Source organism: Protopterus annectens, chromosome 2.part1 (assembly GCF_019279795.1).
Source record: "Protopterus annectens isolate FY-2018-M chromosome 2.part1, PAN1.0, whole genome shotgun sequence".
Classification (NCBI taxonomy): domain Eukaryota; kingdom Metazoa; phylum Chordata; order Ceratodontiformes; family Protopteridae; genus Protopterus; species Protopterus annectens.
Genome location: NC_056729.1, coordinates 1,077,755,938 through 1,077,900,116, shown reverse-complemented (window position 1 = coordinate 1,077,900,116; position 144,179 = coordinate 1,077,755,938).

Here is a 144,179-nt window from a genome sequence, read left to right as displayed (position 1 = left end):
CGCATGCCTACGCAGAATATCAGAGCTGTGGCCAAAAAGCAACAAAGAAAGCAAGATCTCCATTGCTTTTTACTGTTTTGCTATGTTAAATGGCTTTAACATAGTGAGACAGCTTTAAAATAAGCAACGGAGATGTCCGTTGCTTATTTTAAAGCTGTCTCGCTATGTTAAACGCATTTAACATAAGCGATAGTAAAAGCAATGGAGATCTTGCTTTCTCCATTGCTTTTAAACCTGTCTCGCTATGTTAAATGGGTTTAACATAGCGACAGACAACTTAAAATAAGCAACGGAGATCTCCGTTGCTTATTTCAAAGCTGTCTCGCTATGTTAAACCCATTTAACATAGCGAGACAGGTTTTAAAAAAAAGGCAACGGAGAAAGCAAGATCTCCATTGCTTTTTACACACTGTGTCGCTATGTTAAAGGAGTTTAACATAGCGAGACAGCTTTAAAAAAAGCATCGGATATCTCTGTTACTTTTTTTAAACCTGTGTCGCTATGTTAAACTCTTTTAACATAGCGAGACAGTGTTTTAAAAGAGACTTATACTAATGAAAAAAGTCCAGGCGACTGGACCTTTTTCCATTAGTATAAGTCGATTTACAACGTGCACACTGGCCAATCAGTGTGCACGTTTTGGAATATTAATGGGGGGGTCATGGTATAATTTGGATTATTTTCTGCTTAAACTCTGAGCTTTGGCCAGCTAAGACCTACATGCAATCAACTGGACATATAAGTGAATTTAAGTAAATCTTTATCTGCATTTTTTTCAAATAATACAGCATTTAAATTGATTTATTTGTGTTGCATTGAATACTATCTAGCTGGAAGTTGTGGCTCTGTTTTTCAGTTAATGCTTATTAGAATTTAGTGCTTGTTAGAATTTGTGCATAGCCAGTGATAAGTGGGTGTAGTTCACTTCACTGATATTTGCTTTCTGTCTTATATAAGTGGTACATTTTGGATTATTTTCTGTTTAAACTCTGAGCTTTGGCCAGTTAAGACCTACATATCAAATGGACGTATAAGTGAATTTAAGTAAATATTTATCTGCACTTTTTTCAAATAATACAGCATTTAAATTGATTTATTTGTGTTGCATTGAATACTATCTAGCTGGAAGTTGCGGCTCTGTTTTTTCAGTTAGTTCCCCACCCACCCTGCTTTTGTTTTGGTGTTAATCTTGGTGGCTTTGAAACTGCCCGCCCCTCTTGTAAATTTGCATTTGGATACTCCTCCTGGGCCCATCTCATTTGCTCACTCAAAAAAAATTGCTTTATTCATCTGCTTTTACTGTATTTGTGTTTCTTCCTACTTTATTACTTTATTTTGCTTTTGCATCATCTTAAAACTACTCAATTGTATTTATTACTGCTTGGTGTGACTATCATTCTAAGCCTTTTAGTTTAAGCACTTGGTCTTCAGACCAGTTGTTTTACATTAAGAAGGTTTGTGGTCTGCACCTTTGTGGCAGGACAGGTAGCTTACATCCTTCTTAGTTGGGAACTGCTGAGTGAAGGCTCAGTGTCTGTTATTCTAAAAGTGTATTAGTTCTGGTTTAAACACTTGGGCTTCAGACCTGTTATTTTACATTACGAAGGTATGTGGTCTGCACTCTTGTGGGAGGAGAGGCTGGACTCTGCCCTTCTGAGCTGGGAATTTCTGGTTAAAGGCTTATAGTGCCTGTATAATTGAACTGTTTCTTACTGAAATTGGTGTGCCTTGTTTGTTGTAGCATAGACTAGATCCAGATCTGCTGAATCGAGCTTTGTTTATATAACTTGAACACAAATCCAGGCCTTCTTTTTTGGAGAAGGTTCCCCTGCACCCCGCTGGCAGGAGTGTGCAGTTAGAACTTGTCTGATTGAAGACTACAAGAACAGGGCTCAGTTTTGAGATTTTTTTACTGGTTAATTGGATAATTTGTTCAAAAGCCTTTTCTGATTGCTTGCAGTCATCTAAAGCTGTTTTAAGTGTATTGTTTACTGTTTGTAGTCATTTAAAGCTGTTTTAAGTGTATTTTTTACTGTTTTTGTCTTATCTTTTCAAAATGTTTTTTCCTTGTTTCCCACCTTTCTAAGCTAGTATAGTCCAGTTTTCAGGCTAGTACTGAATTCAGGGCTGTGTTACAATTTTCTGAGTTGCCCATACCTTACTTGGATAGAAGGAGGCTTCTCTGTTCACCTGTGAGAGAGGGAGCTTTGAGCAGCCATCTGTCCCTGGAGGAGTGGTTCCAGCCCAGAAGTTAGTAGTTTATAGGCCATTTTGGGCTAATTTCTACCTCTTTCATTTCCCTGAAGTAAAAACTGCATTTTCAGGGTTATGCACATCCGGGCAATAACTTAGCTTGGGCTAAATTTATCCCGTCTCCACCAAGTCTCCTCTTCAGTTTTTCCCTTGAAAGTAGTCTAACTCTCAACCTAAGCACTTAAAAAGCATCCTAAAGTCCAGCACTTGCTCAGACCTAATAGCAAGCACTAATATACCCCGACACTTGATTGCCCAGCATTATTCACCCCTCACCAACCAAGCGACTAAGCAGCTCACCCTACTATTCAGGCATGACCAAAGGGTAATTTCAGGTATACTTTCCAGTCCAGCTGGTTAACCTGGGTATCCTGAGGCAATGTTACAACTGCCTCATGTACACAAACAACACTGCCACAAAACATTAACATATGCGAGAGATGCAATTATATAGCTAAATTGGAGGCTAAGCTCTCTCCACCCAAGACTGGAACAGGCAGTCATGAAGAGAAGGTTAACACTTGCACCACACTTCCAGCCTCACATAGGCCTACTAAACCAGCACTGGCAAAATAAACCACATAAATACACAAAATCAGACTCGGAGGCTCTAAATAAAAACCTCCAAAAGCATCAGAGACCTCCAAAGCAGACACCCAAAAAACCTGCACCTCCCGTCACAAACTAGACAACACATAAAACACAAAATCAGTGTGCCACACAATCACAGCCCTTAAGGCGAAATAACATACCTAACACAGTAGTAATAGGCAACTCTATAGTCAGGCACACTGAAGTCCCACTCACTAGGCTGGACAAGGAGAAGGTTACTGTTAGCTGCCTGTCAGGAGCCAGAATCCGCCACATAACACAAGCACTCAGGTCACTCCAGAACAAGTACAAATATGACTCTGTCATTGTTCTTGTTGGTGTGAATGACCTGAGACATACCTCCCTGGACTACATGAAAAGAGACATGGAAGAGCTCTCTGATCATGTAGCCCAGGCGAGTATGACCCTGACCCTGAGTAGCATCCTGCCCTCACCAAGAATGATACCGCAGTATAAAGAACAAATGATCAATTTCAACAATTGGCTAAGCTTCTGGTGTTATTCAAAGGGGATCCAGTGTCTGTCAGCCTGGGATGACATGCTCGACAAGCCTCGTTGCTTCGCAAGAGATGGCTTGCACCTGTCACCCCTAGGCTTTTGAATACTGGCCAAGGCTCTTGCTACCCCCATAATGCCTTTTTTAGGCAAGGCTCAAAAGTCAAACCCACCTCTGTAAACAGCATAAATAAAAAAATGAGGGTTATGCTATTCAACGCCAGGAGTTTAAATCTCAAAATGCACGTGCTGAAAGCACTCCTCAGTATGGAGAACATCAACATCTGTGCAGTAACTGAAACCTGGTTCAAGGCTCCACAGATCACCCCAGCACTACCGGGCTACAACTCATACCACATATTACAGCCACAAAACATGGACCGAAACACAAAAGGAGGTCATGTATCCATATTCATCAAGGATACCTACACTGCCAGGTTAGTGGCACAGCATGATACCTCCGAGATCATCCATGTGCAACTAATATCAGGCAAATCTGCAATGCAAATTGTGGCCTGTTACAGATCACCATCCATGACCCAGGACCACCACTCCGCCTATCTGGAGACACTGGAAAACATGAATGTCCTACCAAACACCCTGATATTGGGCGATTTCAATTACCCTACCGTTAACTGGGAAAACTGCTCAAGTACAAACTCCCAGGTCCAGCGCTTCCTGGAATTTATCAACTCAAATGCCCTGGATCAGCTGGTAAACTCCCCTACCAGAGGTGAAAACATATTGGACCTGGTCATCACCAACATGGGCGACAAGTGTTCCACACCGGAGGTCAACCCATCACCGATTAGATCAGACCATAAACTAATCGCTCTGGATGTCCACACCACACCACCACCTCCAACCAATGAAACCACAGTGAAAAACTTTTCTATAGCAAACTTCACCTTACTTAAGACAGAGGTGGCAAGTTTCACAGCCCCTACATTAAATGATAACAGTGTCCAAAATGCATGAACCTTTACAAATGCACTCTATGAGCACCTACAAGGATGCATGGATCATGCCATCCTTAGCAAAACCAAGACTCACTCCCCTAAGAGAAGGAAACCAGTCTGGTTGACCCCTGCCATAAACAGGCTATACAATAGAAGGAGGAAACTAGTTCAGAAAAAAAACAAATCCCAAGAAGGAAAGACATCCCTGATCAATATCAGTAAAAAACTAAGGTCCCTCATAAAATCCTCCAAAGCTAACTTCAAAAGAAAAATAGCCAAGTTTATGAAAGATAACTACAAAGCCTTCTTTAGCTATGTCAAGAATCTAAGTGGCAACTCGCAGATATGCTCTGAGCTAGTGCAAAATAGCACAAAATATACTGAACCCACTGATATTGCCAACATCCTGGCAGATAGATTCAGTGCAAACTTTACCCCCCCAACCTCCAAAAGGGCCCACAACAATACCGGAAAAGTGTAGTGTCCCAGAAATCACAGACGCACAGGTGAAAACAGCCCTTTCAAAAGCCAAAAGCACAGCATCAACGGGGCCAGATGGTGTCCCAGGCTGTGTCTTGCACGAACTACAGAACAAACTAACCCCCCACCTAAACACACTGTTCAACCTCAGCCTGTCCACAGGCTATGTGCTCATAGAATGGTGCACAAAAATGGTTATTCTGCTCCACAAAGGAGGGGCTACAGCTGACCCTGGTAACTATCGCCCCATAAGCCTGACTAACCTGGTCTGCAAGGCTATGGAGTGCATCATCATGAAACTCATTAACAAAGACATTGGGAACCTCCAAACACTTGACCTGACCCAGTTCGGCTTGGTTAAGGGCAGATCATGCCTACTAAACCTGGCTGACTTCTTCGAGACAGTCACCAAGGCCATAGATGAGGGGAAGGTAGTTCACACAGCCTACTTTGACCTCACCAAGGCTTTTGACACCATTCTCCACTCAGGAATTATAGAAAACCTCACCAGCCTGAACATAAACCCCTACGTCACGAGATGGGTTGCCAACTGGCTTACAGACAGAACTCACACGGTAAGAATAGCGAGCTCCAGGTCCAACTCTAAACCAGTCACATGTGGTGTCCCACAAGGCTCGGTCCTGGGACCCCTACTGTTCGGCATATATTTCTCCGATGTACAGGCAAACACAGGAGGACTATGGCTAACCAAGTTCACTGATGACTGCAAACTGGAAGCCATAATTGACTCTCTGGCTGACACGGACATTCTCCAAAAGGGCCTTACTGAGCCGGACACCTGTTGTCAAAGTCATGGTCTCAAGCTAAGTGCCAAAAAATGCATTGTTGTCCCGTTTGGGAACCACAAAATACCCATGAATTACCACATAGGTGGCAGCCCCCTTAATACAGAAGAGGTAATAAGAGATCTGGGGACCCAGGTAGATAGTAATCTCTCCTTTGACAATCATATTGCCAACGTAGTTAGGAAATCCTTCTATGTAGGCCATCTAATAAATAAAGGGTTCACATCTAGAAATAAAGAAGTTATAGTGACCCTCTACTCGTCACTCATCAGACCCATCATAGAGTACAATGCCCCATTTGGGATGTACCTCACAAGACACGTACAACAGCTGGAAACACCATAAAAGTACCTCACCAAGTGGATTACTGGCCTCAAACATATGTCCTATGCAGCCCGACTGGAAAAACAACAGCTGTACTCAGTGGCATATTGCTTACTCAGAGGTGATCTCTGCCTGACTTACAAAGCCATGTCCAACTCAGAATTGATGGACATGCTCCACCTAAAGAAATCCAAGTCACTGCGAGCCACTCACTCTAGTGAGCTAAACCTTGCCACAACAATAAATAGAACATGCTGGAGGGATAGATTTCTGTCACAGAGACTCCCCATGCTTTGGAACAAAATTCCTAACTACATTAGGCAGAGGCCCTCAATAACACTCTTCAAGAGAAACCTTGACAAGTGGATGGATAACAAGAAATACACCCCTGGGATCACTTCATTGGCTCTTCTTGACAGAGGCTCAGTTAATTAATCAATGGGGTGGTGAAAGCTGACACACTCTGGCTAGGCTTATAAATGCCCTCAGGCAGATAGCCTAGTACCTATCTATGAACCTATATGTTGCTGAGGGTCTGTGACAAGAAACCAAAGCACATGGTTAAAATTCATAAAGAGAAAAGGACTTCACATAGAAGTAACAAATAGCCAAACACTCAACGGGGGAAGCAAGTGCTGTTATATGGCAATACTACTCAATGCAACACTCTAACAATGTTCAGTTGTTAATACACACACATCCTGTCTAGACCACCATAGGCAGCTACTTATTGAGTGCAGTGCCAATGCCTGACTGTTAGAGAAAGTGAAAAGAATATATGCACTTCTGCAAAGCCAGAATAATAAATGCTTATTGTAAACAAAGGACAACAGTGTATTCTTTGGATAAAGTGACTGTAAACCAAGGACAACAGTGTCAGCCACTTTATCCACAGAATACACCTGCATCCAATTAAAGCAAACTTTATTGACCGAATGTCCCTCAGATATCAGAATATCATAAAATAAAAATATTCATTTATTTTACCACCACACACATATGTGACCATGAGTTATTAACCCCAGTGACCCCTTCAGCAGTCTGTCCATTTTATTCAAAAACACTTAAATGAGACATTTACCCTTAACTACTCCTTCAGCAGTCTGTTCATGAATAAACAAACTCTGAAATGAAACATTTCACCACATGATCCTTTCAGCAGACTATCCATGTATGCACAAGCACTTAAAGGAAGCATTTCCTCCTACGACCTTTCAGAAGTCTGTCCATGTATGCAAAATCACTTCACTGAAACATTTCCTTCAGCGACCCCTTCAGCAGTTTGTCCATATATACACAAGCACTTCACTGACATCAAATTGAAATATCTCCCGAATAACCCCTTCATGCACAAACACTTAAATGAAACATTTCCTCCAATGACTCCTTTAACAGTCTGTCCACACATGCACAAGATCTTCACTGAAACATTTCCCTCAACGACCCTTTCAGCAGTCTGCCCATGTATACACAAGCACTTCACTGAAACAATCCCTCCAACAATGACCCCTTCAGCAGTTTGCCCAAATATGCACAAGCATTTCACTGACATCAAAATGAAACATTTTCCCCAATGACCCCTTCATCAGTCTGTTCATGTATGCACAAGCATTTCACTGATAAAATGAAACAGTTCCCTTAAGCAGTCTGCCCATGTATGTATATGGACTTCACTGACATAAAAGTGAAATATTCCATAACCCCTTTATGCACACTAACATGTACATATACTCATACAAACACACTTTAAGTACTTTCCTTCTTCCCACATCCTGGCACTGTCACATAAAATGCCTGAAAACATACTTAAATAAATAAATAGATTCCTGCACTCATGCTTCTTATTCCACATTAACTACTTCTTTCTTCTTGGCTCAGGCTGCCAGGCTCCTTGCTGCCTCATGAGAGAAGCTTCTGTCACTGCCAAATTTTGCTGATCAAACCCAACTGATGATGGGGAAGTCTAATGCCAGAATGTTTTCAATATAGCCCTACAGCCCATTAATAGAAAGAAGCTGTTTTTTATGTTTTGCATGCAAGGAATTTCGAGGACCTGGAAAACAACAGAAACTCAACTATTATTTTTGATTTAAAAATAATAGTTGACTGCCTGAGTTAGCACAACTTATTGGTATCACTAAAAATTAAGGTTTTGGAGAGAGACAGTCCATTCAGTCTCCACTTATGTGAACTCATTAGATATGCAGTGTAAAATTACAATAGTAAAGTAACAGAAACACAGTTGATTTCAGAAATAAAACCTGGTCAAAAGGTTGTCATTAAAAGCCAGGTAAAAAAAATACATTATTTCTGGGAACTCTTGAAGTAGTTTTATGTAGTAGAACACTCCCCAAGATGCTAACACAGAAAACTTCAAAGGGTCAACAAATTGCTATGCAAAGTACAATCTGTTGGACATTTTAAACTAAACTTTATAAACTGTGAATATCACCAAGCTTGTGAAGCATAGTGTCATAGGTGGACAATAAGAAACAATCAGCTCCTTCATTAAGTGGGACCCAGGGCAGATTAGTATAAGAAAACCAACATCATGATTTAGCATATTATTTAAGTCAGACTTGAATTCAGTACAACCACCACCATTTATGAATAATAGGAAGTCAATGATGTGCACCTGAAAGTAAGTAAGTAAACTGAAGGGTTCTGCTCCAGCACATGGTCTGATAGATTAAATTTACTATTGAGAAGTCGAAGGTGAAGGACACATAAGAATAGAGAGATTCTTCAGGTGAAAATAAGATGAGCTAACAACAGCTGAGTAGTCCTTAAGGTAATCCATATACCACGAAAAATGCCTAAATTGCAAACATTCCACATGAATTCCATCAGAATTTCATGTTGGTCATGAAAAACAGATTAACTCATTGTCCTTGCACAGACATCGGAGCATTGGAAGACTCAAAAAGTGTAATCTCAGCAAAAAAAAAAAATATATATATATATATATATATATATATATATATATATATATATTGATTTATTTATGTATTTATTTTGCATTTGTTGACCAGGAGAGTCTGACTGGATACATGTCCATTTTCAGCGGAAATTGAATAGAATGCAAATAATATTGGTAAACATGAAATATAAAAGGTGAAAATAAGATGAGCTAACAACAGCTGAGTGGCCCTTAAGGTCATCCATATACCAAGAAAAATACCTAAATTACAAACATTCCACATGAATTCCATAAGAATTTCATCTTGGTTATGAAAAACAGATTAACTCTTTGCCCTTGCACAGACTGGAGCATTGGAAGGCTCAAAAAGTGTAATCTCAGCAAAAAAAAAAAAATATATATATATATATATATATATATTTTTTTTTTTTTCAGTGGAAATTAAATAACAGAATGCAAATAATATTGGTAAACATGAAATATAAAAGGTTGCATAGTTATGAATTTTAAAAATAATAAAAAAATTACCACAAGATTACAATAATTCAGCTGACAGAATATGTTTTTTTACAGCAGCTCATTGGTGTTTATTGCAGTTGTAAAAGCATCACTGTTTGCAAAAGGCTGAATGTAGTTCTTTTACATGACTCTTTACAAATCTTTTCAGGAATGCATCTATTAGAGGAATATAATCAAAGTGCTACCTTAGTAATGCCCTGCTCTTATTAGACTTCTGATTGCCTCCATAAAACTTAATTGATATTGTATTCAAATATTATGTTATCATGTAGAAATAAACCTCTCTCCCTTAGATAAAACTAGTTCTGAAAAATCTGCTGAAACCATAGGTTCATAGATTAGTACTAGGCTAACTGCCCTTGCAAGTCAATTTAAGCCTAGCCAATTATCCATTGTGAGACTCAAACGCTGCATGTTATGTTTGTAAGGCAGCCACCTTAACCATTAGGTCACCCTCCCACCCAGTATACAAATATTCATAACAAAACTTTGTAGTGTTATCTCTCCTTTATCATCTTGAATTATTTGATAATGCTAAGACCTCCTGCTTCCGCTCTGAAATCATATATTTATTCCATATCTATCAACCAGCTAAGTGAGGTGATCCGAGGATCATTTTCAGCCACAACCCCATATATAATGACAGACACAATAAATGGCAATGAGAGATAGAAATACATGAAAGATGACAATGCAGTAGGTAATTACAACTATTGCACTAAGAATAAAGCACACATCATCACTTGCCATGAAATTAAACATTATGAAGAAAAAAGTAAAAGGAGTGCAAGTAGCCAAAGATGTGATATAGGTTCATAGGTTAGTACTAGGCTGACTGCCCTTGTGAGCCATTTTAAGCCGAGCCAATTATCCCCTGTGAGATTCAAACCTTGGACCTTGTGTTTGTAAGACAAACACCTTAACCATTAGGCCATCCTCCCACCCTGCATATACGTACATAAAAGAAAAAAATGCCGAAGCCGTGAGTCAAAAAAAGGAAGTAGGGAAAGGAAGAGTATTAGAAGTATTAGAAGAAGTAAGTTTAATTTTTAAACATGTTTATGTTTTATTTTTATTTATTTTTGACATTTGTTGACTGGGTTAGTCTGACTGAGCTTAAGCCATTTTTCAGTGGAGACCCAGGGAAAAAAGCTCCAGTAAATGAAAGTTAAAAAGTTACAAATTTTACACAATGTGAAGTAGACACTGTGAATCCATTAATAACAAATAAAAAAGAAAATAACAGTTCAAGCAGGTTACTATTAAAACAAAAGAAAACAACAGTACGTACAGGATACTATGTGACAATACTTTGAGGTAGAAGTTTATATAATATCCCTCTGTCTAAAGTTTGGAATGGGTATGAGCATCTCAGAGGAGAGAAAGAACAGGAACAGAATCATTAAGATGAGTATATTATAAGTTGTGTTAGTTCATATTTGTGTGAGCGTATTTTGTAAGACGTAGGGAGAAAAAGAATTAGGCGTGGTTCAGAGTCACTGCTATATTCAACATGTTAGTAACATGCTGTATGCTACATATTTTCAAATGGAAAATATTGTACCAATTTAGCTAGAAATTTTGCCAGTAAGCAAAAGAATTGCCATAGAGTTTGGAGCAAAGAAAATATTGGCTGACCTTACTAATCTGATTCTCTGAAGCAGTGACATTTTGGATCCTTTGTCAAAAGTACCTGTACCTTTTTCTTCAAATCTACAATATTATTTTTTTGTCCTTAGTCTGGCATTCTATTCCTGGACTTTATTAACACAAATACCAGATAGTGCATGGTCCAACCAGAGGTTCAAAAATACTGGACCTAGTTCCCACCAACATGGGAGAGTGCTGCACCCCCTCCCCCATTGTCATATCCTCATTAGTGAGATCAGAAAAAAAATGTTTCCCTTGAAATAAAAATCATCTTGGAATCTAAACCTGTAACAGGAATTATTCTAAATAAATTACATCCTGCTGGGTGACAGTTTGTCAAAATTCAGTCCCCCCTGCACCCCGAGATTACAGCAGTCTATGCAGAATTGTTCACAGAAACCCTGTATAAATATGCAAAGGAACATATAGAGGCTGCTTTATCTGACAGAAGCAAGCCCATAAACACAAAAACAAACCACATCTGTTGAATTCTAACCTTAACAGGACATATATCAAAAGGAAAACGTCATAGCCAAAATCAAAAAGAGCAACTCTCATAAAAACGAGCTCACTGATTAGACTAAACAAAAAACTAAGAGAACTAATCAAGTGTGAAAAGGCCATTTACTAGTTCAGAATAGCATCTCAAGCTAAGAACAACCACAAGAAACTTTAAAGGTAACACACAGCAGTGTGCTGAAATGGTAGTAAATGGCATCACGTTCACTGAGCAGACTAACATAGCAAATCTGCTGCCTGACAAATTCAGCTCTAATTTCACCCAACACTCTCCACTGCTACCCCCTGTGAAATCCCTTCTAGCATATCCCTCCAACTATCAGCAGAAAGCAGGTCCTGGCATTGCTTGCCAGTCCCAAAGACACAGTTTCAGTTGACCACATCGATATTCTGGGTACCTTTCAAAATAGTTTAAAGCATGACCTATCAGGACCACATGAGGTGCTATTCAACTACAGCCTCAAAAGAGGTTAGTTTGTTATTCATTTAACATTTGTGTACTAGGAAAGTCCAACTGGGACAGAGCCCATTTTTAGCAGAGGCATGGGGAGAAATGCTCCAGATGCATCTTTGGAATTTCGGGTTAAACGAGAGCATCCAAAGGAAATACATGCAAATGCAGGGAGGACATGCAGACTCCACCCTAGTCAAGAATCAAACCAGATAATCTATTGCTGTGAGGGAATAACACTAAACACTGTGCCACCCTTATGTACCAAGTGAATGGAAGACTCATTCCTCTTCAGAAGTGTGGTCCATCAACCAACCTCAGAAACTACAAAGCCATTGATCTGACAAGTCTTAATACACAATGACAGGAACAAATTATCATAGATATGAACAAGGATATTAGCAACCTACAGACACTGGACCTATCCCATTTTGGCTTTGCCAAGAGAAGGTCTTGCATACTTCCTCTTGTAGTCTACTTAGAGAGGCAATGAATAACGGGAAAATGGTGAACACCACCTACCTTGCCCTGGCTAAGGATGTCACTACAAAATAGCCCACTCAGGTATTGTTGACAAACTCACCAGACTAAGCAAAAATCCCTACATAACTCACTGGATTGCCAGCTGGGTTATGGTGAGGACCCAAGAAGTCAGCAACAGTGAGACTATGCCCACCAAAAGATCAATCACCAGTGGGGTACCTCAGGGTTCCATGCTGGCCCGCTCCTGTTTGCATCTACTTCTCAGAAGTCAAAGCTGATGTCAAGGGCCTCTCGCTCACCATGCTCACAGATGATTGTAAATTGGGAGCTATCACAGATTCTTCCCATGACACTAACATCTTGTAAAAGGGTCTAACAGAAAAATGACTGGTGCCAAAGTCACAGATTAAAACTCAATGCCAAGAAGTGCATTATAGTGTCCTTTGGAAAAACATGCAAACAAGCTAATTACTCCATCAACAAAACATTCCTAAGAGTTGACCAGGTAGTTAGGGATCCAGGAACATACATAGCCAATAATCTGTCTTCAAACAATACGTAGCATAGATAGTAAGAAAATCATTCTATGTCGCCCAACTTATAAGTAAGCGTATGGCATCCAAGTTCAAGGAAGTTATAGTATCACTTTACTCAGGCCTTATCATACACAGCATTGAGTACAATACCTCCTTTGGCTTTACCTGACCAGGCATTTGCAACAGTTGGATCACGCACAGAGGTTCCTCACCAGGAGGATCCAGGGTATTAACACACTGTCCTACATAGATTGCCTGAAGGCTCTACCTCCATACTCTGTCTCCTACAGGGTATTGAGGGCTGATTTATACCTAGCAAATAAGGCATTTTCATAGCCACCTCTGCTGGATCTTTTGCACATCTGCAAAATGGACAGCACCAGAGACACCAAATCTGAGGATTTAACTTTTGTCTGTGAGACTTGTACATTTGTGCTAGCATTAAGTACTGTGTTCTGCAGCTTATGTAATTAAATTAGTAGGGGTTCTAATCTCACTGCAGTTAATTTGAGTGTGTGTGTGTGTGTGTGTGTGTGTGTGTGTGTGTGTGTGTGTGTGTGTGTGTGTGTGTGTGTGTCTTCATTCAACTAGTAGTGAGGAAATCATTCAATGCTATGAAACTTATAAATAAACATATGGCATCTAGGTCCGAGGAAGTCATTTTTCCACTGTATTCAGCATTCTTTAGACCTGTCATTGAGTACAATTCCCTCTTTGGTATGTACCTAACCAGGCATATCCAACAATTGGGAATGCCCACAGAGTTTTCTCACTAAAAGAATACAGGGTGTAAGTAACATGTCCTCTGTAGATTGCCTCAAAGCCTTATTCCTGTATTTTGTCTCATACAGGATATTGAAGGGAGACATATGCCTGACATACTAGGCATTGTCAGATGCCACTTTGATGGACCGCCTGCATATCCACAAAACAAACAGCACCAGAATTACCCATTCTAAAGACTTAAACCTTGCCTGTGATAATAATACAACCTGCTTGAGAGACAGGTATGTATCACAGAGACTACCCTTTCTCTGGAACAGGCTCCCCAACTGTGTGAAGCAGAGTTCCTCCCTAACCCAATTCAAGTGTAACTTGGACAATTTGATGGGGATCAGGAAGTTCAACCCTGATTTAGCACCTTTGTCTCCAATGGAGAAAGGGAGCCAGTAAATGCTTCACCTCCCAAGCTCCTGCTTATATTTGCCAAGAAAACAAGAATGTGTAAAACATTTGGGATGCATGACTAGGCTTAAAAAAGGCCCTTGTGGTTGTCAGCCGAATAAACATCTATGAGTCTATGAACATAAATAGACCATGTTGGTGATACATATATGTATCTCAGAGGATCCCCATACTGTGGAATACTTTCCACCATCCATGTGAAGCAGAGTTCATTCCTGACACAATTTAAATGTAACCTTGACCACTGGATGGGAAATTGGACATTCACCCCCAGTAAAATATTCTCTAACTAGCAACCCCCCCAACACAAAACCCTTAGCCACCTGCTAACATACCCCTCCTAATAGACACCCAAGATTAATGAGGACAAAATTGGGCTGAGTCTGTCTACTGAACCTAGGAAGCTTCTTTGAAGATTACAGGGGCTGTGGTCAGTTATAATTCTGTGCACACTGCTTATCTCAACCTAGCTAAGGCTTCATGTTGTGAGAGTTTCTAGTTCCATCCGTGAAGGTAAAACTGTGACCTTTGGAGTGCTACAGTGATCACATCTGGGCCCTCTCTTCTTTGGCATTTATTTTGCAGACATCTAAGCCAATATCCCTGAAGTGTGGTTGACCAAGTTTGCCAATGACTACAAACTGAGTACTATAATATGTTCATCCACTAATGACAAGCTCCAGCAAGGGCTGTAATATGCATGTAAATGATGTATCAACAATGGTCTCAAACCAAATGAAAAAACGTATAGCATAATAGCATTTGAAGGAAAGTTGTTCCCACCTCATATGTCAGAAATGGTGCTCCTCTATACACATATATGTCATAAGAGACCTAGGTATGTTCATGGATAACTCTCTTTCATTCAGTCATCATGCTTCCACCATAGTTAGGAAATCCTTCTATTTGGTCTACTTAATTTACAAGTGAATATCTTCAAGATCCAAAGAAGTCATCCTATCACTGTACTTGTCCTTAAGTCCTTATCAGACCCATCAGTGAATACAATGCAGCCTTTAGTATGTACAAATCCAAGTGTATCACTCAACTGGAAAGGCCCTAGAAATTTCTAACCAAGAAAATTAAAAATCTTAAATCTTTCAACTTCTCCAACAGATGGCATGAGTCTCTGTGTACTCAGTAGCCTACAGGTTGCTGAGATTTGACTTGTGTCTCACTTTTCAAGACATAAAATACTCACTCTTGTTAGACTTCCTATTACTTTTAGTTAATTAATTAATTTATTTATTTATTGCATTTGTTTACTGGGATTGTCCACTGGGCCTAGGTGAGTCCATTTTCAGTGTAGGCAAGGGGAAAAAAGCTCCAGCATAATATGACAGTACATACAAAAAAATAACATGGATTTTAGAGTACAATGCAGTTACAATGGAGTAAAACATTGAAACTGACACTAATACAACGTTTATACTGTGATACCACATTAGGAATAATGTAAACCTAGTGGTTCAATGTTATATACATATTTAAAATCAGTGGGTCTTCAAACACCCTTTATAAGGATCTAAATCTTTACTAAGAAATAAACAAGAACCACTGGAGGGATAGGTTCATAACTCAATGTACTCCTAGCCTATGGAATAAGTTACCAGTATTAGTCAGACAAAATACTTTTAACTACATATACGTCTAGTCTTGATTGGATGGGTAGACCTACATTTACACCAGGGTTATCATTTATGGCCCTGTTCAATTTGGGAGGTGAGCACTATTAAGTGCTTGAAAAGGTTCGCATGAACTTTTAAGATTATTTGCCTAAAGGTGTATATGACTAGGTATCCTATGGTCCTCATGGTAGCTTGGTTAGTATGTTCTTGTGTACAGTGACTCCATTTATTTAAGGTTATATGTGGGAATACATATCCCTCCAGAGACATGGCCCAGACTGTGAATACTCAGTGTTGCCTGCAATAACTCAAATGTGTGCACAGCAGCAAGGAAACTGGGCTTCTGATACCACTTTCAGTAAATAATTTGACTTTTGTATATGTATGCATTTCACATACATCATTTGCTAAACTATTTTTAACCCTGAAAAAAACAGTTATGTCACCTTGCTCACTTGCAGTGGTACAATTATTGTTTTGTGGGGGAACATTTGCTCATTAAACGTATGTGCCTGAAAGTCATGAAAGACTCAGGAGACAGATATATAACTGTCAAGCACAAAACCAGCATGTTATATAGCCAAAGGGAGACTTGTGGTTTAAGAATTTTGTAGGGCCGCATGAGAACACGGCTAATTGTTGTGTCTTTCGGCTTTTCCCAGTTAGGGGTCACCACAGCGGAACTCCGGTCCGCTAATGATTGGCAGTTGATTTTTACATGCCGAGTTGCTGGCCCTGATGCACAACCTTCAACGAAGGTATGCCCATTCATGCATGTCTCCACACAGAAGATGCTTTAGCTGAGAATCGAACAGGACAACGTCTTACTGTGAGGCGACAATGCTACCACAGCACCGTCACCGCAGTACATGAGAACAAGGCTAGTAATTATATTATTTTCCGTACCTATACAACAGTGCCTAAAACATGGAAAGCAGAAACACACTGTGGACTCTGCCAAGAAATCCAACTCTAAGCCAAAGTTCTCTGATACAGAAAATGGGCTATTACTCCAGGTCCTTGCTGATCATTGGCCTGAATGCAGCTAACAAGGCCTACCAAAACTGTGCCTGGGAAGATGTGATGGCAGATATCAATGTAGCTGGTGGCCGCAACTGCAATTATGAGATGGTGTGCCAGAGGGTCACTGATATCTCATGAGCTGCCAACCAAAGTGCTTGATCCTTGGCACAGGAGCATAGGTCAGTGGGCAGAGCACCACTGAGTGAGCCACCTCTCATAGAGACAGAAGGGTTCCTGGCCTGTCTCAGAGGCAGAGGCAATGACATGTGCTAGATGTTGAGGCAGAGCTGGACTGGCCACCATGACAATCTACTAGAGATTCTCCAGGTGTGTCCACTTATTCCTCTGTAACAATACATGAATGCGCTATATACTCCTTAGACTGTGTCCAAATTATTACAGCTGCATGATTTATGGTATACAGGTACATCAAGAATTCACCCTCCACAGCCATCTGCATGAGGTATGCACTTACATTATGTTTTGTAACAGAATAACTGAAGGTTTGGAGGCTCTTGAGTTAGTGGGATGTAGTCAATCTTATTGATTTTCTAATTAGGGACCTCCATCTACTCTATGAAACCAGAGGGCATTCTGTTGTCGCATTTCTTTTTTTGTTGGGGGTTCAGATTCTTGCCCATTATTGTTTAGAAATGGAGGAGGACATAGATAAGAAGTTTGCATAATACGGCTCATTCTAATTGACAGCCTTGGTAAAGTTAATTGACTCCTATGTAAATAGTTCAGGTTCATATTTGTTTACTATTTTAGCATTACTTATGGCATATTGGTTATTAATCTATTCTGAATTGTCAGTTGTTTTTATTGCAAAACAATAAACCATAACCATAAAACAACAAAAAAAAAATGCAAAACTAAGTGCTGTAATAGAGCACTAAAATTCTCTGTGATCATCATTATGTAAATGTTCTGTGATCAGCATTATGTAGCTCTTTTGAGCTCCAGGAGTTAGTTTATAAAACATTACCTTAAAAAGAGGTTGACCCCTTTAAGAGACAGAGCAATTTGGAGTTGTAGCAGCAGCAGGGTTTTTCCAGAGAGTTTTTTGAAGGTGGTTGGAGTGTAATTTTCAATGAAAAACTAGTTGAGCTCTATATCCATGAATAAAGTAGGGAGTTACTCTGAAAATTGTGAGCTTTTTGAATGCTTGATGAAAAGTAAAAAAAAAATAAGATTTGTCTTAAAAAGAGGACTGTTACTGCTGACGACTTTAGAAGGAGTTGCTCTACCGTAGAAGTTTTAGTGTGCACTTCATGCACAGATGTCTGTATAGCATAATTATGTCTGTCCAGGTGACTGGAAATTACTTTTGGGAATATTATCTGACTATAAGGTACTGTGTTGAAACTTAGTAGCTTGCTTTAAATCACTGTACAAGTATTGTCTTAAGTGCTGAAGACCAGTAAAAGACTACACTGTGTTTTCCAGCTCATATCCTGGAAACTATGGGCTTGCAGGATTTACATAAGGTAAGAGTTAGTGTTGTTTTATTTTTCTGCCTGTTAGGCTGAAAGAAAACTGTGAGTTCCTCTAAACTGATATGATGCTGTGAATCACTCTGAGTTGTTTGTTTGTTTAACTAAAAGGAATCAAGATGAATTTCTGTCTGAAAAGTTAAAGTGAAGCTGTTAGTTTCCCAGTTTGCTATGCTGAAATAAATAATATTAAGTGTTTTGCTGAAAAAAAATATTTAAATTATTTCATGTCCGGCAGGTTCATTGGTTTTACATTATCAGAGCTATCCCAGGTAACCCAACCGGCAACTGAACCCCACCACCTGTTGGCCTTTATGACAGACACACACTGGCCAGGAGCTGTACATACAGCCCTCCCACTGTTAGCATAGGTGTTTGGTGTAGGTCAGATCCTCAATCTACTTATGCCCAGTAACTACGTATGCCCATTTTGGCGGCATAAGTTAACATGATCAGATCACCTAGAGACAATTTTTACACCATCAAGTGGCTAGGTCTGACATGGGCCTCAGTCTGCACTCTGCATTATCCTTTCTTGAGGATACTGCAACTCTTCACTCATAGGCACCTCCTAGAGTCTGTGCTGTTACCCACAACTCCATTATTGGGTGAGTCTGAGGTGGAAGCACTCTGCTTGTTTTTGGGAGGAGCCCCACAAAGACACAGTAAACATGCACATTTCATACAGGTAACTGGTTGGAGGTTAGAAATGAACTTTGTACCTTGTGCATGGGAGGCAAATACTTTAACCATTATGCCATATAGTCTCATGATAGCTGTTCATACTGGGTGATGGACTATATTAGTAAAGATGTCAGAGAGGAGAGGTTAACAAAGCTGCTGTATGCAGATGATGTGGCATTACTAGCAGGCTGAGCAAGAACTACAGCAAGGATAGAGGAATGGAGTGCAAAACTGAAGGCACATAGGTTAAAGCTGAGCATAGATAAGACGAAGAAGAAGCTGAGGAATGAGATAGAAGGGAACGTAGTGGAACAGCTTAACAGCTTCAAATATGTGGAGGGGTGGTTGAGGAGAAGGGAAGTCTGATTAAGGAGGTCAAAGCTTGAGTCAGAGGGGCTGCAGCCAGCTGGCACAGAGTGGCAGGATAAGGTATGACAGAAGAATGTCAACAATGCTAAAGAAGCTGAAAAGTAAGGTGTAGAAAGCAGCAGTGCAACCAGTAATACTATATGGCACAGAACCCTGAGCAATAAAGGCAGAGCAGCTGAGGAAGCTAGAGCTGATGGAAATTAAGTGCCTGAGATAGGTAGTAGAATGCACACTGTGGGACAAATGAAGAAATGAGGACATCAGAGCAGTAACCAAAGTAGGTCAAATTGCAGACAAGGTCAAAGAGGATTGCGGTGGTTTGGGCACATGTGCAGAAAAGCATAAGGTAATCTGGTGAAGATGATTTGTTGCAAACAGGTAGAAGGCAAGAGGAAATGAAGACATTGAGCAAACAGGTGGCTGGATTCTGTGAAAGAAGACCTGTGACAGTCAGGAATGAGTGTTGAAGAAGGTAGGAGAGCAGCATTGAATAGAGAGAGATGTTGCTAGTTGACACAACATCCTGACTACATGTAGAAAATGAGGTGGGGGGTTGATGATTATAAAGATTTAAATAATTTATTGTTATCATGGTTATATTTGTAAATGTCAGTTGCATCTATACTTCTTTTGCTGAGTCATACACAGGATAGTTTGTGTTTTGGTGTATTCATAAGTAATTCTTTATCTGCCATCAGCACTGCTGAACTGCCCCAGCCTGAAGTCAGAGGATCTTCAGCCTCTGATAATGATAGCAGGAATGCGCCACAGTCATGGAGTACAGGGTATGTGTGTTGGACACAGGAAATGTAACCACTGTATACCCTGAAAAGATCATGGACACAGCTTTTATGCCTACAGATAACCAGGATACCCATATCTCACAGGATGGACAGGCTAATGGGGAAAGAATCAGTCAGGGAAGTGTATTAGCCCCTTGTAGACATATGTTAGAATCTGGGCAAAGAGAGTCAAACTGGGAGGGCTAAATTATTGTGCTGTCTGGAGACATGGTTACCACCCTCCCTCTGAGGTCGATGGGTCAGTGGCTGCAACATGTGTATGTGTAGGGCCATTCTGGAGGGAAATGCTAGTACCATGGTAGAGTTAGTAAGACTGATGCAGAAATGATCTATGGGTGTGTGTGTCCCACATGTATGATTGTTTGAACAGGCTCAGTCATGTACTGGAACATGCCAAGTTCTTTCAGGCTTGCCTGTGAGAGCTGAGGGGCCACCTATAAAGCTGATCCACCATTATATTCACAGGTGGTAGCCACTGTGGCCATAGATGACCAAGATCCTGCTCATGCAGCACTAGCAGTTCTATGGCTACATCTGTTGTGATGGTGTCTACACCCAACAGAGGATGACCCCATGGTTATGAAAGTTGTAAGTGTCACATCTCACAGCAGGTGTCAGTCACAGTCATGCAGCATACCAGCATCTAGTCAGCATCATGGTATATCCAGTGCAACTGCTGAAAGAGTTAGCTCTCATGGTTGGGGAGTGCACAAGATGTGAAATCTCTGCTATGCATGCCATGTGACCTGCCTAGTGCATCGAGCTGCAATGTTGCAACTATTGCTGATGCTGTGTCACAGCAGACCTACAGTCATGCCAATACAGCTCCCAGGATCTCACGTATATGCATACAAACACACACACATACACACACACACACACACACACACACACACACACACACACACACACACACACACACACACACACAAAAACACACTTCTACTATCACTAGTCCTTCACACAGAGTTTTACTTTAAGTGCACCCCCCCCCATACTCACTGATAGGATACATAACAACATGTTTTACTTTAATAATCCTCAACACTAACACATTTCCCGGTGAAAAACATTTATTTCTGTGGTCCCTTTCCAAACCTGAACAAATGATGATGACAGTCCTCTGCTCTTTATACATTGTTACTTGGTTTGCCTATGTTTTATGTATAGCATGGACAGACTATGCATGGGTACCCACAGCGAGTTTATATTATGTTACTGAAAACTGCATTCACTGAACTGCATCTACATTGGAAATGCAGTTCAATGAATTTGCTCTTGTGGGAGACTTCACCCCCCACACCCCGCTAATTATATATATCATCTCCGAGATCGGGCTACAGTGAGGAAAGGGCAAATTTTACAATATTCACTATACTGCAATCTCACCATTAACAGTTCACTGAACTGCATTTCCATTGTAGATGCAGTTCACTGAACTGAATTTTTGGTAACATAATATAGCCCTACCCACAGCCTTGTGTTGGTTTTGCATAAATCACTTTTACTGTAGTATATCTGCTTTACTCTAGCCTACTATGTTCTGAAGCTATGTCCAAGCCACTGCCTCTTTGCTACTGTTATGGTATCCTGTGCCTACCTCTGTCTAGTATGATCATCCCCTGCAATTGGCTCCTCCACTGAGTCTTTGTCTGACTTGGCCTCAGCTACCTGGTGTGCTGAGAACTACTGCCTGTAATTGTTTCTAATTATGGTATTTGTAACAATGCCACACTTTGCCCACATGCTAGGGTCATACTGTGGGGCAACACTGGATGAATTCAGCCAGCAGAAGTGAGTCTTCAGTGCACTGAACATTTGCTAAATAATGCTCCTTGTTTGTGACTGCATACAACTCTACCACAAGTCTGTTTGATTTGGTGACTTTTTTAGGGGTGTGATAAACCAGTGTTCAAGGGCATATCCAGCATCACCAACAAGATGACCTTGAGGGGAGCCACTCCTCATAAATTGTTGGCACGGGTCACAGGTACACCATATATGGGAGTCATGATAAATGCCTCAGTAGCAAATACACACACGGTAGATGATACCCTGTGCATTAAAGACCACCTGACAGTTGATGGAGTGATACCATTTGTGGTTCACTTACCTCCTTCCCAATTCACTAGACTGGGCCTTTATTTCAGAGTTTGTGTACAGTCTATGGCCCCTTCATACCTCAAGAAAACCAAATTCCAGCATGTTGTTTGCTCTCTTCTCTTAGGTATCTAGAAACCACATATGCTCCCCAACTTGCTGAAACAATGAATTGAGAAACTGATGGAGCATTCTCAAGACAGATGGCTGATATTCCACCACCATGTTCCCAGCAGGTAACTGAAAAGGCTGTGTAGCCAATATATGTAAAGCCACACATGCCTTAGTATCCACTTGGATAGGTACTCCATTACTCCCATTGAGCTGCATCCAAGGCTGATAACATGCTCACAGTTTCTTGGATGGTCCATGTCTACACATTGCTGGCCGGTTATCTTGGCATTGTGGAGTCCATGAAGTGTTAAGAAAGGTCAGGCACTGCAGTGGAATAACAGCCTTGTATAAGTTCACATTTACTGTTGTGGCAGCAACACCTAGCATTCTTTAACAATGACCTTAATATGAACATTCACCTGAATTGAGACCTGCTGCAGTTAGCCCTTTTATGTGGTAATAATGTTTACAAATTACTCCAACATCTTGTTTTGCCTCATTAGCATACACCACAAGGCTCATTTTAATAATGTTGCTCATTACCATGTCATTATATGGGATTTACATGTACCACACCTGACCATGCTACTTGGCTTGCCCGGCTCATGGAGCTTGTGCTTCCAAATTGCATATACCATGTGTGTGGCCACACATCATCCAAATTCAATTGGTGTGATGCAGGAATGTTTTCTGAATCCCAGTGATTATTATAACTGCCAGCACTGTGTAGAAACATGAAAACAAATGATAGCCAGAGAGGATGGTTGCACTGCCTATAACTGGGAATGAACAGCAATTATCACAAGTTCTTTTAAGTACATCAGCTTAAATGATAACTGAATTAGGCAGCTGGCCTGTGCACTGTCTCCCAAATGATGATTAATAGAGAAGGAGTCAACCAGTTCCCAAAGTCATATTTTAGAGTGAGAAAGGGTGCCAATTAAGATGGCCAAGCAAATATATCAATTTCAATGGAGATGGTATGAGTTAGCCATTTCACTCCTGAAGGTATTTAAAAAAATATGCTTTTGCTGTCATTAAATGGAGCATATGACAAGGAATTGAAGTAATATGGTTGTTTATACCCAACTGTGTGAAATTGTGCATGGATATTTACTCATATCTGTAATGCACTATAGCTTGAAAAAAGCAGTTATTTAGATATATTAGTTGAGGGGCTGTTGAATTAGGTGCTGTGTAGGATGCAAGAGAATAAGAAAATAAGCACCGAGAAGCACATTTCAGTACATCGTTACCTGATTTTCCTTGCATTACTGAATATGGCTGATGAGATATGGAAATATCCAATGAAAACTGCAGGCTTTGCACCACTTCTGTGGTTACCTCCATCCATGTGTTTCAATAAATTTATTTTCAAACTCAATACATTGTGTATGCTTAACATATTTGTTTCAGGAGCATTCCTTTCTACTATAACATAAAAATAAACCAATAATTCCTTTAATTCATTTTCTCATCTGCTTCTTCCAGTTAAGGTTGTCAAGGTAGCAAGCTGAGCAGTGTATCCTACATCCCTTAGTCCCAGCAACAATACCCAAGTCATCCTGTAGGATCCCTGGATATTTCCAGCAATCTGATATAGAGGATCCCTACATTCCAAGCCTGCCACAGCACCTTTATGCAGTGGGTAATGCCTGCTATTATCCCATAATGCCCACTGAGCATCCTCATAGAGAGAAAAATGATTTGGCAGCCATCTTCATTAGCACCAAGAACCACTTCAAATCTCAGTACAAAAAAACAGTAGCAGCACTCTGAGATCCTTCTGTATTGTTGAGTTACTAACTCTGTCTCAGAAATTGAATCCGCACTTGCGCCTGTTTCCCACCTTTCCTATAAGTAGCCTAGTCTGGTTACAGAGTTGCTGTATCCAGGATTGTTATTAAGCTTCTGAGCCCCCCCCCCAAGCCTTTCTGTGTTGGAGGGAAGTCTTCTAGCTTATCAGTGGGAGTGGTAAGCACTAGGTAGCCTATCCTCTATGGGAAGAGTGAGTTTTGGCCCAGAAATTGTAGTTTATTTGGCCGTTTGGGCAGTTTTCCATCTCTTTCAACTTGCTAGCTTAAAAGCCTGCGTTTGTACTTGTTCCCCGCCTTTCCTATAACTAGTCTATCCAGGTACAGATCTGCTGTATCCAGGACTCTTTGTAAGCTTCTGAGCCCCCTAAGCCTTTCTGTGTTGGAGGGAAGTCTTCTAGCTTATCAGTGGGAGTGGTAAGCATTGGTAGCCTATCTACAACAAGAGGAGTGATTCCTGGCCCAGAAAATGTAGCTATTGGCCATTTGGACAGTTTTTTTCTATCTCTTTCAGCGTTCTGGTTTAAAAGATGCATTTGCGCTTGTTTCCCACCTTTCCTGTAACTAGCCTAGTCGAGATACAGAGTTGCTGTATCCAGGACTGTTGGTAAGCTTCTGAGCCTCGCAAGCCTTTCTGTGTTGGAGGAAAGCATTCTAGCTTATCAGTGGGAGTGGTAAGCACTAGGTAGCCTGTCTACCATGAGAGGAGAGGTTCTTGGCCCAGAAATTGTAGTTTATTGACCATTTGGACAGTTTGTCCATCTCTTTCAACTTTCTGGTTTAAAAGACCACATCTGCGCTTGTTTCCCATCTTTCCTGTAACTAACCTACTGGTAGCACTAGAAAGCCTTAAACTGATACAAGCCTTCTAGCTTAGAAGAGAGACTTTGGAGTGATTAAGTATCAGTTTTCTGTACTTTCTTGCTGTACTTAACTGTTTTCTGCCTAAACGCAGATTTTCCAGCATTTATTGTGATTTAAAAGCTTGTTTTTTTCACATATTGTACTTATTTGACTGCCTGCACTTTTAAAAAGTTGTTTTTTGTTTAAATGATTTGTCTAACTGTTGTAGGCTACACACTAAAGTGTGATAGCCTTTTCTGATTGTTTGTAGTTGTTTAAAGCTGTTTTAAGTATATTTTTTACTGTTTTTGCCTTATCTTTTCAAAAAAAAAAAAAATTCCTTGTTTCCGCCTTTCTAAGCTAGTATAGTCCAGTTTTCAGGCTAATGCTGAGTTCAGGGCTGTGATACTAGTTTCTGAGTTGCCCATAACTTACTTGGATAGAAGGAAGTTTCCCTGTTCACCTGTGAGAGAAGGGAGGTCTGAGCAACCTATCTGTCCCTGGAGGAGTGGTTCCAGCCCAGAGGTTAGTAGTTTATTGGCCATTTTGGGCTAATTTCTCTCTCTTTCATTTCCCTACTATAAAAACCATGTTGCACGGTTTTGCGCACTGGGCAGTGCCGGTTAGCTACGGTTAAATTATTCCCAGCTCCACTAAGTCTCCTCTTCAGTTTTTCCCTTGAAACTAGTCTAACTCTCAACCTAAGCAATCAAAAAGCATCCTACAGCCCAGCACTTGCTCAGACCTAATAGCAAGCACTAATATACCCTGACACTGATTGCCCAGCAGGGCAAGGCTCTTTATTCACCCCTCACCACCCAAGTGACTAAGCAGCTCACCCTACTATTCAGGCATGACCAAAGGGCAATTTCAGGAGTACTCTCCAGTCCAGCCAGTGAATCTGGGTATCCTGAGGCAATGTTACAACTGCCTCATGTACACATACAACCCTCTCCTCCCACGACAAAACACTAACATATGCGAGAGATGCAATTATAGAGCCAAACTGGAAGCTAAGCTGTCTCCACCCAAGACTGAAACAGACAGCAGTCAAGAGGAGAAGATTAACACTTGCACCACACCTCCACCCGCACACAGACCTACTAAAACAGCACTGGCAAAAATACACATAAATATACAAAATCATACTCGGAGGCTCTAAATAAAAAGTTGCAAAAGCATCAGAGACCTCCAAGGCAGACACCCAGATAACCTGCACCTCCGTCACAAACCAGACAACACATAAAACACAAAATCAGTGTGCCGCACAATCACAGCCCTTAAGCCAAAATAACATAACTAACACACTTGTAATAGGTGACTCTATAGTCAGGCACACTGACATCCCACTCACTAGGCTGGACAAGCAGAAGGTTACTTTTTGATGCCTGTTGGGAGCCAGAATCCACTACATAACACAAGCACTCAGGTCACTCCAGAACAAGTACAAATATGACTCTGTCATTGTTCATGTTGGTGTGAATGACCTGAGATGTACCTCCCTGGACTACATGAAAAGAGACATGGAAGAGCTCTCTGATCATGTAGCCCAGGCTTGTATGACCCTGAGTAGCATCCTGCCCTCAGCAAGCATGATACCTCAGTATAAAGAAAAAATTATCAATTTCAACAATTGGCTAAGCTTCTGGAGTCATTCAAAGGGGATCCAGTGTTTGTCAGCCTGAGACGACGTGCTCGACAAGCCATGTTGCTTTGCTAGAGATGGCTTACATCTGTCACCCCTAGGTTTTCAAATACTGGCCAAGGCTCTTGCTGCCCCCATAGTGCCTTTTTTAGGCAAGGCTCAAAAGTCAAACCCACCTCCGTAAACAGCACAGTTAACAAAAAACAGAGTTATGCTACTCAACGCCAGGAGTTTAAGTCTCAAAATGCACACGCTCGAAGCATTCCTCGTTATTGAGAACATTGACATCTGTGCAGTAACTGAAACCTGGTTCAAGGCTCCAGAGTGCACCCCAGTACTACTGGGCTACAACTCATACCACATGTATCGGCCACAGAACACGGACCAAAACACAAAAAGAGGGGGTGTATCCATATTCATCAAGGATACCTACACCCCCAGGTTAGTGGCACAGCATGATACCTCTGAAATCATCCATATGTAAATAACATCGGGCAAATCTGCAATGCAAATTGTGGCCTGCTAGAGATCACCATCCATGACCCAGGACCGCCACTCTGCCTTTCTGGAGGCACTGGAAAACATGAAGGTCCTACCGAACACCCTGATATTGGGCGATTTCAATTATCCTACCATTCACTGGGAAAACTACTTGAGTACAAACTCCCAGGCCCAGCGCTTCCTGGAATTCATCAACTCAAACTTGCTGGATCAGCTGGTAAACTCCCTACAAGAGGTGAAAACTTATTGGACCTGGTCTTTACCAAATTGGGCGACAGGTATTTCCCACCAGAGGTCAACCTGTCACTGGTTAGATCAGACCATAAACTAATCACTCTGGATGTCCACATCCCACCACCACCCCCGACCAAGGAAACCACAGTAAAAAACTTTTCTAATGCAAACTTCACCTTACTTAAGGCAGAGGTGGTAAGTTTCACAGCCCCATGCTAGAGGATAACACTGCCCAAGATGCAGAAACCTTTACAAATGCACTCTATGAGCACCTACAAGGATGCATGGATCATGCCATCCCTAGCAAAACCAAGGCTCACTCCTCTAAGAGAAGGCAACCAGTTTGGTGGACCCCTGCCATAAACAGACTGTTCAATAGGAGGAAACTAGTTCAGAAAAAAGTAAATCCCAAGAAGGAAAGACATCCCTGATCAGTATCAGTAAGAAACTAAGGTCCCACTTGAAATCATCCAAGGCTAACTTCAAAAGAAAAATAGCCAAGGATTCAAAATATAACCACAAAGCCTTCTTTAGCTATGTTAAGAATCTAAGTGGCAACTTGCAGATATGCACTGAACTAGTGCAAAATAGCACAAAATATACTGACACACGTGAAAGAAAACAAAAGCTGGATAAACGCCTGGTATACACCTCAAGCGAAAAAAAAAAAAAATGAAAAGACCAATGGTTAGACCACAGCTGAAGATAAAAATGGAATAATCCACGTCAGGAAATAAATCACTTCCAGCTTCACAGTAGTGCACTTTATAAAACCAAGAGTTGTAACTGAGATGTAGTAGTCAAGGTAGGAAACGGTTCACTTGCAGTTTCACACCACTTTATTAAACAAGAGTAAGCGCTTTCGCGATCTAAGTCAGCTGATCGCTTCTTCAGACTCATAAAAACAGTTAAAACATTGGTATTTAAAATATGGTTCAACCAATGAAAACACATATAGAACTATGACATAGACTAATTAAAATTGCATCCATCAGTACATTAATTTGCCTTATATTCTGCATAAGATTAAATAAAATATACATATAACAGACACATTTTATGTAATAATCCATATTACTTAATGTTTTAGTGGTCTGGATTTTAAAAAAGGTTTCAAGGAAACAGCATTGTTCAATCCAGGAGACCTATCTGCCTGAAGTAGTAAAATCCATCTTTGTTCGGCTTCCTCTACCTTATTCCTTATATCACCTCCCCTCTTACTTTTATTTATTATTTCTAAAACCATGAAATTAAAAATATGTTTCCTATCTTCTTCTTCCACATGTTTTGCTAAAGCACTTGTGTCTTTTTATTTCTTATATCTCTAAGGTGTTCAAGGATACGTTCCTTTAGACACCTATTGGTTTTGCCTATATAAAAGGCATGACAGACAGTGCAGAAGCTGAAATAAACCAAATTTTGTGTTCTGCAGTCAGCATAAAAATCTATATCAATTATAAATCCTAGTGTAGGATGTTTATATGTAGATTTATTATATAAATAGTCACATGCTGTACAATTTCTGCAAGGAAAAGTCCCCTGCCTATCAGATAGGATCATTCTTTCATTGTTTCTGGATTTATAACAGAGTTGCCTTTTTAAGGACCTCTTATTTCTAAAAGAAAAGCTGGGTCTATCTTCTAACAATTCTCTCAAGTCAGGATCCGACAAAAGTGCAGTGTCCCACAAATCACAGATGTACATGTGAAAACAGCCCTTTCAAAAGCCAAAAACACAGCATCAATGGGACCAGATGGTGTCCCAGGCTGCGTCTTGCAGGAACTACAGAACGAAATAACCCCCCACCTAAACACGCCGTTCAACCTCAGCCTCTCCACAGGCTACGTGCCCATAGAATGGCACACAGCAACGGGTATTCCTCGCCACAAAGGAGGGGCCACAACTGACCCTGGTAACTATCGCCCCATAAGCCTGACTAGCCTGGTCTACAAGGCTATGGAGTGCGTCATCGTGGAACTTATTAACAAAGACATTGGGAACCTCCAAACACTTGAACCAACCCAGTTCGGCTTTGTTAAGGGCAGATCATGCCTACTAAACCTGGTTGACTTCTTCGAGATAGTCACCAAGGCCATAGACGAGGGAAAGGTGGTTCACACATCCTAGCTTGACCTCGCCAAGGCTTTCGACACCATTCCCCACTCGGGTATTACAGAAAAACTCACCAGCTTGAACAAAAACCCCTACATCACGAGGTGGGTTGCCAACTGACTTACAGACAGAACTCACAGAGTAAAAATAGCCGGTGCCAGGTCTGACTCTAAACCAGACAAAAGTGGTGTCCTGCAAGGCTCGGTCCTGGGACCCCTACTGTTCGGCATATACTTCTCAGAAGTATAGGCAAACACAGGAGGACTATGGCTAACCAAGTTCACCGATGACTGCAAACTGGGAGCCCTAATTGACTCTCCGGCTGACAGGGACATCCTCCAAAAGGGCCTTACTGAGACGGACACCTGGTGTCAAAGTCATGACCTCAAGCTAAATGCCAAAAAATGCATTGTCATCCCATTTGGGAAAAACAAAACACCCATGAATTACCACATAGGTGACAGCCCCCTTAATACAGAAGAGGTAATAAGAGATCTGGGGACCCAGGTAGACAGTAATCTCTCCATTGACAATCATATTGACAAATAGTTAGGAAATCCTTCTATGTGGCCCATCTAATTACTAAAGGGTTCGCATCTAGAAATAAAGAGGTTGTAGTGCCACTCTACTCGTCACTCATTAGACCCATCATAGAGTACAGTGCCGCATTTGGGATGTACCTCACAAGACACTTCCAACAGGTGGAAAGACCACAAAAGTACCTCACCAAGAGGATTACTGGCCTCAAACATATGTTCTATGCAGCCCGACTGCATACTGGCTGTACTCAGTGGCATATCGCTTACTCAGAGGTGATTTCTGCCTGACTTACAAAGCCATGTCCAACTCAGAATTGAAGGACATGCTCTACCTATAGAAATCCAAGTCACTGCGAGCCACGTACTCTAGTGAGCTAAACCTTGCCACAACAATAAATGGAACATGCTGGAGGGATAGATTCCTGTCACAGCGACTCCCCATGCTTTGGAACAAAATTCCAAACTACATTAGGCAAAGCCCCTCACTAACACTCTTCAAGAGAAACCTTGATGAGTGGATGGGTAACAGAAAATACACCCTTGGGATCACTTCATTGGCTCTGCTTGACAGAAGATCGGTTAATTAATGAATGGGGCAGTGAAAGCTGACACACTCTGGCTAGGCTTATAAATGCTTTTAGACAGATAGCCTAGTACCTACCTATGAACTATGTCAGGTGTTCAGTGAAGGAATGTCATTTCTCCTGCTAATATCCACAATCTAATCATTTCAGTTTCTTCTCAAAGTTCATGACTATAGATGAGGATGGGGAAGCAGGTTGACCTGTAAATATGGAGCTTTGTCCTATGCCACAGTTCATGTTTCACCACTGTAGCTTGAAACAAACCCTGCAGCAATGCTATCCACTGGTCAGTCTCCTGTCTGTCTACCTTTAGATATAAGCAAGACTCCAAGTTGCTTAAAATACTGCATATGAGGTGTCTGTTCACCCCTCACCTGCAGATGTCATTCTAATGTTTTCCAAGACAGAAAGTTAACCTCTAATTTGGGGAGGTGTTGATTTTCATCTCAGCTGCCTGAGATTCAGCAGCAAATCACTCCAGTGGACCATGGGGATGATTGTCACTTCACACCCCTAAAACAACTTAATCTGCAAAGAATAAAGATGCATTCCTCTTACTTGCACAAACTGATGATCACTAAACCTTGGCTGTTTCTTGCTATTGTGGCCATGAAAATCACAGACAGGAGCGGATACAATGCTCATCCTTAGTGGGGTCCTATTACAACTTTGAACATGTTAGACTTAATATCAAGAATATGGACACAAGTTTTCTGTTACAATAAAATGACTGAATGGCATGCAGAAGTAAACTTTGGACTCCATACTGTTGGAACACTCTGAACCATAGCTACCTGCTCTCTGTGCTCTGGTGCCCTGTGCCATTTCCCAAGCTTTAAGTACAGCAAACACTAAAAGAAAAATCTAAGTTGGAGTTTCTACTGTCTGATTCCTTACAGGCACATGGGATATATGCAAATGACCCTTTAAGGACATCAGGCATGTGGCAGTTTTGAATGCCCATGACTTTTGTCTTTCTAAGTATGTTATGGACAAATCCAGGCCAATAAAGCCAAACTCCACTAGCTGTGGACATGCATGTTTCAGCCTTCTTATGGCTTCATCAGCGCAGCATAAGTGGACTGTTTTTGGTCCTCTCATAGAAGAGAAAAAAAAACTCTTCAAAGATCTCTTTCTTTCATTTGGAAACTGTAACAATTTGTTTGGTACAGTGCTACATTTGTAGCAAATGGCTTCCTACAGCTGAGTACCACACACCACAACATATTGAAGTGCTTCAGCCCTGACAGCAAATGCAGTGCATGCACATATTTATGAATTCTTACTGCACTACCACCCTATTGGCATCTGCTGATTGTGTCCCTTAACAACTTGTACCTGTGGCAGCTGCCCTTCTCCCAACCCTAGGTAAACTTCTAGTAGCACTTCCCACATCACATTTTGTGAGTATAAAGTAATATGCCTTCTCCAAGTACAGAAAACATGCATATATAGTATTGTCAATATCTCACATATTTTCAAAGAAAAATAATTGATCCACTGTTCAATGGAGGATGGATAATATCTTGCTCCTCTTGAATCAAAGACTTGACAATTGGACAAAGTCTCCTTTCCAGCACTGTGCTAGGCGCTTTTCCAGGGAAGCTTAGAAATGTTTTAACTCTACCACTTCAACATATCTTCCTATTCCTTTTTTTAAAAAAATGGTGTTTACTACTCCAGTTTTCCAGTTCAAAGGCACTGTTCCACCTTTCCTTGTAAGGAAAAGGACTGTTAACTGTGACACTCTAAAATATCTGGTGCTTTCCCCATTTCCAGACAGATATTATTTACTTCATAGTTTTGCCACAGCAAAAATGTTTACTCATTGCTGTTTATCTAGTGAAATTAATTAAATTCCTGTTTATTTCTGGCAACACCTGGTCAGAGGAAGGAGTACAAACCAGATACAGAAATTTCTTAAAGTGACCCTTCTACCTCTTGACAACGTTCTCAGTCAGTGTTATTTCATTGTCGCTGTTGAGAACGGTATGGTCAATATCCCATCTACCTAAGAGTCGTCTGACCTCTTTGAGGTTACTCAAAAGTCATTCTACATGGCTTTGTCAAACTCATTCCACACCCAGGCCTTTACTTTACTGATTGATGTAGATGCTGCTCTCTTGGCTTGTCCATGCCTATTAGACAAATCCATACCAATCCCTCACCTGCTTAAATTACATGTACATTTTCTTTCTTTAACATGACAGATAATAAATAAATAATTTATACAGACCATACTAAATTTTAGACATCAAACTGAGGTCTATAGGTTTTTTATGCACTGTTTGCAAAATTATACTTACAATTAAAAAACAGAATGCAGTATAAACCATAGATCCTATTCATTCAGTCCATATGATCTGACCTGTGGGTCCTTGAAGATGCTCATCTGATCAGATTTGGCAACATCAGTGCTCCAGCCTCAAGCCCCATCAACTTTTTCCCCTCCTGTAATGCACAATTTCCTCAAAATATCTCATATCTTGTTTTTGACTTTTGTGAATGGACACAGATCTTGGCAGCTTGCTGTGCTTTTTAGAATTCTTTAGGGATACCTTAGCCTTTTTATGTTTCTGCTCTCTAGCGTTTAATATTTAAGCTTTTCTACTGATAGTTAGTCCTTAAGGCACCCTTTTTGACTACATTTCTAAGTACTTGTTGTTTTCTGACAGTTTCTTGACAGTGCTATTGGAGACTTTTTCCTCCCTAAGAGTTTAGTAATGTACAATTAGGTAGAGTTGGGCAATTTTCTTGTTATAGCTATCTGTTACTCATAGTAGCAGATACACATACATTTAGAAATTAGAGATTTAGATACTTAGAAATTTATAGCATGTTGTTAATACAGGATACTTTTAGATTAAGGCATTAGAAATGCAGATACTTTGAACCTTTCAGTGTCATGCTCTGATAGTTTTGTGTGTCTCTCTTAATTGTTGTGGTGAAGCTGACATCATGGAAGAAAAGTATAAATAGTCCAATTTCAGAAAATGTACCCTGTGAGCACAAGATCCTGCCATGGGATTTGCACAACCAGTGCATAGTCTCTCTCTCTCTCTCTCTCTCTCTCTCTCTCTCTCTTGGGGTATCTCATCTCATGGTGGACTGCAAAATGTATAAAGTTTCTGGGCCTAGAACCCTCTTTTATCTAAGAATAAGAATAATTCATTTTGAAAGGGTTTCTCCCTCTGAATCCAGAGACCATAAAAGCTACAAAACACTCTGAAAAACACAATACGTCTTGAGACTCCAATCCAAAAAAGACCAGCAAATCCATTGCCCCACCTTCAGCTCTAAAACAACCAAAACTTGAAGACACATGCCAGGATGCCAACATATACTTTTCCACCAGATCCAGCACCCACAAATCTGGTTCTTTTGGAGCCAAATCCTTTTTTTAGACTCTCCCAGGAAAGAAGCTCTAGGGGAGAACCTAGATCAACACCCCCTTCCCCTTCTAGACTTTCATTAATGCTTTCTACATGAGTACCACTGATAATGATCTGGACCATTTGATGCAGAGTTCCTGATGAAACAAATGGAATTGGGGGTCATTCTGTCACCTTCTCCTCAGATATGCAAACTTTACCCTGCTCTCTGATCATTCTCTGGTCTAGTGTCCTACTCTCGTGCCTTTGATTCCATTCCTGGATCCTGTGTCTTCAGATCTGACATCTGAAATAGTTTCAACTCCAGTGTTACTGGATCTGACTGTGTCAATCCAGGTTTCTTTGGAGATGGCACTGACCTGAAGCTGAGTGGTTAGGTTGATGGCATCAACACTGTCTTTGGATCCTTTGCAGTTATTGGAGCTGTCTGCATTCAGCCCCTTGAGTCTGATCCTCACATTGAAACTGACCAAGGGTTTGGTCCCAGAAGCTCTTCTTGGTGTTAGATCCAGATCTCAAAAGGTTGTTTCAAATCTGTTGACTAGGAGGAGGTCTTTGGGATCATTCCAAGATTGGATCAGCTTTTCTGGTGTTGAGGAGGATTATAAGTTCTCTGACTAGATGCCACACTCAACCCTACCCAAGATCAGATCCACCAAGAGACTCCCTTTCCCTTTCCATTTTGCCTCCATCTTCACTTCAGATGGCCAATGGTCAGAGTCAGTCCTCAAGTCTCCACCCCTCTGCTCTGCAGCAGCTCCTATCCTCTGAGGAGTCAGGAGAGGACAGTCAAATGGAAGTACCTAGACTCCCCGGTGAAGCCTCCCAGCTTGAATTCCAACTCAAAATATCAAGCAGGATCCCTACAATCCCCTCCAGAGATCATCTCCTTTAGCAGTATCCTAGAACCCATGCACCAGGGGGGACCTTGGCCTGCAGATTCCACTCTCAGGATGAGATGGTCCTAATTAAAGCTTATGTTTTGACACCCTCTACATGCTGAGTGGTACCTCTGGCTGATAAGATTATATATTTAGAATGTTTCCAGACAATTGCAAGGCAGTCCCCAGAAAACCAGATAAAATATACAGACCCTCTAGACCAACAATTTTGGGCACAATCTCCAGAGTACAATCTATTATGCTGGCAGCAGCTATGAAAAAAGAGTTATCTGAGGAATCTCATTCCATCCACCCACATAATAAAGAGTCCAGGCTGATGAATAGGTGTTTTATGCTGGACACCACCATTTCTACTGTGCTGAGCCTTTATAACCTCTTCATGTACTCTTTGAAAAATTAAGCAAATGAAGCAGCTAGGGCAGCCAGATGGGCATTGCTTTGAGACACCAAGCTTGGCTGCACCTGTGTGATTTCAGAGATAACTTCAAGGCATCCTTCACAAATGTTCCAAACAAAGGTGCATCTCTGTTTGGACATTCTGCCAGAGAAAGGATACAGAAGTACTAGCAAGACGGCAAGACATTATCTGCCACTGGAATCATGTTCCATGCCCATCAAAGATCATATAACAGGGACCGAACAGGATATCATTTTATTTGGTTCTGAAAATGTAAATGTCAGCAGTTTGACTCTCCTTGGTACATTGGTGGCTGAGGCAGAGGCCAAAGGATGCTGGCCAGAGGGCAGAAGAGTTCTCCAGTGTGAAGATTGGGTGAAGATAGATGAAGGCTGCCAGCCTAGCCAGATAGAATTTTGGAGATAATTCTGTCATCTGTAAATATTAATGTAAACCACAGGCTTGTTGTCTTAAATGGTAAAAATAGTGTTACATGTGGAACTGGAAAAAATGTGACAACAGTGCACTCTACTGACCAAGTAAAGCATGTTTTGACCCTTTGATGTTAAAACTCTGTGTCAGTCAGTCTAGAGTGAGGCATCCTGCCTATTGCTTTAAGTTTTAAACCTTGCATGCATAAATGTCCTTTATTGCTTTGGTTTTTGCCCAGAGGTGAAGAATTTAAATGTAGTTTCTGTTAGCCTGGGAACCCAGGGAAGTGTGAAAAATGATGTAATGTGAACCAGGAATGTGATTTTAAAAACAGAAAGAATCAGAGAGCATTAAGCATTTTTATATTGACCATCCAACTCATCAGCACTGTCTTGCTGCATATGTAAGTTATCTTAGACTTGTGTTTTCTCTTAGACTAATCTTTCTAGTTTCTAGCTATTTCTAAGCATTTTTCTGTGATGTCAGAACTGTACTACTGAATCATTTTAAGTATTTCTCTGTGATCCCTGAACTCTTGATTAGCACTGTGTAGTAAAAAGTATTGCCTTATGTTTTGACTCCTTGTTATTAAATATTTTTAAACCCTTTCAACTGTGGCTGTTTTTGTAGAGATAATTTAAGCTCTTTAGAGTACTTGCATGCCTTTGGAAAAATTGTACAAAGCCGCTCTAATAGCTTTAGCCCTGGCTATACTACCAATTGCATAATAATATTGCACAGTAATAATTAGATACTCTTTTAAGGGCCTTTGAGTAGCTGATAAATATTAGTGGGTGGTAGCAGCTGGTATTACCATATAGTCTGGGAAAAAGGGACACTACTGGAGAACCTGTGCCACCCTTCCCCAGGAGTGTCTGTGTGGTTGTATAAACTCTTCTCAAAGTGTGTGTGTGTGTGTGTGTGTGTGTGTGTGTGTGTGTGTGTGTGTGTGTGTGTGTGTGTGTGTGTGTGTGTGTGTGTGTGTCAGCTACTTGGGCGGGGACACGAAGCACTGGTTGGATGGAGAGGGTGCTGGAGATTTTAGCTTGCCCACTAAGCTGAGATGTGGACCCTATAGCTGTGCCAGTGGGGAGTCTTATTGGGGACCTGGAGGGCAAGGGAGCGACCAGCCCCAGATTGACTGTGATCTATGTGTGCTCTTAAGGGAAATTGCACTTTACTCTGTGTGTTTGTTATCCTTTCCTCCTATATGAGATGCCCCTCACTGGTGTTAGTGGTGAGGATTGAGGCTCCTTGATTGCTGGGCCAGGGCACAGGCATCACATCCAGAACCAGGGGTACTTTAGGCCCTTCTCGGGCAGGAGGCAACATTATCCCTGAAGGGTTGATCAACTGCTTTACTCTGGAAGTAGTCAGGGGCCATCTATCCATCCATCCTATTGCATGGTGTGTCATTAGGCAGTACAAGTGGGTAAGATGGATTAGATCCAGAGGCTACTACACTCTCCTTTCCCAGCTACCATTACAAACCACAAGAACAATACTGGGCATCCCACCTCAGCAGACAAAACAGGCCACCAGAGAAGTTCTATCTCTATTATCAAAAGGAGCCATTGTGATGATACCACCAGACCAGACAGGGTCAGGGCTTTATTCCATATTCTTTTTGGTTTCCAAGAAAACCCAAGATCTCAGACCTATTTTGGATCTAAGGTTTTGCTTAAAAGACCCACTTCAGGATAGCCACAATTAGGTCAGATCAGACTGAATGAATACTATACAAAAGTTATGTACTCATCATAATGATAGATTATTTCATTCATGCCCATCTGGTATGGCAAACTCTCCCACCATCCCCACATACTTCTCCTGTAAAACCTAAAGGATTGTTCTATGCACTCAGAGTGTTCCCAGGCTGGAGTTCCAAGTTTATATTCCTCTGCCAATTTCAGACATTAACCACAGAACAAGACAACGAAATGTACTAAAGAAATAAATGATGGCGTAGTTGAACGCTGAACGCCAATGAATCAGGAAATCTGACTGCAACACCGCTTGTAACAATGCTGATTTGTAATATAGCCACGGACTCCAGAGCCAGTAAAAATCTAAGTTTTATTCCACAAACGACACAAAGTTAAGCGCTTTCACACACAAATCGTGTGCTTCATCAGAACAATACATACTGATCTTATCATACCTTAAATAGCAAATTTGGCGCCAACTTCTAAAAATGCATTTAAAGCTGCAGTGCTTTTTTATATACAAAAATATATGCTCCAACTAAACCTGTAGTTTCAAACTTAATTCAATACATATAATATCAATTCTAAAATATCAATAAAAAACACAATAAAAATATGACTTTGATATTGATAAGCTGCATTCCTAACCACTTAATTACTTACACTGATACTTCTAAAAATATCAAATGTATACTGTGGAATCAATATATATTAAGTAATACATGAATATGAACTTGATGAATAATAGGTTAAAAATAGATGAATGTATGGATATACAAACTTGATAAGTATTAAATATTGATAAATAATAAATATTAAATATTGAGCAATAACATTATAAACTGACTTAGGCATAATTCATTAAAACACGTGAATACAAAATGACATTTTAACTCTTGTGTATCAAATTACTCTTATATGTCAAAATACTAAATTACTAAATTACGAGAAGTAATGCTAATTTATCTAATATTACTAAAGTGCAATACTAAAAGACAATACTAAAAAATACTAAAAAATACTGAAATTAAAAAATGTATATACAAAAGTATATACAAAATATAAACATACATAATACTCATATTGCAAGTATAGGTTTAACTGAAATAAATTCATTTATTCCCGGGGGTGTGGTTGCTATTTAAGGTATGATAAGATCAGTATGTATTGTTCTGATGAAGCACACGATTTGTGTGTGAAATCGCTTAACCTTGTGTCGTTTGTGGAATAAAACTTAGATTTTTACTGGCTCTGGAGTCCGTGGCTATATTACAAATCAGCATTGTTACAAGCGGTGTTGCAGTCAGATTTCCTGATTCATTGGCGTTCAGCGTTCAACTACGCCATCATCAATTTCAGACATTAATTGAGATCTGCTGCAGTTTGGGGAAACGGTGTATTATGGGAAGGAAAAGATGAAGGGGCTGGTGACTGGACCACTGATGTTGCTGGATCAGATCCAATGACTGGCTCCAATGTCCCACTAGTTGTATTGGACAGACATGAATGAAAGGATATATCATTCTGGTAAGTACCTAAATTTCATTTATGTGTCTTATGTCTCATAACACCACCTAATGGCATAAGACAGTCAGTCCTCTTTATGTTGTTACATCTGGTGGCACAGGGGCATACTAATTTACATCACTGCCTTAGAGCTCCTGGGTTTGGGGTGCAAACTTGACTTCTGGTGACTGTCTGCATAGAGTTTACAAATGTTTCCTATGTCCTAATAGGCTTTTTCTGGATACTTGGGTTTCCTCTTTCACATTTCAAAAACATGCTGGTTGACTAGCTTCTCTACATTATGTATATGTTACATTCATGGGTACCCTTATGGCTTATATCATGCCTTAAAAAGGTAAGATATAACCAGTTCACTTAAGCCGATAACAAAGTAATTAAAAAAAAATAGAAATAGAGCTGCTGCTTCTGAGCATCAATGGCATAATCTGGTAGTGTTTCATCCAAAGAAATATCACCAATATAGAAGATACAGTTATTATTAAATTTAATTAGTGGTGACTGATACGTTTCATAGTTAATAAGGAAAAAGAGGCCACAACAAAGGGATATGTAGAAAGTGTTTCTTTAATGGCTTTAGTGTCTGCCATTTGTGCTTATTTGTTGCCATTGTCAGATCATGTCTCTCAACAGAATGATTTGCTGGTGAATGTATAAATTGTTACTATCTAATACAATCTCGCAATTGTTCTATTTCAAGCATACAGTCCAACTGTGTTAACCTATTCTTTTCTCTCAAAATTTCAGTTATATACAGTCACAGTTTGTGACCTCAAAGCTAGAGCAGGCCAGAAGAAACAACTGAATCTGTGGGGCTAAATGGAATAAAGTGGGTCCTGGTGCTATATTACAGTAGGTCAGTAACCTTTTACCTAAATTCAAACAACAGCTTTGATCAATCACTTTTATCTAAAGACTATTTCAGTACCCAGAAACTGTAGCTACTTTACTGACTATATACATCTCTGATGTTGGTCTGTGATGAACAGCACCAGCTTTGGGTGAAATGGAGCTCTAGACAAATGACTGTCTGCCATTTCCCCACTGCCCCCTGCTTCAACATTGCTTCTCCCTAAATCCCCTCCCATCTTGGCCCAATACCAGACAGGCAGATTACCTCTTTCTTGTTTTTTTTTTTTTTAATTTTGTTTTACACTTCAGCTTTTTTTCATCCATCTTTCAACACAACACAACAGGACAACACAGCATTGGAATAAAAGTACAATAAGTCACTGAGCTAAGCTGGGGATCTGGGTGCCACTAGGACACAGGGTATCATAGAATCTTAGATGCTCTTTGGTGCATTTTAAAGCTTTTTCCCTACTTTCGGTCAAATGATGGCCTGAACAAAAAGTATGAATAAGGAAAGAAATCCAGTCATTTTTTTTCATTCAAGGAAGTAATTTGTTGTGTCCAAGGCGTTTTTAAATAATTTATTTATTTAATATTGTTTACTAGGTAGGGCACTGATCAAATCTGATAATTTGATGGCCTCAAAACTAACAATATAGTAGTTCCCAATATAGTGAGAAGACAAATGGGTTGTGGGTCTTTATAATGGTTAACTTACTCAAGCCTAAAATACTTTTTTTATATACTTCCAGTTCACAGCCATACCTCTTATGGTGTCCACAATTCCTTGGGGTCTAGCATCTTTAACCAGGTGACATAACAGCTAATAACAGGCAATATTAGTAAGATAAAGGAGGTATTAACAAAATTACACTAAGATGGTTTAGGATGTCCTGCAGTGGAGAAAGTTATCTTGGTTTGCCATTTATTATTCACATTTTCATATTTATGTTCATATTTTCATAATTGAAACACCTACATTTTACTGAGGTGTATGCTGTGAGACACTAGTGTGGGAGACAGAACAAGCCATTGAAAATGCTGGTCTATATCACACTATACTGGAATATTGCTAGTTGTTAATAATTAAGAAATAAGTAATGTTTCCATATGGTACTTGTTACTTCAAAATCAAGTGACTTACATACTGTTGAATGACATTAGGTGAAACCTAAGATGTTGTTGAAGAAAACTGTTTAATATTTACACTGTAAGTCGAACATTGTGAGAGATATCCAATATTATTTGTGTTGCTAATTATACACTCAAACATATGTTTTCATATTTCTGTAAATATCCCAATAAACATGCACATTTAGAGGAATTTCTTGTTATATGGAAGTTTATGTCTGGTTAATAAAATGTTCTAAGATTATATGTCTAGGTTGTATAATTTTCACAATATTAAAATTTGCTTGTGAAAGCTTAGAAAAAATATAAGTTGGAGCTTGTGTGCATTATAATACATTACAGCTTTATGGAAAGCATTATGAATGCACTTGCTATTCCCACTGTAAACAATATTTCTTACTGATAGCACTGCTATTTGAACCGTTTTAATAGATTTGTTTGTTCACAAAAATTGCATTTGTTAACTTCAGAAAATATTTTGACACGCAAGATGTCTGTAAGCTGCTAGAAATGTGACATTCTACACCACATAGGTGTTAATGAGTTAAGGTATTTGCCTCACATACACAAGGTACATAGTTTGATTCTCACCTTTGAAAGGGAAATTGGTTAGGCTTAAAATGGCCCACAAGAGCAGCTAACCTACTGCTTACCTATGAAATATTTGAGAGGATATACAAATTATATATGTGAATAGTCCCTACATTCCTACCCTTTAAAAAAGATATTTCCTTCTGCCAACCCTTCAGAAGTTAGGTTGAGATGAACTTGAAAGAACAAAGGGCCACATGTACCTATTTCAAGTTGTTCCTGGCATGTGTATACATACCATGCCTCTTCACCCCTACCCCTTATGAAAGCTGCCTTCTGTGTATCCCTCTGATGTTAGTCTGGGACAAAAGTGAAAGATCAAATGGTTGTGGTAATATATTCAAACTTGTTGTCAGGCATATATACACAACACACCTCCTTACCTCTATTGATAAAATGTAGCCACCTGTTAGCAGATTTGATGTTGGATTGTGAGGAAAGAGAAAAAAAGCAATAATCACTGTAATGAATCCCAGCTTGTCACTGGCTCACACACAAGCTATAATGATCATCTCTGAACACCTCTGACCAGGGCCATACTGAGATTAAGTACGGCTCAGGACATTGATTGAAAGTGGGACTCCCCCTATTAAGCCTCTGTCAAAATCACCTTATACAGCTGAGGACCCCTGGCTGGAACCCAGAACACCTAGATAAAACTCACATGGTGACACTGAGGACAAGCATATAAAGATCTCTTAACAAAGAACTCAACCTGAGAAGTAAACACAGAGAAATGGCAATGATTAGTAGTTATAATGCAAATACCACCAAGAGGATCCCATATGAACATGGTCAATACTTAAGAATTTAAACACAAATGAAGAACCCAACATAAACCAGTAATGCAGCAGAGATACACACTAGTGAAAACTTTTGCCCTTTAACTAATTTTTATGACTATTGATGTACACAGTTTATTTTTGGTCATCCCACATCAGGAGGGTCTCAAATTGTTTGAGAATCAAGTGACCAAATATTTTCAACTAGAAATTTGGAGGGTCATGGCCATGACAAGTTTAATGGAGTTAGTATTGAAAAACAATTTTTTACACTTCGGGGGCCAGTTTTTCAACCAGACAACATGTATTGCGATGGGTACTGCCTGTTCACCCTTGTTCGCATTTTATGTCATGGCCAAATGGGAAGACCGATATGTTTTAAACTGTTGTTATAAGCAATGTTGGGTTATATATACCCGTTTTTTGGACGGTATTTTTATTTGAGGAGGGATACCCTTGACAAATTGGAACATTTTTCCAGTATATAAACAATACTGTATAATTTTCGACCTTCTCATCATGTTGTGATGTGAACAAAATCAACTTTTTGGATATAGAGATTGCCAAGGATTTTGAGAACAGTAGGTTTATATCCAATATATACCATAAACCAACATTTTCTAACACCTACTTACATTTCTCCAGTTGGCACCCATTGCATCAGAAAAAAACTGTTGTGAAGGGCCAACTTGTGAGATTGGCCAGAATGGTATCTGAGACAGACATGTTTAAGCATGAATGTGAGATGTTGATGAGCATGTGTGTAAGGAGAGGGTACCCTTTGGAGTTCCTAGTTGAAATGAAGAAGGATGTTATTATTAAAAGGGAGAATGGGTATGTTCAACCTATTCTACAGTGTGGAAAGTTTATAGAGAAAGTTGTTGAAAGGGGTAACATATCACAAAATAATAGAAAAACTTTTATATCTACTTTCAGTTTGGATAGTAAAGCCATAGTTACAGTTATTAAGAAAAACTGTCATGTATTTAAAGAACATCAGAATGTCAGTGTAAAAATGGGAGAAAACCGTGATGATTTGTAGAAAAGACAAGTCATTTAATAATTGGTTAAAATGGGGGCTTAAGAGTGAGCAACAGCTTGTATATACAGGTATGAAAAAATGTGGCTCCTATACTCAATGTCCCTTTATTGTTAGCGGTAATGAATTTATTATTAGGAATATGAGTATGAAAAAATGTAGCTCCTTTTTTCTGTGTCCCTTTATTGTTAGTGGTAATGAATTTGTTATTAGGAATATTACTTACAGAAATTAAGCAAGCTAGAATTGTAACAGCTCGGATGTGGTTTATCTTGCTCAGTGTAAACAATGCACACCCTTCTATGTGGGCAAAACCTCCAGGAGGTTGAAGGACTGTATTTATGAGCACTGTTTAGATATTAAAAAACAAAAAAACACCAATGTACTTTTGACATTTGGTATGCATTCTTTTGATTTTCAACAAAATTTAAAAAGATGTACAGCGGAGGGTTGTGGATGAACATCTGGATTTGTGTGAGTTAAAATGGCAAATAAGACTAAATGCAACCCATTACCTTGGTTTAAATGAAGCACTTTCAATTAGTTCTGTACTGAAATTGAAGCATATTAACTCTAGGTGAGGTTTATTGGTTGATTATGGGTCATGTATTTTTACTTTGTGAGTTTTTAAAGTTGGAAATGTGTTACAATGGTTCAATATGGGGATGAAAACACTTAGCTCTTGTATTTTAATAAAATAGTGTCGTTTTGGAATTTTAGTGCAATGTATCTCTGCAGCATTACTGGTTATGTTGGGTTTTACATATGAACACAGGTTAATATTTAAAATTATGATCAGTTTGTTGCATTTAGATATACAGCAACACCTCACTCCTCTACACAGCAGTTTCCTTCCACATATGGTCCCTGCACTGGTCAATTATAGCTAGTTCACTAAACATGAGCACCTCAGATGTCTGTGTTAAAATGGCCACAATGAAATATTCCAACTGGATTCACATAAACTGCACTCTAGTTCTGGAAAGCCAGAATAATGACTGTTTATCTTCAGTAAATGATAGCAGGACCTTTCACCTTTATCTTCAGCTAGTTCCTCTACCAAGCAATTGAAGACAGTCTGTTTCCTATGCATACCTCAGATGCTTAATTGGGATAAAAATAGTAGACACACTAAAGTACCGATTGTCATCAAATTAATGTACTCTAGTTGTAAAAATCTAGACTAATAACTAATTAATTTGAACAAATGACAACAGGTTAGTCACATTCATTCACAGTCCCCACACCCAGTAATTACAGCCACTTTGCTGACTGTGCACACCTCAGATATCTGAGTGTGATAAAAATCAAGTGAACAGTTTAGACATAGCAAAGTGAGTGTAAATGTAAGGGACTGTGTTACTCTGTCTTTCCAACAGCACACTCTAAATTACTAAGTGCTTTACAGCTTTTGTTAGTGTAACTGGTAGCATAAGGAGCAGGTAAAGCCCCATACACTACAAAAATATGATTGGCTCTCCAATCATAACCCTAAATTATGTGTTCAAGGCAGGGATATCAAGACTCCCCTCTTGAGCTTCACTCTTGAGGTGAATTTCTTGGCATCCATGTCTCAAACACATACTACATGCGTTATGATCAGCAACCTTATCATAACCCTCTATATTACGTTATAAACAATTCAGTAACAGTATTCAATTTTCACATTTATAATAGTGGTAGATAATGGTATAATGAAGCATACATTGTAATAGGAGAATAATAATGACAATGCACTACTTCTATGTATGCAGTAGTGGCAGACACTATAGTAGTTCAGGATTTATAAGCTTTAAAACAGTTCATGACCCTGTTCCCTCATTGTCAGTTGAAGAACTGTATATAAAAATTTCTAAATGATTTGTTGTTCAGGTGGACCAAAGTTAATCTACAGAAAACTGGATTTATTTAGGTGCTCAGTAGGAGTACCCTAGAAAACTATAAACAAACTTAACAGTGTTAATTGTCCTTCCACTAATCCCTTGTTGTTTTCCATTTATATCTGTGAATACCTGATAGTGAGCACGAGCATTTGAATGGAAGTGACACCCAAAATCTCTTCTCCTCTTCCAGCAGATATAATGGCATGCATTTCAACACATAAAATACAACTTAACTAACAGTTTTAGTAAATTATGGGTTTTCAGTATAAGGCAAATGGTGTTGGGATTATAATGCAGTAAATCATCACCACTTTCCTGTAAGATCAAAAACAACATAGTGGACTCTGTAGACAGTTCTGTGGAGGACCTTAGGTTGCCAGAGTGGCTGTGAAAAATTTATCTTCACTTATGCAAGCTATAATTAGAGATGGGATTATAATGACAATGAAGCAGTTTAGCAGCAAAAGAGAACTTTGGGGGCTAATTTAAGAATTGCAGATCAGCAAATATGGTTTGCTCCAGAATATAGCAATGCTTTATTTCAGAGAAGGAAGGCTTTTGCACCTATTATAAGGACCCATCTGCCCTATCCAGTTCCTCCTATATACCTAATACCCATGACTCCTGTTATTAGCTCTCCTATTGTACCTTTTAGTATTCTACAATTTCTACTCTTCACTGCTAAAATGTTCTTCCATACTTGCATATACTATGTCCGTTTTTTGGATGGATCATATTTACCACACATGTAACACCTGTATTATTCATTATAATCCTCAGTCTTGATGACGCAGTTGAATTTTTTAATACTACCTTCCTGAGCATCCTTAATTACCATGCCCCCATAAGACTTTCCAGAACCAAAGCACAACCCTCCCCATAACTACAGAAAACCACTAAGTCAGAAATGAAAAACAGGGATAAAGCCTGGGAGCACTGGCGCAAAACCAACCCCCCCGCAACTAGACAGAAATTCCTATAACTACGCAATAGAGTCAAAAAGCTAATAAAACAGGACAAATTCCAATACTACCAGTCTGCCCTAGACTCCTCACAACACAGCCTCAAACAATTCTGGACGTCCATAAACTCCATCCTCCACCCAGGTAAAGTCAGTACCCCTCCTCCTAACATCCCTCACTCCTCAGAAAATATTGATACCTCATTCAACACACACTTCACACAAACCATTCTATCACTAGCTAAACAACACAACCCCCCTCCCCTCCAACCCACACCTTCAACTAGTAATCTCCCCACTGCCTTCTCTTTTTCTCCTCTACCTACCTCCAACATAAAAAACTCTTAACTAAACTTAAGCCTACCAAATTAGCAGCAGACAACCTCCAAGTGAATACCTACAAATCACAGCTGATGCTCTGGCCTACCCAGTATTCATCTTGATTAACTGATCTCTGTCAGAAAGTTACGTTCCCACACTGTGGAAAGTATCACATATAATTCCCCTCCACAAAGGTGGACCCTCCACAGAACTAACCAATTACCGCCCCATAGCTATTCTCTCTCCACTTTCCAAAATACTAGAGAGATGCATACACACTCAGGTCTCAGACTACCTCCTTACTAACAAATTCCTTTCCAATACTCAGCATGGTTTCTGACCAAACTATAGCACCACCACTGCCTTACTGTCGTTTACTAACACTATCTTTCAGCATAAAAACAATGGCTATCTCTCCTCTGCTACTTTCCTTGACCTGTCTAAAGCATTTGACATGGTCCCACACAAACAACTTATCTCTGTCCTCAGTAACCTATCCTTCTTTCAATCAGTCACCAACTGGTTTCAGAGTTACCTGTTTGACCGCCAACTATTCGTTGTAAGGCAGAATGACATATCTCCTCAACTACCTGTCTCCATAGGGGTTCCCCAAGGATCCATCCTTGGACACCTTCTCTTCTCTGTTTTCACCAATAATCTAGCCTCTGCCACCAAACATGGCGCACTCATATAATACGCAGATGACTCAACCATCATCTGCTCAGCCCAGTCCCTACCCAAACTGCAAAAAGTCACACAGGAAGCCTTTTCCTCTGTTGAAACTTGGTTATCCGATGCCCAATTAATACTCAACCCAAACAGAACTAAACTACTCATCTTCCAACCTACCAAACATACTCAAAACAACTCTCACTTTAACATCACAGCAAAAGACAACACCACTATATACCCAACTGAACACACCAAATTGCTAGGAGTGGAAATAGACAATAAACTAAAATTTGACATTCACATATCCATGACCATAAAAAAGTCCACAAAAAAACTAGGAGCATTATATAGAAATAAGCAACTTCTCACCAAAGCAGCAAAGATTTCAATAGCAAATTTCCACCTTATCTCCACCCTACTTTATGCCTCACCAATATATACCAACCTAAGGCAAAGCGATCTAAACAAGCTAGAGACCTGCTACAACAAAATCGCCAAATTCGCCACAGGGGCATCCTACCATAGTCACCACTGTCTCTCACTTGCTGAACTGGGCTGGCTTGAACTCCCTCACCTCCTTCAATGGTATCAACTCTCACTCGCCCACAAACTAGTAAACCATCCACTAAATGTCCCATCCCTCCAGAATCTACTCCAACCCTATCGCACCACCAGACCACTAAGATCCAGCAACAAAAATCACTTGCAGATCACTAAAGCCATAACTCTGCTGGTGAAGCACTATTCTCTTGCACCATAGCCAAATTATGGAACTCCCTCCCACCCACAATTACCTCCATACCATCATGCACCTACTTCAAAACTTTACTAAAATTGCACCTACAAACATGCTGGCTATGCCCTTGCAACTCCCACTCTAATATCACCCACCCCATCCAACCACTACCTTTCTTTCCACTCCACTAACTACCTTGATTATAGCAGGCTCAGATGCTCATAAGCCTAGTACTTATTTTACAGCACAAACTCGTATTGTAACATTTGTTAAAGTCTGTTATGTACTTCACAGATAAAGATTCTAGTTGTCTACTGATGTACTATGTTCTTCATCTGTAAATATGTTGTAAGTAATTGCTATGTTAAATTGTTAATCACTATGTAATCCAATGTAACTACTGTCTGTTTATTTTAACTGTGGAGCTTTTCTCCCCAGGCCTCGGCTAAAAATGGACCTATGTCCAGTTGGACACTCCCAGTCAATAAATGTAAATAAATAAAATAAATAAACAAATTGTATACTCCTGAGCCTACTTGTTTTTAAACCTTGTAAATATGTGTATATACTTTATATCTGTGTTATGTTCTGCCACTTTGCTCTATAATTTAGTTATACCTTTAATCTTTCTTGTTGTTACTTTGCATGTAAGCTGGAATAAGCCTGCAAGTCATCAAATGTGATCAGTGGTCTACCCAGATAACATATGTACATTCATAAATAAATAACTATATTGTAAATAGAAACAATATTATATTATTCTAGCTATCACAACCTTCCATCCACAAACTTTGGAAAATTACTGATCACAATGTGGAGCAATTGGGGAAAATGTAATGTACTTAGTACTTAACTAGGAAGCTTACATCAGGTTTCTTAGCTGTTTCTTCATAATAACAAAAAAAAAACTATTTAAATGATTTAATAGGATTCAGTATAATCCACCATGGATATTTGTTAAAAAAACCTTAATAATGAATGTGTGTAAGACCCTTTCAGTGTAAAACAATATGGATGATTGCATTTTTAGGACTTAAAATGAGGATTGTTCCTCATAGTGTAGTACAACTGATGCCAACTATAAGACTGTATACACAAGAACTGCTTGCTGTTTACTCATATAACATCAGGTTGAATCTATAAAAAGTCCACACGGATTAGTGTTCTACCCTGGTTAACAAACAAAATCAATAAAAATGTGTGATAAATAATAAATGTTCTCTGTCCACTTAATTAGAATGGTAGTAGTCTGCCTTACTGTTTTATCTTGATTAACTTAGATTTATTGGAAATTCCATTTGATTTTTTTAAAATAAAGCTCCTCAAAATTATCTATGACATTTTTCTCAATTTTTCTATAGAAACAGTATCAAGATGTGTTGCTGTATTTGCAGATACCTCCTCCCTGTCAGTCAGTCAGTCAGTCAGTCACTCACTCACTCACTCACTCACTCACTCACTCACTCACTCACTCGATGCTTTAGTGGCAAGTTTTTTTTTTTTTTTCATTTATGGCTCCACTCCCCCTCATATGTAAATACACACCTCAGTGACAGAATGTAGCTTTTTGCCATTGTATGTCATGTGTCACATATCATGCATCACACAATGTGACAATTTCCAAAAGAAAAAGACTTCACGCAAAACCAACAATGGTACACAGAGCACTATAAATTCAGATATAAATTAACTTTTGCTATATACTGCAAAATCAGATTGCATGGAAGGAAAACATTCTTAAATGAAAAATAATTGACCAGTGCAGGCAGTTGTCTTTAGCTTTACAAATAAAAAAGCATTGCCATTTTCTGAACTGGTAATTATACTTATATGTACTTTTAACTTATTTTGTTTGTCAAACTGGCAACATTTTGTAGTGTAGGAATAAGGGCACAGATTCATCATGTTCAATGAAATCACTGAGACTGACTTTTATGAATGTATACACTTCATGCCGAGAGAGTGTGCATGTCTCACAGCTGCGAGCAAGTTAATTGGTATTCATTTAATAGCTCTGCATGCCACACCTGCCTTCAAAACAAGGGTAAATGGCAGAATATGCTAATGAAGGCATAAGTAAGTAAAATACATGCTAATAAAGTCATTCAATGTGGCGGAGTGATTCAGGAACACACAAAATGCAAGTGTACACTCCTCACTCCCTCTTACTTCCAATACACTTGGGAAATCAGCTGCAAACAATCACTTAAAAAATGTTTAGGGTTTGCTGCTGCTATTATCAAGCTGTGTGTGCAACAGGCTTTAATATAAGGTGCTGATGCTGATGCCAAACTACATCCTTGAAGAAGGGTCTTCAGACCTTGTCTATGTATCATGGACTTTATGATACAGAACTTGCAGAACACTACAGGTTGGACAGGGATTCCTAGATGAAATCTTTATCCTCTGCCACCCTCACCTGAGGCCCTGGAGAAATCATAGAGAACTCATCCCAGTGGAAACCAAAGCATGTGTAGCATTACGTATACTAGCTACAGGCACTTTTTAGAGACCCGCTGGGGATATTGTAAGGGTCTCACAGGCCTCATCCTCCAGAATGTTACATCGATTTTTAGATGCAATGCTACAACATGTAAGGGATCAGATCTGTTTTCCACATAAATGGAGAGAGCTACGTGCAAAACTTTTATGCCATAGCACACTTCCCTGAGGGCCTGGGTGCCATAGTCTAGACACACCCACACACACACAGCCCCACCTAGGGAACAGGAAAGAAAGTATCAACAGGAAAGGATACCACTATCTCAAGTGTCAGTGTGTAATGCTGATGGGATCATCTACAATGTGTGTGCAGGGAACCTGGGCAGTTTTCATGACTCACACATATGGAACACCTGTGACCTCAATATAAGGTTTGCTAGAGGTAACCTTCCACAAGGGCATCTAGTGGGGTTGCAAGTTATGCACTGGAACCCTGGCTAATGATACCCATGAGAAACCCACACAACCACAATGAGCAAGGATACAGTGATGCCCATGCTCAAACCAGGAATTTTATTGAGCATATATCTGTCTTGCTCAAAAGGTTCCAATGTCTAGATACTTATGGTGGTGCCTTGCAGTACGATCCAGCCACCTTGGCTAAAATACTTATAGGCAGGGCCAGCAAGACCAGCAGACACAGCTATGATTTCTGAAGAAGAACCAGTAGCTGTGGATAATCCTGTCAGATGTAGATGTGCACAATATGCTATGGCCCTAGATAACAGACAGAGGATGGCACAAACACTTAATACATAAGTGAAAACCTCAGTAGATAAGCACATACAAACAGTACCATTGATGCATGCAAAAAATAGAGAACTTTAATTACCCACATAATGGTTGTACTGGGGCAGACAGAGTCAACCCCAGCAGGCACAACTTGCAGCATCAGCATTAACCAAGGTAAGTGATGAACCTTTAAAGAAGAGCGAGAAATTATTAGCCTCATATGCAAATATTGTAAGTCAGTAAGATAAAACGTATCTCAACTGGACAGGAATGTCAGCAGTAACTCGTGACTGATATATGCAACAGATATTATTAAACGCTAATCTTATGAAACTGAGAAAACTTCAGCTGGAGGTGGCTATTTTGCAGAATGCAACAGAGAGGGTATTGTCCCAAAGGGTCTCCGATTGTGACAATACCCTAATGGTTTAGAACCAGGGTTGGACTTCCATGGTGAACTTATTGCTCTATTTAACAGACATGGGCTGGAGTTAATCTTGCTTATGTCCAAACACTACCACTCTGCGATCGACATCTTATCAGGAGAAATCACAAGTTTGAATAAAGAAGTCCAATCCCATAGTGATTTCCCAATGTACCACTATGACTACAAGAGGATTTTTGGGTCCATTGATCAACAGATGGCCACGAATATTGAAGTAAAAATTAAAAAAACTTAATAGACACTTATCTGATTATTGGAACGGGGTAGCTTTCCCTAAACCCAGCCCTTTACAAAAAAAGAACACTATTGGCCGCTCAGCACAACCTTTAGCCAATAGTAACATGAACCTTGGTCTGAATGGTGATGACATGATGGCACTTGCCCAGAACCAATCCCAGGTCAATGGAAATGTTGCGGAAGATCAACTGGCAAGCCTATCTTCATCCAATGTAAACATTAGGCAGAATAAAGTGAATTTACAGCAGCAAAAAGAACAACAGGATTTTCTGTACAACCAGGGTCAAAATCATCAACGGTTCTACAATACCAGGGGATCCAACAGGAATTCCAACAAGAACAACATGAAAAGGAAGTAGTAACAAACACTGTATGGATGAACTGTGTTAAAGATACTCGTGAGTGTAAAATTTTGTCAAACCTTGCTGGTGAGTTTAACATTTATAATTATTCCAGCTATGAAGTTAACCCACTATTAGTTGAATTGTTTTCTAAGGGTTTTACTTTTGTTCCATCTAGTCACTTTAATTTAACTGAAACACTGATTGATTTAAAGATGTTTATTCATAAAATGAACCTAATGTTTATGTTTGGGAATAACTGTGCAGAAAATATTGGTTTAAGGGTTTTGAGTACCTTTAACCCCCCAGTGCACCCACTCCTATTGTTGTATGAAAACTTATGTGAACTTGAACTTAAGAGTTTAATGAGACAGCACGCACACACAGAGAGAAGGTGAACATTAATTCTGAGGAGAAGGAAGCATTGAATGACTTGCGATGCCTTCCAGTATGGGTGTTAAAACCTGACAAAGGGGGTGGGTTAGCAATGATGGATGTTACAGAGTATAATACCAGAATGAAAAAAGTGTTGGAGAGTAATGTATATATCAAAGTGAGCATTAATGAAATGGAAATAGCCCACAATAATATAAAGACTTACTTGAACGGCCTTTTTATTGAAGGTCTGATTGATGTATCCACATTAAATTACTTGACCATTTTAACACCTAGGGTCCCTGCACTGTTTGGTGTCCCCAATTACATAAGAGCATTTCTGACCCACTTATGAGAGCATTGGTAGATGCAAGGTTGTCTATCAACTATGCCAATGCAAAGTATGTTGACAGTATTTAAAAAAAATATGTTGAAAAAGAGAAACAAATATGTAAAGACTCATGGCTTTTTTGGCAGCTATTAACACTGTGCATTTTAGACAGGAGGTTAATATTTAACCATAGATGTTACAGATCTGTATTTTTTAATACCACATAGTATAGGCATTGAATGGGTCATGCATAGAATGAGATATCATGGGGCACCAGACAGTGAGATTTGATTAATTGAAGAACGTTTGGACATCGTGTTAACTAACAACTTTGTGATGTTTGAAAAGGAAATTTTTTTACAACAGGTGGGTGTAGCAATGGGCTCATCTTATGGAGCAAGTGTGGCTAACTTGATGATGGCTCATTGGGAATCCAACTACATGTTGAATGACCCTAATGTTATGTCATCCATCTGTTTTTATACAATATTTTTGGATGACATTTTTATCTTGTTTAAAGGGGATGGATTGGCAGCAGATGAACTGATAGGACATTTAAATGGGACTACTGAATTTTTAAAGTTTACTAGTTCCTTTGAGGAAGGTTGTATATCCTATTTGGATATCTTACTAATGAAAGACAATATTAAAGGAGCTTTCTTAGCAAGAATCTTACAAAATAAAACCTACTCAAATTTGGATATCTTACTAACGAAAGACAATATTAAAGGAACTTTCTTAGCAAGAATCTTACAAAATAAAACCTACTCAAATTCGATGTTGCACTTTACTAGCTCCCACCCTCTTCACCAGAAGAAATCAGTGGTAAATGGGCAGTTGGTGTGTACAGCTAAGATGGTTATGGAATAAGCTGACTTCTTAGAGCAATGTAGGACTCTGAAACAAATATTCTTAAGTTGGGGCTATCCTGAACATTTAATTGTGGAGCTCACTTTGGAAGTACAATAAAAGAGATTTAGGGGGGTATACAAACCTATTTTAGACTTGGCAAATAGTGAAGGGGTATTACATGGAACTGGTTATAATGAAAACTCCTTAATTAATGTCAGAAATGGGAAACAAACCCAGTTGGTGAACTATGCCTCTAGCTTTATAAGCCAATTTAATGTAGATGCTCACAGTATAAGAAACATTTTGGTTAAAAATTGGAGGGTGTTTTCACTTGAGGAAGAAATGATGGTTACAATAGGTGAAAAAACATCTGTAATTTTTAAACGTGGCAGGAACTTGAAGTCACTGGTATAACTGCCTAGACAAATAACTGTACAAACTCCAGGCATGTTTAAATGCGAGGCTTGCAGCCTTTGCAGGTACATGGCATCAGGTTGTACTTTCACAATTTGAGATAAAACATATAGAATAAATACGAGGTACAATTGTAATTCAAAATCCGTGATCTATATTGCCCAATGCCAGTTGTGTCCAGCATACTATATTGGTAAAACCGATAGAAAACTTAAGGAAAGGGCTTACGAGCATATATATAGTATAAGCAAGGGCAAGAATGAGAATGCCTTGGCAAGGCATTGTGGTAGTCAACCGGGCCATGCCTTTTACTGTTAGAGTGATAGACCAAGTAAAATATGATCTAAGAGGTGCCCCCTTCCCTTTAATTCTAGAAAGTCAGGAAGTGTTATGGCAGTTACGCCTGGATGCTAATAGAACGCCAGGCTTAAATGAAGTGATTTCTATTGCCTGTATCTTAAAACTGAGAAGTCTCACAAGATGAATTTGATATTTCAATTATTTAATAATTACTTTTGTGTTTATATTTTAGGAACAGTATTTACACAGCTATGTTTTTAAAATATGGAAAGTAGTATTATGAAGTGATTTTTAAAAAGCATGGCAATTTAAATGGGGATATATCTTAGTGAATACTAATGTACATGGTTAAAACAGGATTTAATACTAGTAGTGAATGCTAATTGACTAATAAGCTTTAAATGATGTGCTTTATTTGATTGGGTGGATGACTGAATGGAGGGAAAAGTTTCTGTATTTAAACTTGGGTGTCTATGTACTGTTTTTTATCTGAAGAAGTCTGGTGATCTGACCAGATGAAAAGTGCTTTACATTTATTGTTTTAAGTATATTAAATTCTGTTGTGGATTTTGGAACCTCTTGGCTTCTTTATTTGTTTGCAGTTTCAGTGGTTCATTTACTGGGTTTGTACAGATATTAATCTTCCCAGTACTCTGCATCATGCATTGAAGTTGTTTTGTGTCAGGAGGTGCACTGCAATTTCCTGCTCTGTACCCAAGTATACCCGCCCCCCAAAAAAAAAACACAATGACAACCCTGGTAAGGCTCAAAAAAATGTGTAACCTCTTAATAGATAGCAACATTAACAATGAATAAAGGGTAAATATTGAAAACGTTAATGTTTGGGGTAAGCTTTGTTGATAACAGGCATACACAGCAGGCTTAACAAAATTGCTGGTCTAAAATGTAACCTTTGCATTGGTTCTACTTATATAAAAATAGTGTCACATGTTCACATCATCAGGGAAATCTTGCTACAATGAAATGTAACATCAGATGAGGATAATGTATATAAAAACTGCTATACCAACATAAATGGATAAACTTTAGACATCGCACAATTGTTATCTGAAATACAAGCCATCACAAGTGTTAAATAAATTATTTGTTAAGAAACATCACATACCATGACAGGATTTTTATGATAGTCAAAAATAATGCAATTGCAGCAGTCAGTCAGCAGTATCTCAAGTTTGTGAACTCAGACAGTCTCCTCTATGATGGTACAAGTGCCTTAACATGAAGTTGTGCACATATAGTGCAGATTAACACCCCTGAGCACGTGTTGCTATTGGCTAAAGGTTGTGCTGAGCGGCCAATAGTGTTCTTTTTTTGTAAAGGGCCGGGTTTAGGGAAAGCTACCCCGTTCCAATAATCAGATAAGTGTCTATTAAGTTTTTTTAATTTTTACTTCAATATTCCTGGCCATCTGTTGATCAATGGACCCAAAAATCCTCTTGTAGTCATAGTGGTACATTGGGAAATCACTATGGGATTGGACTTCTTTATTCAAACTTGTGATTTCTCCTGATAAGATGTCGATCGCAGAGTGGTAGTGTTTGGACATGAGCAAGATTAACTCCAGCCCTGTGAATATGTAAAGCAGGTGTCAACTCATTAGCACTCATGAATAACACAATCTGTATAAAGTGCTGGGCAGCTAAACATGGTGTGATGGCCTACACAATGCTCTGCACATGATCTAGCAGTAGACTGAGTATTGAGAAATGGTGCTTACAAAAGGTTTGCAAATGTGGCAAATTAGCAGCAGTGCATGAATAACTGAGTGTTTAACACTCCTGCCACTTTGATTTTTCACTTACAGAGTGTGGGTGTCATGGAGAATAAACTTATTAAAGAAATATACGAGTACTTTGACTTAGAAGAGAAAACATTATATAACATTTCTGAATATGGGCTTAAGAGGTAAACATGCCATATGTAACTAAATGCAAAGCAGAATGTATAAAAATGCACTACTCTCAAAATAAAGGGAAGAACACATTATTTTATTTTATACATTTGTTATTACTGTGACATAATTTGTTGGGTTAACTGTTGCAAATGTCAAAAACATGTAAATATCAAAACATGAAATGACAAAGTATAGCTTGATAAGATGGATATATTGCTCCATTAAAGTAAATTTTTAGAATGTCAAAGCTTAAGTATATGTGCTCCACTTTGCCTCATAAAGACAGCCCTGCCTCAAAAAAACCCTCTGTGTATATAACACATTGTGTAAATGTTCCAAGTGTTTTATGTTAATACCATGGTATCAAGGTTGAAATATAGAGATGGTGAAGTCTATGTGAAAATAGGGATTATTAATGTTTGCATTTTCATGACATATGAGCATAGAGTGTGGAAATCATGATACATATGCATTTTTTTCTATTTTATTTATTTATTTTACTTCATAGGTTCATAGGTTCATACTAGGCTATCTGCCCTAGGGCATTTATAAGCCTAGCCCAGAGTTTTGTGACTTTCGCCACCCCTTTAGTTTGAAGGATACTATGCCCATTATTTAGCTGTGCCTCTGTCAAGCAGTGACACTGAGGTGATCCCTGGGGTATACCTGCGATCTCCCATCCATTGGTCAAGATTTCTCTTGAACAAAGCCAGCGAGGTGCTCTGCCTCACATGTACCAGGATTTTGTTCCACAGCATAGGGAGTCTCTGGGTGATGAATCTGTCCCTCCAGCATGTCCTATTTATGACCGTGTCAAGGTTCAAGTCTCGTGCTCTTGTAGATCGGATGGATTTAGATTTTTTGAGGTGAAGCATGTTCATTAATTCCGGGTTGGACATGGCCTTGTATGTCAGGCACAGGTCACCTCTAAGCAGGCGGTAAGCGACTGAGTAGAGCTGGAGCTCCTTCAGTCGGGCAGCATAGGACATATTTTTGAGACCCTTTATCCTTTTGGTGAGGAACCTTTGGGGCCTTTCCAACTGCTGCAGGTGTCGGGTCAGATACATTCCAAATGGGGCGTTATGCTCAATCATCGGTCTGATGAGTGATGAGTACAGGGGAATGATGACCTCCCTTGACCTAGATGTGAATCCCTTCATGATCAGGTGGGCAATGTAGAAGGTCTTCCTAACTACTTTGGCAACGTGGGTGTCAAATGAAAGGTTACTGTCAACCTGGGTCCCCAGATCCCTGATAACCTCTTCTGTGCTTAGTGGATTGCCACCTATATGGTAGCTGGGGGTAACCTTGTTTTTCCCGAAGGATATGACTGCATTTTTTAGCATTTAACTTTAGTCCATGGCTTTGGCACCAGTTATCTGTTTCTATGAGACCCTTCTGAAGGATATCTGTGTCTGATGTGTTTTCAACTATGGCGCCCAGTTTGCAGTCATCTGCAAACTCTGTCAGCCATAATCCTCCTGTGCTTGCCTGTACTTCTGAAAAGTAGATGCCGAACAAGAGTGGGCCCAGGACCGAGCCCTGTGGGACACTGCTTGTGACATGCTTAGAATCAGACATGGCGCCAGCAACTCTGACCCTGTGGGTTCTGTCACTTAGCCAGTTTGCAACCCATCTTGTGACGTATGGGTTTACATTTAAGCTGGTGAGTTTTTCTATGATGTCCGAGTGGGGTATTGTGTCGAACGCCTTTGCCAGGTCAAGGTAGGCTGTGTGGACTGCCTTGCCCTCATCAATGGCCTTGGTGACTGTTTCGAAAAAGTCAACCAAGTTTAAGAGGCATGATCTGCCCTTGACAAAGCCAAATTGGGTTTGATCCAATTTCTGCAGGTCCTCTATGTCTTTATTTATGAGTTCCATTATGATCCTCTCCATAGCTTTGCAGACCAGGCTTGTCAAGCTGATGGGACGGTAGTTTCCAGGGTCGGTGGAGGCACCGCCTTTATGTAGAGGGACCACAGTTGCCGTACGCCACTCCTTGGGTACGTATCCTGAGGTGAGGCTAAGATTAAACAGCTGCCCTAATTGCGGGTTTAATTCCTCAATGAGTTCGTGGAGCACACAACCGGGGACACCATCTGGTCCCATGGATGCTGTGTTTTTTGCCTTGGAGACAGCTGTTCTCACCTGAGCATTTGAGATGTTTGGGAGGCTACAATCCTCTGGTATAGATATTTCTCCTTTTGGGGGGGAGGGGGGGAATTTGCACTGAACCTGTCAGCCAGTATGTTGGCAATGTCTGTAGGTTCAGTGATCTTTACATCATTTTGAACTAGTTCTGAGCATATCTGGGAGTTTCCTCCCAGGTTTCTAACATAACTAAAAAAGGCCTTGTGATTGTCTTTTGAGTCCTTGGCGATTTTTCTTGGCCTTGGATGATTTTATGAGAGCTCTTAGTTTTTTACTTATAACGATCAAGGGTGTCTTCCCTTTTAGGGATTTTGCTCTATCTTGTAGTAGCTTTCTACTTTTGTTGTAGAGCTTGTTTATGGCTGGGGTCCACCAGACTGGACGCTTGCCTTTGGTACAAAGAGTCTTTGTTTTGTTTGGGATTGCCTGATCCATGCAGTCCTGGAGGTGCTGGTGGAAGGCATTTGTATGTGATTCAGCGGCTTTAGTGATGGTTTCCGCTGGTTCGGGGGCCTTGAAAGAGACCACACCAGTCCTAAGAAGTGTGAAGTCGGCTTTAGAGAAGTTCTTCACTGTGGCCTTTTTTATCTGGGGTGGGGGCGGGATGTGGATCCGTTGTAGAAAGCTTGGCATTGAGCCTTGTTGATTGCTATTGATCACTAGCAGTGAATGATGGTTCACTCCTCAAAATGAAAAATCTGAACTTTAATTTGGAATTGCCATCATTAGCACAAATGAGACTAGTGCTTGCATACTTCCATCTGCACTTTGCACAGCAATGAGTGAAGAAAACGTAGCTGTCAGACCCTTTCTCTGTGGCTTAAGGTGTTTTTTGTATTATGTTTGCAGAAACAGCAGTTGTAATGCAGGATCAAATCCAAACTCCAGATAGTTTTACTGAGGTAGTCAAAATAATTAGTGTTATATAATTCTTATGACTTGAACAACTTAATTCTGTCTAATGAATGTTCAGTATGTTACCTATACTCCTTGGGAATTACTGTTAATCATAATACTGATAATATTTAATTGAAATAATTTCATATTTATACTTCTAAAACTCTTTAGTATTGATTGGCAAAAAGATAGTCATTATGTAACTTTCTCTGTGGCTCAACATGTTAATACAGTACATATGAGTGATAGCAGCAGTAATGCAGGGTTTGATTCTAGCATTTGATAAATTCAAGGTATTGTTCACACTGACACAAACATGTTATTGTTAGAAACTGAACTATTCTTAGTAGTAATATGAACTTTTGATATGCATGATGTAAAAAAAAGACATTTATTAAAATGTGTGAACAGAAAATTGGTGATGTGATGAATGTGGAAATATTTATAATATATTCCGGATTAATTATCCATATCGGCCATGCAGTAGTCATGACAATAATATATTTCCTTTAAAAGTGTGCCATTATTTTTTGTATATGGTGTATCAAAAAATGAGCTTCTGTAATCTTGGAATGGTCCCTGGCCCTTTCTCATTTGTCATTACCTGAAAGCCTGATGATGTGTAACAGAAATGCAACTTGTCATATAGCAAACACTTTGAAAAGGATGAATGTTTCAGGTAAATATCACAAGTGCTTTGTTCATTGCTAGATATGCCCTTTGCTTGGATTATTTTTTTATTCAATTATTATTTAAATTTTTTTGTCTTCAGAATTTGTGTACCATGCGGCAGTACACAGCAAATGATTCATTGGATGTAACAACTCAAACATAAATAAATAAATAAATAAATAAATAAATAATAATAATAATAATTTGGGCTGCCTTCAGCAGCACTAACAGGACTGTTGCTGTTGTGCTTTCATCTGCACTCTGGACAGTACTGAGTGAAGAAAATATGCCTTCCAATTACCTTTTTCAAGGTGTTGATGCAGTACGTTTGGAGAAGCAGCAGAGGTAATGCAGTGTTCTAATCCAGATTACAAATAAATTTTACTGAGGGGGCAGAATAAGAAGTGACAAAGGATTTTTATTAGAACGTGAACATGAAGTAAAACTGGCTATTAAAAGTATTAAATATGCAACACAATTATGTGTAATGATTGCCACATAAGTCAATTATAATCTATGTAAAGTTTGTTAGGCATAATGATGATAGTCAATGTAAGATACACTTGCATAGTTGTAATATGCACAATCATTATTTAAAAACAGTATGAACCATCACATATAATTATTATGTCTGTAAGACAGTATGTCAGGTAAAGTATGCATGTAACCTACCCCCGCATATTTCACTCAGGTCATGCAACTCCCTAGAAATGAAATTCATTTCAATAAAAATACTAACTTTTATGCATAACTTCAGTACCATGACAAGTGAAAGTCATACACACATACGCGCTAAAATTGTTACACTCCAGCTTACAACTTAAAAACATTAACTCTCCTGTGGCATTCAGTTAGTAAGCAACTTTTAACGTTTTGACCTTCTTTTTAGTCACAGGTTCAATTTCCAGGTGGTATTACTCAAAGTCTATATTTTGTATGTTCCACCAACCCATTATGTAACAATTCATTTCATTTTACCTCTAAACAACAAGATTACAACCTACATCATAAAGCATTTGATAATTTCACATTGGAATACATGTAAATATGGTAAGCATTGAACATGGCCAAGTCTCACTGCCATATTTTACACCTCCATTTTATTTTGTAGCAACCATTCCCTATTTCTCTGCCATTTGATTTTTGTGATTTTTAATTGTACAAATGTGGCTGGTAGGTTTGTTCATCTTTGTACATATGTTGGTACATGCAAGATCTGAATTGGGTACCAATTCAGAGACATAGTTCTAAGTGTTCTTCAGAAGATGTAGCAACTGAAGGTGAGCACAAAGCTGAGGTGTTGAGGAGATGATGATTTTTGTTACACTCCTCATAAAGTGCTACAGATGTAGGCTTCTGCGGAGTGATTATACAGGGTCTCAGTATAAGGCTGAGGCTTGGAATGACTTGGCCAAGGCTTTCACTAGTGCAACCTGCATTCCCGACAATGGGGGACAATGTTACCATTACAGTGATGTGAAAAGGTGTAAGCAGGACCTCCTAAGCTGATGGGAGGCAGAATTTAAAACTGCATACACCCTTGAGTTCTGTAAGCATCATGACCCATCATCAGTTAATAATATACCATGGAATGGCCAGGCAATATGGTTATTCATTATACTTCTTTTTATTTTTTTCTATTCTGTACAACTGCTAAAGAAATCACCCAGAATAGAAGGGTGCACCACCCAGACTAGAAAGGTACATCAAAAAAGATTGCCTCACCTCAAAGATGCACAGGGTAAGTATATCTCAAGAAAGATCAATAGTACTTCTGTAATGTAGTAAATCTTATTACATTTGAGGGCCACAGTCCATATGAGCTTGAGTAGGCATACCTAAACTTTATATCAAGCATACATGCCTGCTGCAATAGCTCTTGATCATTGCATTAAACATTGAGTAATCAGCTTAGATGTGCATGCATTCAATTCCCAACAACAACAATTAGCTTTTATTACAAGATAGCATGTAAAAATCATTTACCCCAACATTAAATAACCTTAAATATTCTATTTCCATACCTGGATGTATTTACTTTGAATGCATATATCAGTTATGCCATAGTCACCTAACTGTTTCTATATTATTTCTAATAGCACTGATTTTGACGTATTTTATGACATATTAATGCCTTCAAATCATATCTGGATGTTTTCAAAGTTAACATAGTTATGTGTTATATTTGCTTATATATAGAACCATTGAGCTAATATAGCATTGACGTTATTGCCTGTATTTTATCTCCCCCTCTTGTGTTGCTCTTTTTTTTATTCTGTGGGAAATGTTGCTGCTACAACACAAATGACCATCAGCACAGAGAGCTAAAATGACCACTGCTGTTCAGCGTATTATGCCTCCACAGGTGGTTCTGGTGGCACCACAACAGGCAGCACAGATACCCAGCACTTCTGGGTCACAACCTGTCACCATTGTCTCCACAATTCCTGCACAATCTGCTCCATCTGCTTAAGGTAACTGTGCCCCAGATGCTGGTAAAGTGGCACTCACTAGGAAGTAACAATTTTGCCACCTGTTAGGAGCTGACAGTGTTGGTGGAGGATATCATGGACACGGGCCTTGGTGCCCAAACTGACAGAGGTGAAAAGGTCCTGTGTCAAAATGTAAAGTCAATACCATGTCCAGCACTGACCCAGGGATCTGCAACAGAAGACGGGGATGACAGTTATGAAGGTGATAACTAGATTCTCAATGTGTTCAATCTGGATATGAATATGCCTCCAATGCCCCTATCTATCTCCTGTCATGGTGTTCCCTAAGTTTTGTCTCCAGCATCATCTCCCTCTATCTTGCATGACTGCACCACCTACCTATCTGACTTACTTTACCCTTTTATTCCTAAAAATCTTCCCTAACAGTCTTCTCTCAAAAAAAAAAAAAAAAAAAAACAAACAAACAAAAAAAAGAAATTATGCCCCATACATAGCTCTCCACTTCACCTATGTGCGTAAATGGCAGCCGCAGTTCGCATCTTATGGCAAAAACTGGTGAGTTTTTGCTTTTGGCCACATTACTGTGCTACCCCTTTTGCTACTGTACTTATCCTTACTGCACTATGGAAACATAGGCTGATAGCAGTGTAAGGAGACTGTTATTACTCACTGCACTATGGAAACACAGGCTGAAAGTAGTGCAAGGAGACCGTTATTATTCACTGCACTATGGAAACATAGGCTGATAGCAGTGTAAGGAGACCGTTATAATTCACTGCACTATGGGAACACAGGCTGATAGAAGTGCAAGAAGACAGTTATTCCTCACTGCGATATGGTAACACAGGCTGATAGCAGTGTAAGGAGACCGTTATTACTCACTGCACTATGGTAACATAGGCTAAAGCAGTGTAAGGAGACCTATGGAAACATAAGCTGATAGCAGTGTTAGGAAACAGTTATTACTCACTGCGCTATGATAACATAGGCTAAAGCAGTGTAAGAAGACCTATGGAAACACAGGCTGATAGCAGTGTTAGGAGACAGTTATTACTCACTGCACTATGGTAACGTAGGCTAAAGCAGTGTAAGAAGACCTATGGAAACACAGGCTGATAGCAGTATAAGGAGATGGTTATTATCATATGTTGAACACATTGCACAATTTATGGTACACCATATGGGATGTTTCAATTGTAACTTCTGTTATGAAGTATGCTGCATACAGACTTACTTTTTTCATAGTGTTTCCATAGTATGAGATTCCACCATCATTAAGATACTTGGTCCCTTATGTGTTTCATAATCAGGACCAAAATGCTCATACATTCCCAGAAACAAGTACAAGACATTTGGTACAATGGAGACTTTATGTGTTAAACGGCATAGTACTCATGTACATGCACACTAAGTGCATTTTAAAAATATTGCTTCTATGCACAAACAGTGATGGGTGAAATAAGTTGCATTTCCAGGTGTTTTCTGAAGTATTTTATGATAACTATGTGAACATTATCATGAAGTGACTGTACTAGTCAGTGATCTTATAAAAGCAGATACCATTGCATAAGAAGCAGTACAATATTCCTCAAATACACGGACAGTCACCAGATATAAGGGCTGCCTAACTGTGCACTTGTATTATCCATTTAAAGATTACTTTAATGCAGTTATCATGCCAAACATGTAAATCATGACACACAAAACAAGAAAATTGATTGGCCAGTTGTCACAACTGATAGACTTGCTAACCCCTCTGAGCCTATCCATGGTTGAATTGGTGACTAAGGCGCACGATTGCAGGATCCAGGAAGTGCAGGGCACTAGAGGAGTAAGATGGTAAATAAATGGACCGAACAATGAACATATCGGTGGCTTTTGAACCACAAATCAAAGTAATTCTAATAGTGACTTGGATTTTCAACAAACTCCTGCAGTTTTAAGACACACAGAAGTAAATGGACACACTAGTATGAGTAAAAGCCCTACTATTCCACCGGGGCAGGAACCTCATACATTAGCAAACAGAAAAGTCTTTAGTAACTTCAGTTTAAAAGAATGGCTCCAGGTTAGTTTTTCTTCTGATTTCAAAGAGAAAGTTATTGAATCTAAGCTAGTGACTGATACATATAAAATCCAACTTGATAAATTTGAAAAACTGTTATATAAATACAAAAGTTTGGATGTAGAAAATTGTTATTTGAAGCAATGTATTTCTGAAAGCATTGCCCCTAAAGGGCTTTGGATATGTAAATATCCTAACAATGTAGTACCAGGAAGTGTATTTCACAAAAAATTAATTGCAATATTTAACAGATGTAGACTTGAAGTTTTAAAAAGTATGGTGGATGAAAACGAAAGGGTGAAGAATGATTTGATGAAAGAAATTGATGTATTAAATGATTGCATTGAAAATTACCTTATGTTTACTATACCAACTGAAAAGGAGAAATATTTTAAAATTAAAAAAAGAATTGATGAACAATGCAATGAATTAATAATAAGAAAAGTTAAAAATTTGAAAGAGATGTTTTTGATTACAAAAACAATACTAGTTACCCTAAGCCTAAGACTAGTTATAGGTTCTGGGAAAGTGAACACAGAGGCCCTAGAATAGAAGGAGAGTATGAAGAACATTTAAGGATAGGGGAATATGTGACTGACCTGGATGATTTTAACCAGTAGCCTCCATTGGGGAGATCAGAGAGACTTAAGAATAAAAATGAATATCAACAAAAACAGCAGTATTCAAAATTTCGGGGGGGGGGGCAAGAAGGGGGAGGGGAAGGTACTAGATATTGAAAGAACCAACCGCCCCATCTTGGAAAAGAAAAATATCATTCAGGATATTAAAAACTCTTACAGGTTTAGTAAGGAAGATTTTAGTATATATAACTTCAGTCACATAGAATTGCAAAATGAACACTTTAGTTTATCTAAAGGTATTAAATTCATACCTCTTAAAAAAGGAGATCTTACAAGGACCTTATTGGATGTCAAAGCATTTATAAGAAAAGTTAATCTGCAGATATTTTTTAGTCAAGAAACAACCTGTGAGTCAACAAGTTTGGTGAAGTGTTTTTAACCCCCCCCACACACACCCACAAATACAATTTTTTGAAAGTTTGGTTGAAAATGAAATCAGAAACAATTTTGATAAGGTAAGATACAAAAGAAATTTCGATATAAGAGAAAATACTGTTTTGAATGAACTCAGAAAGGATACGAACATAAGGGTTATGAAACCAGACAAGTGGGTGGGATAGTCCTAATGGATGTCCTTATATATGAAGGTAAGATGAACGAAATTCTAAGAGACCCCAGTAGATACTCCAGTATATCAAAATGTGAAATTAATATAGCTTATTGAAGGATTCATGTAGCTCTGGAGGAACTTCTAATAGATGGTTTAATTGACAATAAAGTACTTAGATACTTAAAGGTGGACAAACCAAGAATACCAACTATATTTGGGATACCCAAAACACGCAAGAATAGGATGTATCCACCTTTAAGACCTATTGTGTCAGCAGAAGGATCTAAAACCCTACCAGTAACCAAATATGTTGACTCAAAACTCAAAGCTTTATGGTTAATGAGAAAAAATATTCTAAGAGATTCTTGGGATTTTCTTAGATGTATAAAGCAAGACTTATACAAAGAAGACATGAATTTCCTTACTATTGACGTAATTTATTTTTTTTCTAGTATTCCCCATGAAGAAGGTTTAGCATTGTTTGAAGAAATAATTTTTGAGGACAAGATATTAACACACAATGAATGTACAGTTATTTTACAATTAGTGGATCTAGTTTTAAAATATAATTTTCTTTATTTTAAGGGGGAATATTTTCACCAAACAAAAGGTGTAGCCATGGGTGCAGCCTGCGCACCAACATATGCATATTTAGTTCTAGCAAAATGGGAAGAAAAGCAGGTGTTAAATTCAAGATACAGCCAAAAATGGCTGTTATATAAAAGATTATTGGATGATATTTGCATTTTTGGGAGGCACCTAAGTTTATTTTTTTTTTAAATAACAGCACAATTTTTTTGAAATTCACATATAATGTGAAACAGGAAAAGGTACATTACTTGGATGTAGAGATTTACAAGAAAGACAACAAATTAATTTCCAAGGTATACAGGAAAAGTACCTCTCGAACTCTTATTTACATTTCAACTGCTCACCCTATGCATCAAAAAAGAAATTTGGTTAGGGGATAATATATAAGATCTTCTAGAATGACATCCAATAATGAGGATTTTGTAAGAAGAAATGAAAACTTTTAATCAGATGTTTAAAACAAGGAACTACTCTGATTGTTTGAACACGTAGATAAAGAGGTTTTAGAAGGAAGATCAGTGAAATTCAAACCCATTTTAGGTTGTATGGAAGAAAGTACAGGACAAGTTAAAGTAGAAGAGAATTTTAATAGGACTTTAGCAATAGAATTCAATGCATGTTCTACTTTAGTCAGGAAAATCATTGATAAGGAATGGAACAAATTTATTACGGACTTAGACAAAATAACTAAAGAAAGATTGAAAGTAGTATATAAAAATTCTTGCAGCCTGAAAAATGTACTGGAAAAGAACAATGTTTTTGACTCTGTAAACAAAAAAAGAAGAAATGGAACTTTTAAATGTGGGCATTGTTCACAGTGTTCCTACATTGCTAATAAAGAAACTATTTATTTGAAAAGTAGGAAAATGGTAATAGAAGGGAAAGAATTTAATAACTGTGATAATAATGGTTTAGTTTATTTGGCAAAATGCGAGGTCTGCCAAGTATTTTATGTAGGAAAGACTGAGCGTAAATTAAGAAGAAGAATTTATGAGCATATATATGACATACAAAATAAAAAAGAAACTAATGCTGTATATAAACACAATCAGGAATGTAAAGAAGCCCACTATTTGTTCTTTGTGTTAGAGAGGGTGAAAACTGATGAAAGGGGTGGTTTATGGGAGGAAACATTTGAATATAGAGAGCTTTGTGGCAGGTAACCTTACAGTCTACTAAATGGCCAGGGTTGAATAATTGCATCTCCATTGCCCCCCTTCTTAAACTCAGAGCTGCAAAATTATAAACTACACCTAGCAAACTTCTGAAGCATTGAATAACATCTTCCCTAAAAAGAAGTATGTTTTTTATGGAATTGTTTTATGTTTCTCCAAAAATGGTCTAATACAATCTTTTTTGAAATATTGAAAATATTTTTAAAGATTTTTAATGTTTCCTTATTTATTTGTCATCTTAGTAACAGAGATGCTACTGTATTTTGAAAAAAGTGTTCTTTCTGGTGATAAAATGTTACACTTTTAAAGTGCAATTTTACAGATGACCATGAGATGGTGATATAAACTAATAGAACGATTTTTACTTTTTTCATAGGAACATTTCATATTTTATAATAATATATGTTTTATGTTTTGTTCATATGCATTTATTTATTTTTTTAACCAATGGTTTTAGTGTAAAGGAAATTTTTATTAAAGGTTTTTAAAGTAGAAGCTACATAGTAAAGAATTATTTCAATTTTTAGTCTAGAATTAATTATGTTAATTAAAATGTTGTGTGATAAGTTCCAGCTTAATTGAGATAGGTATAAATACTTAGGCAGTTTCAGCCCACATCTGATGAAGTTGTGTAAATGAAAACATAATTTCAGGATGTTAATGTAGAGTACTGTTTGTGATATTAAAGTGAGTTCATCCGACTGTCTGCAAGCTTTATTGTACGCCTTCTGGGGTCTATTTTCAATTTTACAAGTATTTTTTGTGGACCTTGTGCAAATTTTATTGGACATAAAACATTAACACAACACACATCTTTTCTAAATGAATTGGATCAGTGTCACAAATGTTTTTATGCATGTATTCCTTATTTGCATGGGGTTTGGCATGGAGCACTATAGACTATTGTTAATTCCTGCTCTAAGATCAAAGTCTGATAATATAATTGCACATCAGCTAATAATTTGCAATCAGTCATGCAAATGAGCTTGTCAGCAGTACATTTAAAGGAGTGATTTTGACAAAAATAAAGCAATGTGAGTGGCTTGTATTATTTGTGTATGTCATCATGGGCGCCGGAACCATAGAGCGAGGGCAGAAGGCCCCTCCCCCACGTTTGCAGCACTTGCAACCTCTCAACCGTCCGAATAACTCATCACGTGCGCAAGTGTGTCAGCATGCCATGCACCTGTTTGAATACAGGATATGCTTACTGTTATGCACTATGCCATTCGGGCTCAGGCAGCTTATTCTCTTCAATCGCAGAGCTGAGCAGCAGATTTCTTTATTCAACTGCAGAGCTGAGCTGCGGATTCCTTTACAAACTGTCATTCGGGTGAAGGATTTATTTTATGCAGAGCTGCTGCACCAGAAGAAGATACTGTCTTCATTATATAGATTTAGAGTGTGTGTGTGTGTGTGTGTGTGTGTGTGTGTGTGTGTGTGTGTGTGTGTGTGTGTGTGTGTGTGTGTGTGTGTGTGTGTGTGTGTGTGTACTGACGAGTGTATATGACGAGTGTATATGTGCTCATGTCTGTGCATTGTGGCTTTCCATCTAGTGATGGTTCCTGCATTACCTCTGTTGTTTGCTGAGATCATCTTTAGCTTCCTTTAATCAGAACTGGATAAAATAGGTAGAGAGTATGGAATAGTGAAAGTTAGTCAGAGTGAAAACACAGAGAGGCTAGAAAGATATTTGTCTCTTTGCAGATGACCCAGAGATCTGCACTAGATTCTATAAGAACAGATAGGCTATAGCATGAAAAAGTACTTCATAAATTTAAAGAAATGGTCCAATGGAGGGCAACTTAGAATCAACATAAAGAAATGCAAGATAGGGTACCTGTTAATATGTAAAACCCAGAGTGTGGACTACTTAGTGAAATATGAGTTACTAATAACAGCAAAATACAAAGTGTCCCTGGTGATAAATCAGAAGATGTAAAGGTGGGAAAAGGCAGTAAGAAAAACAGGTATGGGAGATTCTGTGATGCATTGAGAAGATACTTTATGAGTATGATGTGATAGGGACAAACCCCTCACAAACTGAGCAGAACATTCAAATACTTAAAACAGCACTTATCACTACTACATTCAGTAAATGCTATAGCTGTAGAAAATAGTGCATGTGAGAATGAACACAACAGCAGGGAGTGATAGCACAGCTCAGAGACAGGGCATGTTTCTGCAAGAGGACATCCAATAGGATGTCACTGAGGATATAAAGTGCCTTTATAAAGCCAGCAGTAGGAGTTCCATATATAAGGGAGAGGAGTACTGTATTAAAGCCAGGAACAATATTAGAAGCAGAAAAATAAGACAGTGCTACTCAGTGCCATCTTTAGACACCATAGGAGTCAAACATAGTGTTTGTAATTTTTTTAGCAAGGAGCAAGAAGGAACATTGCAATCTGAAATCCCCCTAGCAAATGATAACCATCATCTAAGAGAACAAAGCTGTGAGTAGCCCTCAACAGTGTCATGTTGGCATGGATAACACACATAAATAAATAAAATTAGACTGAAGAATGCAGATGAGCTCAGCAGAGGGCATCTTACAGGCGATGAGCAAATGGATGCATAGGATAAGCAGGAGACATAAAGGAGGAAGAAATGGGAGAAATCAGTAAATGACACATAAGACAAAACAATATAGATCATACTAATCAAACAGAGTCATATCTCTCATCTCCCCAATGATAAATATCATAACATATGGCCACAATGAGAAATCTGAATTTGCACAGCTGTAGCACTGTAACAAAGAGCTTTATACAAGATGCTACAGTCATATGAATTGTAGATGGCTTACTGTCATGGCTTTTAGGACAGCTAACTTCACTGTGCTGAGTGGAATAATACCATGGTGCTGATAGAAAAATGGGCCAGTAACACAGCTGCCTGTGCTGCAGGTAAAGGTTTCCTCACTGCACTGTGCTATTGGTCTGCTGAATTTTTATTTTATTTTATTTATTTATTTAACATTTGTTGACCGCGAAAGTCTGACTAGGTTCCACAGATCCTGTTTTCAGCAGAGGCCCGGGGAGAAATGCTCCAGAAGCATGTCTTTAGAAATGAATGACTAACATCACAGTGTAGCTAACTTTACTTTTGAAATAAAGACAAAGATATGGATTTAATTTAAAACTTTTAATTTAAATATCCTTTAGGTTCATAGGTTCATACTAGGCTATCTGCCCAAGGGCATTTATAAGCCTAGCCCATAGTTATGTGGCTTTCGCCACCCCTTTAGTTTTAATAAAAACTATGCCTATCATTTTTCTGTGCCTCTGTCAAGCACTGACACTGAAGTAATCCCTGGGGTATATCTGCGATCTCCCATCCATTGGTCAAGATTCCTCTTGAACAAGGCCAGCAAGGTGCTCTGCCTCACATGTACCGGGATTTTGTTCCACAGCATAGGGAGTCTCTGGGTGATGAATCTGTCCCTCCAGCACGTTCTATTTATAACCGTGTCAAGGTTTAAGTCAACCGCCCTTGTGGTTCTGAGGATCTAGATTTTTGAGGTGAAGCATATTCATCAAATCTGGGTTTGACATGGCCTTATATGTCAGGCACAGGTCACCTCTGAGCAAGCGGTATGAGACTGAATAAAGCTGGAGTTCTTTCAGTCGGGCAGCATAAGACATATTTTGAGACCCTTTATCCTTTTGGTGAGGAACTTTTGGGGCCTTTCAAGCTGCATCAGGTGTCTGGTCAGATACATTCGAGCGGGCATTGTACTCAATCATAGGTCTAATGAGTGATGAGTACAGGGGACGATGACCTCCCTTGATCTAGATGTGAATCCCTTCATGATCAGGTGGGCGATATAGAAGGTTTTCCTAACTACTTTAGCAACATGAGTGTCAAACGAAAGACTACTGTCAACTTGGGTCCCCAGATCCCTGATGACTTTTCTGTGCTCAGTGGATTGTCACCTATATGGTAGCTAGGGGTAACCTTGTTTTTCCCGAAGGGTATGACTATGCATTTTTGGCGTTTAACTTCAGGCCATGGCTCTGGCACCAGTTATCCGTTTCTGTGAGGCCCTTCTGGAGGATATCTGTGTCAGATGTGTTTCGACTATGGCCCAGTTTGCAGTCATCTGCAAACTTTGTCAGCCATAACCCTCCTGTGTTTGCTTGTACTTCAGAAAAGTAGATGCCGAACAAGAGTGGACCCAGGACTGAGCCCTGTGGGACACCACTTGTGACAGGCTTTGAGTCTGACATGGCTCCAGCAACTCTGACCCTGTGGGTTCTGTCGCTTAGCCAGTTTGCAACCCATCTTGTGATGTATGGGTTTACATTCAAGCTGATGAGTTTTTCGATGATACCTGAGTGGGGTATTGTGTCAAGGCCTTTGCCAGGTCGAGGTAGGCTGTATGGACTGCCTTTCCCTCATCAATGGCCTTGGTGACTGTCTCGAAAAAGTCAACCAAGTTTAAGAGGCAGGATCTGCCTTTGACAAAGCCAAACTGGGTTGGATCCAAAGTCTGCAAGTTCCCTATGTCTTTATTTATGAGTTCCATTACGATCCTCTCCATGGCTTTGCAGATAAGGCTTGTCAAGCTAATGGGGCGGTAATTTCCAGGGTCTGTGGAGGCACCGCCCTTATGAAGTGGGACCACAGTCGCCGTCGCCACTCCTTGGTGCGTATCCTGAGGTGAGGCTAAGATTAAACAGCTGTCCTAACTGTGGGTTTAATTCCTCGTTGAGTTCATGAAGCACACAGCCGGGGACACCATCCGTCCCATGGATGCTGTGTTTTTGCCTTAGTGAGGGCAGTTCTCACCTGGGCGTTGGAGATGTTTGGGGGCTACAATCCTCTGGAATAGATATCTCTCCTTTTGGGGAGGGGAGAAGTTTGCACTGAACCTGTCAGCCAGTATGTTAGCAATGTGTGTAGGTTCAGTAATTTTCACATCATTTTGAACTAATTCTGAGCATATCTGGGAGTTTCCTCCTAGGTTTCTAACATAGCTAAAGAAGGCCTTATGATTGTCTTTAGAGTCCTTGGCGATTTTTCTCTCAAAATTTGCCTTGGATGATTTTATGAGAGCTCTTAGTTTTTACTTATAATGATCAAAGGTGTCTTACCTTTCAAGGATTTTGCTCTGTCTTGTAGTAGCTTCCTCCTTTTGTTGTAGAGCTTGTTTATGGCTGGGGTCCACCAGACTGGACGCTTGCCTTTGGTACAGAGAGTCTTAGTTTTGTTTGGGATTGCCTGATCCATGCAGTCCTGTAGGTGCTGGTAGAAGGCATTTGTAAGTGATTCAGCGGCTTGAGTAATGTTTACCACTGGCTCAGGGGCCTTAAAGGAGACCACACTAGTTTTTAGAAGTGTGAAATCGGCTTTTGAGAAGTTTTTCACTGTGGTCTTTTTGTTTCAGGTAGGGCGGATGAGGACCTCCAGCGAGATTAGTTTATGATCTGATCTCACCAGTGAGGGTATACTTCGGTGTTGAACATTTTGATCCCATGTTCGTGATGATGAGATCAAGTATGTTTTCACCTCTTGTGGGGATGGTGACTAGTTGTTCCATGGCATTTGAGTTTATGAACTCCAGGAATCTTTGGGTTAGAGTGTTCGGGCTTGAGTAGTGTTCCCAGTCTATATTAGGGTAGTTGAAGTCACCTAGTATGATGGTGTTTGGAGATACATTTATCCCTCCAATGTTTTCAGGAAGGCCATGTGAGGTTCCTGAGTTTGAGAGGGTGGCCTGTAACATGCTACAAATTGCAGAGCAGTCTTGCCTATGGTTAATTGCACCTGGATGGTCTCAGATGCATCGTGCGTTGCCACCAACCTTGAGGTGTGGGTGTCCTTTATGAATATGGACACCCCCTCCTTTCTTGGTGTTGTCCGGATTTTGGGGCGGGCGTATGATATGAGGTGAAACCTGTTAGTGCTGGGGTGCTCTCAGGAGCCTTGAACCAGGTTTCTGTCACAGCACAGACATCGATGTTCTCCATATTGAGAAGGGCCTCGAGTGCGTGCATCTTGAGATTGAGACTTCTGGCATTGAGCAGCATTACCCTTAGTTTTTTCCTTTTGGTGTTCTAGGGTGGTAGGTTTAGAATTTGAGCCTTGCCTAAAAAGGCACTATGGGGTGGCAAGAGCCTTTGCCAATATCCGAAGCCCAGGGGTGACAGGTGCAAGCCGTCCCTTGTGAAGCAGCGTGGCTTGTCCAGCATGTCATCCCAGGCAGACAGACATTGGATCCCCTTTGAATGACACCAGAATTTAAGCCAATTATTAAAGCTGATCATCTTATCACTGTATTGTGGCATCATTCTAGGTGAAGGTAGGATACTGCTCAAGGTCAGGGTCATACCTGCCTGGGCTACATAATCAGAGAGCTCCTCGACGTCCCTTTTCATGTAGTCCAAGGAGGTACGTCTCAGGTCGTTGACACCAGCGTGGACAATGACTGAGTCGTACTTGTACCTGCTGTTGAGAGACCTGAGTGCTTGCGTTATGTGGCGGATTCTAGCGCCCGACAGGCAGCTTACTGTGACCTTCTCCTTACTCAGTCTGGTGAGCGGGACGTCAGTGTGTCTGACTATGGAATCACCAATGACAAGTGTGTTTGGCATTTTGTTTGGCCTTAAGGGCTGTGACTGTTTGACACTCTGACTGTGTGGTCTATGTGTTGCATGTGTTGGGTCGTGAGGTGGTAGTTGTTTGGGTGTCTGCTTTGGTGGCCTCTGCTGTTTTGGTAAATTTTTGACCAGAGCCTCCGAGTATGTCTTTGTGTGAGTATGTGTATGATTTGAAGTTGTGATGGTACCATGTGTGACTGGGTATGTATTGTGTGTGGTTGCCTTCTCCTCCTGTCTGGTCTTGCCAGTCCTATGTTGAGAGAGCTCAGCCTCCAGTTTGGCCGTATAGTTGCATCTCTCGCATGTATTTGTGTTTTGTGGGAGAAGGAGAGGAATGTCTGTGTACATGAGGCAATTGTAACATTGCCTCAATATTCCCAGGTTCACCAGTTGAGCTGGAGAGGACACTAGCAACTGATCCCTCGACATACTAGAAGTAGTAGATAAAGAACTTTCAAAGGACTCCAGGGAAAGTGGGTTTTGGGCTGGTGGGGTACTATCTATAATAAGAGTGCTTTATCAAGGTGCAAGTACTGTAGGAGTAAGTGCTAGGCTTTACAGATAGAGAATAGTCTACTTGGGAATCAAGTAGAAATGAACTTTTCAGTTATAGGATATGCTGGTTAGATCAGCAGTACAGTTTAGCGTGTTTTATAGCAGGGGGCTGAAGGGAGCTAGGAATTGGCCCAAAACGACCAATGGACTACTAGTTTCTGGCTGAAACTTCACCAAATCGGACAAAAAGGCCGCTCAGTGCTTCCCACTCCCACTGGTAAGCAAAGAAACTTCCCTCCTTCCTAATAAGGCAATGGATCAGTAACAGGAACTAAAAACAAAGCCCAGGGATCAGCAACTCTGAAACTGGACTACTCTAGTTCAGTAAAGTGGGAAAACAAGAGATTTTTGTTTTATTACAGAGATAAGGAAAAAAACAGACAGTAAATGCTATAAATGCTGCAAATCGGCTAGCGCACTTTAGTGTGTAGCCTACAGAAACAATTTGCAACAATTAGTAACTTAAAGTGCAATAAACAGTGTAAAATGCAGAAATCACTTAAAGTAGCAGTAAAACAGGCGAAATGCAGTCGCTAGCTTAATAACAGTGGGAAAGCCACAAAAAATACTTATATCTGGTAGAAAGTCACTCTTTTAGCTCTCTGCTGCTTGGATCACTCTGCAGGCCACCACGAGGATCTGTGCAGAGTTGGTACAAGCTGGAAAACACGTGTTTAGCGTGTTTTATAGCAGGGGGCTGAAAGGAGCTAGGAATTGGCCCAAAACGACCAATAGACTACTAGTTTCTGGCTGAAACTTCACCAATTCGGACAAAAAGGCTGCTCAGTGCTTCCCACTCCCACTGGTATTGTTGACCAGGTTAGTCCTACTAGGCTAGTAGCATATTTTTAGGGGAGGTGGTATTTATATCTCTAGAGGAAATTTGGCCAGGGCATTGGGGAACTTCCCCGTACTGTTTTTTTTTTTTGATAGCTCAGGTGGATGTAAAAGATCTCACAGCACCTACCATTAACACAGACAGATTGGGCCTCAGTTGAACATCTTATCCAAAGAACAAAACACTTTCATAATCTGTTCACAAACACTGGTGAACATTTAAGAAACAAAAGGAACCACATCCAAGGCCCTAGGCAGAAACTTTTAATCCAAATGCATCCAAATTCACCAACTAAGCGCTTTCACCATAACAAATGGCTGTTTCAGAAGAAGCCATTTGTTATGGTGAAAGCGCTTAGTTGGTGAATTTGGATGCATTTGGATTAAAAGTTTCTGCCTAGTGCCTTGGACGTGGTTCCTTTTGTTTCTTACTAGTTTTGTACCCAGTGGGTATTTTTCTTTTTGTGGCACTAGTGAACATTTGCTAAGCAAAATAGTTGCACATTGAAAACAGACTTAGCATGAGCAACAGTAAACTTTTTTCCCCCTCGAAACTCAAATTCCTTGAAAAATGTATTGAAACTTGCATCTGAAAATGCACTAAAAAAACCCTTTTTAGTTCACTAAGTGCCCCTGTCACCCCCCCCCCTCCCAGACTTTAACAGCTTCCGGTACCTATGTATGTCATAACAAAGTGTTGTGCTCCAGATATGCGGAGTTGTGTGATGCTGTCTAAACACTTCATTATGTAAAGTTCTGTCTGCACTCCAGCACATTTAGACTTACAAATGATGTGATTGGTGTGGGACCTTTTCACACATACTTCCTCAGTGCTATTAAGCAGTGCACTGTCATATTTTTGTCCTGTCTTATTTGCACTGCACATTGTTCAAGCATGAGGAAATATTGAAAATGACACAAAAATGCTTACAATTTGCCTTCAATTATCCTGAGCTAAACACTCAGCAATGCTTGGTTGGCAATCCTCTGTTTCACAAATGTAATTATCATCAATATACCATATGCTGAAACAGCTATGTATCACTCACATGAATGCAATGTACCTAAATGATAGGATAGATAAGTTCTCTGAGCAGCATGTAATTACCTGTGATCAACGTATTGCAGTAAATTTGGCTTGCCAAGGGACATACCGTTTCACCCATGTATGCTAGCTTCTTTGCAGCACACTGACATGACAATCCTTAAAAATGTGCTGTACCCCACATTTAAAGACAGACTTCTCCTGTGGCAACTTGTGGGTGATATTCAGCAGTATTCATTAAACAAAAATCTCGGTGCAGGAAGAGTGCAGCTGCTCCTGCATGGAATATGGTCGCCGAATGTTCCAGGAAACAGCCGCTCTGACGTGCATGAGCCTGCCTACACTTTTCCTGCACAGAAAACCATGCAGAATGCTAATTACCTTATTTGCTGGTGAAAACCATGCAAATGAGGTGAATTACGCAGGCAGCCATCCATGAAGCAACAGTGCTTGTTGCAGAAATGTGTTCGATTACTAACCGAACACATTTCTGCAGATAACAAAACAGAGGCATGACAGCTCAAATAAAAGCATGTATTATAACATTTAGCATGCCAATGGCCAAATATATGGCCATTTGCATGGGAAAGTGTTTAATTTAATAAAAAAATCAAACTATTTTTTTATGATCTTGGCCGTTTAAGCATAGGGTACACAAACGTGATCGTGCCGAAAATAAAAAAAAATATTAAAACTCAATTTTAGTGGAAATCTGCATTTTGCCATTACAGTCAATGGCATGCAGAATCAAAACATTACCAGGGAACATTGATTGTCAAGGGGAAAGGCTCCGTCTCAGAGCAGTACCTATGGAGTAAAGCAGTGGGATATGCAAATGAAGGGAAATTTACTGAATCACAAAATATTCTAAGTCGACACACAGCACCTAACCATGTAGGTGATAGAACAGGATAGTGTAGACAGAAGAAGCAGCTAACATGAAAAGGGGGTATGTCATGCTTGTTGTAAACACACTGGAGCGCCGTTGCCCAGGTTTGCGCTTAGCTAAGCACAGCTAAGCAAAGGGGTGTGTCTGAGGCTGTAATGTCTTACTCCATGAAATGAAGACCATGTTCGCATCCAGGGAGGGCCATTTCTGCTAAAATGTGCTTACCTTAGCTAAACGGGTGTGTGTGGCATGCACTGGGACTTAAAAAAAAGGTGGTAATAGCAGCACTTTTTACATTTAGGCAGCGAGTTTGCATGCCATGCCTTGGGGCTTAAAAGGGGCGGAAATGGCAAGTGAAAATAAAACAAAAAGGGAAATAGAAAAATACAGGCATTCAACTACAAGTAAAATAGCTGGCAAATGGAATGTCTCAAAGTCAGCCAATCACACAGGCAGCATCTGCAGCACACCACTATAAACTACGTAAACACATTCCAGTCTGTTTTTTCCCCACACACTCTGCAACATAGGTGTACACATATGGGGGAATTTTAACTAACAAAACTTACAAAATATGTTAGAGGCTGCTGTTGCTTTGAGCTATCAGCATGTGCAAGAGGCCGAAGGCACTGATGAGGATAATGCAGACAACTGTCTCAGACCAAGGAGGAGGAGAAGAGTGTTCAGACCCTGGGTAACCTATCAGGGGCTAGGTGATCTGGAGATAGTTGAGCTCTACAGGGTGGACAGGGACAAACTTCAGCAACTCTTTGAGCTGTGCCAGCCTCACCTTAGACCCAGAACCAACAGTGGAGAAGCTAGCCCAGTGGATACCAAGGTATATGTAGCCTTAAGAATACTAGCTACAGGTAAATTTCCATAGACCAATTGGGGATATCATGGGGCTTTCACAAGCATCTGCATCCAGGATACTCCACCAGCTCCTGGATGCCATGCAACCACATGCCACTGAGCACATTTACTTCCCCAGCATCCATGAGGAGAGAACCAGCAATATGCCTCTCTTCCACCATGTATCAGAATATCTGGAGGTACTGGGTGCCATAGACTGTACGCACATCCACATCAAAGCACCACCCGGTGACCAGGGTAGGGTCTACCTAAACCGCAAGGGTTTCCACTCAATCAACTGCCAGGTCATGTGTGATGCCCAGGGTGCTATCATGAATGTGTGTGCTGGCAGCTCTGGAAGCTATCACGACTCCCACATCTAGTGTTCATTACAGCTGTACCAGGCATTTGCCAGGGGACATCCCGTATGGCCACCTGGTGGGGGATGCTGGCTATGCACTGGAGCCATGGCTGATGACACCTATCATAAATGCAAACACACCCACACAAGAATGCCATAATGAGGTACTCGCACAAGCCAGGATCATTATAGAGCATGTGTTTGGGATGCTCAAGTCACAGCTCCACTGCCTTGACATATTTGGTGGAGCCTTGCAGTACTCTCCAGCCACATGTGCACACATGGTCATAGTATGTGCCATGCTACACAATATGATCCTGTGGAAACAGCTGCAGCAGGAACAAAACAGTGAAGGGCCATACAGCCTCCCACCATTGCCAAGGTCTCCACAGGTGCAGAGGGACATGGAGGAGGAACATCCTGAGCCTTCCCCTGAAGGCAGATGGAGGCATATCCAGTATACTCTGGTCTTGACAAAGAGGCAATGCATAGCACATACACTGACACCGTAGGGACCCATGGACTGATATCTCTGTCCGACTCACACACACAGTAAAATGGATGCCAAACATCACACCACCTATATCTTACCATATATAGGCAGTGTACTGGGTGCATTCAACATAGTCATTCCTAGTCAAGCACCGTCCTTACAACTGCCTCAGACACAAGGTAAGTCAGTCTTCTAAACAATAAATGAATGGAGTAGAATGGTCTGATAGCATATCTATGGTATTAATGCCAGCAGGCAAGGGAATGGGGTGGCGTACTGGGATAGCAGCAGACAACTGACAGCTATGTGGGACAGCAGGAAGTGTATGCCCAGTACTGGCTTACTCACACTATGCAGTACCACCCTAGTTGAAAAATACCACTGCAGTATATGTGGTGAGCGAAATAACTGGGGGGCTCATAGTTCACATGCATGGATGTCAAAGTGGGGGTCCCATACTCACCCCCACTCTCACCCAGCAGATCAGCTGTAGCAAGCCATACAGAAATGTCTGGCAAAGCCCTCCAAATTATGACATCCATGAAATTCCCACCTACAGATCTACACAGTGATATCACAGCAGGTCTGGCAGTGGCAGTATGGCTCTGAAAGGTAAGAAGTCAGAAAATAAAAATGTGTATACCATAACAATCTGACCTGTAGTTGATACTGTAATGTTTGTAGTCTCAAAGATAGGGTACACCACTATGCTAAATGGGACCAAAATGTTAAGCAAATATCAGCACAGTCTGTGCAAATGTGTACTGTGTACAGGTGTGCCCCCCACCCATAGTCCCATAGATAAGCAGTAACACGTCCCTAGCCTTAAGCAGCATCCAGCCTTCGCACAGACTGATGGCTCAATACAAACAGAAAGCAATTTTCAGTAACACCCAGTCAACTTACTGGTGCCATTCTGGGGGTGTTTACTGCCTGGCAGCCTGTGAACATATGATCAGCAGAATGCACTGCCTTGCTACAGATGTCCTGCAACTGTCACACCTGGCCTGCAAGCCTCTGGCAAAGGCCCATGCTTCACCCACAGTGTCCTTATAGGGAGTGTCATGGGGTCCATAAAACCAACATAACTCAGTCAACAAAATGCAAAGAAAGGCCATGCTGATAACTGCTAGAAGCAAACCTGCCAGCCTCAGAGAGCAAGAAATCTGGAAAAAAGTCATGAATAATGGGGTGATAAAGGTCCAAAGAGGAGTACAACTTTGAAATACTGCTCTAATAATGTTAGAAAGTTGATGGAATGTTTGTATTAACATGGAATGTGTGAAGGTTATGAAGTCTGAAACTGCATTGTCAACTGTCAGTAATATCTGACTTCAACCCTGAGTGACTTGCAAAACACTTTTGCTTGAAGACCACACTTGTTTGGGTAACCAGCCAGATATATGAGTCATGAATCCGGACATTCTGTGAAACTCTGTACAGTCGACAGGGCTAGGAGTCTAAACATGGGAATGCACTCATTGCAGGCAGTCCTAACCCTGGAAGATGGTGATATGTCTGCATCCATAGAAACCTGGCCCACAGCCATGGGGAATGACACATCCTTCCCTGATCACACATCCTATACAACATCCTGACCCCAAAATGTGGCCACCCAAGCCAAATGAGGCAGGGCATACATATATGTGAGACACACACACACACACACACACACACCTCAAGGCTGGTCAAACAGTCTGACACACACAAGACCTTCCAAGTGCAGTCAATCCTTGAGAAGACCCCTATGCAAAGTACTGGTAGCTACAGGCCAAAATATCTGACCCAGGACATCCCCACACATATCTTATCCCCTATAAATCTATCTGGAATATGTTTCTCACCCTGATCCTGCCTGACTTACATTACCCAACTGTGGACTGGAAATCAAACCATGCCAGAACAGAAATGCACAGAGATTCCACCATTGCAATATATATCCACGATGCTGGACCATTTCCACAGCTCCAGCAGTCAATTGGTTGTAGGCACACCTCTCAACAGGCTGGATTGTGCAAGAATGCCTAGCATTTGGCCAATAAAATTGGTGTGTGCATTATTCATCCTGTATTGCTGTGGTAAATCACTATGATGAGCTGAACAGGTATGTCACATGATACTGAAACAATACCTGACAGTGTCAAATGTCATATATGTCAGATGTCTGCTAAAACAAACACAGTAACCCTAACAACTCATACATTACTAAGAGAAATAGTGACAATTGCTGTATATCCCATTGTCTCACAATTGTATAGGCTATGTCCAGATATCCTGCACCAACAGGTTAAGAGGTATGGCTGTAGCACAAAAAACACTGGACTGGAGTACAACATTCCCTGGAATGGAGTCCCACATTTATGATAGAAGGTCACACTGGGCATGCTCCTACACTTAGAGAATTGTCAATAGTCTCTAGGAATTAACAGGCCTGTCCCACCCCGTGCACTTCCCATTGCCCTACTTTAGCAGTCCTGAAGATGTCTGTCACCTTAGATTTACCTCTTGGCAGCCCTCAGCCCAGTAAGCTCTGTGGCGCATGTGATAATTGTGTAACACTATAGTATAAATAACTAGTTGGGTAGGAGTTCTAATCCCAGTACTGGCAAAGGTGTAAGTGTGTATATGTGTAGGTTAAAGTATTTTGTGGCCTCTCTCATCCAGTACATCACCCACTGCCATACTTTACAAGGGCTGGTGAAGTTTCTCACCTTAGAAGTACCTTTGGACAACCTTCACTCTATAAGCTCTGTGGCACATGTGATAACTGTGTAACACTGTAGTAGCAATAAATAGATAGGTAGGTAGGGGTTCTAATCTCAGTCCAGGCAAGTGTGTGTGTGTGTGTGTGTGTGTGTGTGTGTGTGTGTGTGTGTGTGTGTGTGTGTGTGTGTGTGTGTGTGTGTGTGTGTGCATGCACACAAGAGCAGTATCCTGTCTGTGGGGGGATTGTTGTGCTTCTGTGAGAACCATATACATTGGGGGGTGGATTTTGCTATTTTTTGTTATTGCCCACCTAGTACATGTACCAGTGTCCACATTACAAGGCCCACAGTAGTCAACCACTGTAGAGGGCGCTGTAGACACTCTGCAGCCCTATAAGCTTTGTGCCATAACTATGTGACAGTATGTAATAGATAACAAGATATGCAGCCCATTTAGTCCTTGGATACCACTCCCCACTCAGAAATCATACACAAACACACTCAGGTAGGCATCAACCCCTTTATCAGTAGGTGGCCTGCAAACTGGATCACAAATATAACCCACAGTTTAAAAGCAGTGGACTGCATGTCAGACAGCTCAACATTCATGAGTGGAGTCCCACAGGTTGTGGACCTGGGTCACCTCATGTTTGTGATCCACACCTCTGAGGACCAGCCCAATATGAAGGTTCCCTGGCTCACAATGTTTGCAGATGACTACAAGGTTGGTGCTATTATTACACCCCCATATGAGGTTGACTTCCTACACAAAGGCCTCTCCGAGACCTATCACTGTTGTGAGAACCCTGGATATTAGCTCAATGCCAGATGATGTGCCGCCATCCCCTTTGGGTACAACATGGTTCCCATAAAGTAATACATTGATGGTAGTCCACTGAACACTGATGTTGGTATAAGAGTACTGGGAACACAGGTTAACAGTGAGCTCTTTATTGACCATCACAGTGCCACTGTCTTCCGAAAGTCCTTCCATGTATCACTTCCCCTGACTAAGGGTGTTGAATCCAGGAAGTAAAAGGACAGTGTTTCTCTGTACTCTCTGCTCAGTGTGTACTATAGCCCATTTGCCATGTACCACACTGGAACTTGCAACAACAGGAGAGGCTGCAAATGTACCTCACAAGCAGGATCTTAGGGATTACACACTCATCCTATATGGACAGACTCCAATAACTCCAATGAATCTTTGTCACATATTGACTATGTAGGTGCAATCTCTGCCTGACTTACTCAGCCATGTCTGACCCAACTCAGTTAGGAATGATACATATGAGCAAAGCAATCTGTCCACACCACATGCCCCAGAGACCTCAACCCCATCCTCCCAATCAACAGGACATGCTGGAGGGATAGGTTCACAACCCAGAGACTGGCCACGCTACAGAATAGACATCACATACATGTCAAGCAGAGCACATCACTGGCCCTCTTCAAGAGAAATCTGGAGTAGTGCATGGGGAATAGGATACCCACCCTGGTGATCACTCCAGTGACTATACTCAGCAGACACACTGGAGAGTATTGTCAGGTGCATGATGCCAGGGTATTCCCATGGGCTAGTCTTGTAAAGCCTCCATGGCCATTTGCCTAGTACACACCTATGAAGCTTTGCACCTATGGATCTCAGTACAAATGTGTGTGGGCATTAATGTGTTTAAAAGTGTTTGTGAGTGTGTAAACATCTGGGTGAAAGTAGTTGGAGGCCCGTCTCATGCAGTACAACTACCATTGCCATATGTTACAAGTGTTGTTGATGTTATACACTATATAGATACCTTGGGACACTCTTCAACCTATAAGCTCTGTGGTGTGTGCAGTAACGTGATAACACCATAATACCAATAACTACATAGCTAGGGATTCTAATATGAGTCCAGGCAAATGTGTGTGTGTGTGTGTGTGTGTGTGTGTGTGTGTGTGTGTGTGTGTGTGTGTGTGTGTGTGTGTGTGTGTGTGTGTGTGTGTGTGTGTGTGTGTGAGAGTGTGTATTTTTTGTGTGTGTGTATATGTGTAGGTTACAGTATTTTGTGGCCTCTTTCACCCAGTACATCACCCATTCTCATAATTTGCAATGCCTGGTGATGTCCTTCACCTTAGAAGTACCTTAGGACAAGTGTCAGCCCCATAACCTCTGTGGAGCGTGCAATAAATGTGCAACAATGTAGTAGCAATAAAAAGATAGGTAGGGGTTCTAATCTCAGTTCTGGCAAATTTATGTGTGTGTGAGAGAAGAGTATCTTGTGTGTTTGTGTGAGAATGACATCCATTGGATAGCCAGGGTTTCATACTTTATGCCATGGTACTCACAGTACACATTTCTAGGTCTACTGTATGAGGTCTGCTGTTCACATCAACCGTAGTAATATCTGTAGACACTCTTCAGCCCTATAAGCCTGTGCAACATTATGGAACAGTATGGTACAACTAACAAGATAGGATGGGCTGCTAATGTCAGTACTGGCAAGTGTGTGTGTGTGTGTGTGTGTGTGTGTGTGTGTGTGTGTGTGTGTGTGTGTGTGTGTGTGTGTGTGTGTGTGTGTGTGTGTGTGTGTGTGTGTGTGTGTGTGTGAGTGTGTGTGTGTGTGTGTGTGTGTGTGTGAGAGTGTGTATTTTTTGTGTGTGTGTATATGTGTAGGTTACAGTATTTTGTGGCCTCTTTCACCCAGTACATCACCCATTCTCATAATTTGCAATGCCTGGTGATGTCCTTCACCTTAGAAGTACCTTAGGACAAGTGTCAGCCCCATAACCTCTGTGGAGCATGCAATAAATGTGCAACAATGTAGTAGCAATAAAAAGATAGGTAGGAGTTCTAATCTCAGTCCTGGCAAATTTATGTGTGTGTGAGAGAAGAGTATCTTGTGTGTTTGTGTGAGAATGACATCCATTGGATAGCCAGGGTTTCATACTTTATGCCATGGTACTCACAGTACACATTTCTAGGTCTACTGTATGAGGTCTGCTGTTCACATCAACCGTAGTAATATCTGTAGACACTCTTCAGCCCTATAAGCCTGTGCAACATTATGGAACAGTATGGTACAACTAACAAGATAGGATGGGCTGCTAATGTCAGTACTGGCAAGTGTGTGTGTGTGTGTGTGTGTGTGTGTGTGTGTGTGTGTGTGTGTGTGTGTGTGTGTGTGTGTGTGTGTGCGCACATGCGCACTGGTGTGTATAGCAGTGGTTGTGAATGTGTAGACGTGTATGTGACACTATTATAAGTACTCTCACACCCAGTACACCCACAATTGCCATACCTCACAAGGCCATGTGATGCTCTTAGGTTCATAGGTTGATACTAGGCTATCTGCCCTAGGGCATTTATAAGCCTAGCCAGAGAAAATAAACTGTCTCAACAAGGCTCAAACCCAGGACCCTGTACACTATAGTCACAGTAGTTAACCACTAAGCCATCATAGCAACAGATTGTGGTTCACCTTTCAGGTAACTTATAACACTCATCACACTAGTAGTCCTGTGCTACTTGCAATAATCGCATAATAGTGTGGTACCACAACTTGATGAGTAGGGGTTCCAAACACAACACTGGCAACTATGATCCTGTGTGTGTGTGTGTGTGTGTGTGTGTGTGTGTGTGTGTGTGTGTGTGTGTGTGTGTGTGTGTGTGTGTGTGTGTGTGTGTGTGTGTGTGTGTGTGTGTGTGTGTGTGTGTGTGTGTGTGAACAGTATTCTCTGTCTGTTTTGTTGACACAATATCCTCTGGGGTTGTGGGAGTTAGCAATCTGAGGTGTGTTCCACACACTACACTTACCATTGTCCACTCTACAAGAGCTAATGTCAACCATCATAGACTTATCTACAACCCCTCAGCCCTATAAGCTGCAAGGAACATGCAATAACTGTTACACAGACCTGAGAAATGTGTGCAGATACAGCTGTTCCTTTGTCTATGACATGGCTGATGTGTTACCACACTGCCATACTCTTCATCGGTGATGTCTGCAGGGACACATCCTGCTGACACATAGACACCTGGAACACAAACAAAATTCACATAGCATTACCAACACCAGTAATGCATCATGGCTGAAAAGGTGCACACACTCTGATGTGTACCCATTACAAATGCCAGATGACAGCACCTAATACAGCATTAATTAGCTATACTGTACTAAATTCACCCTGTGCATCAGACCTATATTAGTATGTCCCTGCACCAATGGTATTGATGGCAGGGATGTGGCACAGGTATCATCATATACACAGTGGTGTTGTGTGGGTCTGCCAGAGGCCTAGGCTGGGCCATAAGGTTGACATCTTGTGTGCGTGTTTAAGTGGTGTTCATTAAATGGGCTGTGCAGGGGTGGTGTGTGCGTGTGTAGGCAACTTGTCTGATGGTGATCTGTGCGTGTTTGTATGCACACAGTCATGGCATGTGGCCCACCCTGCACAGAGGTATTGTGGACCGCTGTGGGCCGTACATGGCAGGGTGTACAGTTTACTGTCTCCTGCGAAGTACATGGAAACTGGTCCTGCCAGGGGTCTCACCAGCACCACCAGGGGCAAGTCCAGATGCAGTACTACTCCCCGATGGTGACTGCTGTCTACTGGATCCACATCCCTGCTGGGAATGGCGAGGACCATGTGCCCATGGCTTGCTGCATCGTGGCATGGACAGCATACCCCCTTCAGTAGTGCTGGTGGTATTGTCACTGTGGGAACCTGATGGTGCATGACCATGTAGACCTTCTTCTGGTCGTGGTGTTGACCTATGTCCCTGTGGTGGCTGACTATCCCCTGCCAAATGCTCAAGCACAGATATTCCATGGTTGAAAACTGCCAAGGTCTCCCCCTACTGTCTATCTGTGACCTCATTTTGCTCACGACGGGTGGCCACAGTGAGTTCACAAATATCACCACAGATGCCAGAGATGTGCTCATCCATGACCCTGCATATATGTCTGGTGTTACGTTCAGTACGTGCCTGTGCCACCATTATGGCCCAAAAACATGTGTCTGGTGACTGCTGCTGTAGCACTTGCAACAGAGGCATGACGGGCTGCAGTACTCCTCCGAGCACCCCTGTCCATCTGCCTGTGTGTGACCTCACCAGCACTCTGGCCATGGCTAGTGCCTGCACCCTCACTCACCATAGTCACCACACTAGCCTGTTCTATGCCACCACCTGCCAACTGTCCATTATCTGTGGCCACTGGTGACAGGGTATGTTTGGGCAGTGACTGTGTGCAGGGATGGTGATTGACAACAGTGGGATGCCAATCTATGGCACAGATTCAGCCCCTGACAACCCCATCTGTGCCTCAATAGGAACATCATCATGGTCAGAGTCTGCAGAGACACTAACATCAGAACGAGCACGGGAGGGACTGTGGCCACCATGTCCACCCATGAGGAATAGACAACATATGTAAATTACTACCTGTATTATAAGGTTTGCTAGTATATATATATATATATATATATATATATATATATATATATATATATATATATATATACACACACACACACACACACACACACACACACACACACACACACACACACATGCAGGTGAGGTGCCTCAAGGGCATCACACAGACCTCACATTAGTCAACTGATGACATTAATGACACAGTCAGACAATAACATACACACTCTGGACAGACCCTCAGCATCATGCAGTGCAGCCCTTTCCATGTACTGTTATACTAATATACACCTCTGGGATATATGAGTGGTGTTAGTAGCTGATGGGCCTTCAGCTAGCACACACTGCACCTATGTAAACATTATTGCTGTTCACCTGTATAGCACTGTGGCAACTCCTACAGAACATACCTCCAGACTGTACAGAGTTTTGCTAACTGTCTAGATGTGTAGCTCATATGTTTGGTCTGTTTCTCATAACTCTTATGTTTGTCTGATACATTAGTGGGATGGCATGTGAATTGGTGTCACTAATTAATGTTGTCATTTGAGGTGCAGACTGCATAACCTGCAGTACATGTATGTCAAAACAAAGCTGGTTACTCAAAAGACTTCCCAAGCTTACAGTGGATATAGTTAGTGTACACACCTCTGTTAACATGCCAGGATTTTGTGATATATCACATGAGACCTCAGAAATCAGGTTATAACATTTCCCTCATTGCATATGACATATAACCTGTGCAATCTGACTGAAGAACATACACATCAGTTACGGGTAACATATGGTAAATGAAATAGGTGCACTAGGCTGGTTGCATGAGTGTGTGCACCCTTAAAATAATCCTCTGTTAAAGCACCTTTTGATTTAATCACAGCATTCAGTCCTCTTGTGAAGGTGTCCCTCAGCACGGCACATCTTGACTTTCCAATGTTTGCACACTCTCCCTTGCAAAACACCTCCACCTCTGTCAGATTGCATGTGCTTCTCCTGTGCCCTGCCTTCTTCAGGTCACCCTGCATATTTTGTATTGAATGTAGGTGTGTTCTGGTGAAGCCATCCTGTTGTTGATTTGGATGTATGGTTTTGGCCACCGTTGTGTAAAGGTGGGATCCCTCTCCATTCACAGCTATGTGGCAAATGGCAGAAGGATTGGAGCCAGAAGGGTCCAGTGTTTGGAACTGTTCAAAATCCCCTCCTACTTGGCTACAGCCCCAATTCCAGCATGTGAACAGCAACCCCAATGCAGGACACGTCCATCACCATGCTTCACCATGGGGGTATTGTTTTTGTGGTGATGTGCAGTGGTGTTATTGCCAAACAAACCTGTCAAGATTGTGGCCAGCGTTCAACCTTGATCCCATATGACCATAACACATTTCCCACTTGCTCTTTGAAGACCTGCTGTATTGTTTTCTCACTTTATCTAGGCCTGGATATTGTTTGTTGTGAGGAACTGCTGCCATCCTCCAAACGTACCCTATAGTCAAGACATATGGAGACCACAGAAGATTGTTATCACATGTAGTACAGACCCAGTAATTGCTGGAGATTCCTGATACTCCTTCACTATTGTTGTAGGGCTCATGGCAGCTTCCCTGGCCAGTTGTGGTGATGTAGTCTTATATAATTTGTAGGAATGTCAATGTAGCTCTATATTTTCACCACCTTTTGATGACTGTCTGCACTGTGTTTCATGGTATATGCAATGCTGTGGAAATGTTTTGGTACCCTTCTCCAGGCTGATACATCTCAGAAATGTTATCCCTTAGCAGCTTCATCAGCTGTAAGCAAACCATGGCTGTTGCTGTAGCAGGCAAATGGGTACATGTTAGGATAATCATGGTAGGATAGCTGACCATTATTTGCTGTTAATCAAAGAGTCTCTGTAATTGATGGCAGGTGTACCCAATAAGATGTACTGATGTAGTTATATTGAAAGCTGCATCAATGCAGAATTAGCTTCAGCCTGTGCACACATATGCATCTAGGTTGTTGTGTGATTATGTGTCATAATTGTTCCCCTAACAGCTTTGTTTGCTTTACAATGTAAATTGTACAGGTTATAGGTCACATGAAAGGTTGGCTGGATTTTATAAATTGTCTTTTGTGTTCTCATTATAAAGAGGAGGAGCCTTGAATATGCAAGGTGTGCTGCTGTGCTGCACAGGCATGATCCACTCCATGCAAGAATAGACTTATTCTTGCAAGGAGCTTTCATGAATCCCGGGATTGTGTTCTGTAGATTGTGTAATTAGATTGGTAGGTGGTTTAAATCCAACAGTGGTGAGCTAGTGTGTGTGTGTGTGTGTGTGTGTGTGTGTGTGTGTGTGTGTGTGTGTGTGTGTGTGTGTGTGTGTGTGTGTGTTTGTGTGCATATGTGTGTGTGTCAGGTAAGAATGGTTTTAACAACAAATCTGGGGTATACTTTTCCACTCAAGGAGAAACATTAAAACTGGGGGAGGGATCCCACGTCAGTTTCTTCCATTTTTATTAGAAGCATCTTCTCTGCAACAAACTGATAAAAGTAATCCTTTCAAAATTGAACTCTCTAATTGTTATAGTTAGACTTTTGTGGCTCTTGCAGTTGATGCTGTGTACTTTAGATTGTGTAACAGGACAGACAGTTTAAATCCAATAGTGTTGAACTAGTGTATTTGTGTGTCAGTGTCAGGTTAGTATGGCTTCATCAACATACCTCATGTATACATTTCCACTCAGAAGAGACATTTACACTGGGAGAGTGTTTCCGTATCTGTTCATTACACTTTTAACACTAACACTTTTTCTGATACACACTGGTGAGGTTATACTTTCAAATGTGCTGTTCCTCACACTTACATTAAGAGTTGTTCTGTGGTGCTTGTGGTTCATACTGGATTGTGTTTTAGATGGATAGGTCATTTGAATCCAGCATTGCATAAATGCTATGAGTGTGTTAAGTGGCAGCAGTGCCAGGTAGAATTGGCTTCATCAAAAGATCCTTTGTATACACTTCCACTTAGGAGGCATATTTACACTGGGAAAGGCCATCAATCTGTTGCATTTTTAGCCAAAACACATTCCATGCAATACACTGTTAAAGTAATCCTTGTGCACTGTCTCAGTGTTGTAATAAGACTTCTGCTGTGGCACTTGTGGTTGATAATGTGTATACTAGATTATGTAACTCATAAGTAGTTGGTTTGAATGCAACCCTATGGAATTGGTATGAGTGTGAGTCTGTATTGCTACATAGGACAGGCTTCAACCACACATGTGATGTGGACACTTCCACTCAGGAGAAATATTTAAACCAGTGTATGGCTTTCCCATCAATCTGATGCTTTTTTTAGCCAAAATGCATTCTGTGCAATATATTGATGATGTCATCCTTCTAAGTGTGCACTATCACAGTATTGTGGCACTTGCTGTTGATACTGTTTTCTACAGGTTGTGTAACTAGATAGGTAGGTGGTTTGAAACCAACAGTGGGTGAGTACTATGAGTGTGTATCTCACTCTCTCATGTGCTAGGTAGGAATGGCTTCACCCATAGATATGCTATGGTAGTGGGTTTTACCACCACTTTCAGTCCCTTTTAACACACACATCATCCAAGAAACCAGTGGTGCTGTCATCCTTTCAAATGCACACTGTTACTCTTATAAACAAATGTCTCCTGTGATGCTTGTGATTCATGCAAAGTCCTCTAGTTTGTGATTTTAGTCAGTTCAAACTCAGACATTACTCCACAGACTCATTTGTGTCAGATTGTGTGTGTGTGTGTGTGTGTGTGTGTGTGTGTGTGTGTGTGTGTGTGTGTGTGTGTGTGTGTGTGTGTGTGTGTGTGTGTGTGTGTGTGTGTGTGTGTGTGTGTGTGTGTGTGTGTGTGTGTGTTAATTTCACATGCTTCACTCTATCCTTTATAAACCCTTCTTCTGTCCATCTCTCTCTGCCTTAGTCTCTATCTACACTCCATCCCGAACCCTCCGTACTTCTAATCAACAACTACTTGATATTTACCACCCAACAAAGTCTGTAGGCAAACTACTCTATAAACACTCTGTCACCCATGCCTGGAACAGACTTCCCCTTGACTTATGTGCAATTTCACACACCTCCCACTTTAAAACCAAACTAAAAGCATATTGTCTTAATTCCATGACCTGCCCTTGCAATGACCCCACTTAGTTCCCCCCACACTCTTCCTTATTAAGGACCCTACTTAGTCCCCCCTTTCACCTCTCATAAGGTATTAGCATAATTCCACACAAACAGCAAAAATATATATTTGCTTTGTTTTACTTCTCTACCTAATGCATTATATCAATGTAAAATTATATGTTTCTTAATGTCTTTTTTTTGGCTCCTTCTACATACTTGGAACTTTAACTTGTATGTATGTACTCAACAGTTGTAAAATTTTTGCTCTGTATAATTGCTTCTCACCTCATTATTTTTGTATTAATATGATACTTTGTAATAGAAATGTATTGTTGGAGCTTTTCTCCTTGGGTCTCCACTGAAAATGGGCCACAAGCCCAGTTGGACTAACCCGGTTAACAAACGTCAATAAATAAATAAATGTACATGTAGGTAAGAATGGTGACACCCACATATCTGATGTGGCTTATTAAACCATGAGTTTAAATCCAACATTGTCTATGCATTGTGCAGAATTGTGCTTTTACAGTCACAGGGATGAATGTATTATGCAACATGCGTAGTTGGATACACCTACCATAGTGGAATATGTTGGAACGGAGACAAAGCACACCACTCTTTCAGTTATTTCAAAGGCACACATAATCCTTGCAGCACTAAGATGATATAATACCTTCAAAAAGACCCTGTCTCATATTTGTAGCAATGCTTCTCTTGTGGCAGGTGCAGTTGAGACAATATCCCATCAATTGTGTACTTATATAGGTAGGTGTTAAAAACAAAAAGTGACTGAATAGTATGAGTGCATGTCAGTATACTGCTATGCTGAATTACATCCACCACAGTTTTAATGTATACAATAACATTGCAAGAGGTCTCCTCCATTACTTTTAGCTCAAACAACTTACAGTGATGATGTCATGACCTCAAATATGTTCTGTCTCACAGCTGGGGAGAGACTTCCCCTGTGGTCTGCGTGGTTAAATAACAGATGTTCTTCATGTTTCACTGTTGCAGTCATCACATTTGGGTTATCTGCTTGCAGTAGCCCTCAGTCGGTCTGATTTTCAAAGTCTTGTGTCCTGCATTGGTTGCTGTCTCATCTTTCATGACGTCAGGTAGTCAGGGGTATAAAGCATGCAGCCGACACCATTACATCAGTCTTTCTTGCTGTGCGGTGCCCAAAGCAGAAGCAGTTTGCAAGTGCCGGTCGGCTGACTCCTGAAATTTTCGTTTTCGAGTTTCAGAACTGAAGTCTTCAACTAAAGCTAAGTACCCCGTTGGGGAAACTTTTTCTTGCTCTAATCTGATGTCAGTAAAAGTAAATAATTGTATTTCTTGTGGAAATAAAATACCTCGTAAAGATTTTCATTTGTACTGTATTCCTTGCCTAGGCCCTGACCACAGTATACCTCACTGTAGGTTTTGTGCCTTATTTAAACCATGAACTATTAATCGTCAGTACATTTTCACTTCTAAATATTTTGGTACTTGGTTCAGTTATCCAGATGTGTCTTCACCCAACTACTGACATTCCAAAAAAATGCAAAGATAAAGACAGAGACAGGCCATCTAGGTCCAAAGTTGCTGATGACGCTTTCCCTAAGCTAGTCGCCAGTTTGCCAGTACTCAGTGAGGCACTTTCCCGCTACTTCAGATTTGTAGGCTTCTACTGAGACCCATTAGTATGCCGCGAGATGCTTCAACTGTGGATCCTGCGGATGTCTCTACCTTAGGTGGGTCCGGAGCCACTGTGCAGCCACCGGTTTCTGAGGGTGTATTCAGGCCTACTGACTTGCATATTAAACTGATGCCATCTTCTTCTTCAAGGCTTAAAACTCGATCCATGCCTAGAAAACTGACACCCAGACTGCATTGTCAGGCCCCTATGCCTAAAAAACAAATGATAAGAATGCTGAAGATCTTATTATTGTAATCCGGGGAAGCCAACCTTCCCCCACTAAGAGACCTAGGACTGAATTTGTTTATGATACTTCTGACCAGGATTCTGAAATTTCTGTCTCCTCTGATGACCAGGATTTACCCTTATCTACCTATGAGGATTCTGATGCAGAGGACTCTATTCCCTCGGCTTCTCCCCCAGAGGATTGTTCTTTTTGTGAAACCTTGCATACTCTTAGGGAGCATTTTCACTGGGAAAGCCAGGATTGCTCTGATTCTAAAAAGAGGCCTAGAGATTTCTTACTCTTGCCCCAACACAGGCCTTTAACTATTCCCTCCTGTGCTGGACATTGTTCATAGGTTCATAGATTAGTACTAAGCTAACTGCCCTTGCGAGCCATTTTAAGCCTAGCCAGTTATCCCTTGTGAGACTCAAACGCTGCACTTTGTGTTTGTAAGGCAACAACCTTAACCATTAGGCCACCCTCCCAATCCCCTTGATGATGCCTTTTCGAAATCTTGCTTGGCCCCTGACTCTTTAACTCCTGCTCTCAGAAAACCTGATAGATATTATAGGGTTCCTGATTCTCACAAGTTCCTTTTTAAAAATCCTACTGCAGATCCTGAGACCATTTCACAGGAACCCAAGGGCATTAACGCTACTACTGCCAAAAATCCTACCCCCTCTGATAGAGATTCCAGGGTCCTGGATAGATGGGGTAAGAAGGTATACACCTCTGCAACCTTGGACATCAGGGCCTTAAATTGTAAGTTTCATATGTTAAAGTATCAGCAGCATATTATTGGATTGCTTAAACAGAAAATTATATTGATTTCTGATTGTGCTGAAAAAAAGGATTTACAGGATTTAATGCATTCTGCTGAACAGGTTGGAAAACATACTTTGCAATGTGGTTTTGATCCACTAGAGGCATCTTGCAGGGCGGCTGTCACCTGGTCTGTACTTAGAAGGCACGCTTGGCTTAAGGAGCTGGATGCTCCCTTAAATCAGGATTGCCTGCTTGGCGACAAAGCAGAAGTTCTTAAAAAGATGGAGGAAAAAGCTAAATCTATGCAAACTGTTAAAGATTTCTTACAAGTGCAGCCTCCTAGATTTAGTAGGCATTGGCCCTCAAAAAAATTGGTCCTTTCCTGCCTCTTCCAGGCCTTCTCAGTTCAAACCCAGAACCAGAAGAACACCCAGGCTTCAGTCCCAGGATACGCACAGGACTAAGCAGTGGTGGGCTCCCACTTCCAAATCAGGGAGTAGTAAAACTCCCCCCTATGGTAAGCTGTCTCAATTACTTAACTTTAAAACTTCCAAGCACTTCACAACTGACTGTTCCTTTAGGGGGAAAGATTGCTCTGCAAGCAAAAAACTGGGAATTCATTACCCAGGACAAATGGGTTTTAAACATAGTTTCTCAAGGATACAGATTTCAATTCCACATGTTACCAACCCCAAACGGTTGGCCAGATCTACCCCCAAATCAGTGGGCAGAGGCTCAAAAGCAAGTACTCTCTATCTTAAGATTAAGGGGTATTCAGACTGTACCAGAAGAGGAAAAGGACAAGGTTTCTACTCAAGACTTTTCCTGGTACCCACGAAAGATAGCTCATGGCATCCTATCCTGGACCTGTCTATCCTAAACACCTTTCTGGTGATTCCAAAAATTCAAGATGCTAACTCTTCACCAGTTGCTTCCTATGATAGGCAAAGATGCCTGGTTGGCAACACTGGATTTAAAGGAAGCCTACCTGCACATCTCAATCAGGGAATCTTGCAGAAAATACCTATGCTTCAAAGCAGGCTGAATGCACTATCAGTTCTCTGCACTGCCCTTTGGCGTATCTACTGCACCCAGGGTATTCACAAAGTGCCTAGCTCCAGTCATTGCATTTTGCAGGCAAAGAAATATTCAGATATACCCATTATACCCATACCTGGACAATTGTCTAATTCAAGCAGAAAGCCAGGACATACTTCTGAATCATCTGGCATTTGTACAAAAGGTGTTAACTTGTCTGGGGTACACCATAAACGAAAAGAAATCACAGCTGGTACTCTGTCAACAAATTATATTCCTGGGAGCAAGCTTGAACACAACTTCCCAGATGGCTTTCCTCATGCCAGAGAAACAAATTCATTTGACAAACTTACTTCAAACTTGTGGCCACAAAAACCCTGATGTCTGCAAGGCAAATACTGCAAGCCTTGGGGTTCATGGCCTCGTGCATTCTACTAATTCCATATGCAAGACTGCATATGAGGAAATTACAATGGTATCTAAAAAGCCTATGGTGTCAACATTTTCAGGATCTAGAAGCAATGATTCCTATCATACCTTGTCTACAGTTAGAATTCCTTCAGTGGGCAGAGGTCTGCCCCCAAAACAAGGGACTATCATCCACTCTACCCCCTGCCACCCATACCCTAACAACAGAAGCATCAGGCTATGCATGGGGGGGGGGGGGCTCACCTGTCAGGGAAGTACATTCAGGGCAAATGAAACCCAAGTCAAATGCACCTGCATATCAATCAAAAAGAAATGTTAGCTGTACAGAATGCTCTGACGGCCTTCAAAGATCACATTCTTCCAGGAAAATTAATGGTAAAGACGGACAACACCACTGTTATGTGGTACATAAACAAGCAGGGGGGGGTACCCATTCTTACCCCCTCTGCAGACTAGCCATTGCTCTGTGGAACACAGCCTTGAGCTACCAAGTTCATCTACAGGCTCAATTCCTGCTAGGAAAACTAAATAAACTGGTAGACGAACTAAGCAAAAATCTCATGGACCTAAGTGTGTAAACTGGAACCAAAGATTTTCAACATGGTGATCAACATATGGGGGATCCCAGATACAGACCTGTTTGCCTCCCCCCCAGAACTACCAACTGGACAAATTCTGCACAAGGGCTCCCCACAAACAAGCTTGGAAAGTGAATGCTCTGTCCTTCAGCTGGAAAAATCTATCAGTTTATGCCTTTCCTCCTCTGCCTCTCCTCTCCAGTGTATTACTAAAGATCAAATAGGACAAACCAAGGATGATACTGATTGCACCAGACTGGCCACGCCAACACTGGTACCCCCTCTTGTACAGTGTGTCACAGCTGGCCCCATGGCACCTACCTCAGACCCCTACCCTGCTGTCTCAGCAGGAGAGCCAGATTCTGCACCCCCAGCTTCAAACCCTGAACCTGGCAGCCTGGCTAATTACCTAATCTCTCCATTACCATCCCTCAGTAAACAAGTGTTGGATGTCATTTTGGAGGCAAGGAGGCCTAGTACTAGAAAATCTTATGCTGAAAAATGGAAAAGATTCTGTGCCTGGAACCACACTCAATGGATGGCCACAGCAGCGCCCAATTTATCTCAGATTCTTCAATACTTAACTGAGATGCTTCACAAGGGCCTTTCCTTTTCCTCCATCAAAATTTATGCCTCAGCCATTTCAGCTCATTACAACATGGAACCACCCCTCTTTTCTCACCCACTGCTCAAGCAGTTGCTCAGAGGGGCCAAAAACTTAAAACCACCCAGGAGAGCCCCAACTCCAGCCTGGGACCTTAATTTTGTATTGGAAAAACTCACTCTTCCTCCTTTTGAGCCAGCTGCAACTGTAGAGTTAAAATTTCTTTCTTGGAAAACAGCTTTCCTTTTAGCAATCACTTCAGCAAGAAGGGTATCTGAATTACAGGCCCTTATGGCAGTGGAACCTTTCATCATCTTTCATGTGGACAGGGTGTCCATCAGGACCAATCCCTCTTTTATGCCCAAGGTGGTATCCAGTGTGGCTCTTAATCAGTCCATTCATTTCCCAACCTTCTTTTCTAATCCACAGAAAAAAGGGGAACAGATACTGCACTCCTTAGATGTGCACAGACAACTTAGATTTTACTTGGACAGGATTAAACCTCTAAGGAAATCTGAACAACTGCTGGTGGCATTTGCTGCAGGGGCAGAAGGGAAGGCTATTTCAAAGCAAACCATTTCTAAATGGATAGGCCATTGCATTCATTTCTGCTATAAGCACCATGGAAAACCTATCCCACAGGAGATAAGACCCCATTCAACCAGGGCTGCATCCACCTCTACAGCCTTTCTCATAGGTGTCCCTACCAGAGACATCCTAGAAGCTGCTACCTGGAGTTCTGTACATACTTTCACCAAGCATTACCATTTGCTAATTTTCTCTAAATCCAGAGCAGGCTTTGCCACTGCAGTCTTGCAAGGATTTACAGCTGGTCCTAATGCTATCTAAATTCCTCCTCCCATCCTTAGCTTTGGGAATCTACCCAAATGTGATGACTGCAACAGTGAAACGCGAAGAACATAGTACAGTTGTGTACACTTACCATAAATGTAGATGTTCGAGTGTATTCACTGTTGCAGTCCTGGTTCCCTCCCTCCAGCCCCCTGACTTCTTTTTGCTATACCTCTAGTCTCCCTTATTATACTTAAAAGCTTTTTGGTGTATTTGCTTTTTTGTTGGAGGTATAACCTTATATATATATATATATATATATATATATATATATATATATATATATATATATATATATATATATATATATATATATATATATATATATATATATATATATATTTAATTACTTCCCATTTAGGGGGCACCTGACATCTGGGGCAAGAAAAACTGATGTAATGGCATTGGCTGCAAGCTTTATACCCCTGACTGCCTGATGTCACGGAAGATGAGACAGCAACCGACGCAGGACCCAAGACTTTGATAATCAGGCTGACTGAGGGCTACTGCAAGCAGATAACCCAAATGTGATGAATGCAACAGTGAATGCACTCGAACATCTACATTTAGGGTAAGTGTATACAACTGTACTTTCTGTAGATTGTGGACTTACATAGGCAGCTGTTTTGACTCTAGCAAAGTACAAAATAATGTGAGTGTACTGATGTGATGCATGTAACATTTTATCAATTTATTTTTAACAAAGCTCTTTCAACACATTGGGGATTTCATGTCAGTCACATAAGTGTTCTGTGATGCTTCTGGTGAGAGTTATCTTGTGGTGCATGCAGATAATACTGACTTGCATGTGTACCCAGATAGGCAGTGGTTCAAATCTGGAATGTATGTGTGCCAAACAATAATAATGGACAAGAGGGGCTTACCCATCATTCTCAGATAATTGTAGCCTGACACTTGCTGCATTTCTCCAGTAGCTGATGTCATAATACCATAATGCCAGCATGTAATTTTGTTTTGCCTAAGTCTTGTTTGGGATTTACACATAATACATCCTATGCATAGTGATATACATAATGACATTCATACACATACAACACATTTGTCAGGGGGCTGAGTACACATGAGTTAAAGCTTGATTTATGTACATGTTTCCATATGTCACTCAACCGTAAGCCTCATTTTGAATATACGTTTGTCACATCTGCTATAGTTAGATAACTGTTAGTATGTTTATTGGATCATTCTTGCGTTTATATCAATGTGACTCTTCCATACATGTGTCATTTCCTTCTCTCTTTTGCTACATACATGCACAGCATACATGGGCATTCACAACATGCAGGTTGCTGCCACAAATGTTTTTTTCATCAATTAATACTATTATTAGAATGATAGTACATCTGCATCATTCTTCTCAGTATTTCCACATTATCACTTGTATACTCTGCCATAACAGTGTCAGTACTGTTTCCTTCATACACGTAAGGCACTGAAAGCCTTACAATTCTTTAACACTTATGCGTGTTCTAACATCATTCACAAGTTCATATGTAAGTAGTAGGTTAGCTGCCCTTTTGGTTATCTTTAAGCTCAGCTAATTTCTCAACAAAGGTGAGAATCAAACTCTGTACCCTGTGTCTCTGAGGTAAACAACCCCCTACCCCTCATCATGTGGATTAATTTATTACCTTTCAAAACTCCCACGGTATACATTACAATGGCAAAGTAGTTCCATACAACTGCAACATGGGTGTAGCTAGGAATGTTCAATATAATCACATGAGTACCACAATTTACTGAGCATGCCTCAGGAAATGTATAGTAGAAAACACACAGATAGATGTTCTAACTGTATAAACTTTTTTTTATAATTTACAAATGTATATGACACATGCTTTGCTAACACAATTTTAACTTTACAATAGCCTTTCTATTGGTTACAAGTGACAACACATAACAATAAAAAGTCTCTTTCTGAAGTGCATGGGGCAGCAGCTTTATAGTTCATTTAAATTGTTCTACATAATAGATGAGGAGAACAGCATAATATTGGCAACAACAGAGTATAACTTTCTGGATAGACATCTGATGTGTAATAACTGCATTATATGCTATACCCCCTAATGTAGCTGCATTCCCTGCTAACTGCTATCTTGACTCTGCACTTTAAATAAATGTTACATGTATCATATTTACTCCCCTTTGTTACATTGTAGCTGTGTCCTTCTTAGATCCTTTGTCAGCATTTCCTTTTTATTATGTAAATGTGTCTTTAGGTAGACAACATTACTTGTATAGTTAAAAATAAATGTAATTACTGTTGTTTGCACTAATCTGCTTATATAGGTTCATAGGTTCATAGGTAAGTACTAGGCTATCTGCCCATGGGCATTTATAAGCCTAGCCACAGAGTGATGGCTTTCGCCTCCCCTTTAGATTAGTAACCTGGGCCTCTGTCAACAGGGCTCCTGAAGTGATCCCAGGGTAGAACTTACGATTACCCATCCACTCATCAAGATTTCTCTTGAAGAGGGTCAGAGAGGAGCTCTGTCAAATATGGATTGGGATTCTGTTCCAGAGTGAGGGGAGTCGCTGGGACAGGAATCTATCCCTCCATCATGTCCTGTTTATTGTTGTACATAGGGTCAAGTCACTAGAACAAGTGGTTCTGAGGGATCTCATTTTTTTCAGGTGAAGCATGTCCATTAGTTCAGGCATAGGTCACCTCTGAGCAGACGGTAAGCGACTAAGAAGAGCTGGAGGTTTTTTAGTCGTGCTTCATAGGGTAATTGTTTAAGGCCCTTAATCCTCTTAGTGAGGTACTTCTGTGGTCTTTCTAGTTGTTGCAGGTGTCTAGTGAGGTACATCCCAAATGGGGCATTGTACTCTATTATGGGCCTAATGAGTGAGGGGTAAAGGGGCACAATCACCTCCTTGGATCTGGATGAGAAACCCTTTGTGATCAGGTGTGCCACATAGAAGGATTTCCTGACCATTTTGGCTATGTGGTTATCAAAGGAGAGTATGCTATCTACTTGTGTACCCAGGTCCCTAATTACTTCTTCTGTACTTAGTGGATTCCCATCTATGTGGTAGTTTGTAGGTACTTTGTTTTTCCCAAATGGGATTACTATGTATTTTTTGGCATTTAACTTGAGGCCGTGACTTTGACGCCAGGTGTTTGTCTCTGTGAGACCCTTTTGCAGGATGTCTGTGTCAGCTGGAGATTCAATTATTGCACCCAGTTTACAGTCATCTGTGAACTTGGTTAGCCACAGTCCCTCTGCCTTTGCCTGTACTTTGGAGAAATATATACCGAACACGAGGGGTCCCAGGACTGAGCCCTGTGGGACTCCGCTTGTGACTGGTTTAGAGTCAGACATGGCACCTGCCTCTCTTACTGTGTGGGTTCTGTCTGAGTGTCAATTGGCAACCCATCTCGTGACATAGGGGTCAATATTTAAGCTGGTGAGTTTGTCTATGATTCCTGAGTGTGGGATGGTGTTGAACACCTTAGCAAGGTCCAGATATGCTGTGTGGACCACCTTCCCTTCATCTATGGCCTTGGTGACTGTTTCAAAGAAGTCTACCAAGTTCATGAGGCAAGATCTCCCTTTAACAAAGCCGGACTGGGTGGGGTCCAGTGTCTGGAGGTTCCCAATGTCCCTGTTAATGAGCTCCATGATAATGCATTCCATGGCTTTGCAGACCAAGCTAGTCAAGCTTATAGAGTGATAGTTCCCAGGGTCAGTTGTGGCACCACTTTTGTGGAGTGGTACGACTGTTGCTGTACGCCATTCTTTGGGTACATAGCCTGTAGACAGGCTGAGTTTGAATAGTGATTTAAGATGGGGGGTTAGTTCATCTTGAAGCTCGTGTAAGACCCAACCTGAGATAGCATCTGGTCCCATTGATGCTGTGTTTTTGGCCATTGCAAGGGCTGTCTTTACTTGTGTGTCTGAGATATCTGGAGCACCACATTCTTCTGGGATGGATGCTAGCCCCTTTGGTGGAGAGGGGGGGTGAAGTTTGCACTGAACATGTCAGCCAGGATATTGGCAATGTTGGTTGGTTCAGTGTATTTATGGCCATTATGCACCAGCTCAGAGCATATCTGAGAGTTTGCCCCTAGACTCTTGACATAGTTAAAGAAGGCCTTGTGGTTATCCTTAGAGTCATTGGCTATTTTTCTTTCGAAGTTGGCCTTGGATGATTTAATGAGGAAGAGCAGTTTTTTACTGATGTTAATCAGAGATGTCTTCTTATTTTGGGATTTTGTTCTATCTTGCAGGAGTTTCCTCCTTCTGTTGTAAAGTTTCTAACTACACTTTCCTTGTTAAGCTTTCCCTGCCTCTTAATCATGTAATTCAAGTTGCCTTTGCCTTGTATTATGCTCTCCAAATGTGCTCACTTAATGGAGTTCTGTGCATCTACATCCTGTTGTTTATACTGTGTGCTCAAGCCTCCATGCACATACTTGTGGCTTGTAGCAGGTGTTCTGGCCAAGTACAGGTGCTGCTGAATGCACAGACGTGTATATTCAATGAGTGTTGCTGCTCGTCTCACTAACATGAACGAAGCTTGTAGGCCTACCATGACATGTACACACATTAATGAATAATTGGATGAATTGTCTCTCGTTCATCCACATGCTCAAAGACTGGCTGAATCATTCTCAGCTCTGCTAACATTTTTAATCATTTCTATTCACTTTTGACGAAAAAAGCAAATATTTCTTTATATTGGGGTAACTCACAAAATGCAATACCTTGGAAGATGGTCTTATGTTTGATCTCTTTGTTAATACAGCAATGCAATGAGATTATTAATTTTCAGCATCCCGAGCCTTTACTGATCTCTGCATTAATTATAATCAACTATAATAAAAAAAAAATAATAATAATTCTCAAAAACTGCCCACTCTTATGGACAATAACTTGCATTAATTCTGTTTTTCCTGATTAAAAGTATGCAGGTAAGTATAACACTATAATCCATTTCCTTCTATTACCATTATTACACAATACATGAACAATATTTTTCCGGAGTTATAAAAATGCTTTCAGTTATATGACATCTGGCACAAGCATGCTACCAGCAAGCCTGTGTGCCTGTTTGGTATTAGTGTGTGCTCATTAATTTAATTTTGATTGTTTCTGCTTTTCACTGTATGGTGTCATGAATTAATATTTTAAAACCTTTTGTACATATAAACTACTTTTTGTTATTTTAATCCATGGCTTTACTATAAAGGCTCAAGAGGAGGAGCATGTCTGACATTTAGCATACATTTATACTTAAACAGAAAGGTCTATGACTCAGAGCACGTTGTCTAAATCAAATTTAAAATTATGCTTATTGTCAAGTGTATCTTGTGTATCACACAAAAATGTTATTTAGGAAGGAAATTCACAGTAGTAAAATAACCTGAAAATTTAAAGACTTGTCAAAATAAGAGGAAGCTGGTTGTAAAAATATGAAAAAATAAAGCTGTATGGGCTGAGGAAAAGTGCAAAGCATAATACTTTGTATTACACTGGTCAGCTCTATAACAGGCCTCAGATGTAATCTATTTTTTTTTTGTTAACCAGTGTTCTGCTGTGAAACATCAATCCCTATAATGCTTAGCAGCTGAAGCACAGAAAAATAAAGCCCAAAAAGCAGAACAGCGAAAAAATTAACTTTGTGTTTTTTGCAGGGTGCAAGTCCCCATGCACCCCCAGGAGGAATCCCCCACCATCCTCAGACTCCAACTCCATGGTCTTACCAACTTGAAGGGAGAAATTTCACACAAAAAAGTGATTCTTTGCTTGTAAACACTTAGAAACTACACAGGAACCACACTGGCAATGATTTCCTATGGAAAATAGTGAATATTGTGTTATTGTGCTTTTTTTTTCTTTGCACTACAGACACTTCAGGAATTTCACCTTGACCACCTGTAGAGATGCTACTAACCAGAGTAGTGCTCTGATCTACATGGACCTGTTTCAGTCTCTGGCGAGGAGTAGTGTCTGTTTAGGTGACGGACCTTTTCAGTCTCTGGCAGGGATCAGTGTCTAGTTAGATGACAGACCTTTTTCAGTCTCTGATGGTGAGTAGTGTCTGGTTAGATGACTTGCTCCACATACACAAGGTAAATGAAACTAAAGGAATCAATCTATGGACTTCAGAAAGCAGCTCGTTAGCAATTATCTGACTGCCAGGCAAACCAAGATTCATCTCAAATATATATTTTTTTTCATCTAGATATGAACCAGTGAAAATTTAGCAATCAGGTACTTGACAGTTTGTTGCTTCAGGTATGGGTGGGCCAACAGAACAGAATGCTAACATCACAGCTTACTACAGCTATTTACAAATATTTTTTTACTAAGTCAGAAATGACTGCAAATGCTGTAGTAGACATGATCCCTGCCCATTGGTTGTAAAGTAATTAAATAAGCTTTCAATAAAGATGAATTAATTTCCTGTTCAGCTAGTCTTCTTCTGCACATAAACTGCACACACCTTTGCGAATGTAAGCTGCACCCTGTTTGTCTGTGAAATGAGTTAGTGTTCTAAATAAAAGTATGTATGTCTGGAACATTCATCTGATGCAGATATGTTACATTTCTGAACTATTTGTACTGCTGAAAACATCTTCTTGATGTGGCAATTACTGTGCATTCCATTTCCATAATCAGCTTTTCTTCTGACCTTATTAGTAAACGTAAAGTCTGCCTCTATAAATCTGTGCAAAGATTATGGCTAAGCAAATATAATGCAGCATAAAAATCTAAAATGGTTTCTTTAATACGGGTGATAATGTAGTATTCATTTACTACCACCTTTAATTATGTCACTTTACTGACTTCTTTAACAAAACAGAAAGTACTTTAAAGTGCAAATTCTGCAGAATGGTAATAGGGTCTAGTTTTTTAATTTTGCATTTAGCTATATTTCATGAAAATAAGTTTAAATGGGAAACTTCACTTTTTCTCACTTTGCTGATAAATCATTATCTGCAAAATAATTGTTAGTACATTTTAAACATGTTCCATTTGTTTTAGATCTCAGTGCTGACTTTTCTGGGACAATGTAGAAAGACTATCAAACCTGTCCTGTAGATTATAGAAATGATTGCTTATTTTCTTGTTACTACTTAGCTGTTGCACAACTGAAACAGTATAGATAGGTGCCTTAATAGTATTTAGAAATCCTAGTGAGAGAAAAGGATCATATTTAACAGGCAAAAAAATTTTTTTTTTTGCAACTACAGTTCTTAAGAAGGCTTCTCCACAATCATCTGTCAGTTCATATGCTGATCCATCACTTGAAATTGTCAAGAGGTTTGATGAGAAGACTTCTTTCACTCTTGAAACAACCTCCATTTTAACAAGATATGTGGATTCAGTCTTTTCATATGCATATGCTCACACAATTCATTGTTACAAATTATATTTCAGTACAGGAATTATTTTATTTGCAATGCTCAGTGTCATTTACATTAAACAGTACCCTGATATCAACTTATATTGTAGTGTCATTGGGATTCTGTGATAGTATTTTTTCCATGAGGCCATTTCAGTGATCATCTTGCAATTTACTATACAATTTTGCACCAAAGTTAAGCTTACTTCCAAGTGGCAGAGCCGATGTCTGTCTTACAATGGCACTCTAGCCTCACCAAACATAAGTACAATATTTGCGTTTTTGTCCTATGACATTAATGAAAGTGAAAACACATTTGGGATTAAATTGGTCATTAGGCATAATAATCCACAGAAAAAAGAAGAATTGAGGTCCAGATCCACTCAAAAATACTGTTTATTGAGTGCTCTGTGGTAACATTGTCACCTCACAGTAAGAATTTGCCCTGTTCGATTCTCAGCTAGAGCGTCTTTTGTGTGGAGACATGCATGAATGGACGTACCTTCACTGAAGGTTGTGCGTCAGAGCCGGCAACTCGGTACGTAAAAATCTACTGCCAATAATTAGCAGACCGGAGTTCTGCTGTGGCGACCCCTAACCGGGAAAAGCAGAAAGACACAACATTGAGTGCTTTCATCTCTCTCATGGAAACTTCCTCAAAAATACTGTTTATTGAGCGCTTTCGTCTCTCTGATGGTAACTTCCTCAGATTCTCGGTTCTTTTTTCTGAGGATTATTAGTTGGTGTGTTTTTAACCTTCATTAGGCATAATATTAAACAGAGCATTTGATATTTATCATGGTTCATTCATAAATTAAATGCTGGTTATCATTAATCTTATGTCCAGAAGCCAAGAGCTGTCATGTCCCTAAACCAGGTGTGCTGCTACCTCCACTGCCTAGATTGTTAGGTGCAAACTTGTCAATAAAGCATCAAGCAACCCATGCTGTTTTCTTTTTTCCTATCTGTATTTGAGTCATTTGCCTTGTCTGAGTATACCTTTCATAGATTAGTACTAGGCTAATTGCCCTTGCAAGCCATTTTTTAAGCCTAGCCAATTAACCTTTGTGAAACTCAAATCCTGTATCTTGTGTTTGTAAGGCAAACACCTTAACCATTAAGCCATCCTTCCAACAACCTATCAGTGTAAGAATTTTGGATGAAGCCAAGAATAATGGGGCACAATTTTAAATATTGCTCTTATAGACTTAGAAAGTTGATAGAATAACAGGTTATGCATTGGCAAGCACTTTCAGAAGGGTATGAAATCTGAATCTCAAATTTATTTCATTATTTAGTGACTTCAGTCCTTCAGTCCTCAACAATCTACACATTTAATGATGAACATACTAAAAATTTGAGGAAAAGTATTATAGACATTCTGCAAAAGATGTGGACAGTTGAGAAGTATCCAAGAGTCTATCAATTGGTTCTAGGTAAAGATTGAACAGCAGTAAGAAACTTTTTTTCATGTGCTTTTTTTTGCCACAGGCAAACTGACCATCAGCCCCCCCCACACACACACACACATCCCGACTCAGCTCTTTTATTGATTTTCTTTATTTTATTTGTTGACTGTTAAAGGGCACTGATCTATCATGACCTATTTCAGGCTCAGCCAGGAAAAAAAAAACATCAGCGAAAATATACAGACATTCCAAAAACAATTAACAATTAATAGTTACAGCTAATCATCTTGAATGAAAAGACACCCTTTACGTGGGAAAGAGTTTAAATTAAGTGGAAGAAATTTCAGATTTTAGTTGCAGTTTTTTTTACTTAACTCCTGAAGTCAGGATAATTGGATTCAGACACTTTATGTCATAAAAGTGAAAAATCTATGGATAGATTGGATGATGAATTAGCATATTCTGTTGGAGGTTATTTGTAGGGTAAGCAGATTCTTTTTAGAGTTAGAAACAACTATTGGACATTGTATTCTAGTTGTGGCTGTATAATTCCTTTACTGATGTCTTATTTGCCTGCAAGGGCTAGGAGTTATGACAGTTTCTATACTAAGAAGAGGACTTTTCAAAGTTTAGCTCTCATTTTTTGATGTGTAGCTGGAAGGTAAGAATTAAGGCTATTTGAAGAACTGAGTGTTTTTTTAGGCTTTCTGATGATGGTCTGGAATGCTCCAGCATCTGGGCACTGAATAAAATTTATGAGGAGATCCAAAGAGCATAGCTTTGTTTTTAGAGGAGTTAAAGTTTAGATTTCTGGTTCTTAACCAATTAAAGAATGTTAAAAAAAATTGGTCTTGGAGTTGAGGTTTTATAGTAGACTGTAAAGGGCTATATTTATAGATAACCATGTCACTTGTATTAAGTAAAATTGAAATGAAAGGTCTGAGCTGGCAGTCGTTTAATGTAGAGGTAGAACAATATTGGTGAAAAGAGAGAACCCTAGGTACACATTTGATTAAGGGTGCAGAGCAAGAAGGGAAGAGCCCATTTTCACACATTTATATATACATAAACTAAAAAGGAACTTCTGAAATCATAAGGATACTTTTGGATCTTATTCCATGGGATAAGAGGCCCATATAGAGGAGCTGATGGTGAGCAAGGTTTTAGGCTTTACTGATATGAATATGACAACTACTATGAGCTTATCAATATGTATGTCAATTAAATAATCATCTGTTAATGTACAAATAGCAGTTATTTTGCAACAGCTTGACCAGAAGTCACATTGTTTGGTTTCCACAGAGTACTCTTTGTGATTTAATATATTTAATATATTCAAATATCTGAATGTATGGTAATTTTCTAGTGGTTTACCAAGTATTGGGAAGATATATATTGGTGTAAAATCAGACTGAGAGCTGAGTTTTGAAATTTTGGGAATTTGATTATGGCACACTTCCATAATGTGGGAAAGCATTTTGGAAAAGACAAAGGTTGTAATGTAAAAAGTTTGAGGTTGGTAATGAATATACTTGTAGCAGGCTTTAGTAAACTATTGGTATAGATTGTTAGTACTAGATGGACCATAATACAGAATTTTGGTTAGAACGGCTTCAGCTTATTTGGTTATGATGGCTCTAGAGTAGGATTGTGGAGTGTACTCTGACTGAGAAGAGTCAAGGGGACTCTAGGGTGACACTTGAGGATGGAAGTGGAGTAAACTGAATTTGGTATGAAATTCCTGTGGTGTGATTGGCTGGAATAGATCTGTGGGAAAAACATTAGGTTGATGAAAGTTTGGTTGCTATGTTTGCTTGTAGTTATGAGCTATTTTTTTTGTTTGCAGGATTTTTTGGCTGGTTGAAAAGAGTAGATTAGTGGTTTTGAATGTAGATGGTTTTGTGTACTCTGACAATCTTTTTATCTAAGCTGCAAAGAATGATGAGCATCTCTTACGATTTGTTTTCCAAAAGGAATCCAGGCTTTACCTCTAAGTTTAAATAAGAATTTCAGTTCTATGGTCACCCACCTGTTTTGAATAGCTTTGTCAAGGCAGGCTATCGATGTGAAAATATCATGTCACAGGGCAAGAAATGTAAAGTTAAGATAGTAGTTATCTGCTCTAGATCTTGAAAATTCACTAAAAAGCCTTAATTGGGTGATTAATTGATTAAATGCATGTATTTAAGTTTATGCTACTAGGAGAAAGATGTACTCTGAAAAGGCTTTTCTGAAAGCCGAGGTGCCAGGGAAGTGTTACTTGCTCTTAATGGTATTAGAGTTTGAAGTTTTGCTGTTAACTTTTACTGCAGAAGTTATTTTTTTTTAATACATCAGTCTGTGTACTAAACTGAATGAATTCTTCTGACCTGGAACTTGTGGTGTGAGGTCTGGTTTGTTCTACATGTGGTGCTTTATGTATGGCTAATGAATCATTTGTGAGACTGCCAAGACTGTTTAGAGAATTGGAAATAGATTCCATCCAAAGAACTTTGGAAAATGTTTCTGGTTCCTCCCAACCAAGAGAAGGAGAGGGTCAGGGTTTATTACCCCATGGCAATGATGGTTCTGCTCCAAATCCAGAGTTTGCTACAAGTATATACTCCAGGTAGGATGAGAACAGGCAGAAATGGTCAGTGAATCCATTCTCAGCAGTGGGTAACAGAATGGATGTTTCTGTAATACCTGAAGTGCAAGATTTATTAGAACAAGCAAAGATACTGATTTTTAAAGAGACGTTTGTTTTTTTTTCAACCTACAAAGTCTCAATAGATATCAAGAACTAGATATAACACCTAGAGGCTTAAGAGCCTTTCATAATCCCTCTTCACCATTTGATTTGACCGGTGAAGCTGACATAGCATTTCTTGAATGCTGGGTGCAGCAGTGCACAGATGTAGTGCTGAGGGGGTCAGCATTTTGGTGGAGAGAGACATGCTGAAGAGGGCTAAGCTGAATTCTGAAATTAAACAAACCTGTTCAAATATTGCAAGTAAAATCAGTCAGGAAGCCTTTAAAGGCTATTTGCAGAGTATCAATGATAAATTGTTGACTTATGAAAAAGAGCTCATTGATCGTAAAAGGAAAAAACTGTTGAGAGACATTCGGGATTATGAACGCAAGCAAGCGTTCGTTTCTTCTTCTGGAGCTAACAAAAAGTAGCATGTTAGGTTCTAGGAGGGGTAGGAGATAACTGAATGATCTGTGAATTATTATACATCAGTTGAAAGTGGAGCCTTATCAGCGGAAGGTGAAGGGGAAGAATGGGAAGACTGCCCACGGCTCCCAAAGGACAGAATCCAGGGTATCTAAACAGGAATTTTTGTGACCAACCTGGGTTACAACAAGGTAATAAGAAGAGAAGTTGGCAGGATCAACAGCATGGTGCCGGATATAATTCCTGAACCAATAAATGGGGAAAATTGACATAATAAAATGGGACTTTCTAATAATATAAATGTGAGTGGTTTTGAATATATTGTAAATTTCTCTGCATGCATTATTAGTGAAGAAGAAAAACATGTTTTACATTGGGGTTTGGAATTTATCCCATCGTCTCTCCCAGAATGTATGAGTTAAAGGGGGGAGTATTTAACATTGTTCGCAAATTACATTTAATAGATTTCTTTGGAAGTCAAACAAAGAATTTAGAAGCAGATGTGAACAAGGTAAGTTTTGTAGATGCTGCAAGTAATGAAGAGAGTTTTTTCTTCTAATTCTGACTTAAAATGCAATGCTTATAGTAATTTTAATACTAGTGGTGTTTCTTATAAAAGCAAATTTATGCCTCCTTTTAAGTTTGATAAAATTAAAATGTTTCATCATATGTTAAACTATGCAATAGAGCAAGAGTGCAAAAAGCTTTTAGAAGTATAATTCAATATAATATGACACAAAAAGAATGGGTAACCTTAAAAAATTTAAGGGAAAGAAAGGAACTCATATTTAAGCCTGCAGATACAGGGGGACAACTAGTAATAATGCATTACACACAATATGTAAATATGTGTTTACAGCATCTAGAAAATGATAAAATCTATGAAAAAGTAGTTTTTTTAAATTATCAGGAGGTGGTCAAGAACTATGAAAAATTAATACATAAAGGGGTTAGACTAAATTATTTTAGTCATGAAGATGCTAAAAATAAGTTCTTGAATAAAAGCAGTGAGTTGGCAAAGTTTGTTAAGTTTGTTTGTGTGCCTAAAATACATAAAAGCATGGCGAATTCTCCAGGTTATCCCATTGTATCTGCCTGCAATTATGTAACCCATAATTTGGGATGTTTTTTGCATCAATTTTTGTTAAAAAAGGTGATACAATTACCTTCATATATCAAAGACAGTTTTGATTTTTTAGATAAAGTAAAGAAAATAACATGGCAGAAGAACATGTTTTTTACAGTGATAGATGTAGTCAGCCTATGCACTAGCATTAAACATAGTGATGGCAAAGAAGCTATATAATATTTTCTGGGGAAGAGCCCCAGTACACAGTATATCATAATATATTTGAATTTTATGGCTCTCTGTATCATCAGAAGTGTGGGACAGCTATGGAGGCAGCTTTTGCCCCCACATATGATAAGTTATTCATAGGTTCATAGGTAGGTACTAGGCTATCAGCCCTGGGGCCTATACAAGCCCAGCCAAAAAGGTACCCTGGCTTTTGCCACCCAAGAAAATTATTTTCCTGTGCCACTGTCGAGCAGAGCCACAGAGGTGATCCCCGAGGTGAATTTCCTATTTCCCATCCAATCATCAAGATTTTTCTTGAAGAGTGCTAATGAGGAGCTTTGTTTGATACAGATAGGTAGTTTATTCCAGAGTATGGGAAGTCTCTGGGACAGGAATCTATCCCTCTGGCATGTTCTGTTTATTGTGGTGACAAGGTTTATGTGCCTAGAGCGTGTAGCTCGGAGGGATTGGTATGTCTTTAAGTGGAGCATGTCCAACAGCTCTGGGTTTGACATAGCTTTGTATGTTAGGCAGAGATCACCTCTGAGTAGGTGATATGCGATGGAGTAAAGCTGGAGTTTTTTGAGACGGTCAGCGTAGGACATCTGTTTGAGGCCAGTAATCCTCTTGGTGAGGTATTTCTGCAGTTGTTGGAGATGTCTTGTGAGGTACATACCAAAAGGGGGATTGTACTCTATAATGGGTCGAATGAGTGATGAGTAGAGGGGAACAATGACCTCTTTTTTTCTGGATGAGAAACTGTCAAAGGAAAAATATACTTTAAAAATGATCAAAACACGGTAGGTTCAGGTTAAGGCACTTTAATCTTGCAGCAAGGAGACAAAAACGTGCTAATACAGAGTTTGTCAAACCAGAAACAGGAAATACATTAATTTTTATAGGTTATCAAATTAATCCTGTCCTACCATGCTGACGTAACAAATTACCATCTTTTCATCATCATCTGCTGACCATCTTTCCCATGAATTTCTGCTGATTTAAACAATTTTTATGTGAAACTTCCTGAGGAAAACAACATGGCCTTGGTTACTTTCAGTTAGATACTTGTTATGTTACATTCAAGATACTACGGCTAACTCAAGCACAATGCTAGCAGTTCATTTCTCTAATAATCCTTTGTCTACTTTATCTCTAAATTACTGCAGCTGCAGAGGTTCCCATCCTCTGGACAAGGCTGTTTGTCTAGAATCATTACATTTATAATATAAGGCATTGTTCATTCATATACTTCTGACCTAGCAGATAAACACCTGCTTTTCAAGTACATTTCCACAAGGCATAAACAAGAATATTGCTGTGCTAGCAGTTACTAGGTCAGAGGGCAACTTGCAACTATCAGAAAGCATGCTGCAGTTTCCAAAAAGCATCTTTTTCAGTCTCATATGAAACTCGATTTGTATATAACACAGTGCATGAAAAATAGAATGAAAAGCGTATTAAAAACACTTGATTATTAATTTGGCATTAAGCATACACACATTAATACATATTTTTCTAACATTTCCCTCCTGTTAATACTTTTTATTCTATTTTCAAAAAAGAATAAACAGCTTGCTTCTTTTCCTAACCTCTTCCATTCAGGATTTGCAGTTAAGAAAGCCATTCAGTTTAAACTTTTATGAAAGTGTTTTGCATTCTAGCAGCTCTTCAAATTCAGTACTTTGATACATAGTCTCAGATACAGATATATCTATGAATTCTTTAATTAATCTCTTCATGCAGGGGATTCTGCAACAAATACAAACTCCTATTAGGAGTAATCCTACCCCAATAGCAATCAATATGTTCATAAAAATGGAGCACCACCCCCCAAAGGCATTCTGGAAAAAATCTGTCAGAGGGTTTGGGCCTGGTTTGGTCATGGCCGACACTTTCTGAATCACCTCGAGATGGTCGTTAATCTCATGCTGATGGTCAGGAATGAACACACAGCATTCTTCTTTGATTAAAGCACAAGTTCCACCTCTCACCGCTAGGGTGAAGTCAAGAGCCATTCGGTTTTGGAGCACTACAGTTCTCATGGCATTCAGTTCATCAGTTATCAGTTCAAGGGCAGAAAAAGTCGCATTACTCATTATTTCGAGAAGGTTGGAGAGTTTTCGCAGCTCCCATATTGATTTAACTCCGCCATACATGGGTGATATACCTGCCCAGGATATAACAGCATCACTCAAGTCCATGTGCACAAGTTTGGTTCCTACATTACGATGGTCTTTCCACCCTGCTTCTATTCGTTCCACTGGATTCTCAGGTTTCTTAACAGTCTTTTTGGTTACGTCTCGGGTATTTTGAATACTCCCCGAGGCAAAGTTGCAGTGTGTCGGATGGCCGGAACCAGGTACCCCAAAAAACAACTGCCAGACCAGTTCTCAGGTAACCATTTATATGCCTTTTTACCACATACAAAATAACAGTCTTCTACCTTAGTTATTACTTTGTTACGAAATGACTGCCCTGCATGAAACATTTTCCTATCTATTACTGATAACTGTTTGAAAAGTACAGGATTGTGTTGTACCTGATCAAGAGTCTTATGCATAGATTTCAAAAATGAGTCATAATCTGTACTACAAGATCCACTCAAATCATTTGGTTTTCTATAACATTTATACTGTACTGTAACATTGCATTTACTCCATCCAACTTGGATGGTATCATTTTTATAGAAACATACAATTCCTTTTTGTGTCACAGGCAAATACAGTGCTACCTTACCTTGTGCTTTAATAGCGACTGTGTCAAAAACCAGATTTTCCCAGGTCTCATTGACCCCTAGGGGGATAGCAGTCATTAATAAACCCCCATACGCTGTTGGTATGGCCGTACAGACCCAGCAGTTCGAAACATTAAAAGTCTCTGCGTACACACGTGTAATTGCCTGATAAGTGTTAAAGTTCAGATGCCAGTCTATGTTTGGTTCATTACGTCTAATCAGTTCAACCTTTGTGGCAGGAAAAAGGAACGGCCACAACAAAAAGAACAGTGCGATTAATATTGCAATAAAAACAATCATACAAGTTTTCTGAGGTTGCTCAATGTCTCTACTCACTCTGTACCTGGCCATTTTGTTCTTGTTGTGCAACAGTAACAAAGTTTTTGTCCAGTTCAAAGTTTTTAACCAGTTTACAGTGCGTCAAATGAATCCAGGAAGCTCGCTCTGCAATCTTGACTGCAGTGGGTGTCAACAGTAGTACCTGGTACGGACCTTCCCACTTCGGAGAACTCCAATTCTTTCGCTTCACAATCTTCACCCAGGCCCAGGTGCCTGGGGCTACTGGTGCTTCTGATTTCGGTTGCTCTTTATCTGAAACAGAATTTAACTGCAAAAGTTTGTTATTCAAAAATCGCCTCATATATCCTGCTAGTGAACTGTCAGCCTCCTGCTCTGTAGACATGAGAGGTTTCCACTGAGGTGTATAATATGCCCTCCCAAACAAAGTTTCAAAAGGAGTTAGTCCCTTCACATTTGGAACAGTTCTCATACTCAACAGTGCTAAAGGCAAACAGTGCACCCAGTTTTTCTGTGTCTCCGCTATCAACTTCCTAAGTTTGTTCTTCAATACCCCATTATGCCTCTCTACTAGCCCTGCAGATTGGGGGTGATACGCACAGTGGTTCTTTAATGATATCCCAAAATAACGACTGAGTTGTTGAATCATTTGGTTCATGAAATGTGTCCCGTTATCACTATAAATCTTTTCCGGTATACCAAATCTGGGCATAATTTCTTTAACGAGGACCTTTGCAACAGTAGCTGCATCTGGATTTTTAGTTGGAAACGCTTCTACCCATTTGGAAAACATGTCTATAATAACAAGGCAATACTTCTTATTTTCACATTTATTCAATTCTATGAAATCCATACAAATAGTATGGAACGGATATGGTGGTGTAGGGAAATTCCCTTGCTTAGGCTTCAACGCCTCTTGTGCATGATGCTTGTTACAAACATGGCATGCTGCACAAAATTTTTTGTATAATTTGTAAATCCGTAGGTTGTAAACACTCGATTCACTAACTGTACCATCCCCCCTGTTGAGACATGGCTCTGCCCATGGCTCAGCAATGCTGCATATCTAAACAAATTAGATGGCAAAATTGGTTTCTTTTCCTTGGAGATGTACAGTCCCTTTTCGAGGATTGCTCCTCGTTTTATCAACTTTTGTTTTTCAATATTTGTAGTAAGTGTCTGCATTGTTTTTAACATTTCTAAATCTAAAGTCTCTGAGGGTTTTAATTCCTCACTCAAAAGAAAAGTTTCTGTGGCTGAGGCTGCCTGCTTTGCAGCTGTATCAGCCCGTGCATTAGCTTTTGAAATTCTATCCTGTTGTTTCATATGAGCTACGCATTTGCAAATAGCTACTTCTTTAGGTAACTGAATTGAATCTAACAAGTCTAAAATAAGTTGCGCATGATTGATCGGTTTACCAGTAGATGTTATCATTCCTCTATTTTTCCACTGTTGCGCAAAAACATGTACAGTAGAAAAAACATACTGACTGTCAGTATAAATGTTCACTTTCTTACCTTTTGCTGAGGTACATGCCCTTGTTAAGGCAATCAATTCTGCTGCTTGTGCAGATAAGTTGTGTGGTAAAGATTTTGCTTCTAAAGTTTCAGTATCAGAAATGACTGCATACCCCACTAGGTTCTGTCCTGTAGGACCCCTCCTGCATGAGCTGTCCACATAGCATGTCACCTCGGCATCATCCAAGGGAACATCCGTAAGGTCTTGTCTAGGTAATGTCTTTTGTTCAATCTCCTGCAGGCAGCAGTGTGGTTTGCCATCTGCAGGGGTTGGAAGCAAAGTTGACGGATTCAAAATTGTGCATCATTCAATTGTCATATGAGGTTGGCTCAACAGTATGGTCATACAGGAAAGATGCCTAGCTGGAGAAAGATATGCTACTTTTTCTTGCAGTAAAATAATTGCGACTGCATGAGGCACTCTCAATGTGAGAGGGTGGAATAACACTACTGAGGCTGAAGCCTGCACTGCCATTGCAGCTGCAACTACTGCTTGAACACAGTGGGGCAAGGATCGCACCACTGGGTCTAACTGTGATGAATAATAAGCTATGGAGCGTTGTTTGTCCCCATGTTGCTGTGTCAATACTGATGTCATATAACCTTGCTTGCAATCTACAGTTTGGATAAACTGCTTGTGATAGTTTGGTAATCCTAGAACTAAGGATGATGCTATCAATTGTTTCAGATTACAGAAAGCTGCTTCTGCTTCAGGTGTCCATTGTAATAAATCTTGTGCTGCCATCGGTTTCTTAAATATTAAATCGGACAGTAGAGCAGATTCCAAAGCATAGTTCGGTAGTTCCCAGGAAGGACATCATTTCTTTCTTGGTAGTTGGTCTAGGTGCTTGTAAAATTGCTGTTTTTCTGTCTTCATCTAATATTCTACCTTCTTTGGATATTACATATCCCAAGTACTTAACTTGTTTTCTCCGAAGCTGTAACTTCTCTTTGTTTACTTTGTGACCTTGAGTAGCTAAAAATTGTAGTAAAGCTATCATGTCCTCCTTGCATTCTTGCTGGGTGAGGGCTGCCAGCAGAATGTCATCTACATAAAGTTGAATCTGACTACCTTTCGATAGGATAAATCCCGCCAGGTTGCTTGCCATTTCCTGTGCAAATATTGTTGGACTTTCACAATATCCCTGTGGTAATCTAGTATATGTGTACCGCTTTCCCTGAAATGTAAATGCAAACCAATATTGGCTGTCAGGGTGTATCAGTATCAAGAAAAATGCATTTCTAATGTCTACCACTGAAAAATATTTTTGTTCTGGCTTTAAATCATTCAGTAAGGTGTGTGGATCTGGCACCGTTGGTGCCCTGGGTATAACTGCATTATTTACAGCTTGTAAGTCTTGGACCATACGCCATTCCCCATTTGCTTTCTTGACAGGAAATAAAGGTGTATTACATGGTGAATCAGGAGATTCTATTAAGACTCCTTCCTTAAGTAAGGCTGCTATGATAGGCTTGATTCCTACCTCTGCATCCTTTCTCAAGGGATACTGTCTTTTCTGGGGTCCATATGCTGACTTTGGCGTTATGGTAACTGGTCCTGCTGTTCGTATAAGTCCTACATCTGATTTCCCTGCTGACCAGAGAATATCTAGTATGTCTCGCAGGGCTTTTTCCTCTTCTTCCAATAAGAGTAATACTCAGCTATTCTCACTAGCCTGTGAGTGTACAACTGGGTGTGTCTGTGTAATCGAGTTCAATTTCTGTTTCTGTACTCCTTGTTCAGAGAGCTCTAATTCTGTCTGCTTCCCCCATCTTGTGACTTTTTCAACTAAGTCTGCCCATTTTAAAGTTTTGTTCTTAGTTAAACTAAGATGTGGCAGTTGATTAGATTTGTAAGTGCTAAAAATTCCTGGGCCAATGAACAGCTTGCTACACTGTTCCCTTCTGCATCCCAGTACAAGTTTCGCAATACTAGCCTGTTTGCATGGTTCTGAAACAATTCTTGTTCATAATCTTTATCAGGTCCTGGTCTATTACAGTAATATAGAGTACAATGCAACAAATGCTGTTTGTCAATGTCGAGGGAGGGGGACTTGCTGATGGCTACGTTCATCAGTTCTTCGGTTACTGCCCCTGGACCAGTCGTAACCAAGTCCTGGCTGTACCAATAATACATTTCACCTTCCGGTCACACTAGAAAAGTGCCCATTTGTCGCTGTGCTTCCATACCTTGCATGGTTGGAACTACGGCTATGCCAAATATCTGCATCAAATATCTACCCAAAAGATTTACTGGGCATTTTGCAGAAACTACAATTTTACTTTTCTGAGTCATCCCTGAAACGGGGTCTGCTATTGTTATGTCATGGGAGAGTGGCTCCCGATACAGCTGTCCATTGGCTGCTTTCACTAGTATATAATCTGGTGATTCTGTATCTTCCGGTAGCTTGGAAGGGTGTATCAGGGTCCGTGAAGCCCCTGAGTCACACAAAAATTTAACTTCCCTCCCCTTTACCAGAAGCGTCACTTCCGGTTTTCTGTCTGCTAAGTAAAGCTCTAAGCTCAAAAGGCTAGGTCTAAAATTTCATTTTCTTCTATGTCTGTGTATTCATATACATACTCTACCCCTTGTGTCACATCCTCTACTCCTGCTATCACATTTTGACTTACCTTTCACCTGCTCACTCTCTTCCAATGATTCCTGACTATCATACAGTCATTCCTCATCCTCCTTATTTTCTGTAGTTGCCTTCTTGTTTAGCCTGCAATCCCTCGCTAAATGTCCTTTTTTTCCCGCACTTAAAACATTCACCCTTTTTCTTTCTTTCCTTGAAATCTTCTGATCATTTGTCAGATTGTTTATTTCCCTGATTATTTTTCTTACCCTTTTTCCCAGTCTGTACTACAAATACCTCTGACCCATCTTCTGCCGAAAATACTTGAGTTTTCTTTCTCTTTTTACTATTAAAATGTCTTTCTGCATGTCTAGCATATTCAAGTAATGGCTGTAATCTACTTGTTCGATGATCTACCATATGCTTTGTAATAAAGCTACTAATGGGAGTTATACTACCCTTCAAGAATGCGTTCTTTAACTGTTGTTCATATGAAGAATCATGTGTCTGGTTTTCTGGTATCTGCATTCCACAGAGATTATTAAAACACTCTAACAGTCTAGCATAATATCTATCAACTGTTTCACCTTCCTGTTGAATGCATTGATTAATGCAAGTCCAGTCAGCCCTAGGCTTCCACTTTTCAGAGATTCAGTCTGTCAGACCTTTCAATTTGCCGTCCACTTCTGCATTAGTATGTGGGAGTGGTCTAAGTTGTGCATCACGAGGATTCCAGTCGCCACTGATCATGTGCCAGTCTGGACCCACAATTTGTCTAACTACTTTTTTTACTTCCTCTCCATTTAAATGGTAACTTAATCTCATACCCTGTAAGTCTTCTAAAAATTTTCTAAAATTCACTTTTGGGTGGGGAATACCTTCCGTGGCTTTCCGGATATCTTCCGGTGTCCACGGTCTATAAACCAAAAGAGTCAGAACTTGTCCTGCCTGTCCTGCCTGAGGATTTGGTACTTCTATGAGCGGACATATCTCTTTTCACTCATAGCCTATGATGCTCTGTTTAATTCATTTAATTCAATCTCCCTCCTCAAGTCACGTGTTCGAGACCTAGTCTTGATAGGATCACTTACAAACGGCTGTGCTTTCGCAGGGACAGCTGGGTATAGCGGAGGTGGATCAGCTCGTCCACTCGCTTCATATTCTGGTAACGGAAGTGGAGGGGGCGAAAGAGGGGCCATTGCTATTACTAAGTTATTGTCTTCTTTGTCCAAGAACATTGTCTTTGAATTTTTAATTCTCTGTTCCCTACGGTTTGCTTCCTCAAGCCACCTATGCGCCTGAGGGACTCCTAATTGTCTCTGCTTTTTTAACTGACCTTTCACATCTATTTTTAACTGTTTTACAAGTTTCATAAGTGCAAGTTTATCTAAATTACCCTCGAATTTATACTGATCGACCCATTTGATGTAATATTTAACATTATCAACACGCTGTAATTGCATATACTTCGCGTCTTCAGTTAGGGGCGTGTCCCGGGAACTTTTTCTGCACTGATTTCCCATTGGTGTCTTAGCTAAGCTGTAAATTGTTACATAACCCTTTCTATCACGTGGTACCACAAATCTATACCTTTTCACAGTTTATCTAGAATAACTGCCTACCTATTCTGTTTCCCTGATCTATGACAAAAAACAGTAAACCCTTTTTCTGTCCCTGATCTGCATACGCAAATTTACCTGACAAAAAACAGTTCTGTACTTAGTCCCTGATCTTAAAACAGAAATAAGGTAATTCCTCCTTACCTGACCTTCCATGAGTTGATCTACCGGATCGTTGACTCGTCCTCCAATCCCAGATCAGAAACAGTGGCTGGCCTCTTTCGAACGACAATTCAGTTGGAGGTCTTTCAAAACAGAAAAGCTGATTTGGCCTCTTCTCTGTAAAGATGCATGCCACCAGGCCCAATTCTGACCTAGGCCTAGAGCAAGAGATACGCTTCCGGTCCAAAGGACCAAACTGTCAAAGGAAAAATATACTTTAAAAATGATCAAAACACGGTAGGTTCAGGTTAAGGCACTTTAATCTTGCAGCAAGGAGACAAAAACATGCTAATACAGAGTTTGTCTAACCAGAAACAGGAAATACATTCATTTTTATAGGTTATCAAATTAATCCTGTCCTACCATGCTGACGTAACAGATTACCACCTTTTCATCATCATCTGCTGACCATCTTTCCCATGAATTTCTGCTGATTTAAACAATTTTTATGTGAAACTTCCTGAGGAAAACAACATGGCCTTGGTTACTTTCAGTTAGATACTTGTTATGTTACATTCAAGATACTACGGCTAAATCAAGCACAATGCTAGCAGTTCATTTCTGTAGTAAGAATCTTTGTGTTCAACATCTTTGTATCCTGTATAGGAAGGGTTAAAATGTGAAACTACATTGCGTGCAAAGAAATAAGCTAAAATGAGTTGTTTTTCTTGTAAGGAATTTGCTGACCAGAAAGGAATGCACAGATGCTACTTTGGTCCAGGCACAGGCCTATCTTGGGACTGACCTCTGACCAAGGAGGAGTGCATAGATGTTACCTTGATGTAGGCACCAACTTATCTTGTGTCTGACTTTTTACCATCTAAGGCTCCAGTGAGTGAATTTATAGCCTTGACTGAAATTCCTTGTCTAGTAACCAGCTGCTGTGTATGCACAAAAGGGTATAAAAACCCATGTAAAGTGTGTAGAAATTAGACTGCTGACAACCAAGAACTTTTGTGGCAGGTTTCCATGCATGTAAAATAAACTCTTTTTTGGCCTACCTTTTTTTGCTGCGTGATTCTTCCAGTATATGTTAAGAGTATTAAAATCTTTTGACATTTCTGGCCCACACGAAAAGGCCACCACTTTTGGGTATGCGAACGATAAGAGGGACTGAAAAACCTGTACAGGAAGGAGAATGAATCTCGGGCTCCTTGAATGGAAAGACCTCCGATGAAGAAGTCGTAAGTAGAGGCCAGTCACTCTTAGATTCGATGCGTGGGGGGTGACCCGAGCGAGGCGGAAGATCCGCAGTAAGGTAAGCTTTTTTTTGTTTTTGTAAAAGTTTTTTTTTAAAAAGGGACTAGTCATAAAGGAATTTATTTTGTTTAAAATTTTTCAAAAATCCGATAGAGATCTCAGGAAAGGAAACAGTTTTCTTTTAAATAAGAAAAATGGGAACAGGAAGCAGTTGTTGTGTTAGGAAGGGCTGCTTAAATAAAAGGACTGAGGATGAGGAATATATGTTTAAATTACATCCGAAAAACTTGAAATATATAAAAACATGGAAGAAAGACTATGGGTTTAGTGGTACCTTGAATAAATCAGAATGTCAAAATCTAGTGAGAGACCTGCGCAGGGACACAGGAGGTAAGGTTAAGAAACAAAAAAAGGTAGGATTTCCTCAAGCACAGAAATGGTTAGAAGAAGCTAATAAGAGACATAGGGAACAATTTTCAAATAAAGGAGATGGTGGCTCGAGTGCAAAAGATGCATTTTTTGTCCGAAAAGAGGATGACGAGACATCTGTTGCCTGTCGTAGACCGGAATAGCCCCCCCCCTTGTATCCCGTAGTTAGAAGAGACATGGTTAGTCCACCCCAGTATCAGGAAGATGACACAAGAATCAGGATAAAACTGTACCCTCTGTAGTACTGACAAAACAAGTAGGTGAAACCCTGGAACTTCGGAACCGTAATATAGATAAATCAGAATGGGAAGCTGAAATGCAAGAAGATGAATTAAATCTAGTATCTACAGACTCATATCCTTATAGAAGTAGCAAACCCACAGGAACACCCGGTCAAGGTCCCACTATTTTAGTTTACCGGACCTTGACGTTTACTTGAGGAAGACATCCAGCTGTGGAGGGCATACCACACCCAAAATTAGACATGACTAAATTTTGCGATGACATTGCAGGTATGATGGAAAGTTACAAATTAAATTCCGTTGAAGTGGAACAGGTAATACACCAAATCTTAGGACCAGATTGGCACTTAATTTGTGGGAATTGGGATCCCCTGACTAGGATAAATAGTAAACCATGTGCCTTTGAGTCTGAATCATATAAGACACAAACACAGGACTTGTTAAAGCGTATTATGAAACAGTGGGAGCCTAAGGCAGATTGGACTTGTATTAATCAGTGTGTACAAACTGAAGATGAAAAAGTAGATCATTATTTACAAAGACTTAACCAGTGCTTTGATAACCATAGTGGAATAGACAAACCACCCAATCAAGAAAAGGATTCACCTTATGAACAACAGTTAAAAAATGCCTTTTTAAAAGGATGTAGAACTGCAATCAGTAACTTCATTCACAAACATATGATAGACCCTTACTGGAGTATGCAAGACATGCAGAAAAATATTTAGAAGAAAGGAAAAGAAAACAAGCTCAAACCTTTACGGTGAGTGAAGATGGGACACTTATGCTACTGCAAGGTCCGACTAACAGGGGTAGAGGAAGGCAGAGTCAGGGGCAGAGGAAGAGGGAATGTGGGACATGGGGAAGACTATGAAGGCAGACAGAAAAGAGGAGAATGTTTCAAATGTGGTAGAAAGGGACATTTTGCCAGGGATTGCCGGTCTTCTGAAAGAACTAAAACCACCCCGGATCACAGGTCAGCATGACTATATGATGGTGGTGGAGGTGAATCAGACCCGGACAAAAGGCTGATGGGCCAGACTCAATAAGGCAGAGTGAAGAGGAAGCTTTTGAGGACATAACGAAGAGGGTAAGGGAGAATGTGCAGGATGGGAGAATGAAATGACTGATTTTTCAGATATCAGGTTGTTAATTTAACAGCTGGCTGTAACTATGCAGCTAGAGGCACAACCGATTATCACACTTCAAGTGGAAGGGAAGGATGTAGAATTTTGTGTGATTCAGGGGCCTCCAGGACCCTGCTAAAAACCTCTGCAGTGCCATCTGATGTAACTTCTGATGACTATGTATTAGTCAAGGCAGCCAATGTCCGCATTTATAAAGAACCACTATCTAAACCCTTATGGTTCACGGACCCTGAAACTAACCAAACTATCAGATTTAGAGTCATTATTTCCAAAATTTGCCCTGTAAACTTATTAGGGAGAGATTTGATGCACATGTTTGGCATAGCAGCTGTGCCGACTGCATCAGGGATTCTAGCCAAACGAGTAGAAATTCAAGATGTTATGTTGCAGGTGGGGCAGGGTGATTTACACTACTGGTACAGTAATGATCTTGTCGAAACTGGACCACAAAATGTAGTAAATGAGCTAACTAATTTGGCCTCAACCACCAGTGGTAGCTAAACAACTACACTGTACAATGTACTACCGAAAGTATGTAGGACCAGACGACAAATATGAAGAGCAATTCTTTAAACACAAGGTCACAAAAATCTTGTTACAAAACCTCTATTGGGATAAAGCAGGAAATTCTGCAGTTACATGCAGTCTTACAAAAGATATGCAGTTACTTTTTCAATAATTCTATTGCACATGTCTCTGTAACAAGGGAAGAACAAATGGCATGGTATCTGGTGGGAGGAAAGTTACTGAATGGGCTAAAATGACGCCAGAACAGTTGGCATGTAAAGGTACAAAGACTAAATTGGGTCACCCAGGCTAGACCAACAGTGCACCTCTGAAGACAGGCTAACGCCACCCGGGGAGGCCATTCTGACTATATCTCCTAACCCCGCAGGAAGAATTAAAGTTACAATCAGTGCCAGACTTTATGGTCCCGCGAGGCAACATGACATTGGGCTAATAAGAACAGCAGGACAGGTTAAAATAACTCCAAAATCCGACTTTAGACCTAAAAGGCAGAAGAAGGCATTCTACCAGTGATCACGGCTCTATTACAAGCTGGAGTTTTAATTCCATGCACAGATTCATTGTTCCCAGTAAGGAAACCGGATGGGACCTGGAGAATGGTACAGGATCTGCAGGCTGTGAATGCTGCTGTGGTACCAAGGGCTCCTATGGTCCCAGATCCATCTGTTTTACTAAATGATATCCTTCCCACAGATAAGTATTTTTCTGTCATTGATATCAGTAACGCATTTTTCCATCCCTCTACAGGAAACTAGTAGGTTTTTCATGAGCAAGCGGTACACCTACACAAGGCTGCCACAGGGATATTGTGAAAGCCCTACAATCGAAATGTCAACAAACCTGGCACAGTTTCAACTGGAGCATGGCTGTCATCTACTGTTATTCTTACTGGCTGCACCCACGGAGGCTGTCTGTGAGTCCGAACTATTCGGTTATTGCATTTCTTGACATAAGGTAAACAAATCTAAATTACAATTTTGTAAAACTGAAGTACGATATCTAGGCTATACCATTTCAAATGCTGGTAGACAACTGGATAGCTGTAGAAAAGAAGCTATTTTACAGGCACCAATGCCCAGTACAAAGAAAGAAAGGATGTCATTTTTAGGAATAACTAACTTTTGTCGTAGTTGGATTCCCAATTATGCAGAGGAAGTGAGTCCACTTTCAGAACTTATTTTTGCACTTCCCATGGCAGCACATGACGCGCTGCAATGGACAGATAAGGCAATACAGGCATTTACTAGGGTAAAGCAACTGATAGCAGGATCTGCAACACTTAGCTTCCCTGACTATACAAAACCTTTTGTTCAGACAGTAGATTGTAAGCAGGGCTTTATGACATCGGTTCTGTTGCAAATTTATGGGGATAAGTTGAGACCATTAGCTTTTTATTCCAGTAAACTGGACACAGTCACACTGTGTAGGCGTCTGCAACCCTAGTTTTGTTTCATGACCCAGGATAAAGTTACCTTTCTCTCCTAGCAGACATTTGTCCTGCATGACAACGTTACTATCACAACCACACATGACCATTGAGCGATGCACCACTCTTAATCCAGCCACGCTGTTACCTACAGCTGATGACCTCACGTATGTTTAGACTTAATACACTCTAATGTCTTACCAAGACCAGACCTTAAGGATCAGCCTTTGGCAAATTCAGATTGGACCCTGTAGATGGGTCAGCACGTAAGAATGAGGCAGGTATTACACAAGTGGGTTATGCAGTCACAACTGAGGCTAAGGTACTAGAGGCAAAACCTCTCCCCAGGAACCTGTCCGCACAAGCGGCTGAATTGATTGCTTTGACCAGAGCATGTATCATTTCCAAGGATAAGGCAGTTACTATCTACACAGATAGTCAGTATGCTTTTTCCACGGTCCATGTCTTTGCACAGCAATGGAAAAATAGGGGAATGGTTACGGCCTCAGGAAAGGAAATAACCCACAAGGATTTAATTCTTAGCCTCTTACAAGCTGTCCAACTGCCACGGGGATTGGCCATCTGTAAGTGCGCAGCACACACAAATGCCAAGGATCCAGTATCACTTGGGAATGCACTAGCTGACAAAACTGCAAAAAGTGTAGCCTTAACCTCTACTTTTGCACTCGAGACCACACAGAAGGAACTTCATCCTACAGATAAATTTGATCTACAAACTTAATGCAGGAACTTAGTACAGTTCAGGAAAAACAGCGATGGGTTAAATATGGGGCTATTCAGAAGCAAGGAGTTTTTGTAGGTCCAAATGGTAAGTATGTCTTGCCAACAAACCTTTTTAGGTATGCCTCATTAGTGACGCATGGCCCATCTCATCTGGGCCCTGCTGCTATGGTTCAAATGACCCAGCAAATTTTCTGGACCAAGGGCTTTATAGCATATGCTAAATGATTTTGTTTATCGTGCCTGCTTTGTGCACGATACCATGGTGGTATCACTGGGCGCCAGCAGCTTTCCGCTGCCTCCGTATCCATTTCACACAATCTGTATGGATTTTATTGAACTAACTCCTGTTCAACAAAAGCGATTTGTATTAGTCATTATTGATGCTTTTACAAAATGGGTTGAAGCTTTTCCAGTAACACATCCAGATGCCAAGGCCCTTACGAATAATATTATCCCTCATTTTGGGCTACCCACACGCATCTATTCTGATAATGGCACACATTTTGTAAACCAAGTTATTCAAAAGCTGGCTGCCGTTTTTCAGCTTGAACTAAAACACCACTGTGCCTACCACCCACAGTCAGCAGGGTTGGTTGAACGCCATAATGGCATTCTCAAAGGCAAGTTACGTAAACTCATGGCCGAGACACATCAGTCTTGGATAAACTGCTTACCTCTGGCACTCCTGTCCATGCGTACCACTCCCACTTCAAAAGGGGTCACACCATTTGAACTACTATATGGGAGATTTATTACCCCGCAGTGGCAAAGTCGGGTGAAGAGATAGCAGATTACATAAGGAAAATGCTGACAAAACTAACACTTCTCTAACGAATGATTATTTTCAGATCAGAAGAACAACAGGATCCTGGAAGTGAAGGCTGGCAAGTGGGTATGGATTAAAATTGTTAAAAGAAAGACGTGGGCCTCTCCGGGAAGGTCCATACCAGGTTTTGATTTCAACACCCACAGCAGTTCGAATAAAGGAGCGAACATATTGGATCCACCTGACACATTGCAAGATTGTCAGGAAATTTGAGTTGAAAAGAATTTGAGTTCCCTGAGGAACACTGATTAGTAGCAATCCTGTTTTTGTATGAACTTTTCTGACTGTTGTAGCAATGCAGGAAAATACCGAACCGGAGCAGCCCTTCCCACAAAGGCATTGTAAAATAATTTTGTTATTAGTGATTGTAAGTGTTATTTTTCTGTTTTGGCCATTTTATTTTCAAACTAGCCAAACAAAGAGAGATGAAAATACAGCTTGGCATCCACCTTTTAACATGTATCAGGCTATTAAATATGCATATGCTTTGTCTTTTAATGTTTCAAATTGTTGGATATGCACAGCTATCCCGACTGTACATGGTGGTCTGATGTTAGGTACAGTCCCTTTGGGGGCAAATGATACATGGACCAATCTACTATTTGAAACTTCGGAGGTAGCCGTAAAGGACAAAATAGCATTACCCCTCATGGGTCGTCAGAATGGAACTGTATGTTTCCAGAGATCTGGAAAAATTAAGGTTGGATGGAGTCAATGTAATGTAACCATAATTCATAACTGTACAATAGATGGGCACTGTGCAACAAGTTTCAAGCCTATAAGAGTGCTTATTAATAGTACAGGGCTTATTAATGTCACAAGTTTTGTTGAAAAAATGTTATCTGTGTATGATCTTTTGCTTAAAGGGATACAAGACAAAGGAAATCATTCTATTCCAGTAAATATCACTCTTAAAGTGAATGACTGTTATTTTGTCTGTGGTAAAAAAGCATACAAATGGTTACCAAGGAACTGGTCAGGCAGTTGGTTTTTGGGGTATTTGGCACCAGCTATAAGACATTCATTTTCTCTTCCCCAAGGTAAAATACGAAATGTATGTGCTGTGGATAAACCTGTTAATCCCGTAGGTAACATTGATGCATCCTGGATCTATCATCACGATTTGGCCCACAGTAGCAGCAAGGGACTGTCACACATGGACTTGGGCGATGATGTCATTTCTTGGGCTGGTATTCTTCCAGCCTATGGGACAGTAAAATCTATTTGGGAGCTCAGAAAACTGTCAAAACTGTTAGAAACTCTGAGCAATGCAACTTTTTCTGCGCTAGAGTTGGTGACAGATGAGCTAACTGCAATGAGGCTGTAGTGTTGCAGAATCAGATGGCGCTCGATTTCACCCTAGCGGCGAAAGGAGGTACTTGCGCTCTTATCCAGGAGGAGTGTTGTTCTTTTATTCCCGATAATGAGCACGATATAGACAGTCATTTGGAGATCTTACAACAAGTTTCTGAACTTACAAAACCAGGACAGAATCCATTGACTGACTTTTTCCAGAATTGGTTTGGAAATTGGGGAACAGTATTTATGAATGTCTTAATTGCTGTATGTGTTGGTGCCATTATATTCCTACTGTTGGGTTGTTGTTGCATTCCTTGCATCCGAATGATAATATCAAGTGTATTGTCTGCCAATGCAACTAAAGCTTATTATTCTGAATATACAGAAAATGAATCGTGTTGAAACCTGTATGAATAAAATGTATTACTGGGGATACAAAGTGTTGTGAGGGGGGAAATGTAGTAAGAATCTTTGTGTTCAACATCTTTGTATCCTGTATAGGAAGGGTTAAAATGTGAAACTACATTGCGTGCAAAGAAATAAGCTAAAATGAGTTGTTTTTCTTGTAAGGAATTTGCTGACCAGAAAGGAATGCACAGATGCTACTTTGGTCCAGGCACAGGCCTATCTTGGGACTGACCTCTGACCAAGGAGGAGTGCATAGATGTTACCTTGATGTAGGCACCAACTTATCTTGTGTCTGACTTTTTACCATCTAAGGCTCTAGTGAGTGAATTTATAGCCTTGACTGAAATTCCTTGTCTAGTAACCAGCTGCTGTGTATGCACAAAAGAGGGTATAAAAACCCATGTAAAGTGTGTAGAAATTAGACTGCTGACAACCAAGAACTTTTGTGGCAGGTCTCCATGCATGTAAAATAAACTCTTTTTTGGCCTACCTTTTTTTTGCTGCGTGATTCTTCCAGTATATGTTAAGAGTATTAAAATCTTTTGACAACTTCTCTAATAATCCTTTGTCTACTTTATCTCTAAATTACTGCAGCTGCAGAGGTTCCCATCCTCTGGACAAGGCTGTTTGTCTAGAATCATTACATTTATAATATAAGGCATTGTTCATTCATATACTTCTGACCTAGCAGATAAACACCTGCTTCTCAAGTACATTTCCACAAGGCATAAACAAGAATATTGCTGTGCTAGCAGTTACTAGGTCAGAGGGCAACTTGCAAGTTTCAGAAAGCATGCTGCAGTTTCCAAAAAGCATCTTTTTCAGTCTCATATGAAACTCAATTTGTATATAATACAGTGCATGAAAAATAGAATGAAAAGCGTATTAAAAACACTTGATTATTAATTTGGCATTAAGCATACATACATTTATACATATTTTTCTAACAGAAATCTTTTGTGATGAGGTGTGTCACGTAGAAGGATTTCCTGACTACTGTGGTGATGTGATTATCAAAGGAGAGACTACTGTCCACTTGTGTCCTAAGGTCTGTTATCACACTTTCGATGTTAAGTATACTACCACCTATGTTGTAGTTCATGGGTACAGAGGTTTTACCAAAGGGGATGACAATGCACCTTTTGGCATTGAGCTTGAGGCCATGGCTTTGACACCAGGCATCTGTCTCAGTGAGGCCCTTTTGTAGGATGTCCACATCGTTAGGAGTTTCAATTATAGCTCCTAGTTTGCAGTCATCTGTGAACTTCATTAGCCAAAGACCTTCTCTGTTAACCTGTACTTCAGAGAATTAGATACCAAACAGGAGAGGACCCAGGACTGAACCCTGTGGTACTCCACTTGTCACTGGTCTGAAGTAGGATTTGGAGTCTGCTACTTTCACAGTGTGGGTTCTGTCAGTGAGCCAGTTGGCAACCCATCTTGTGACATAGGGATTTATACCTAGTTTAGTGAGTTTATCTATAATTCCAGAGTGGGGGATGGTGTCAAAAGCCTTGGCAAGATCTAGATAAGCTGTGTGAACCACCTTACCCTTGTCTACGGCTTTGGTGACTGCTTCAAAGAAGTCTATCAGGTTTAGGAGACATGATCTGCCTTTTACAAACCTAAACTGGGTGGGATCCAGAGTTTGGAGATTACCAGTGTCTTTGTTTATAAGTTCCATGATGATACATTACATGGCCTTGCTGACCAGGCTCATCAGGCTAATGGGGCGGTAGTTCCCGGGGTCCGTGGTGGCTCCCCCCTTGTGGAGTGGGATAACCATTGCTGTGCACCATTCAGCAGTCACAAAGCCTGAGGTGAGGCTATGATTGAACATGGTACTTAGGTGGGATGCCAGTTCGTTCTGTAGTTCATGTAGAACGCAGCCTGGGATGTTGTCTGGTCCCATGGATGCTGTGTTCTTGGCTTTGGAGAGTGTGGTTTTTACCTGTGCAGCTGTGATTACAGGAACTTTGCATTCTTCTGGTATAGAGATGGTCTCTTTAGGGGGTGAGAGGGTGGTAAAGTTAGCACTGAACCTATCTGTCAGGTTGTTGGCAATATCAGTTGGGTCTGTATATTTAGTGCCATTGTGCTGTAACTCAGAGCAGATCTGAATGTTGCCATTCAGATTCTTGACATAGCTATAGAATGCTTTGTGGTTGTCTTTAGAATCAGTGGCAATTTTGTTTTCGTAACTAGCTTTGGAGGATTTTATCAGGGATTGCAGCTTCTTACTGAGGCTGACCAGGGAGCTCCTCCACTTGTGGGATATTACTCTCTTTTGCAAGAGTTTCTTCCTTCTGTTGTACAGTTTGTTTATGGCAGGGGACCACCAGATTGGCTTCATTTTTTGGAGGATAGCATCTTGGTTCTGTTTGGGATAGCTCGATCCATGCACTCATGTAAGTGCTTATAAAGTGCAATTGTGTAGGATTCAGTAGTTGTAACTGTATTGCACATCTGCATGGGTGTCATGAAATTCATCACTTCTGTCTCAAGAAGCATGAAGTAGGCTTTGGAGACATTTTTTATTATGGTTTCCTTAATGGGGGGTGGAGGCAGGATGTGGATATCTAGGGTAATTAGCTTAGCATGGATCTCTATGAAAATTTATATGTGTATTGGAATGACATTTTCAGAAAACATGTTCATTTTTATAACTACATTGATGATTTGATTTGTATTTGCAAGGGGGGCTATGGAGAAGTGGAAAAGTTTGTTGAAGAATTGCAAGTGAACAGGTTTGAGATCAAGTTTGATGGGTTACAAAAAGGAAAGACAGTAAATTTTCTGGATATTACAACAGAAGGGCAAGAAGATGGCAAACTTAAAACTGAAATATTTAGAAAAATGGGACAACCAACCTTTATTTTGCATGGCACTAGTTGTTACCCCCCATACTATTTCTTCCATTCCTTATGGGGAAATGGTTGGGGTTAAAAGTTTATGCAGTGACAGGAAGGAATGTGAAAAGGAAGTAGAAAATACAGCTAATATGTTCATAGGAAGTGGCTATGAGCCAGAGAAAGTATGGTTGGGGTATAATAAAGTAACAAATAAAGCACAGAACATAATAATGCAGAAAATGAATGATGAAGAAAAAGTAAATGAGCTCTATTTTGTGTCTAAGTATACTACTTTTTTAATATTTTAGAGAAAATAGTTAGGTATTATTAGTCTTATATGCAGAAAACAAAAATCCTGCCTAAAAATGTGAAACTGTTTTTCATATAAAAGAGGCAGGAGTCTTAAAGACATGTTAGTACATGGAAAATTTGAGAGACCAAAAAAATATAGAAAATAATATAGTGAGATATGGAACTTTTCCATCTGACAATTGCACATTATGCAAACATATAGTGGATAGTTTTGAAAGTATTAATGGAAAAAAAATTGACAGAAGAGGCAGCTTCACTTTCAATAGTAAAAGATTATATATATAGTTTAAATGTCCTTGTGGATGATTTTATATTGGGGAAAGCAGGAGAAGCTGTGCTGTAAGATTAAAAGAGCACATAAGCGACATCAAGAACAAAGATTTCAGAGTCCTGTAGCTATGCACTTTAAGAAACACCATAATGGAGACCCACGGGGGTTACAGGCAACTGTTTTGGAACAAGTGAATACTAGGTTTAGTATTGATGAAAAAATCAAGGAACACTAAAGGAAGGAAGGAAACAATATTTATACAATGTTTCCAACAGGTTTGAGTAGGAAATTCTCTTGGAAGCATTTAATATAAGAAGGTTAAAAAAAGAATATTAAATGTTAACCTTTTTAGTTGGCTTTTTTAGTGAATTCTTAATCGGGTGATTATTTAATTGATTAAATTCATGTATTTAAATGTATGCTTACTAGCAGAAAGATGTACTCTGAAAAGGCTTTTCTGAAAGCTGAGGCACCAGAGGAGTGTTACTTGCTCTTAATGGTATTAGAGTTTGAAGTTTTGCTGTTAACTTTTACTGCAGAAGTTTTTTTTTTTATTTTTAATAAATCAGTCTGTGTACTAAACTGAGTGAATTCATCTGGCCTGGAACTTGTGGTGTGAGGTATACTTGAAGATATGGTTTGCCATTTTTTTAGAAAATTGTTTTTCAGATAAGCAAGGGTATTCCTGGTTTGGTTATAGTTATGATTAATTTTTGGGTTATACAGAAGAAATGATATGTGTAGGTAGTATTTCTGTTAATTGCTTGTGCAACATTAAATGTAGGCAGTAACCCTCATGGTTATGCAGTGTGAGTCGTTATACTGGGCAATTTAGAAAGGGACAGTGGCATTTTAAGTATAAATACAGCTGCACGTGGGGATTCTGGGGATGAGCGTTGGAGAAGACTTTAAGAGACTATTCTTGTAGAATCCATTGGAGGCATTCAGCCTATCTATGTACAGATCAGATGTTCCAGTGATTACAGTATTATGCAGTCAAGACCTATTTCAGTACGTTAGCAGAAAAATAAGTAGATATCATGGTGAAATATCTTGTCAAATGGTCATAGCTGGCTCGTGGTACTGGCTGCTGGGTTGCTTATCCAATCTCTATTCCCAATGTTTTCTAACCTCTACTGATTGGTTCCTATAGTTATTATGCAGTATTTTATATAGCCTTCTAATTATCCCTTTTTAACACTAGCTTCTCTTCTACATTCAAGTTTAAAATTCTACTATTGCAGGCCTTTCACTTTGAATTTCCCTATCCATTTCTCTTTGTTTATACTCATATATCAATTCCTGATAGGGAAGGCAGTCTCTAGCCAGCATCCCAAGAGTCTACTTGACTTCTTCCCATTCTTTTACCTTTCCATTTCTAGATATTTGCTCCTAATACATTAGTTTGTTTGCCAGTTTTCTCCAGTAAATTCCAGATCCCTCTTGCCTGTTAATTTTACCCCTAATTGCAGTCATCCTTATCTGCAAAATGTCCTTTCTCCTTTCTCATGTTAGCTTAGTTCTTAGATTACTTTCTGCTACTTTATAAATATAATATTCTGTGTGCCTGTTGCTATTCTTCTTAAGGATCTGCATGCAAAACCCACCTATCTCCTTATTTCTTGAATTTCCCCCAGGCTTCATCATCCTGTCTTTCTACTTTGAATTGTAGCTTTCTGCTTGTGTTATGTATAACACCCTTAACTATGTATCTCTAAAATATCCTTTGCAATCAGGTAATCCTAATCCACCTTGTTCTATTGGAAGGATCAACTTATCCTACTTGACCCTTGCCCTTCCCCCAAATAAAATACTTCAATTCTTTATTAGTTACTATCACCGACTTCTCCTCTAGTTAATAAAAATATGCCTGACTTGTATATAAAACTAAAGGGATTAAAAACATTTTCACTGCTTATATTTTCTGTTCATATCCATAAATAGAGTGTCCTTTTCAAACTATATTCCTAAGTAATAAAGAAATAAACGAATCCTGCCAAGTAAAGCACCTTCAAAGCAGAGAAGTGTACAAAATATATAGACAAGAAGGTGCACCATGCGCTGTGTTGAAAAGTCAATAATGAAGAACGATCTCTTGTAGTATAAATCCAAGTTTAATGGCAAAAACGACTGCAGTAAAAAGTTAGCGCTTTCACGTTTATCACAAACGCTTCTTCAGACATAAAAAAGCAGTCAAAGACCCTCCCTTTAAATACATCACATCCTTAAACTGCAATTAATCAATCAAGAATTAAAATAAATCTGTCATTAAGTAACAAAATGCACAAATCACACAGAAATGTATAAATATATATATATATATATATCTCAACAAAGCATATATATGATAAAACATGTGCAACATGTGTGTATAAAAAATAAAAAAAAATATATATATAAAATATATATATGTATATATGTTGTGAATGTATATAACACAATCTGAACAAGATTGATCAAAACTAATCAAGGCTAGTGGTTAAGTGGTCTAGTGGCTAAAAATGGCCTGAGTGCTACTCTGTCATTCAAGCCAAAGTTATGTCCCTGTAGCTTGAGTATCCACTTGGCCTCCCTTTCCTCAGTCAAATTCCTGACATCACCTAGCCTACTGGTCTTCGTGACCAATTCTAAAACTTGGAATTTAAATGTATGGGAATCACCTTTATCTACTACGTGTTTAGCTAGGGCGTTATTGGTATTGCCCTTGCTAATGGCATAAATGTGTTCTCTAATGCGTTCGCGTAAAGATCTAGTAGTCATGCCAACGTAAAAAACGTGGCATGTCTGACATGTAGCAACATAAACTAAATTAGTAGATCTGCAATCAGCATACTGCTTAAATTTATAATAACGATGTGTTACTGGATGCGTAAAACAATCAGTATGAAGTATGTGAATGCATTGCTTGCAAGAATGGCAAGGGAAAGTGCCTGTTTTCTTCGTAGATCTATCATATGAACTGTTCCTATCATAACACAACAATCTGTTAAGTGATAACATGTTCCTATAGGCTATTCGGGGTCTGTCCTCAATTATACCCTTAATTCTGTCATCCAACAACAAAATTCTCCAGTTCTTATTTAGTACATCTATAACGTGGGTATTCCTGTTGGTATAAGGGAGGACTAGCCTATTGACAGACGATGTAGGATCCACCAAATGTGGAACCTCCGGGGAAGCTAATTTGTTAAGACTGGGGGCTCCAATATCATCCCTGTGGGCATCCCCATGGCAATGTCATCTAATACTTGCTTGTGATTATAACCTCTGCTGATAAAATTCTTGGCTAATTCTGTTTTGTGATGTTCATATGTGCTGCCCTGTGTGGTCAATTTGGAAATTCTTATGGCTTGATTCTTGACCATATTGCGATGTACATGTTTGGTGCATGCTATTTCGATGCAATAAGTTGTTTCTCCAGCATGGTTTTCTGAACAACTCAGTATCAAAACTTGTTGCTCCCTTAGTTATTTTAACATCTAAAAATTCAATTGCATCAAAGGAGTAGTGACACTCAAAACTTAAGAAACTTGTTGTCTGATTTAGGTAGTTAACAAAGGTTAGCAGTTGTTCGACGGTACCACCCCATAGCAAAAGAACATCGTCCACAAATCTGTTGTAGTATTTTAGATATAAGTCATGCTCAAAACCCGTATCAAAAACATATTGGTCCTCCCATTGTGCCAACACCAAATTAGCATAGGCGTTGGCACATGGTGTACCCATCGCCACTCCTTTGATTTGTAGATAGTATCTATCGTTATAACAAAGGACATTATTCTCAAGTACAATTTCAAGAAGGGCCATGCATCTGACTATCATATTGTTGGGTGTATTCCTTCGAACCAAAAGGTCCCTGATGTACTCCATGCCAGCATCGTTGGGTATAGATGTGAAAAGAGATTTCACATCTAATGTGACCAAAATGTCTTCATGCTTGGCTAAATTAGATCTGGTGTATGTCCCTAAGGATTCCAAAAAATGTGTAGTGTCATTTAGAATATATTTCACTTCAGCCACTACTGGTTTAAGTAGTTTATCTAAATAAATTGACAGTGGTTCAGTTAGCCAACCACGGCTCGATACAATGGGTCTCAAGGAAGGGTTGGTCGCATTTTTGTGGACTTTTGGTAAACCCCTAAAAGATGGTATTAGAGGTTTGTCCACTAAAAAATAGTGATAAAGATCGTTGTCAATAACATTGGTTAACATCAGATCATATAAACAAGCATGTACTTTCTTTATCAAATCATTCAACATATAATTATGTATTGGCAAATAGGTTTCATAGTCAGACAACATGCACAACATTTTATTAGTATAATCAGATTTGTTTAAGATAACAATAGCTCCACCTTTATCAGCCTGTCTGATGGTGATATCTATATTGTGTCTTAAATTATTTAAGGCTATTTGCTCATCTCGAGTCATATTGTAAAAATCAGGTTTTATCTGTTGATTATTATATAAATCAAATAAATCAGATTCACAAGCCTGTTCAAAGGCTTCTAATAAGGGATGTTGTGGGGGAATAAATGTGGATGGTTTCTTAAGAGATAAACCATTGGTATTGTTTGTATTGTTATTACCAAACATTAATTTAAGCCCCAGATTCCTAGTAAATAATTTAATGTCAACGATGATATCTGTTATATTGCAACAACCTGATGGTATAAAACCCAAACCCTTATTCAAAACTGAAACTTCATTGTCATTCAAAGTATAGTCTGAGATGTTAATAACTAAATCACTGGTCGCTGTACCTTCTTCGTGGTCTGTGCAAAGTCGTCGGTGTTCTTGCGTTTCACAGCTCTCCCTGTGGGAGACCAAGTCCTTTTTTCATTCAATTTGTAAGGTAGAGGAAAACACGGTTGGCCCTCGCCCATTCCGAAGATCTCATCTTCAGCCGGTACAATAAAGGGTTCCATAGATAGTTGCTTCCTGCGTACATCAGCGTTTTTAAGTCCAGAAGTATTCCCTGTATAAGATGGTGTAGGTGTAGTAATGACGTTTTCCGTGTGTACTTGAGCCTCGACAACTAACCGTCGAGGCATTGGAGCGTCACTGTTGCCGTTCAAAAGTTCAGGCGCATCTAGAAGTGGTGGAATCACTGGAGGAGTTTTAGCTGATGACGTCAAAAGGGACGAAGGTCTATCAGCAACATCAATATGTACTGTAGATGAATTTAAAGTGGTATTGTCCATCTCTGTGCATATAGTTGGTGGATGTGTAGAGGTTTTCTCCGATGTATTCGGATTGCCATTCTTGTGGGGTATTCTCTCATTCGGCCAATGGGAGGACCAATATGTTTTTGATACGGGTTTTGAGCATGACTTATATCTAAAATACTACAACAGATTTGTGGACGATGTTCTTTTGCTATGGGGTGGTACCGTCGAACAACTGCTAACCTTTGTTAACTACCTAAATCAGACAACAAGTTTCTTAAGTTTTGAGTGTCACTACTCCTTTGATGCAATTGAATTTTTAGATGTTAAAATAACTAAGGGAGCAACAAGTTTTGATACTGAGTTGTTCAGAAAACCATGCTGGAGAAACAACTTATTGCATCGAAATAGCATGCACCCGAAACATGTACATCGCAATATGGTCAAGAATCAAGCCATAAGAATTTCCAAATTGACCACACAGGGCAGCACATATGAACATCACAAAACAGAATTAGCCAAGAATTTTATCAGCAGAGGTTATAATCACAAGCAAGTATTAGATGACATTGCCATGGGGGATGCCCACAGGGATGATATTGGAGCCCCCAGTCTTAACAAATTAGCTTCCCCGGAGGTTCCACATTTGGTAGATCCTACATCGTCTGTCAATAGGCTAGTCCTCCCTTATACCAACAGGAATACCCACGTTATAGATGTACTAAATAAGAACTGGAGAATTTTGTTGTTGGATGACAGAATTAAGGGTATAATTGAGGACAGACCCCGAATAGCCTATAGGAACATGTTATCACTTAACAGATTGTTGTGTTATGATAGGAACAGTTCATATGATAGATCTACGAAGAAAACAGGCACTTTCCCTTGCCATTCTTGCAAGCAATGCATTCACATACTTCATACTGATTGTTTTACGCATCCAGTAACACATCGTTATTATAAATTTAAGCAGTATGCTGATTGCAGATCTACTAATTTAGTTTATGTTGCTACATGTCAGACATGCCACGTTTTTTACGTTGGCATGACTACTAGATCTTCTGTAACGCATTAGAGAACACATTTATGCCATTAGCAAGGGCAATACCAATAACGCCCTAGCTAAACACGTAGTAGATAAAGGTGATTCCCATACATTTAAATTCCAAGTTTTAGAATTGGTCACGAAGACCAGTAGGCTAGGTGATGTCAGGAATTTGACTGAGGAAAGGGAGGCCAAGTGGATACTCAAGCTACAGGGACATAACTTTGGCTTGAATGACAGAGTAGCACTCAGGCCATTTTTAGCCACTAGACCACTTAACCACTAGCCTTGATTAGTTTTGATCAGTCTTGTTCAGATTGTGTTATATACATTCATAACACATATACATCTATATATTTTATATATATATATTTTTTATTTTTTATACACACATGTTGCACATATTTTATCATATATATGCATTGTTGAGATATATATATATATATTTTTATACATTTCTGTGTGATCTGTGTATTTTGTTATTTAATGACAAATTTATTTTATTTCTTGATTGAATAATTGCAACTTAAGGATGTGATGTATTTAAAGGGAGGGTCTTTGACTGCTTTTTTATGTCTGAAGAAGCGTTTGTGATAAACGTGAAAGCGCTAACTTTTTACTGCAGTCGTTTTTGCCATTAAACTTGGATTTATACTACAAGAGATCGTTCTTCATTATTGACTTTTCAACACAGCGCATGGTGCACCTTCTCGTTTATATATTTTGTTATATTCCTAAGTACTTCATGTTATCGTTGCCCATGAATATGGGTACTGCTGGACTAATTCAATTGTAGGTACAAAGTTTATAGCTATAGTCTTTGTTTTATCTTCATTAATTTTATATCCCAAAAAGACATGAAATTGTATCAATATATACCTCAAAATTGAGATGTCTGTTTCTGGTTTTATCAGGTACAAAATAATACTGTCTGCAAATAAAGCCAGCTTTTCTTGATTACCATGCCAATTATATTCTTGGATTTCCGAGTCTGTTATTTTCTTTACCAATGGCTCTAAATATAAAGCAAATAACAAAGGAGAAAGTGGATACGCCTGCCTGGTTCCCCTGTTCAGACACAACTTGTCAGAAAGGAACCCTTTCACTTTAATTTTTGCTTCTGATCCCTCACATATCCTCCTAATTAACCTTATTATTGTGTCAGGAAATGCAAATACTTCCATTGCTCAACTCATAAAGTCACAGCTTACTCTGTCTAGTGCTTTTGCTGAATCAAGACCAAACAACAACAGCTGTTATGTTCTTATACTCTGCTTCCCTCTGGATCATAATTGTTCTAGTAATGCTGTCAAATGTTTCTTCCTGCCCACAAAACCACATTGATCCATATCTAAGTTTTGGTAATACCTTTGCCATTCTGTTAGCTATTATAAACATAAACCTTTATAACCATGGTTTAAAATTAAAATGGGTCTATATGAAGCTGATTCTGATGGTTCTTTACTGTTTTCAGGTATTTCAGCCACCACAGCTTTCTTCCAGGATGCTGGTGCTTCCTCTCCTTTCAAAGTACTGTTAAAAATCTTCCAGATCTTTATCACTTTATTTTCTCATAGCTTCCGAATTTCCAAAGAATACCATCTATTCATGGAGAAGTTTCTGCAGATTGATTGTATGTCACCATTTTTATCTCATATCCTCCTGTCATAACTGTTAATTGTTGAGCCTCCTATACCTCTACCTCTACTCTTGGCATACTTAAGTCTTCCATAAATATTTCCATGTGTACTCTTTCTTGATGACAACATTTTTCTGCTTTATGCAAATTTTCATAATATTTCTGAAATATGTCTAATTTCTTTACAGGATCTCTGGTTATTTTTCTTGCCATAGGCTCCCTAAGTGTGGCATAAACCCTTTTCACTTTCTGTTGCCTAAGTCATTGTGCTGGTTTTATACCATGCAGCAATTATTAGGAAAAAAAAGCTCTGAAGCATTTATATTAAAAAAAAAAAAAAAAAAAAAAAAAAAAAGCTCCGAAGCAATTATATATAAAAAACACTTGGTAACAGCAATCTTTCTAAACTCATGCATATTATACATATACTCCCTTATTTTCTCTTTAGCACTCTTCAATTGGACCTTTTCTAGTTCTGTGAGATTCCCCTTATTCTGCAGTACTTTACATTTGCAAGCTCCTCTAAATAACTCCTGTTACTTCTTAACCATATCTCCTTTTCTTTTATTTCTATACAAATTTTAAACTCCATTTTCATTTTATCCCACTCACTAGCTGTAACTTTGGAGAAAATGTTTATCTTCCCTAATAACTCTTGAATAATTTCTGCTACCAATTCATTATTTTTTTCTCTTTTTAACAGCTATGTGGGGAAGCAACAGTGTCACATTTTTACTTCATTATCCTGGATTTTTATCTTAGTTGTTATTGGTGCGTGATCTGAAATAGCTATTGGGTGTGCATTGAAGCTTTTTTTATTAAATATACACGATCCTGTGAAATATCTGTCTAGTCTAGCCCAGTTATTGTACCCTGGGGAATAATATGGCAAAGAAATGAATTCATGACCGTGAAGAGTACCAGCAGAAGAAAGCTTTTCTGGTGCCTAAGAGTGCCTCCAATAATATAGTTTATTTTGTTGAAACTGATGGAATTGGGGGACAACAAGTATTAAATGAAAGAGTGGGACAAGAAGTGTTCCAAGAACAGCAACCCCAAAATTTTCGGTATGAGCAATAAGTACCTCTCAGAAGAATGCAGAGGTTGAGAGACAAGAACAACTCCAGGGTAGAACAGGGTAAAGAAATATCACAGAACTGCCAACAGAATCACCAATTCCAACAAAGGGGAGAATGGAGAGGAAGAAGAAGAGGAATACATATTTTTGCTAGTGGTAAGAGATCCCATTGGGTGTGATATTGTGTTTGAGGTTAATGGCCTTAATATTTACAAATACAGTCATATCAATCTAATTGAACAACATGAGACTTTGTTGACCAAGAGATTCAACTTTATATTTGGTAATAAACCCAGTTTGGTTGACGGTATATTGGATTTGAAGATATTTGCTAGAAATGTGAATTTGAAATTATTGTTGGAAAAAAACAAGCAAAAACTTAGTGAATCAACATCATTGCATAGGCATAGTACTTACAACCCCCCTTTGTTACTCCCTGGTAGCACTATTTGAGAAGCTATGTGAGAATGATATCAGAGCATGCCACAGGGGGATTACATCAAGTAAAAAATCCAATTTGAATGATGATGAGTGGAAAATTGTACTACAGCTCACAAATGACAAAACAATTAGGGTTATGAAGACACACAAAGGGAGTGGAGTGGAGTGGTAATAATGAACCAACACTTATATACGGCTAAAATGCTTAATTTTTTACACAATAATGAGTATTTCCCCCAGTATCTCTTAATGAATTTAACATTTCAAACTACATAATGGAATTGACCCTTGGAGAGTTTTTCTTGGAATATCAATTTCGTTCTGAGGAGATGACATTTTTGTGTGTGAAAAAGCCATTAATTCTGGCATTGTTTGGAACTCCAAAAAACAGAACCCCTATCAAAACTGATAGACAATCATTTAAAGACTTTTTTTAGGGTAAATCCCATGTGCTTAAAGACTCATGGCACTTACTGAAAAGTCTAGCTGAATGTGAATATAAAGAGAACATTATTTTTCTTAGCATCGATGTTAAAGACTTATTTTGGTTCATCCCCAATGATTTACAGAAGCGTTATCATTGGGGAACAGATTGACATCTGATTCAGTTTATGTTTTGGTTTCCCTAATGGATTTGGTTCTGAGACACAAATTTATTTTGTTCCAAGGATAATATTTCAAACAAACAAGGGGAGTTGCCATGGGAGCTCCCTGTGCTCCAGCATTTGCAAATTTTGTGTTGTGGTGGTGGGAGACTTTATAAATTTTCAGATCACATACGGAAAGTAAATTTATAAATACTTTAGGTACTTAGATGACATCCTGATATTGTGGGAAGATGACATGCAAAAAATCCCAGTATTTGTGGAGTACATCAACTCTATTATCACTTTTTTATCATTTACACACACAGTGAATATTGATAGTGTGAACATTTTGGATGTCCTTCTCTACAAAAATAATGACAAACATCAATATGAGTCATCCATTTATAGAAACCAACCTTTTCTAATTTTTTTTTTACATTTTTACAGTAATCACCTCCATTGGCAAAAATGGAACTTAGTTAAAAGCCAGATGATAAGGCTTTCAATGTTGATTACTGAAGAACAAACATTGCATGGTGAGCTTTCCTTATTAAAGGGGATGTTAAAGGAAAGGAATTACCCCCCACAATTGCTGGAAGAACAAGAAGATGTGCTTCATGGGTGCAGAACAGCACTCTACACCCCTCTTTTAAGGTTTCCAGATTCTCTACTCGAAAAAACTATACCAGACTTTGACAACAGTGTTTTCTGTGCTATAACTTATAAGCTGCTCCCCTGTTAGACACATAATTAAAAAATGGGGTGCAGTGTTTGGAGCATTTGGGTTAAATGAGAGGTTAGGTCATTTACCAAAGATTGTATATAGAAAAGGAAAAACATGAAGAATTTGTTTGAAAAGAAGAAGAAACAAGGAATAATGAGTAGTCAAGGTAAAACGAAAAAGTGCGGTGCATGTAGAGAATATAGGTTTATTTATGACACAACCTACGTAACCATAGGGAACCACCAGACAGTTTTCACTATTAACTCAAATTTTGATTGTAACACCAAGGGGGGGGGGTAATATATGTACTACCTGTTTAACAGACCCTGCTTTCTATATAGGGCAGACCGAGAAACCTCTCAGAAAAATAATTTTTTTTTTTTAATTTAACATTTGTTGACCGGGAATGTCCGACTAGGTTCCACAGAGCCTGTTTTCAGCGGAGGCCCGGGGAGAAATGCTCCATATTATCAACATACATACACCATAGGAAAAAAGGACAGTATGAATTCCCTATTTAGGCATTCAACAATTTGTCCCAATTTAAAAAATGTATTTTGTGTTTTTGAGGTGGTTGTGGTGAACAGTAGGGGGGTAATTGGTCAGCATTTTTTGAATTTAGGGAGACACATTGATAGATGTTATTGAATGCTACTCAACCTCCAGGCATATATGACAGAATATCTATTAGTAGTTTATTAGCAAGGAAAGCGGATACTATTTAAAAGTTTTATTATTGTCAACATGTTGTATGTCTATTGCATTAGACCATCTAAGAAGTAAATATTATTTTTGAATTTCACCGGCTTAGGAAGTTTTTAACCTGAATTTTAATTTTATTATACAACTTACATTTTATATCTATGTTGCATTATGTATTACAATTGCTTTTAAATTTATATATTGATTTGATGTATTTTACATAGCATTATGCGAATTTTAGAGTGATATAATTGGATATGTTTTGTTTATTTTACAAATGAAACAAATGCTAACAATAGCATATTGTAAAGCTGTATGAACAAAAAGGTTTTAGTAGTCATTTACTACCTAGCTTTACTTAACTTAATTTAACTCAGTTCCACTTAATTAATTAATAGTTGTTTTTGATTGGTTGTTTTTTTTTCCTTTATAAAAAAGAAGGAAGTTGTATGAGAGTTATCTGATGAAGTTCTATGGACTAAATAAAGGAATGAAAGCACTTATTTTTATATGGTGTTCCATGGTGTGTTTTTCTTCTGATCATGTTTCACCTATTTTTTTGCTTTTGTTTTTCAGTATAGAGATATCAGACACCTGCCACAGTGCATGAACATCCTGGAGAGGATGATTGATAAACTAATACACAGAGCAACAGAAAGTAAGCTTGGACATGAGAGCAGTTTGGATTCAGATCAGGATGCAGAACAACCTCATCCAATGTTTGTAGTGAGATAGATAGCTGAGAAGACACTAGAGATGGTGAGAAAGTCCACCTAGGTATTCATAAACTTATAGAAAGCAAATGACAAGGTCCCAAGAAAACTGATTTGGGTAGTCCTGCAAAGGTTTGAAGTCCCAGAAAAATTGGTAGAATTATTGCAGTCTATGTACAAGGAACCAGTCACACAAGTACCAGCAGTATTCAAACTCCCAGAAAGCTTGCTACTGGGAGTCAGTGGGCATCAGGGTTCAGCTCAGAGCCCGTTACTTTTAATACTGGAAATGGACTACATTAGCAAACAGATCAGAGGGGACAGATGAACAAAACTGCTGTATACAGACAATGCGAGATTACAAGCAAACTCTGAGCAAGGACTATAGCAAATGATTGGGGATTTGAATACAAAACTGAAGGCACATGGGATGAGGGAACTTACCTCTCAACTGTCCAGATTTTCACAGAATGTCCAGATTTTTGCCTCATATGTTTGGGCTGTTCTTTGTAAAATCTCTGTTTTTTTGAAAACTCAA